Source organism: Schistocerca cancellata, chromosome 2 (assembly GCF_023864275.1).
Source record: "Schistocerca cancellata isolate TAMUIC-IGC-003103 chromosome 2, iqSchCanc2.1, whole genome shotgun sequence".
NCBI lineage: Eukaryota > Metazoa > Arthropoda > Insecta > Orthoptera > Acrididae > Schistocerca > Schistocerca cancellata.
The window spans coordinates 474815709-474959887 of NC_064627.1; positions in this window are offsets into that span (position 1 = coordinate 474815709).

Below are 144179 nucleotides of genomic sequence, written 5' to 3' on the forward strand. Positions count from 1 at the left end.
AGTTCGTTCACAACACAGTTCACCGGTAACACTTTCGAAATTATGGGTGGCTATAGGGGCAGCGTGGCTTAATATTTCTACAAGGGTCTTGCAGCGACTTGATGAATCCATACCAAGTCCAGTTGCTGCACTACGCCGAGCAGGACGAGGTCCGACACGATATTAGGAGATATCCCATGACTTACGTCACCTCAGTTTCCAATGTTTATACAATATTCATTGCGTTCAATCGATACTTCCACACGGCTTGTTACAAAATGTACACGTTTTGTAATATACAGCTACTCCAACAGCAGGATGCATAGATGCGCGCTTCTGTCTATGTCCCTCCGTACGCACTGCTCGGCTGCGACGATGCACACATTTTTACATTTCATCACGCGTTGCGTTGGGACAGCTAGGTGATTGGAGGGAGGGGGGGGGGGGAGTGGGACGCACATGACGAGCTACGCTTACCCCAACAAGCAGACGCGTGAAGGCAGTTGATGTTGTTTCACATACAGCAGCACAATTACTGACCATCACTCATCATGACAAAATTACTGATAAGCAAGCGCAGTTGTAACAGTTAGTCTTCTAATAACCTTCTCCAAGACCATCACTTTGTTATGAAACACCTATTCCATCTAGCTAGTTGCTCCACGCTCTGCTAGATGACCTCATGCTAAAAGTTGGGTATAAGTTCGCTAAACAAAAAACAGCCATTTGACTAAACCGATCCCCACACCAGAATGCGAGAACGCATTTCCGAACAATTTCCGAAACTTTCAGCACAAAGAGATAACAGTTCTATTGATCACAGACAACTGACTTCAGAAATGGAGACCCAGAGGAGCCAAAACTAGCCTCTCGCATCCCCGTGAACGCCGCCGGCTGACTCGATTTGTCGGCCTCAAACCAATCCTCAACAGTATTTTAACAGCAATCAACTTCCAGAGCATAATGACTGTAGGGTATTCGACTGACTATTTCCTGTTAACGCTTACAGTATTGTTGTAAAGTGATTGTCCTTGCGGACACGGTTCAGAAGATTGTTCCAGAAAGTTATTAGTAACAACCAGCCATCCAGTGGGAGTTCGCTCGTGTTTGGAAACAAAGGTAACCTTAGACCACCGCGTATAGATATCTGTCATTTCCCCTATCTAAACAAATTCGTAAGTAGAAAACATTTTGAGTAAAATGAAAATGTTGTGGAAGCAGTTGGCTATTCTGCCGGAGCACCAATAAGTGCTCTTAAAGGCTATTAAGGTGGGTATGCGATAATAATGTATTCTCTGCGCCATTGGGATGTGTTCATAAAGCGATAAATAAAATTAAATTGAGTAAAGTATGTTCTAATTTTCACCATGTAATGCGTTGATCCCAACCAAAAATAACCAGAAATTTATTTGTGACATGCAATTACGTACAAGAGCCACGTTCTTTTTGCAAAAGTATATGACGAACTGTTTCAGGGGAATTTTGCAAAAACGAAGAAATAACATGGTGAAATATTCCTTTTATTCCAAACGGACCACATAACTTTATTTCTTTCAAAGTAAATAGGGCCTTTAAAATGCAGAAATAAGCACATTAAATATCCTCATATTCTCGCTGGCATAGATGGTCGCTGGCAACTCGCACATATAAATACAGCTGACGGTACACTCCACGTATATAAGTGCGCACACGTGATACGCCAAGCCACGGCTACCCTATTTCCATCATCCGGAAAAGCTGAATACGTCATTATCACCTCTTAGGTCCCTAATAACATGACCCTACTTGCTTTTAAAACTTTATGAAATTTTTTCGGGTATAACAGACCATCAGAATATAAGAGAAAACCTTAATACATACTCTTGTGTAGTGGTTCTCCTAATAACTACACGAACGGAAATTGGGTCGTAACGTACACTGATGTGACTAAAGTCGTGGGAAACCTCCGAATATCGTGTTGGATGTTCTTTTTCCGGCATAGAGCAGCAGTTCGACTCAACAAGACGTTAGAAACCCCCAGCAGAAACATTGAGCCACGCTGCCTTTACAGCTGTCCATCATTACGAAAGCGTTGCCGGTGCAGGATTTTGTGCACGAACTACACTCTCGATTATGTCCCATAAATGGTCAGAGGGATTAATGTCGGGCACTCGAACTGTTCAGAATGATCTTCAAACCCGTTGCGAACAGTTGTGGCCCAGTGACGTGGCGCATTGTCATCCAGAAAAATTCCTCGTTGTTTGGGAGCATGAAGTCCATGAATGGCAGCTAATGGTCTCCAAGTAGTCTAACATAACCATTTCCAGTCAATAATGGGTTGCGTTGGACCAGAGCAGCCAGTCCATTCCATAGAAACAAAGTCTACACCATTATGTAGCTACCACCAGCTCACACAGTGCCTTGTTGACTACCTGGGTCTATGACTTCGTAGGATCTCTACTACACTCGAATCTTATCAAAGACTCTTATCAACTGAAATTGGGGTTCATTTGACCAGGCCACAGTTTTCCAGTTATCTAGTGTCCAACCGATGTCGTTGCCAGCACAGGAGAGGTGCTGCATGCAATGCCGTGAAGTTAGTAAAGGCCCTCCCGTCGACAGCCTGTCGCCATAGCCCATTAACGCCACATTCGCCGCAGTGTCCTAGCGGATATGTTCTTCATACGTTCCACATTGATTTCTGTGTTTATTTCAAGCAGTGTTGCTTGAAAAAAAAAATAAAAAAAAAGGCAGTGTTGCTTGTTTGTGAGCACTGACAACTCTACGGAGACGCTGCTGCTCTTGGTAGTTAAGTGAAGGCAGTCGGCCACTGCGTTGTCCTTTCTAAGAGGTAATGCCTGGCACTATGAATCTCGGAATATTGAATTCCCTGACTCCGAAATGGAATAACCCACGCGTCTAGCTCCAGCTAGCACTCCGCGTTCGAAGTACATTAATTCCCAACGTGCCATTATCACATCGGAAACGTTTTCACATGAATCACCTGAGTACAGCTCCATCTATGCACTGCCCTTTTACACCTTGTGTACGCGACACTACCGCCATCTGTACATGGTGTTTCAAGAGGGAATTAACAACTTTAAAAATTCATCTAAAATTATTGAAAGAAGATGTAGAGATAGGTTTAGTGTTATTTTGTAGGGAAATAAAAAATGGCTATGAGCACTATGGGACTTAACATCTGAGGTCATCAGACTCCTAGAACTTAAAACTACTTAAACCTAACTAACCTAGCAGGTCCAGTGAAGGCAGACTTCTTTAACGCAACAACCGCTAGCGCTCCTTACCGTGCCATTCGACACTGGCGAAATACGCGAGACAAAACTTGTATTTCCCTAAAAAATTGAACCTATAATCACCTCTGTAGGAACTATGAATTAATTTATACAAATTTTCAAAGTTGCAAAGTCCTTTTTGAAACACTCTGTATATATGCATATCGCTATCCCATGACTTCTGTCACTTCAGTACATATGTGCTAGGTTTGTGACGGTTGTGGTTGCTAAAACTTCTGGCAGCTGGCAATCGGATTTATCAGTTATTTACAAGCAGAAAGGCTTTGTTCCGAAATACGACTGTGCTGGGTTATATGGATAGCTGAAAATAACGAAACACTAGCCTAGCGAATTCTGTTATTCAGTAAACAATGAGACATACGGAGAAGGAAAAACTGACAAAATATGGTGCCATTGAAGTACACAACACTGTTGCGTCTTTAAAAAAATGGCTCTGATCACTATGGGACTTAACTTCTGAGGTCATCAGTCCCCTAGAACTTAGAACTACTTAAACCTAACTAACCTAAGGAAATCACACACTTCCATGCCCGAGGCAGGATTCGAACGTGCGACAGTAGCCGTCGCGCGGTTCCAGACTGTAGCGCCTAGAACCGCTCGGCCACTCCGGCCGGCTGTTGCGTCTTAATAAGTTATGGGATCGTTGACAGAAATTTTAACTATAAAATGAAAATACTATCTGTCCCTTTCATATGGAAGGAGTTTGCACAAAAATCATTGCTTCTGACCGTAGCCTATCACTGACACGAAGAACACTATTGAGCACGCTGTAAGTGTAAAACGACCGAGCGGGGTGGCGCAGTGGTTAGACACTGGACTCGCATTCGGGAGAACGACGGTTCAATCCCGCGTCCGGCCATCCTAATTTAGGTTTTCCGTGATTTCCCTAAATCACTCCAGGCAAATGCCAGGATGGTTCCTCAGAAAGGGCACGGCCGACTTCCTTCCCAATCCTTCCCCAAACCAACCAACCAACCAACTAAGTGTAAAACGCAATTCCGAATTCTTGATAAGTGGTTGGATAGAGCAAGGGTAGAGTAACAAGGATAAGAACTTACTTGGAGAAGTGAACTAGGTTCTGTACCTCGTTTGGCTGCGAAGTCTGGAGTGTTGGCGGCAGCATCCGGCGTTGCGGCAGCTACAGCGGCAGTTAATTATTAGTAACATAGTGTGCAATTAGTAGAAATTAACGTTGCCACCTCTCTAGTATCGATGACATCAGCTTCTACAGCCATCCATCCGATCCAGGAGGGACTGTTCGCACTGCATTTGGTTAGCACCTACTACACATGGGCGAGTGGAGATTGAACTAAATAGTGATATTCATACGAGCAATGGCTACTATTCATCTGCCGCTATTTGTGGATTTCGATTTAAAAAATTAACCACTATTAAACAATTAAACACGAAATCCTTCAAACTGAAACTTCAGGTGCAGTCATGCCTGTACCTGTGGATGTCATTGACGACTCTCCTTGTGCAGTACTACGAAATCAAACATGTGAAGCTATGAAGGTTCTTGGAGTCTAAAATAGTTATCATATCAAAATTTAAACTATATGATCTACATTTCAAATGTTCAAATGTGTGTGAAATCTTATGGGACTTAAATGCTAAGGTCATCAGTCCCTAACCTTTCACACTACTTAACCTAAATTATCCTAAGGACAAACACACACCTATGCCCGAGGGAGGACTCGAACCTCCGGCGGGATCAGCCGCACAGTCCACGACTGCAGCGCCTTAGACGTGCATTTCTTTGATTTTTCCTAATTAAATGATACTCTTATTTGAGGGAAACCTCTCGATATTTGACCTGCTAAAACCGAAGTGGTGATATGGAATTGCTCAGTTATTTATACAGGATAGTCAGAAAGAGTCTGAAAAGCTTGAAGGATGCTGCAGGGTAGGCCGTGCTGAGAAATAATTATTGAGAAAAAAAATTAAATACGTTGCGCCGTTTCCGATTTCATTAACATTCAAACTAGTCAATCAGGTCGTTGCGCACGCAAATTTAAGCACCCTAGCAGCTACAATTAGTGGCAGTTGTTCCCACAATGTAGATCATGGCTGGCCACCATGTGTCAAACATCACGTGTGTATCGTGTGTGGGCCGCTTGTGGCTTTGCTCGGTCCGTTTCGGATGTATCCGGAACAGCGCGGCATTTAGTTGACATTGAGTATTGCGGTACTGTATTTTTATGTCGCACAATTCTCTGAATTCGGTAAAATCGTGGTGTCACCGCTGTTTACCGTTCGCTATTTGTTGTTGGCTTGAAGGACTTTCACACGTCCGGATGATTGCACGATAAGAGGCAACTAGCGACCTATCGTCACAATCCTTTAAAATGAATGGGAATAACACAAGAAAGGGCCGACCAGTGTGGCCGAGCGGCTCTAGGCGCTACAGTCTGGAACCGCACGACCGCTACGGTCGCTGGTTCGAATCCTGCCTAGGGCATGGGTGTGTGTGATGACCTTAACTTAGTTAGGTTTAAATAGTTCTAAGTTCTAGGGGACTGATGACCTCAGAAGTTAAGTCCCATAGTGCTCAGAGCCATTTGAACCATTTTTTTTTATCACAAGAGAGGGATAAGAATTCTCAATTGGCGCAAGCGACGGGTACTGCATATTTACTCTGAAACGACATTACAGTATCATGCAAACAGAATTTAGAGATTTATATGGGAATGAAAGAGTAGAAAATTACAATGATCGACAGACAGGATTCAATGTATCGCATATGAACAAGCACTTTGTCCTAAATTCACAGGCTTGGAGTACGTCAAGTGGTACGTATAGCAAAATTTCTAAAGTCGGATGGATTACTCCATTACTCAGTTTCATCAGTTTTTATTGTAACTGAACGAGAAGTGTGGAGACTTCGTACAGTACCGCAAAGAACGTTGGTTAATTCAAGAATTATACCTGAAACATTTTTGGATTTAAAAACTGCTATTATTAATTTTGTGAAGGAAAAACGAGTGCAGAAGTGAGAATTAGAACATCCATAATGGATTGCAGATCTCACATTTCAAGTGAACTTGACTACACACTGCCCACGGTAAGATATTCCAAGGTAACGTCTTTCTGTTTTGATGAAGATGCAATTTAAAAATAAACCGCATTGCAGAAGGGACTCATTATGACAAAGGCACATACAAAAGTGCTATAGTCTTTCGATCGACATATTTTTGTGAAAGACCTCTTTTTATATTATGAATTTCGCACAATTTCGTGGCAACTTCAGTGCAAAAGTCCGTGAAATTACCTGTTCCTATCTGTATGCAGACAGTTTGTACTGGAGAAAAATTTTGTTATCCAAAAATAATTAAATAACACCAAAACCTTATTTTGTTTGTGATCTATGTTGCTGAGAAATGTGAAATATAACACCAAGTCATATCCAGCGTGACTGAATTGCCCTGTTCGTCTCCTCACAGTCAGGCAGTGGGACAAATTTGCAGCAAGACTGAGAACTTTGCCACTCGTGGCTGAGAACTGTCTGCGAGCCGGAATCTTGACCGCCCCTGCGACAAACAGCAGCACAAGCGCCCACTCACACTTTGGCCTCTGTTCGATCCTTTCTTCCGTCCCAAGTCCCACTTTTGTATTGCTCTCTTGTTCGGTTTTAGTAAACGAAACGAAGAATATGTATGGCAACATCATCTCTTGTAGGCTACGTGAATTTGGGCGCGCAGAAGCCTGATCGGCTAACTTCAATGTTGATTAACTTGGAAACTGTGCAACGTATCGAATTTTTTAACAACTATTTCTCAGCAGAGCGTACCGTGCATCAATTTTTACACAACATGGTTGTGGAGATGAAGCAGCGATTATTATGATTAATCAATATTCAAAAACAGTCTTAATCGCATTTATTATTATTATTATACCGCCAACCTGTTTCAATCCGACTTAGGGGGCATTTTCTGGGCGTTTACACTGTGAAATTATAGATATCCGTCAGAAAGACTCCATTATACAACAGCTAAAATTACGTAAATTTAAAATATGTTACCCATTGGTCGACTGCTGGTGGTGCCACTCCTGTTTACATAACGGCAGGAAACTATGCGAGACTAACCCTGGGTATAGGCTTAAATAGCGTGCTGAGATCACGTGAATAGACGGCAACACCCCCAGCGGCGATCAACGGCCAAATACAGTTCATTATATGGAATTACTAGTTACCTTGGTTTAACATAAATTTAAGTGACAGTAAATAACAGAAAACGGAACCATTCCATTTAAAAAGAGTTACAATTATAGTGTTAGTTATAAAATAATAACAAATATTCCGCAGTCAACTCGTAAAATTCGTAAAAGTATGTTACATTATGTGCCATGATATAAAGTAAAACAATTTGTGACACATATAAACTGGTGTCGTCTTGTATTATAATATATCTATTCGTACATTTACGTAGAAAACATTTGAGTCAGTTTACTAAAAAGACTAATATGGAAGGAGTACAAAGCCCTCTGCTCCTTGTGGTGAGGACGCCGTTGCCATGGATTATAAAGCGTATATCAGGCGCCCTATAGGCTGTGCAGCGAGGATGCCGTCGTCATGGTAACAGTTGGTGTTTTCCCTGACATCGGTGTCCGTTGTCGTGGCTCTTCATCCACAGAGATGTCACTTATTTGAGGTTATGGAAATATCGACAATCAAGGATAACCTAAAAAATCTAAAGATAGGATAAAAGTTTGTGATACGATCGTAGTACCCATTAAAGGAATTAAAGTATTAAAATAATAAAAGGAAAAGTAGCATCATTATATACAAATAATATTTTCGAATAGCTCGAATTTTTATTTATTTATTTATTTTAATCATGACTCTCTATTTGTTCATTCAGCATCGCTGCCGGATTCTGATAATTATGTATAAAAATTTCCGTTTTCTGTTATTTACAGTCACCTAAATTTATGTTAAACCAAGGTGACCAGTAATTACATATAATAAACTGCATTTAATGCCGTTGATCGCCGCTGGGAGTGTTGCCGTCTATTCACGTGATCGGAGCACGCTATTTAAGCCCATATGCAGGGTTAGTCTCGCATAGTTTCCTGCCGTTATGTAGACAGGAGTGACATCACCAGCAGTCGACCATATTTTAAACTTACGTAATTTTGGCTGTTGTATAATGGAGTCATTCTGACGGATATCTATAATTCCACAGTGTAAACTCCCAGATGACCACTACGTCGGCTTGAAACCGGTTGGCAGTATAATAATAATAAAAGCGATTAAGACTGTTTTTGAGTAATTGATACCCTGCATCACCCTTAACAAGCTTTTCTGACTGTTACAGACCACCCTGCATTATAGTCGCAGGCGTAGTGCAAGACTTTACCGCCCAAGTTAAATTAAAAAAAAAAAAATTAAGAAAGTAAGGGACGCAACGAGTGGCTTCTTTGGGTGGTCGTTGCCCGGACATGGATCCAGATGGCTCATAAGTGATCTCAGCGCCTCGTGCAGTTCTTTCCTCCACGCGTAGCTGTTGTCAGTGGGAGGGAAGGTCACGCTACACCTTGTTGTTACGTAGGTGACTAACTGAACTGCACGAAGCTGTCGATCTCGCCCCATTCAATACGTCAAGGCGCTTGATGTGCGCGCCAAGAAATTCAAACGAAGCATCAAGAGAACAGTGCTGTCCTGCTGGAGCATGTTTCTTTAATAACTCATTCTAGAAACTTAAAATTGAGTTTTTTGAGTAATAGCTGTAATCTGAATTTTTACGTCTAAAACCGCCCTATTTCGTAACTGTAAAACTTCTGTTCACGTGAAAAATTACAGCGTGCTCGTGAGTGATGGTGCAGAAACCACGAAAATTAATCTTTTATGACGTAAGCGATGAAGGGACGAGTCGCCGCGTGCAAATAATTTATGATGTAGCGTGTCACCTAGCGGCGGCAATGTAAAATACGCCCCTCCCCCCCCCCCCCCCCCCTCCTGCCGGGACTAGGGACGCCGTTGGTCGCGGCGGCGCAGTTTTCCGCTAGACTGGCGGTGCGCGGCCAGGCGGCCTATCTCCCGCGGTGCCGCGGCAAGATTAATTACTTGGCACGTGCCAACCGGTCCGCGGGAAACTTCTGTGTGACCCAGAAATTGCTTCCGCTCAGCGGCGCACAACTGCCTTGTTTTCTCTATTCTGCGCGAGCTTTTAATATACTCCGCGCCAGAACAGTGGATATTGTCACACTTCATCAAGCGTATGGGTAATAACCGCAGCTGACAGCGGAATATTTACCCACGTTATGATGCACGGAGTGGCCGTTAAGTAATGAAACTGACGGCCAACGCGAAGGCTCATTTACTTAGCGTGTCCGCCGTGGCTTTCGAAACTGCTCCAACAGCCAGGGCAGTCGCACAACCGGCTGAGATGGCTATTTTCTGTGTCGGCGTAGAGTGAGAGAGCCGTGTGAACATTTGTGTCACAGAAAGTAAGAAATAAAGTTCGGTGGATGGAACGAAATGCAAATGACAACATGCATGTACATTAACATAGAGAGACAGCAAGCTGAATCAGATGTGACGAACTTTACCCTCTGATTGCAGGTTCTTTGACACTGCAAAACACTGCAATGCATGGCTGTGAAATCGTACCGGAAAAATGGAACGGCCCATACTCCGTCAGACTACCCTTAAGAAGCGACGTTAAATTTTTATTGCCAATGAAATAGCTAGCTCATAAATGACCCTAACATGGAATCCTAAGGTGGGGAATTGCTATAACTTCCTACTGAATGACTATTTTTATTCAGTCGATGAATAATAATAACTAGATGAAGAAAACTACAAGATAGAAAAATGAAAATAAAATTAAATTAATGCCTTACTGTACTAGAAGCAATCACACAGTATGAGGCTCAGTCACATGACCAGTTAGTTGGATGATTGATTTGGGGAAGGGACCAAACAGCTAGCTCATCGGTGCCATCGGAATAGGGAAGGATGGGGAAAGACGTCGGCCGTGCTTTTTCAAAGGAACCATCCCATAATTGCCCGAGGCGATTTAGGGAAATCACGGAAAACTTAAATCACGATGGCCGGACGCGGGTTTGAACCGCGTCCTCCGCAATGCGAGTCCAGTGGGCTAACCATTGCGCTACTTCGCGCGGTGAGATGATGAGTAGAAAAACTGATTGCAACTGGGGGAAGGGGAATTCACAAACGTATCTTAGCTGACATCCAATCACTAACATGAATGCAACCCACCAAATGTTTTAGTTTCTCCAGTGGTTGACTGAATAATAAATGAAAACGATAATATCACGGGAACTGGCGTTAACGATACTTTGGCAACGCTACGTCCCCTTTGCAAACATCAACGCTCACCTATCGCCGGTGCTGATGCGTACTCTCAGCAATCCGCTGCCGCAGTAAGGCGGCCGAACATAGTCGCAGGTAAAGAACCAGAATCTTCCACGTCAGGACTTGGACACCGTCAAGTTCCACCCACGTCTGAATTCAGAATCCTCGACATCTAAAACCAGCGACCTTTCATCTTCCACATCCAAACCAAGAGTGTCCGTTGAGCCGTAGTAAAAAATCGCTGTTTGAAGAGCGCGCCGCAGCGCGTAGTGTAAAGCAGTCGCCTTCCGTTTCTGGCGGTGGCGCCGCTGTGTCAATCGCAGCTTTGGTGTCTCCTCTGGTGGGAAAGGGGGGAGAGTTGCCTGTTCACGTGCAAAAAAATGGCTCTGAGCACTATGGAACTTAACATCTGAGGTCATCAGTCCCCTAGAACTTAGAACTACTTAAACCTAACTAACCTACGGACATCACACACATCCATACCCGAGGCAGGATTCGAACCTGAGACCGTAGCGGTCCCGCAGTTCAAGACTGAAGCGCGTAGAGCCGCTCGGCCACTACGGCCGTCGTTCACGTGCATTTAAGGGGCCCTGTGAGTTCCGCAGGTGGGCAGTCTGTCAGTCTGAGTCTAGTCAGTTGGTCAGCCGGCTCAGTGTCTCGCAGTCAGAGTCAGTCTGTCTGTCGGTCTGCCATACGTAATAGCTCCCTCTGTCATGTTTGTCGGATTCGGAGTGAACGAATTTATTGCTTAAAGGCCAAATTCATGAAATATGTTTTTTTATCTTGCCGATCATCTTGCGAGGCGGTATATTTGTAATGTAGAGCATGTTGTACTTTTTATGTAAGTCTGCATTTCATGGGTTTTATTTAAATAGTTATTTTAGTTTGTAAAGTGGCCACCCTTCCACCGTAAGAGTTCTTTAAAAACAAGTTGCACTTTCGGTGGCAAATAATTTTAATGTGAGTGTTTTGTACCATTTCCGTCCCTCTTACGGGGTGCATAGTTTATGTGTTTGTGTGAGTTGTTAAAATTTTTAGTTTAAAGTAATGTGGTGTGTTGCAGATTTACACCAGTGTACTCTTTCAGAAGTTGTTGTGAGCGGTCATGACTACGGCCGTATTGAAAGGGAGCAGGCAAGCTTCTCAGCCCGAAGGCTCCTACTGTTAATATTGTTCTTGCCTCTAAATAAAATTGTAACCTGATATTTCGAGGGTGCTTTTCTGCTTATAATTTTAAATCTGTTTTGAAAAGGCTTTTAGTAATAAAATTCACATTTGTTAAAAGTAAAGCCGGCCGAAGTGGCCGTGCGGTTCTAGGCGCTGCAGTCTGGAACCGCGAGACCGCTACGGTCGCAGGTTCGAATTCTGCCTCGGGCATGGATGTGTGTGATGTCCTTAGGTTAGTTAGGTTTAACTAGTTCTAAGTTCTAGGGGACTAATGACCTCAGAAGTTGAGTCCCATAGTGTTCAGAGCCATTTGAACCATTTTTTGTTAAAAGTAATTTTCCATCAGTTACTTCCAGGCAAGTACTTCGACGCTCACCTAGTGTGATTAAATGTGTTAATGTTCTTTATGAATCGCTAGTAAAGAAAGCAAGTTACTTAAGAAAAAAATTTTAAGGTAAATTCACGGTTCATCCGTTTTTCTCTATCCCTACTTCCGACTCTGCCGGTTGGGCCATCTGGCTGCAACGGCCTTTCAGGAAATGCGTTACTGTTTCCGACGATAGCGTGAAAATTGCCACGTTTAACAAATTCCTTCCACGGATGGTCTCCATATGCAGGTCAATCAGAGCACATCTTCCTCGTCAATTTGGTGCAGAAATTCCCGTCTGACGTCAACAGGTGAGGGGCGAATCAGAGGATTGTTTATACACTACCGAATTTACAGAAGCCTGACCAGAGCGACAGGGATTCCGCGAGGCTCCCCTTCCCGCCTTTTAGTCCCAAATATTCCAAGACCTGTGATTTCTCAACATAAATTGTTAGATGGCAGCCAGCGCTTGAGGCTACCACCTTCAGCCTTCAAGATAGCCGAACCGTCGCGAATACCGCGAAGTCTATTGGAGAGTTCGGTGAGCCCTGTGAGGTGGCTTCGTGAAACGCGTAAGCCGGAACAAAGCCTCTGAATGCCGTGTGATCTACTCTGTCGTTCTCAGAGTTCTGTGCGAGCTGAGCCATTCTCACACTTTCTTGTAAAGGAACTTCAAACATCGACTACTACCACTCCAATTTTAGAAAACACATTCCGCGGCATTAAATAACATCATCAGACTTTCGGCATCATGAAATAAAAGGGTCCTGCCTATCAGCTGTCGTGACAAAGGGCAGATGAAATGAACGGAAGCCAGACGAAATGTAACCTTTCATCATTAGCTGTATTAAGTATAAATATACTACATACCTATACTTTTACATGAAAATTTGTGCCGGACGACTGGGACTCGACCCCGCATTTCACGCTTATCGCAAGCAGTCGCCTTTACCACTTCGGCTGTCGATGTACGCTGCGCTGACTGACCCAAATCTCCATATGCCACATTGTGTAATTCCTCTGACACTCCCAACATTACTTGGATTCCCACGGTTGAGAGAATGAGACAACAACGCATTCAAGTTATTTTTACCGTCATCGTGCCCGTCTAGGCACCAATTACCTAGTGTATTGTACAACGTATCTTCCTTCAGACATGCATATCCATACGGACGACGATAATAATACTCTTGCACATGTTTTCTCATTCTTGCTATTACAGGAAACCAAGTATCGTTTCGAGCATTAGGTGAAGCAGACGGTGTATCGTATGGAGGTTTAGATTGGTCTGTGGAATGCGCACGGATAGCTGAAGTTGTAACGGCGAGAGCTCGCAGTAAGCGGGATATTGGAGTTCCAGTCCAGCACATATTTTCATATATAACTAATGGATGGTATATCTACACCAAATACATGTCATGTCAAAGAATTGGCAATCAGCGAATAAATTACGTCAGATTTAAGATATCTGTGGATCGTCAGCATTGTCTGTTCCCCCAGACATGTCTGAAAGCAGAGACATTGTAAAATATACTACGAGTCACATTTGCCTCCAGCAGCCAGGCGAACGTAATCAGTGAGGATATTACCGCTGTAGGCAACTCAGACGTTGTATTCATCTAAGAGTTCTAAAATAGCGAAGGGTATTCACTGATCGAACGATAGGGTTCAGAAGAATTAGTGGGTCTACCGAATGAAATGAAGGAGTCCACTCATCACAGAATATGCATTGTGAGTAAACCAAAGAAAGAGGAAAGAAACATGGAGTAATAGAAACGAGATTAGTGACAAGCTTAACGTCAAATATGATGACTATGTAACAGAGCAAGAATTCTGCTATCTTGGGAAGCATAATAACATATGATGGATTAAATAACGACGAATGGTTCAAATGGCTCTGAGCACTATAGGACTTAACATCTGAGGTCATCAGTCCCCTAGACTTAGAACTACTTAAACCTAACTAACCTAAGGACATCACACACAACCATTCCCGAGGCAGGATTCGAACCTGCGACCGCAGCAGCAGCACGGTTCCGGATTGAAGCGCCTACATCCACTCGGCTACAACGGCCGGAAATAACGACGACATATGACACAGACTAGAGACAGTAAAGAGGGCATTCTCCGCTAAAACAAATTCATTAGTATCAACGGCTTTAATTACATAAAAAAGTCTATGAATGTATGTCTTCAGCACAGTATATAATGAAATTAAATACAATGTGTACAGCGAAGGAGATACTGATTTCAAAATTAAATATCTCGAAAACTAAGATTGACAGATGGGTGCAACAAAGGGTATGTTTACTGAGAAAGCAGTAAGAATTTTGTGGAGAAGTTATACAGAAGATTCGAAATAGTTCTAAAAGTTGCTAGCAGATGGCGCTGTAGTTGTAACACATAGTACCTATTAATACTGTGCTGCAGCTCTGAGCGATCTTTTCCAATGTTGAAACTTGACAGGAGGTCAGCGTACTGAATGAAGAAACTGTAATCATATATTCCATTGAGCAAAGTGTTTTGCCGGTACTGGAATATCAGTGGTTAGAACACAACCGCACTGCAACAAGGCACAGCTCTTAAACACGATTTAATGTTCCGAAGGACCCAATGTAAAAATCATTCAGAAGCACTTTGCCAAATTCCAACGGACAGGTAGAGAGGCACACGGTCTAGTTGGGAATGTTGGCCACAGGCAAGCTGTAGCTGTTCCTGAAAATGTTGCCGCGGTCTCATAAATTACATAACAACAACTGGGGAAATTCGTCTCATGAATCACAACAGAATTCAGTTTGCATCGTTCCAGCACGCAGAAAATACTGAGACAGAACCTACACATGTTGAAACGTGGAATGGAATTCGGCTTGTCTCTTTTCGTTCAATATGATAATCCGCTTCAACTGGAGGATAATGAGGAGGTAGGTCTAACAATAACAGCTTTTAACAGAAAATACGACTGCAGTGACTTTACGTGCTGACCTCTTAGTAAGTCACAATTTTAAACATGGCTGACAGCAGAATATAAACAAATTTTACATATATAAAATATACAGCGTACTGGTTGCATATGTTTAAAGTAAAAACCTTGACCAGGACTCAATAATACTGACGGTATCTTCTTCAGAAGAATGTCACGTAAACTACGTAACATTAAAACTGTAGTGGTATCGAAACCTGATCAAGATGTTTATATTAAACTTATGCAACCAGTTGACTGTACACTTTATATAGTGAAAAGTTCTTAGTAAGTTCTTAGTAAGTTCTTATGTTAGGTAGCGTTTTCACATTTAACCTGGTGTGAGACTGTCCTTTGCTCTACCGAGAGAGTTTGGGAACCGCACATTCTATGATGTGGGGATAGGCTATGTGGGGTGCACCAGAACAATGTTGTTTGGTATGTTTGGTACGCAACAGGGACACAAGCGTTTGCGGGAACGGCACGGGATCAGGCCGCAACTAAGAGAAAGATGTTTTCTGGGTGAATGTCTTGTCGCCGGGTGGCCCCCTAGCGGATGGCAGCCTTCCTTTCGCTTGGTAGTACATTTCCTCTCTAATTGGGTGAGGAGAACTGTGGGAGAATAGAAAGAACTTGTATCAGCAGGAAGCCGGCGTTTAACCATGCTCGCAATAGTGTCTTCAGCAGTTAAAAAGCTCCTGCTTCCTTTGCGGCAAGCTGCTGGTCATGAAAACGCAGATTGGCAAAAATACATATGATGCCATGAGGCCAGATAAAAAAGAAAGAAATTTTTAGAGAAGAGGGGGGGATAGGAGAAGTCATTGGAGGTCTTACGTGATGCACTTTCTTGGTGGGATTTCTGCTAAAGATGCCTGCCGCGGAGGCCGAGCGGTTCTAGACGCTTCAGTCCTGAACCGCGCGACTGCTACTGTCGCATTTTCGAATCGTGCCTCGGGCATGGATGTGTGTGATGTCCTTAGGTTAGTAAGGTTTAAGTAGTTCTCAGTTCTAGGGGACTGATGACCTCAGATGTTAAGTCCCATAGTGCTCATAGCCATCTGCTAAAAAAATGGCTCTGAGCGCTATGGGACGTAACATCTATGGTCATCAGTCCCCTAGAACTTAGAACTACTTAAACCTAACTAACCTAAGGACAGCACACAACACCCAGCCATCACGAGGCAGATAAAATCCCTGACCCCACCGGGAATCGAACCCGGGAACCCGGGCGTGGGGAGCGAGAACGCTACCGCACGACCACGAGATGCGGGCCATCTGCTAAAGAAGACAGAGAGTGCTTGTAAAATGATTGGTGGTCATGTTATCTTGGCGGGAAGGAAAGAGAAGGCTACTCAGTACTGATAATCAACAGAAGGTTTCTACGTGGGTCTTGGAGCTGAATGCATCTCTGCAGGCTCTGGTCTCCAATGCAACAGACAAGTGAGGATCCAGTGATCGAGTTTGCAGATGTTTACTGCTAGCATCACAGTTAAGAGAGCCAGAGATGGGCCAACAAGCTGTTCATCTCCGGCTGATAATTTATCAGTAAAATAGCAGCACCGGCATGTTAGGAGAATCCCTGATTAAAAATCAGTCTGAACATTGCCATTATCTGTTCTACGTTAGTTAGCATGTTGGTAGATGAATGCGTCTTCTCAGTTTAACGCTCAGACAAGAAGTCATTGTAAGCGACCAGTAAGAAATCACGAGTTATTTTAGAGCATTACTTGTATGTATAGCTGTCATTTTCAATTGTTAAAGTAGCTTTACAACATGAAGATTCTTTGTTTTGGAGTTCTTGGTACTTTTTATATTTTAATTTTGATAATTTTCAGATAGTCAGATGCGTATCCATATTTGTGCTTTGTTTGAATACATTTATATGTTTCTTCGAATCATGTTTTTGTTAACACCTTAAATATTTTGATTTTGATATCAGGCATCTCCCCCCACCTTTAGGATCCATAGCTAGGACCTTAACATTTCGTCATGATTATTAATCCTTTTGCGTACAGTAATTCGGCTTGTGTCTTAAGGGAGTTTGTCTTTCCATAATCAGTTTTCTGATTCAGGTTTTTACATTAAAAATGCGCGGTGTTTCTCAATGTTTCATTAAAATCCAAAGCCGCCAGCCAATTTCTGTATTTTCTGTGTGACAGAGGGCTGACTACGAACCAGGTTCTCAAAATGATCGACAATTAAGGATCTGGTATCTCGTTCACAGATGAAGCACATTTCCATCTGACTGGAGTCGTAAATAAACAAAACTGGCAATTTTATGTTTTCCTAAATCTCATTTGTGTGAAGCGAAACCGTTGTATTCTCCCAAAGTTATTGTTTGGGCTGCGATATGTAGCAGAGGCATTATTCGCCCTTTCCCATGCTGCAAACGATCACTTATGAGTGTTACGTTCCAATTTTGGAACAGTTCGTCGCCACACAGCCAGTATTGGAGGATCGATCACGGACTGATTGGTTCATGCAAGATAGGGCCAGACCACGTCGCACTAAACGGGTGTTTCATTCTCTCGATGAATACTTCGCGGAAATAGTCATTGCTCTGGAATATTGCAAATTCACTAGCGCAACGATGAATTGGCCTCAATGTTCGCCCGGTCTGACTCCTTGTGACTACTTCTCGTGGAGCATATTGAAAGACGCAGCCTACCATAACCATCCCACAACGCTCAGTTGGTGATCTGTGTGGAAAATTTCATTGTTCGTTTGCGCCACCTCTGTATTGCGAGTGGTGGACATTTCGAAAAATATTCTGATATGAGTGCAAAGACTGCATGTAGATGACCAAATTAATTATGCACGCTGCAACTGCACGAGTTGCACAACATACAGTGCTATCCATTATCAGCTTTTAGAACTGTTCCTAAACTTCTATATAATTCCTGTACAAAATAGTCTTTTACAACAAGCATACCTTTCTTTACATTCTTCTGTCAGTGTTACTATTTGAGATATTTAATTTGAAAATCAGGGACTCCTTCGCTCGACACCATGTACGTACTCAGACATGGTGGACGGAAGGAGAATAGAAACATTTGAGACGTGGAATCACACAAGAATAGTAAAAATTGAGTGGACTGATAAGGCAAAAGAAACTGCTTCCCGGAATCGGTGAGAAAAGGATTATGTGGAGAACAGGAGGTAGACGAAGGAACTGGATAACAGTCCTTATCTTAAGACGGAAGGGAGTAGCTTTCGAGGTCTTTTCAACAAAATAACTGGTGCTGGTAGTAAGATAGAGGGAGTCCCAATTGGGAACATTTTGGAAGGGAATTTCCAGTGCCTGCATATGCCTTACATCCTATTTTTAGTTCAAATCTAGGACAAAATATCTCACTTAAAAATATGAAGGCCTAGTGTACGATTGTTTTTTTTTATTATTTAGGTAGAGATTAAAGTCCTTGACTTGGTCTATATGTGCGGCGTACGTATGTCGCTGTCGCTCGCAGGCGATGTTTTCGACGGTGGCCGTTACTGTTAAATGCAACATCAAATATTTCATCAATCCAACTGGCTACAAGTTAACGGTGGAACTATATTTCCACCTACATTTTCCATCTACATCCTTGACTTGGTCGATATGTGCGGCGTACGTATGTCGCTGTCGCTCGCAGGAGATGTTTTCGACGGTGGCCGTTACTGTTAAATGCAACATCAAATATTTCATCAGTCCAACTGGCTACAAGTTAACTGTGGAACTATATTTCCACCTACATCTTCTTCACTTGACCGACAGAATGTATCGCTGGCAATTTTCATGCCGCAATGTCCATTCCGTTACAGTCCATCACCGGTGAAACTACAGGACACATTACTTCACAGGCAGAAGTCATTGCTATTTCCTGGTGCACCCGCCGTTTTCTTTTTGCACGCTATATCGGATGTACCAAACATTTAGGATCAAAATTATGTGGACGCCACAGGATCTTAAAGTAACTGTTTTGAGATAAAGAGATCAAATGGTTCAAATGGCTCTGAGCACTATGGGACTTAACTTCTGAGGTCGTCAGTCGCCTAGAACTTAGAACTACTTAAACCTAGAACCACACGGCCACTCCTGCCGGCGAGGCGATGTTAGTAAACCAGTTATGTTTCATAACAATTGGCTACAGCATTGGCGTTGGTGGTCTTGCCTTACAAAATTTTTATGTCTTGTGTGGCGGTGGTGGAGATTATCACTGTTTACAGCTTCGAGAAGTATTTAACTTAGTATTACACCAACCCTTATTACTCAAAATGTAGGGTACCTAACGGAATTTCGAGACCGCAGCTTATTACCTTCGGTGGAAAGTCATTGACAGATGTAGAAATAGCGTCAAAGAAATGTACTGCAGCCTTTGCTATTCATGTTGTGCATTAGCTGTTTAGCCGTAGCCTACTTGGAAGTGTTCGTTTACGGCTTTCCGGACACTTACGGGAGACACCGCAATTATCGCGTCGGGCATAATTTCTGGGCTATTTTTACGTCTAAAGCCATTATTTTCCCGTCGATTTTTTTTTGTCTGGAACATAGTGACTCGTATTTTTAGCTGCAGGTGGAAATGGACCTATATGATCACATCGTAAGTAACACAGTTGTAAGCAACAAATTGTTGCTAACAATTTGCGTTAATACTATAACATTTACATCCAAGCGGCAAGAAAAACGCTTAGAGCAAATAGAAAGCTCTACCGATCATGCTTCCAGCCATAAAACTTAAAAATGGAACTATCAGAGCTTTCCAAAGAGGAAAAATCATGGTCATAAAATAGCATGACAAATAAACAATTTGCGCATTGAGCGCTGTACACACCCTATTGGCGCATGTAATAGAAACAAAAAGAGGTGACGAAATGAGTTAGCCTCAACTGATTTTCGGCTATAACGATACAATGTTCGGAGTTGACGGACGCCATCAGGAGCTTTCTTATTATGAGACCACACGGAAGCAGCAAAAGAAATATTACAAAAAATACTTCGGCACTTACTGATCAGTATCTACTCAACGCGTATATTCTGTTTTTCGAAAAAGCAAGCAACGCAAAGAAAACATTCTTCGAATTTATACTAGAAGTAATTGAAGCTATTTTCGAGAAATAAATACAAGCATTACCGTAACATATACAAGCAGATTCAAGTACAACAAGAATGTTAGAGAGGCACTTCATATCCCACATACCTGCGAATCTAATAAAAAAGAAACGTCGTAGAAGATGTACGTATGCTGTTCCAGAAGAAGCGCTGATGGGAAAAAAGTATTAAAGAAACGAGAACCTTGTGCAAAGATTGCAATGTGAGCTTGTTTATGGAACGTTGCTTCAAGCTTTGCCACAGTCAGAAATACGTTTAACAATTTTCTCCTGTGCTTATGAAGTTGAACGCGATTTTCCCATTTATCGTAATATGTAAGTTAAATGTCAATTGAAGCTGACTTCTAAATAGTTTTTGGTTTCCTCGCTAAATTTCTTTAATAACATCCTTAAAATATTCTAATAATCGAAAAAATGCACCCCGGTTCTGGACAGAAAGATAGGGGAACTTACCCGCAGTTGGAGGGATAATGATCTGGTAGACAGTTTTAATAGTAACACAGACGTTTTGCATATGATGCAGTTATCTATAATGAAGCGCTTATCGGCACAAATATTGTCAGATCTTGATAAGATTTAAAAGTGGTGTAGAGGATTGGTAACTTGCATCAAACTTTCAGAAATGCGCATCTAAAAAAAACGGTAAAGAAATGGTACCTTATGACTACACTTGGACTCATCAACACGTAAAACTACATGGATGTAATAATCTGTGGTGGTATGAAATGGAATGGTCACACAGCTTCAGTAGCAGTATAGTTCGTTGTAGACTCTGATTCATTTGAAGGGTTTTGGTAAAGCGCAATCACTTTACGACGGATATGGCGTACAAGACCGTGCAATTCATCCTAGAGCGTCACCGTAGAATTTTGCTCAGTTGTATGGCACCAATACCAAATAGTACGGACAAGGTGCAACGAACGTATACCAGCTGTCTTCGTAACTTTCCCGTAAGGACCGCGAACAGAAGATTACGCAAATTACATTGCCGCCAGAAGCATTTAAATAGTTATTTTATCTGCGATCCATACTTGAATATAATGAGATAAAGCCTTAAAACGTGGTACAATGGGAAATATCCACTGTTATACACATCACAACTGTTTGCAGAATAGAAATATAGATGCAGATCAATGAATTTCCGATTTCTTGTCGGTAACGTAGCCTTCCGATTCGTTCAGAATAAGGGGATACTCTTTGTAACTGCAAGAAATTGCAGAAGCAAATTGAATCGGTAGAGGATCAATGTCGCATTCTCATACCACCTGGAACGTTCGTTTACTGAGAAAAAAAAGAAAGACAGTCCAGTATAAATCCGGCTAAACCATCTGTGCCTTGTGTAATTTTTTCCGCCCTTTCAGAGCCGTATTCAATAACTGTGATACGTTCCAGGAGCACGTATTCTGATCGAGCGACACACATTCACTGCCACACACGTGACAGGGGTGCGCTTGCACACAGTGTCGGCGGGCGGCACACAAATACTGGAGATTTTTTTTTCCCTGCAGGCCACGCCGCTGTCACGTCGGTGAATAACAGTGCAATATGCTCCCAGTTATATGCGTAAAAGCACGTCTCCACTCTGCTGTGCGCAGTGTTTGTTTCGGAAAATAAAAGGCAATATCTCGAGGCGCGGCAGCAGGCGGCCCGTGCATCCGCCAGCGTGTATTCCGGGCACCGGCAGCGGCGCCTCCGCAGAATGCAAATTGTTTCCTGACTGACAGCCAGCCAGCCACCTTTCCCACTTGTTCCGTCGACACGACGCGAGCACCGTCCGTATCCTTCCATCGCTGTCCAGGAATATTCCTGCAAATATTAATTACTGTCTTGCCGAGCGGTCCAGAGTCTTCGTCTCGCAGCCAATTAAAACGGGATAACGTAATTAACACGAACTATTCTCTTCCAGTTAATTTACATTCATAGAAGTCGTCTCCCTAATATTCTACGGTTAGTTGCTTTTCCCTGAGGGTGGTCACTGGACGAGTTGCATCCTCTGTGTCACATGCGAATTTCAGGACTGAAATACCAGTTTACTAAAACAAGTCAATGCTACACTCAAATATGCTAGAGAAAATCGACACAGAATTTTTCTGAGAGACTTTTTTCAGTAATTCACCGTCGGTTTTGCCGAAGGGCCACATTGCTCTGTTGTAGAGTTCTCGCTTGCATTCCTCACTGATGCAAATTTTTAAACAATGGTACATATTCTTAGGGGTTTCTGTGAAGCATATAACACATAATGATGAAAGAAATGATTTTTCAAAGCTTTTTACCGAGACAGTTTTATTAACAATCTTTTATATTAGATCGTTAGTTAAGGATATACATTTTGTGTGCAATATCTAATCAGTAACGTGTATTTTTGATAAAAATTGCATTTACCTGTTAATTAGCGTTTATATGATGTATTTTGTGTGTACACTAGCAACCCGACAATGCTTCGCAATTGTTAAATAAGTATGGGAATTTGATACACACCTTAGTATCCTTTTCCCTCTCTCTCTTTCCACAGACTTTTTGTCTGTTCATATCCTCCTCTCCCCTCTTCATGTTCATATATTCCTTCCCCCGTCTCTGTCGATGTCTTCTCCCCTCTGCGCCACCCCCCCCCCCCCCCTCTCCGACCTTAACCCTCACCGATGTGTATTGACGCTGTGTACCGCTGTGATCTCTAGAAACCCCATCAGAATCTACTTTTCATTAAGGAAAATTTTTAATAAGTACTGAATATAAGCACATTCTTCGTATTATTTTCACGTCCTAAAACTTGATGGCAGTGGAATGAACATAAAGGTAAATTCAAAAGTGTTTCTAGCTGTTTATTTCAGTAAAGGTGCAAACGATTCAGATGAAAATACGAATATTTTTGATCAAATTCCAAAGTGATAATTATGGTACATTTCATTCACGGTAAAAAATTGCCAAGTCGTTTCTACATACAGAATATCCATATTTTGAACCAATATCAGTGTATTTTCTAGGCACAGGTCTTTCACATGGACGCCGTCCTCGTTTTTCCGTCCGTGGTGTTGGAAAAGTATCCGTATAGGAATGCCCGCCTCTTGCAGTTACTCCTTTCTGTCCCGCCTAGTATAAGATGCAGATATATTATATATACATTAAAACCACTAACATCAATAACATTATGAAATAATATCATTGGCAACCTTTTGCTCATCCTCTTTTGTAACGTATGAACTGACCAGCTTGTCCATTGTATCCACTCCTGACTTTGTTTTGTTATAATGCAGAAACGCTACTGGCTTGGATTCTTCACGATCTTCCACTTCCTTCCTTGCAGTTACAGCTTTGCCCTTTTTCGCACAACACGAAACAATTATTACGTGCTCTTCGAGCCTAGAAATGGATGAATATTTGACTCGACCTTTGTTCTGAGTGAAAGCTTCTGGTAGTTCTCCTTTACCTCTGCTAACTGTTCATAAAAGTGTGAGGTCGATTTTCAAAACTCTCGGTTGTGAAAAAATTATCAGCTCTTACATTTCTGCCACCGTTTTCAAAGTCTTGTATCACATATAAAACGACTCTCTTGTCTTGTCCAACTTCACGTCATCATTTTTTTGTCTAACAGTCAAAACCTGCGGACTGAGAACGTAAGATATTATATTCCTAGATACGAAGGAATATATTGCCGAAAAGGACATCCACCACAAAATGTAACAAGTTGTTCGTTAGTTGTTGCGTCTCTGTGAGGAACATAAGCGTCTGGAAATGTCTTTACCTACACTTCAAATATTTCTCTAATGGGAGTCAGCTTCCCAGGTGTACGATTGCGACGTCTCGCATCCAAAGTCGTCAAGTTGCATACATCTTGAAATTTAGGTAAAACGATTTCTAGCCATTGTTTGACTAAAAATGTGGCTATCGTCCTTTTTATTTTACAGATGTGTAGTTGCTTCATTGTGGTTCTTGTTAGCACCTGTTAGGATCAGGATACCGAAAAAGTAATTGAGGTCAGCGGCGTCTAGTGGTGCCCATCTGCTACTTTTTTTACGGAGAGTTTCGTTGGGTCTGTCTCTACCTGATTTTGTTGAATCTTTCCTCTCTTCCACAAATTGTTCACAGTTGTTTTTGTACCATACTTCCTTGTTTATTGACCTAGACAAAAGAGCTAAGAAGTATACATCGTGGTACTAGACCCAACTCAACGTATATTGTAACTTAAAATATATCTATAACAGAGAGAAATATGTGTCAGTCCCTTTACAGGCTGTCCGATATTCCGTCTGATTCATGAATATTCTCTTCTAATTGTAAGACGTCTATTTCACGATACTATATAAGACATCAGAATCTGTATCAGTAATATAACTACTTGATTTTGCAGAGAAGATTACCATGCAGTAATATTTCGAGCACTTGCTTTACGGAAAGCTGACGAGCACTTTCAACTACACTCATCTTCAGAAAGAAAATAGAACACTTTGAACAACTAGATATAGGCTATTCATATTGACAAGACATGTACACTAGTAAGTTCTGTAGAAATTATTACCATTTCAGTCACTTCAGTTCATCAAGTGTCCTGTTACCTAGTAGGTACAGAGCCCGCCATGGGCCCTGATAACTCGTTCCATACGTGAAGGCATCGACACGTATAACAAGAATGGCGTCCTGTGTAATGGTGGTAGGTTCCTATGGGACAAAACTGCTGAGGTCATCGGTACCTAGGCTTACACACTACTTAATCTAACTTAAACTAACTTACGCTAAGGACAACACACACCCGTGGTCGAACCTCCGCCGTGGGGAGCCGCGCGAACCGTGCAATGCGTGTTAGACCGCGCGGCTACCACACTCGGCCCTGTGGTTTGGTTATCCGTGCTGCATTCGCCTTGTTGCAAAGTTCATCTGTGGTGGTTGGCATTGGGTCACAATGCTACACCGGTTGTTTCACCATACTCTACACATTTTCGATTTGCGTCAAGCCTGATGATCTCGTGGGACAGTTCAAGCTCGTGTTCGTGCAGCAACATGTGGTCACGCATTGTCTTGCTAAAAATGGCGTCTGGCGTACGATTCCCGCGTACGTCAGCGAAGCATCTTGGATGTCTGCTCAAGGCACACTCAGCCATTACTTTCGGTTTATAGCGACAACAAAGGCCGCAGGCACATTTTACCAGTAGGTGGTGTTGCACCGCGAAATCGATGTTGATGTTGAACGCGTGGGCCGGTACGTTTCAAATGCTAATTATTTCAGCAAAGCATACTAATGTACATGTCCTATGATTACGAAATGGTTGGCTGCGGGTCGCAGGTTGTCATACAAGTAGGACACACTGGTGGCAGTGCTCTTGACAGGCACTAATTGTAATTTGTTGTTGTATCCAATAGCATTCCCCACCATAAGGCGTTCGGTTGGTACTGTATGTCTTTCCGAATGCAGCCACTGTGATGCCGCTCCTCTATCTGTGGCGAACCAAAATGCGGTCATCATTTTCAAACAAAAGTAACCTTGATTCGTCTATAAATCCTCTCTGATGCCATTCCTGTTCCCAGTCACGTCGTTCCAAACACCATTGCCGTCCAGTACGTTTCCGCACATACGTCAAAGGTAGGCGGAGAAGTGGACAACGTAGGGGACGCAGATCTGTCCTGGAATGCCGTCCAGATGAGGCGTCGACCTTCTCAGGGTGTGGTCTGGTAGTGCGACCTGAGCCATCACGTTGCATTCTATCGCTTTACGTGAACCATTCGGCACACACTGATTGTAATGCCGAAACGCGAGCAATGATTTCCCGAATAGACGTATCATATTGTCTCTTGCCAATACAACTCACTGATTTTACGGTACGGTTCCCGCATACATTTGCAAAGCATCCTGGATGTCTGCTCAAGGCACACTCAGTCATTACCTTCGGTTTATAGCGACAACAAGAGCCGCAGCCATATTTTACGAGTAGTTGGTGTTCCACCGCGATATCGATGTTGACCTTGAACGCGTGGGCCAGCATGTTTCAAATGCTAATCATTTCTGTAAAGCATACTAATGTACATGTCCTGTGATTACGAACGTCCTGTCTCTAGTCATTCAGGGTGTTCAGATTTTTCTGAATATGCAACAAACACAGAATTAGTCTCCACAACCACGCAAAAAATAACTGACGGCATATGAAGCCCTGTCAACAATCTCACTTTCCGACCTTATTTCCAAGAATGTAACAAAGAAAATACAGAATCAATTACAGTTTGAAAAGCAACATTAATGTACCAAAAAACCCCAAGAGAGAAGTGGGGTCGAATCCTAGTGGTATTCAGTGGTTCTGTCACGATTTTCTGTAGAACTACATACATTCAAAAAGCTTTATGAATACATTATGAAACTATTTCTTATTTCAGGGAAAGTCCGACTTTTTTCTCATAATATTGAGGAACACAGAGCAAGGTTTATTTTGGAGAAAATTAGGCTCCGGAGTCACTACAGACCCCACGGCATAAGGAGGATTAATCCACGTTTATTGTCATTGAAAACGTAACCTTGGTTGGGAACGTTAAGTCGCTTCAAATGAATGTGTATATCGGTGGTATAATTGATATGCGGGTCATGAGAGAGACCATTCCATGTGCTCGAGCTATGGAGGATTGTAGCTTCAGTAACAGTATTTCGCACAGCTGTAGTCTGTGGATGGGTAGGGTTACAAAGCTGGCATTAAATAAAATTTTCCTGTTTACTGTTAAAATCGACCACGAGAAAGAAAACAAAACATCATATAGCTCTATATATATATATATATATATATATATATATATGGAAAGAGAAAGAATGAATCCGTCAGCAGTGATTTGTCCGAGGGTTTAACTGCCCTGATATCATAACTATAACTGACTGCCAGAAAGACAACGACACCACACATTTTCATAGCACAGAATAACATTTCCATCCCCATTAATATAATCTGTGGTCCTTCACCGACTTTCCCTACCTCTTGCAGGAGCTGGGACGATTTGTCCTCAACAGTTTGGATTCACTTCGCACCTCTCTGCCGAACTTCAGGTCCTACGGATCACTGAACACATCAGCAAAGGCTTCAACACTGCCAAGTCGACAGCTTCCGTTTTTCTGGACTTGCAGAACGCCTACGACAAGATCTGGCAAGGCAACCTCGTGCACAAGATGCTGACACAGACCTTATACCGGATATTTATGTCAAGATCGTGGATGACTTCCTCCGTGGTAGGACTTTCCTAGTGGCTCAAAGGGGAATGCGTTCTGGCATTCGCCAATTGTCGGCAGGCACTCCGCAAGGATCGGTGTTATCTCCCATCCTTTTTAATATCTATGTAAATGATATGCCGGTCATCCCCGTGTGCCACCTAGCACAATATGCTGACGACACAGCAGTATATACCAAGGGCCGACTAGTGACGCCGTCGTCGCCCACCTCCAGCGACAGGTGGACGCCACCATCACCTGGTGCCGGACAAACAAAATAGCTCTCAATGCCGCGAAAACTACGGCAGTCTATTTCACGAAACGGCGCCCAGTTCTCCGCCGCAATATTTCGATTGCAGGCGTGCAGGTGCCCTTGTCCCCGACAACCACCTTTCTCGGGGTCTAGATGGACCACAAGTTGCTCTTCCACTGTCATGCGAAGAATATCGCCAACAAAGGGAAAAGCTGACCAGGGCTTTGTGCCCACTCTTCCGCAGTAGGGAACTTAACCTGCATACCAAACTCCGCATTTACCGAACAATTATCCTGCCTGCCCTCACGTATGGATCTGCTGCATGGGCCACGATTAGTGTCACCAGGATGCGGACGTTACAGCGCCTGCAGATCAAGGTGCTCAGGTGGAGCCTGCACGCCCCGCCACTCACGAGAACTGTCACTCTCCACGAGGAAGCGGATATCGTCCCCCTAAAGACGACAATACGCAACAACGCGCGGCGGCTCTATGAGAAAGTGGACGCCCTGCGGGACATTGTCCATGGGTTACGCCACGTTGGGACCACACTTCCACGCCGCTGGCATCGGCATCCGGTTCCCTTAAGCATCCTAGAGGAATCGGATTCAGGTCATGGCCAACGATAGGCCTGGCACGCCCGCCACGGATGCATCCTTTGACGGGACTGGCACCCATTCTACGTCCAATACTTTACCACCCTAACTGCCCACGTTAGGCTAAATTTTTCTGCCTGACTGATGTAGTACTGTCACCGTCAGAGGGTGGTACGGGACTACAAGTCCCACCGCCATAACTTCAAAGTGTATTGCAGTGACGCAGTGTCACTGCCCTGTGGATAGAATTACTGCCCCACAAACACAGTTAGACAGCAAAAGACCGGTGATGCTGTGTTGTAACGTATCACCCAAAAAAAATTTCATGGGCAGATATAATTTGCACTGCCAGAGAATTGGAAGTAACTTCAACAACATTTTCACTAAGGTTATCAGCAGTTCTAGATCATTTATCTGTAATGTTATTGTGTACCAAGTGCTTGAGGTATTTCCAGATGTCAGACTTTGCATCTTATTTATCGGACTCATGAATGTTTGGTTCTTGATTGATAGTAATTTAAATTTCCGTGCATATTTATTTAAGTAACTAATTACCTCTGATCTAGCAATGGCATCTTTGAAGTGCATGAACTTGAATCTTGGCTAAGAATTGTTGAAACTGCCAAAATGGCGATATTATCTAAATTGTCGTGTCTTCTTGCAATTTGTTTATTTATTTCGTTTTTAAATTTCATTTACAGGATTCATATTCCTGACTGTGTGCCTACACAACTGACTAATAGGATCACTTTGCTTACTGTAATGGAAATATCCCAATGAATTTAGTTACGAATACGTTAATCGCATGGGTAAAACAAGGGATAACCATTGTTTGGCCAAACTTGTTCCTATTGACCTCCATAACAGTACTTTATTATCTGCTATGATAACTAGAACTTCTTCAACTGAAATATTCTACTTGGAGAAGATATCTGCCAGTTTTTCAGGTGTTGTTGTCGTTATGTTAGTCTGTCAGTTTTTGAATTGCTGTTGTTTTTGTTGAGGACGATGATGGATGATAATGTTGTTAAGTGTTGTTCTTTCAGCTCAAGAACATCTGATGTCCCGCTGAGGAGTTGAGTGTTGTCTAGAAAGTTTATACTAATGCCTGCAAGTGATTCGTTTTGCATTATCTCTGTACAAATATCGTAGGTAATGAAATACTTTTCTGCATTTGTATGAATGTTTTAGAAATATCACTCACTGTCTCATATTTCTCATCGATCGTGGTTTTTCTTGTTTCCTGATTTGGCACCATGTACAATGGATACTGCAACAGTGAGAATCGTTTACATTGTACTCAGTGATTCCAGCACATACTTCAATGGGCACGGTTTGCAGTAAATAATTTTGTAAATCTTATAGCACTACATGAATTACGAGACTCGATGCGTCGAGAGCAGTGCATCCATGAACGAAATGAATGATCCATTGTTGAACGATGTTCAAATGGCTCTAAGCACTATGGGACTTAACTTCGGAGGTCATCAGTCCCCTAGACGTATAACTACTTAAACCTAACTAACATAATGACATCACACACATCCATGCCCGAGGTAGGATTCGAACCTGCGACCGTAGCAGTAGCGCGATTCCGGACTGAAGCGCTAGATCCGCTCGGTCACAGCGGCCGGCTGTTGGACGATGTCGACGATTTTGTACTTTTGTCGGCGATGTATCACCATTCAAAACATCGATGCTACCTCGACGTTTTAGGACGAAACCTTGATGTTTTCAACACATCGATGTAATGTTTGCGTAACTATACACACACACGCACACACACAACACTTGACTTCGTTCAGTAACACATACGCACTCATACTACATTCCTCTATACACATTTTGCACGTACACATTATAATTTTGGGCTGGGCAATCATTCCATCGAAGAAAGTTGCCCCAGGAATAAGTGAAAATGGTTCCAGTCTCCTGGTTCTGACCAAGGCTTATCGGGACGTTTCCCTTGGTTGTGGGGCGTATGCCGGTACTGGTAAGCCCTTCCTATTTACTCGCAACTAGAATCCATTATTTGCTCCACTATCGTCTGATTCTTGGCTGAAAAGAACCACGACTCTTCAATGGACCAGATCCCGAACAGCCCACGTCGCTCCTTCGAATGAAAAAAAAAAAAAAAACATGTCCGTCTCAATGTTACTTTATATATATCTCGAAATATTCTTGGCCCATTTACTACAATTATCGAGATTTTTGCCCTTTTCCCCTTTACATATTATATACATTTATGTGTTGTATACATTAAAATATATAACGTGTGTCTTTCTGAATGTTTATTAGAGCATTATGTAAAAATTTGAAGTAAATCATTCAAGATCCTTTAGTTCGTGATTTTTTCAAATAAGATTTCCTCTTTTAGCATTACCAATTTTTTTATATACCACATATATTAAAAAATACGTAGCCGATGTCCGTCCGAACATATATTTGAGTATCACGTAAAAATTTAAAGTAAATCTGTCAAGAACTTTTCAAGATTTTTATTAATAACGATTCAGTTTTATAAAATATATGTTCATTTATGTAGCATTAATATGTAAGAATGTAGCATCTGTCTGTCCGAATGTTAACTGGAGTATCTCGTGAAACTGGTTTAAATCTGTCGAGAACTTTTCGAGATTTTTGAGAATAGCATCTCCCGTTTATACATTGTATATATATTTATATCTACACATATTATAAAAATGTATGTTTCTCTGTCTGTGTGTGTGTGTGTGTGTGTGTGTGTGTGTGTGTGTGTGTGTGTGTGTGTTGTCCACATCTCCTAAGCCACGGAACTGATTTTAACAAAACTTGGTACACATATCCCTTACTGCCAGGCAACAAATGCTGTAGGTGTAAAGACCACTTGACTATCAAAGTTAAGAAATTAAGACGTCATAAACAATGAGATGCACGCAAAACTGCCGCATCATGTAAAATGACTTATAAATTAGTACTTCTTTGTTACTAATTGTATTCACAATATGTTTTGCAGACAGTGTGAACTTATGTTGCTGAATGTACCTACACAAATACGTTATTGTACGTCACACACTTCATAAGAGGTATGATATCATAAACAATGAGACTGAAAAATTCCGTGTCATGCATAAAGTTTTAAGGGGACATTTATATCCTAAGCGCCAACGTTAAATTATCGAATTTTGTGACCCATTATCTAGGAAACCTTTTAAGACACCAATTTACAATTTTACGTAATTATTGAATGTACCTTTCTAGATACACTGAACTAGAATTATTACTAAAATTGTTTTTTTTTCCAACACTCATTTTTTGACAGAATTATGTAAATAAATGAATATAAAAACAAAACAACTCAGGATATTTTAATTATTCTAGTTCCATACGTGTTGAATCTCACACTTGGCATGCTGTGAAAATTTCATGTCTCTACCATCAGTACTTTTTTGGAAAGCGGGTCATTTATTGCAAAAAATGTTGTTCAGAGATACTGAGGTTCAAAACTTTTTATTACAAATTCTTATATAGACTTACATTTTTGCGTCTTTTATGCACTATAATTGCCCTGGCCTATAGTATGTGTGTTCTTCGGTGTCACAACAGCCCAGTGCTTGCCTCCTCCTTTTCTTTCTTGCTTCTTTTGTCATTTGCTGAGCAGCTAACTCTGCTTCACATACATGAAGCTCATCCAGTTCCCACAGTCCTTTAGGTGTGTTTTGTCCAAATCTTACGCCTAACTTCTCCAGAAACTGAAGTCATAGTTCCCACCATTAAAAGTTATTACAGCATCAGACACTCATAACTTTACAGTCATAAGACCAGCAAATACATTTTTAGGCACATGGCACCACACAACATTACTGAAGGACTCATTCACATTCTGGGTCTTCCCATGAAAACACTTATTTAGTAGCGCAGGTCTTGCCAAATCCCTGTAAATGGGTTTGATTGCCTCCATTACTGCCAAAGGAAGAGAATGTTTATGTGTAAATTCATGCAGGGTGCCAGAAAATTCAGCTTGCCTATATTTACACCAAGAGTTTGGTGGAGGTGGACACAAATCATGACACTGATTTTCATCGGTTTATATTTGATGAAAGAAAGTGCTCCACACAGCTCTTTTCATCTTCTGTAAATTGTCAAAGTTATCTTTAATGGCCTTCCCATAATATTCCTGAATTCATCAATTACTTTGTCCATTAGTCTTCCAGCAGATTTTATTACCTTGCCATCAGACAGTTTTGCGTTACCCAGGTTGGTGTTTAGGTTACACAGATGTGTTCCCATCCTTTTCTTGACATGTCCTACACACTCAAGTTTTTGTATAGGAACATAATATGGGTTACTGTTTCGTTTTGAAATAAAAGCCATGCTTTCTCCATCACCTAAGTAATGCATATACCTGACAGCTCTCTCCTTCTGTGAACACTGGAAAATGTTAACTGTTCCTTTTACCTCCATTCCTCCACTTGTGCCATCATAATTTTTATACACTGCTGCTTATGAAGTCATCTGTTCTTCTGGTTCATTGTACAACCTTGGCAGTACATACTGAGAACTTCAAAATCCAAATCTTCTCCAGTGACAATACTTACAACAGATGGAAAACCGTTTTTAGAACTAAGCCCACGCTTTTTCCGGGATACATACACAGCAATGCTGATGTCCTGTGTCACCCTCATTTTGTTCAACAGCTTTTGATGTAGCAACAACCACTGAATCTTCAGCCATAATTTTTACATAGTCCCCAATTCCTTTTACATATTTCGTATACCTAGAGGGTGGTTTTGGCAAATTCAACACAGTGCAGAGAACATTACCGGACCTTGCATCTTTACCAACGCATCTAAGGCCATAGAACAGTCTCACATTAGTTTCATACAATTCATTACCTGAACACGTTGATGAAGTATGAAATGCCTTTTTTGTTTTTGCACTTCTGACATTTATTATTTAATATAGACACAACACCTATTCTAGCTCCAATCTGCTCATGAAATTTAACTTCAGCACCACAAAGATAGCAAGAGACAGTTTCAGAACGAACTTGTGCAAGGATTTGCACATCAATAATGACTTTGTCCATAATATTATTATTACTTACACCACTGTCACCCATTTCTAAAGTTACTTTCCTTTACGATGCACTAGGGTACGTGGTCAGTTCAGAAACATTATCGTGATTTCCTTCATTGCTAGCACACGTGTTTTCAAGTACATCAGAAGTAAATGCAGGTCTCACATATCTGTTGCCCTCAAATTTGCGTTTCTTGAAGTTACTTTTACTCTTAGTCATTTTATTTACGTATAAAAAGCAATAGAAGTTAGCTTACTACAAAAATGTCCGATAGTCACACTACTTTCAACGAAAACTAGTATCTGAAACAAAGGACTGATTTGTTTATTCGTAATGCCAACTTCTGAGACGTAGCAGTAGGCACAAAAAAAGCAATTCACAGCCTTCTAGACTATGTAGTTCCCAAGATATGACTGCTAAACTGTGGAAGTATCTGCGTAGCCGCGAAATTTGACAGTCAAACGTGAACATTCAAAATATTATTTGAAGGTCTCACAATTGTCTGATTTTAATGTACACTCCTGGAAATGGAAAAAAGAACACATTGACACCGGCGTGTAAGACCCACCATACTTGCTCCGGACACTGCGAGAGGGCTGTACAAGCAATGATCACACGCACGGCACAGCGGACACACCAGGAACCGCGGTGTTGGCCGTCGAATGGCGCTAGCTGCGCAGCATTTGTGCACCGCCGCCGTCAGTGTCAGCCAGTTTGCCGTGGCATACGGAGCTCCATCGCAGTCTTTAACACTGGTAGCATGCCGCGACAGCGTGGACGTGAACCGTATGTGCAGTTGACGGACTTTGAGCGAGGGCGTATAGTGGGCATGCGGGAGGCCGGGTGGACGTACCGCCGAATTGCTCAACACGTGGGGCGTGAGGTCTCCACAGTACATCGATGTTGTCGCCAGTGGTCGGCGGAAGGTGCACGTGCCCGTCGACCTGGGACCGGACCGCAGCGACGCACGGATGCACGCCAAGACCGTAGGATACTACGCAGTGCCGTAGGGGACCGCACCGCCACTTCCCAGCAAATTAGGGACACTGTTGCTCCTGGGGTAACGGCGAGGACCATTCGCAACCGTCTCCATGAAGCTGGGCTACGGTCCCGCACACCGTTAGGCCGTCTTCCGCTCACGCCCCAACATCGTGCAGCCCGCCTCCAGTGGTGTCGCGACAGGCGTGAATGGAGGGACGAATGGAGACGTGTCGTCTTCAGCGATGAGAGTCGCTTCTGCCTTGGGGCCAATGATGGTCGTATGCGTGTTTGGCGCCGTGCAGGTGAGCGCCACAATCAGGACTGCATACGACCGAGGCACACAGGGCTAACACCCGGCATCATGGTGTGTGGAGCGATCTCCTACACTGGCCGTACACCACTGGTGATCGTCGAGGGGACACTGAATAGTGTACGGTACATCCAAACCGTCATCGAACCCATCGTTCTACCATTCCTAGACCGGCAAGGGAACTTGCTGTTCCAACAGGACAATGCACGTCCGCATGTATCCCGTGCCACCCAACGTGCTCTAGAAGGTGTAAGTCAACTACCCTGGCCAGCAAGATCTCCGGATCTGTCCCCCATTGAGCATGTTTGGGACTGGATGAAGCGTCGTCTCACGCGGTCTGCACGTCCAGCACGAACGCTGGTCCAACTGAGGCGCCAGGTGGAAATGGCATGGCAAGCCGTTCCACGTGACTACATCCAGCATCTCTACGATCGTCTCCATGGGAGAATAGCAGCCTGCATTGCTGCGAAAGGTGGATATACACTGTACTAGTGCCGACATTGTGCATGCTCTGTTGCCTGTGTCTATGTGCCTGTGGTTCTGTCAGTGTGATCATGTGATGTATCTGACCCCAGGAATGTGTCAATAAAGTTTCCCCTTCCTGGGACAATGAGTTCACGGTGTTCTTATTTCAATTTCCAGGAGTGTATTATATACCAAAATGTTCAGGAAAGTCCAAAGTACATTATGGAGTAGAAAACAGAAAATGTCAAATTTCAACGAATTTCACGTACAATGTCCCCTTAATAAGTTCTTGACTACCGAGGCATTTCTACAGCCGAGTCAAATTAAGGAAATCCCTGACACCTGCTTTCGATCCTCAACTCCAAACGCAAATTGCTGTAGACGAAAACCATAGCCTTCTATAGAACTATGAAGAGGCGTTGATACAGAGAAGTGTACAAAATCGTATTGTAGACACTAGAAGCAACTGTACTTATATATTTGTGTATTATGCATATTTCTTTGTACGACTGTTTCATAATTTTAATGGTGCTCTCACGAAAACATGGAAATGAAATTTTTTTAGATGTCATACTACAAACGCAGTTCACTTTTTGTTTTCCAAAGTGAATACCTGAGCAGCGCCAGGTTTGTCAGCTAGTATTACACATCTTACAGAAATATGTATAGCCTTCGTTCGTCCAAATGTCCGTTAGAACATCATGTAATTTGAAATAAACTAGCCACAACTATTCGAGATTTTTGTAAACAGAGTTAAACAACGAATTATCTTCATATAGTAGTACAGATGTAGATGATTTAGGTATTAGAGCTGAACGGAAGTCACGAAAAAAAATATAGTGACCGAAACAAGACTCGAACCAGCGATTAACCAGTCCCGAGCGCTCCAATTTCTTTCATCTTTACATATTTTACGCTTGAAGAAATTTAAATGTTCGTAAAACATGTACTATTTAAAAAAAACTGCATTTGCTAGGAATTGAATCCAGACCGCCCACATTGCAACGGTTCACTCTATAACAGAGCCTTGTGGCCCGTCGATAAAATCGTATTACAACAGCAAACCCTCTTCGCTACTACCAAGATTTTCGTTCCCAGGTGACGGGTCGTAACAGTCTGCCCTTTGTGAAAGTCGTTTATGTCACATGTTTCTCCATTGCACTTCGGTCAGTGCTGTCGCTATGACGATTCCCCATTCGTCTCTGTTTCTCTTATATGCCTTCCTTAAACGCGTCACGTACCTGGAACGCCACAAGACGGCATTCGATAATTTGTGTGCCACCGCCAACCTATTGGTTCCACCATATCTTCAGACGATTATCCTTTAAGATGATTTTCGCACTTCGCAAATCTCAGAGTATATTCTCTTAAGGCCTCTTTTGATTCCGCTGCTTACGATTCGTAGCCGTAGACTGGGTTACGGGAGGAAACTGGCACCGACCAATTAATGTGACTTACTGAAACACGTATTTTAGTTTCAACCTTGGTAGGTCTAGTCTTTATTTTATTATATTTCTCACGTTTAGTGTTTCAATAATTGTCGGCTGTGTGCCAACACGACAAATCAACTCGATGCCCATGAATCTGCTGCGGAAGTAATTCCACAAGCTTCCTCTCGGTTAGCAGTCTACTAACTGCTTTGCTACGTATGAAGCCAAGACAAGGTAAACTTGGCGTAACGAAGTCCAAAAACACTCCCATCTCACTTCCATATACGCCATGTGACCAAAAGTATCCAGTCACCTATTAGTGGACATTTAACCCTTGAGCACTTAAGGGGGGAAAATGTTACATTACTACTAAACCATCACAAACATTACTACTTCAAATTTTATTCTATGCAAGTCGTAATTTAAAGGTTTTACACTTATTAGATCTCCAGCGGTGTGTTACATACAACATTTGTACAAAATGTCTTGTTTTATATTCCATAATGACAATTTTATTGCTCACAATGTTATTTGAAAGGAGGTCATAGATTATCTTATTCACTAGGCACAAGTCATTTTAATTATTGTAACTCAAAGAGTACAATATTCTATGACAGAAAGAGTAGCTTCTTCTGCTTTAGACACCATGATTAAAATCTAAAAAAGATCTACCTCAATGTCCTGCACAAATTGCAGTTCAGCGGTGGTTACAAAATGAAGTGAAGAACAAAAGGAGCGTGCTTTCATTCCTTAAGGTGGTTCTGCTGCTACTGCTCAGGTGAAATTCTCCAAGAAAATCACCCATATGTTAGTTTCAAAATCAGGCTCAACACCATCGATAATATGCTAATTTTAGTAGCAAAAGACGAATTAGCACTGAAGAGGGCCAGTGTGTTATTAAAACTAACACTCTTTTAACTCTGACTGCTTAATGTTTCATCTAAGATGCCACACTAAGACAAATTCTAAGCAATAAAACAAATATGCCTACAATTAGGAAACAGGCACACCCTTAGTAAACATTAGGAATATTTACGAAAAGAGCGGCAGTGTTAACAAACCGAACCACAGGGAGATGCCAACTGCAATCGTACATTTTACATGGTTTCAGTAATCTAGGATTACATAAAACAATTGTTGACACTAAATATTAGTTGGCCTGATAATCGATAGACATTTAAAAACAGTAGATTACATGAGCCAGTGGTGGATTACTGGATAAGTTTTCAGTTTAATTGAAAGTAACTCCGGCACCAAGTAATTTAATAAGCGGAGGATAAACCTCTCATCAATGAATAGTGCTAATTCAAAATATCAGTTTTCATTCGTGGAGGAGACTGAAAATATACGATTCACTGCTTAAATCTGTTATTAGTCAAACAGTCAGTCTGTTCCTAAGGTGAATACTTAATCAATTAAATCTAATAACAAACAAATAAATAAATGGACCAGCACATTTTTGCACAATGGAAAATGGTAAAGGATCCCTATGGAACAGGGATTTGAGATGTGTGAGATAAATTACCAGCAGTAATAGTGAAATTCGATTTAACTCGTACTGAACATTTATTTTACCATAAACAACTAACAAAGCACTACAAATTTGTACGAAAACATAATGGTTACTCGTGTCTGTCTGAAATAATTACACGAGTGCAAAAAATAATCAGATATCTTGCCTGATGAGCTTTCAGATCGTCGGACCTCCATACAGCAGGAATAACTTAAATGTAAGAAATCACACGCGCACTTCGCATTCACAATAACACCACTCAGAAGATACAAAAGAATCCACAAGAACTACAACATGCACAAAAATCACACGTATGCGGCAGAAGGCTTGCTCCACCGGCCTAACGCATAACACAGGAAACTGAAGCCGTGGGATTGACAGAGACTTACGACCAAAATGCAAATCAGATCGGGAGTGCTTGTAAGACACGACACACACGTGCTGACAATGTAATTTCAGCCCTACCAGTGTGAAACGAGAACTGGAAACAGACGAGCTGAAGACTCGTCCTTTTTTCAGACACATGGGCAAAGCTGCACGAAGTCAGCGGAAGAAAAAATACAAAAATCCCGAAAATCCGGCTGCTTCGTGGAAGGAATTACTCACACAACCAAATTTCGGCAGAATAATTGCGAACTGAAACGTATTCCGAGAACTGAAAGCTCTCCAAATCAACGACGAACACTGGGGTTGAATAAATAAAGGAACATGTACCACTGGATATAAATTGCTGCTTACAGATTGAACTAACGAAACAGAAGAATAACTAATATAAGAAATGCAAGCACAGGCACATTCACACTGGGAAACACGAATATTAACTGAAATCAAGCATAATTGGCACACTATGCTCGCAAATTTCTAGATTCTGGTGAATTTTGTGGTAAGGTTCTATGGGACCAAACCGTTGAGGTCATCGGTCCTAGATTCTGGCAGCACAAACGAACTACCAGTAAAATTGAACGGTATTACGGAAAATCCATGACTTCATATTCTGCATGATTACTGAAGTCTGAAACTGCAAAAGGAACGGGTTAAAACGTCTGCTTGCCCTGTACCATACGCACCACTGCGAACGATGTCCCACGAGCAATGTCTCTATACCACATTCTTGGAATCAGTGTTTAGAAAATCCTAACCTAATCGGCGTCCGTACAGGTGGCAGAAGCCGTGAGAGAAAAACCTTTCCGCATCCTGCCACACACTGTAGTGCTTCGACCAGAAGGATCGAAACACCTTTGTCTCTCTCTCTCTCTCTCTCTCTCTCTCTCTCTAAGCGTACAAAAAATAAATTAAACAAAAATAAAAAACCAAAGGTTCAAATGGCTCTAAGCACTATGGGAAATAACATCTGAGGTTATCAGTCCTTTAGACTTAGAACTATTTAAGCCTAACTAACCTAAGGACATCACACACATCCATGCCCGAGGCAGGATTCGAACCCGCGACGGTACACAAAAGTTGTCTAAATTTCCGCGGTGGCAGATAAGAAGATTACCCGTCACCAGACAATATGAAATCCAGCGTCCAGGCGCATTCACTCACAATGCCGTTCTAAGAGGGAAACAATGGGAAAGAATGAGAGCAGGACAACATTAAAAACCTCGTAATCAAGTGTGAGGAAGGTGGAGGGAACATCGATACTTAGTAAATCGATATAGATGTATGTAAAACTCTTTCTCCTATCCTTATTAATTAAGTGTACCGAAAGTATGAGGCGCTAAAGACATGGAAAATGAAGTTAAACTTTAGCAACACATTATGAAATGGCTCATTTAGAGACCATTCAACGTACCTACAACTTCCGCATTTAGCGTTTTTTTTTAATTGCAGTGAGGAGATCGCACCCTAACCACGAAAAACACCCTCATACCGTAACACCACCTCACCCGTGTTCCATTGTCGGCATGCTCTCCAGACATTCGCTAAGCCTAACCCTTCCCATCGGCTTGTCACAGAGTGTAGCATGTTTTATCACTCCAAATCATTCGTTTCCAGTCATTCACTCCCCAGTGGCGTCGTTCTTCGCACAACCTCAGCCTCTGGTGGCACTACAGAAACACGTGACTCATGAGAAGCTATACTACCACTGAACCGCTTTATTTTTAACTCATTGCGCAGAGTCATCGTGTTAGCTGGACTGCTGGTAGCATTTTTCAGCTCACGAGCGATCCCTTCTACTGATTCCCTGCGATTTCTTACAGCTACATGCTCGACAGTCTGTCCGTCAGTACCTGAGGTCTGTTTGACCTTGTTTCTCGCGTTTCCTCTTCACAATAACATTGTAACGTTGTTTTAAAGTATTGAAATTTTTATTGCAATACTTAAATGATTGCCTGAACTGAGAATGGGTACAAAAGTGAAGTTATCTTATAGTGTGTTGTAACTGCTGGTGGTGTGTTTACTCCCTGTTATTCTTAGCAAAACATTGTACGAACTGATTGGGCAATGCCACTCCCAATACCAATACAGAAATACAGTCACTGCAAAATACATTCAGCCCCTTAGGCACTGAATCATCTGGCCCTGTTCAAAGCTGATAACTTTGGTCCCTGTGCATCTAACAAATAAATAAAATTGTCTTACCTCTAAAGCAGCAACGGTGGAACTTACATTCTGCTCCCTCATGAAGAGGAATTATTTTACTAGCTATACGGTTCGCGGTGTGCAATTCCAGCCTTAATAGTTTGAAATATACATGAAATCCTTTTCGCTGATGAATGAAAACATTCAAGAAAAATTCAATGTCTTTAAAAAACATGTGACCTGACAGGGAGGCGGTAGTGATTTAGGTGAATTAACTTAGTAACACTTACTTTTTCAATGATGATGTTATATTCGAAGTTAAGTTTGGGTTTTCAAAACATCTGACGATTGGAATTGCATTTCTCAGAAAAATTACATTCTTTTTTCTAAATGAAAAAACTAAATGAAAACCTTTCCTTGCTGACGTAGTCACAAACAATGAGATTTGTACAGCAAGTATTATCTAACATCACTAAAAGGCATAAAGACAAACCATCAAATCACATATACCTGTGTTAACAAATCTTAGAAATATTACAAAACGGAAATATCTAACTAGCCTACACTTCAAATCTGTTTACCTACATTATGGGGTTACTCAACATAGAACCCACTATTACCATTTATGAGCCAACTCATTTACACTAAAGAGCTGTCAAAAGGAAAGTAATAAAAAATTAACTTCTTTATCTTAAATGCGAGAATACTTCTTCTTCGACATTTATATTTCCAATAATACATGTACTTTTAAAGCTTGTTTGTAATATCAATCCAGAAATCCTTTCTTGCCACATTTAAATTTACGTTTTTAAATATCTATCTTACATGCGTTACAACACAGAATATTGGTATGAGAAACTTCCTACAGCATACTTGGTAGCTTTACAGAGCACATAAAAAAAAACTGCTTACTGCATCCTCTTTCGCTCACTAACTGATACACACTCACCGCTGTGCGCCAAGCGCTCTCTTACTCCAACACTATAATCTCAGACAAGAATCAGTATTTTTGTCTCTCTGATCGTGCAAAGTCAGAGATAAGCTTTATAGAGCCCGTCAGAGATATACATCGCTTACAATATAATAGTTCCACTTCAGTTTACATTAGTATCATTACAATATTCGGGTGTCACATGTGAGTGTGCCCCTTTAGACTCCTTTTAGACTCCTTTCAACGTCACCAACAGTCGATCTGGGCATCTTTAGCAGCGTTAAAACGTTCCTGATGGAGTTGTTAGTCAGTTGACATCCAGTGACTAGACGACCTTCGAAGTCACTGACCTCTCTTGACCGAGCCATTCTGCTGCTACTGCTTTTTTACTGACAACACTTAATACTTTGAGTCTGCAGATGATTTATATCTAGTATTTCTATTAGTACCGGGGTTACATCTAAAAGATGTCCGCCTCCGTAGCACGGGGTAGCGTTACCGCCTACCACGCAAGGGGCCTGGGTTAGATTCCCGGCAAGGGCCTGGGTGTTGTGTGTCCTTCATCATCATTGACTCGCAAGTCGCCGAAGTGACGTCAACTGAAAAGGACTTGCAGTACGGCGGCCGAACTCCCCCGAAAGGGGCCTCCCGGCCAACAATGCCATCGGATCATTTCATTTCATCTTAAAGATTTCTAGTGTATGTGTGTGTGTGTGTTTGTGTGTGTGTACACAAGCGCGGAAGCTGAAAGCTTAACGCTATTTCTTATGCATTTTCTACTCATCTACTGAAGTTTTGTGGAATTTCCTTTCTCTGTTTTGCGACATTATCAGTGTACACCTACATTCTGCATATGTAAAAGATAACAACCGAGGCTGCAGTAAATTCGCCGTAATCGTGTCTATTAAAATATTTGATAACATTTTTAATTCAGTTGAACTGAAATCAGTTTCTGAGTAGATACAGTATCTATAAATACATGGTCCTTGCACTCTCGTCGCCTCAAAATGCCGCTTTGCTCCACGTACTGAAAACAATATACGTATGCGAAAAGTATTCGGTGGTACTTGCAAATCTGTAAACAGTTTTTTTGTCGTCGGGACGTCAAGAGCTTGTCGATTATGAAAGATAAGTGGTCCGTAAACGGTCAAGTGCTTGCCAAACTAAATAAATGAGGCAAGTTACTAAACTGTGCATTTCAATAGAAAAGTTCGTTCATTAAGGTAATGTGAGTCATTACCGCAACTTCGTCACATCGTGAAAAGCGCCCTGGAGGCCAAAAAATAAGAAACGAATTCTGTCCTTTCGAATGTTTAGAATCAGTAAGCACATTCAGGCACCTTCTAGGCAATTGTTTGGCTTTAGCACAAGCATTTTATCTACAGCAAAAAAGTCACGTTTCGATTGCCATTTCTGTCATGAAGTCTGGTACGGACGTATATATACTGTAGTCGTTACCAAAAGCTGCGTGATAGGAGGTATCTGGTAGCAGTATTTTGTACGGAGAGAAACCGTACCGGCTGCACGAGCTGTATTGTACGCAAACGTTATGTCAAGTTCAAAAAATTGGAAATGTCTATGATAGCAGAACACAACCCGGTTATAAGCTCTCGTTTGTAGAAACGATTTTATCTCATGCTAGGTCTTACTGACACCGTGTAGTAAAGGAACCAATGAAATTCGTATGTGGCTAGTAAATTTAATTCATATTACTTAACTTGTGCTTTTAATTTATAATTTTATTTCGAAAGTGGCAGCAGTAACAATGGAACCTGAAGTCTGACTCAATGAACGGCGCGTTTACGAAGAACAAATGTTGAAAACTTGCTTTCAGAGGAAGTGATGGTATTGGAAACTGTCTCTGTTGTCCTTCCAGCTTGTGGGTCATGTGGAACAGGAATTAGTGATGGGGGTTTGGGGTGGGGGGGGGGGGGGAGACGCGGGGGCTGCACTGTCTTCATTGCCCCTTACCATCTTTTACGCAAGCAAAGCTCACCTCGAGGCAACGAGAAAGACAGGCCGTGGCGTGTACGTCACAGCACGTGACAGTACAGATCGTACGACTCCGGGATTAGCCGAGCGGTCTAGGGCGCTGCAGTCATGGACTGTGCGGCTGGTTGCGGCGGAGGTTCGAGTCCTCCCTCGGGCATGGGTGTGTGTGTTTATCCTTAGGATAATTTAGGTTAAGTAGTGTGTAAGCTTAGGGACTGATGACCTTAACAGTTAAGTCCCATAAGGTTTCACACACATTTGAACATTTCGTACGACTCCCAGCGGCCGTCTGCTGCGGGGAGCGAGTAACTATTTCAGACAGGTTCAATAATTCTAGACATCGCATTTAAACGGGTGCAAGCTTTCGATACCACACGACAAAGCTAAGACCTTTAGTGAGTAACTTTTCAATTACATGTCGATTTGCAGTGGGTCCTGGACGAAGCCGAACGTTCGCGAAGTTTGGGGGACAAGCCAGCTAGTCAAAAGTTCGTTCGAGTGCGGTGTTTCTCGACGTACCCGAATTCGCAAGTGAAATCATGCCAGCAAGAGTAAGCTTGTGTACATAGTAAGCTTGTGTACATAGTTCCGCGTAGTCAGCGCGTACCCAACTTTCCCACTAGAGCGCGCCCCGCTAAGCACAACAGCGCAGGCGCATCGCTCGTCCATCTCCGCTCTACGAGATGGCGCTGCCATAAAGACGGACCAAATTCTGTTTCCGCCGATCCGCGTATTAATATGTCACGCAGCCAACGAGATTGCTGCTAACATAGAACCTCTTCTCCTCGAGGATCACACTCGCGCAGTGATACCTGGACGCGCGAGGTATTATAACGAGTCTACAGACCTCCGATGAGTCAGTTTGCATTAGTCTGTATTAGTCTGTACCAGTCTATAGTCAAGTTTCAGTCTGCGCCTAATAAGATTATCATAGTCCTGTAAATAGCCACGAAGTGAAATGTATAGACACTTTGTCAAGTATCAGAGATATGTGAGAATAAGATTAACGTACCAAGACCAAAGAAACTTCAGATTGTCAATTGTAAATAGCATCCAGAACCAAGTTAAGTTATTTTTCTGTTTGTTATTATTTTAATAAATGTGTGTGAAAATTAATCAAGTTCTGTTTAAAGTTCGTCACCGTCAATCTGCTACTCTAAGCGTGCAAGTGGCATTTCTATCGCCTGACTTAACGGCAGAAGATAAACACGCCACGATATGACCACGAGACATATTGCTGACACTCGCCTACTTCGCTAGAGCGACAAGTCAAATAATCTGATGGTGTGTGTACCGAAGGTCTTACAGTACGCACACCACACATTGTTACATAAAAACTCGCAATATTCGAGTATTTACTTAGGCATAAGGCGGCAAGCAACACCGAGAAATGCTTATATGTGGATGCCACCATGAAAAACCGCCGATGCCCTATTGATGTTACTACGAGTCCATTAGTGCAGTAGTCTATATCATTTATTTGGGCTGTCGTACAACCTTTATTGCTCTAAAGGCGAAATACGCAGTGGTAAAAACTGGAACTTCTACTAAGTACAGAATCAACAGTGTTCGGTTTTTTAATATGTTACATGACCTGCGTATAGGCTCATAGCTTTTGTTGAGAATTTTGTCAATGCTATGTCGAAAATGTTTATTCTATACACGTAAGGATTCTAATATAATATAATATGTAATTGTGGTTATCAGCGAACAGAGTAGCCACACGCTGCAGAATGAAAGGATCAAATTCCTAGCTTTTGTTAAGAACTTCGTCAATGATATGTTGAAAACATTTATAGTATACATGCAAGATCTCTAACACAGTATGTAGTCGTTGTTACCACGGGAAAATTCCTATTTGCATATCTGTGCTCAATGCTGGAATGCCGATTGTGGTCATTGGTACCAACAGTACACAAGACGGATTATTGGTAATTATGAGAGAGATGTCGAGCGTGAATGTTTACATTTGATCCTCATAAACGTAATTACGTCGTAAAACTGAACGATGAGTAATGTGATATTTGTTAATATATGTAGAAATGCAGCCAAAGATCAAAAGTGAATGAAAAATGGAAACTGGACAATGGTGTACACGTATAAATATAACACGTGGACGTTACAGCACGAACTGCGACCAAGTAATGTAATAACGGCTATATGATAAAGGGCGGATGATGCTATAGTGAACAAATTATAAAGGTGGTGGGCAGTGGATACAAAATCTCGGCACATGGATCAGCGATAATTTAAACATAAATTTGAGAACTTCAATGACGCGTAAGTGGTTTTGTGTCTAGAATCTACTATACCTCACAGTAATTCCTTCTGAGATTAAGTATTTGATATGAAAAGTGTTGAACTAATTGAAAATGCTTTCGATAGTTAAAGTGGTGTCTCGTAAAAATTGATTTACAACTTTCATACATTCACAAACGACTTGACCACATTAGGTGGATTTCGATTCCAGTGAGACTTCATAAGAACTAAGAATCCAGAAAATACGAAAATGCAAAATTAGTAACAAAAAATGAAATGAACGTATTGCATTGTCGGCCAGGAATCCTCACCCCCCTCCCCCTCCCCCCTTTCTTTTCAGTTGACGCCTCACTGGGCTCACTGCACGGCAGTTAGAAGCGCTACCACTCATCTAAGGGGGCGGATAGTTAGTAATAGATGCAGACATAAAGAGACATACTAAAAATTGAAAGAAAAATTTCTCATCATCATGCACTTTTTGTATTTTTAAAACTGTTTCAAACGGCTCTGAGCACTATGGGACTCAACATCTTAGGTCATAAGTCCCCTAGAACTTAGAACTACTTAAACCTAACTAACCTAAGGACATCACACACACCCATGCCCGAGGCAGGATTCGAACCTGCGACCGTAGCAGTCCCGCGGTTCCGGACTGCAGCGCCAGAACCGCTAGACCACCGCGGCCGGCAAACTGTTTACATGTAATAGTAGTTGCACATTTTTGTGTTTTGTGTATTTTTAGTTCTCATGGTGGCGTATAAGGGTTGAAATCGGTTGTCACAAGTCAACGAAATACGATCAAGAAATTTGTGAATTGAACAGTTTATTTCAAATGCATCACGGGCTCTAGATTGGCAGCGTCAAAAAAAAAAAAAATGGCTCTGAGCACTATGGGACTCAACTGCTGAGGTTATTAGTCCCCTAGAACTTAGAACTAGTTAAACCTAACTAACCTAAGGACATCACAAACATCCATGCCCGAGGCAGGATTCGAACCTGCGACCGTAGCGGTCTTGCGGTTCCAGACTGCAGCGCCTTTAACCGCACGGCCACTTCGGCCGACTGGCAGCGTCAAATTTCACTCATCTGATACTTGTTAAAATCCTGTGTGGACAGTACGTTTGTGTCGAGAAAACCTGGAAGTGGGTGTTCGATCACTACTTCCGAAAGAATTAGAATTAGGCAGGTGAAATGGAACTGGACGTAAGAAAAATATTTTTAACTTTTTAAGCTCACTCCACATCTAAATGTAATGTAATTGTAACCGTAATCATTCTCTGGAATTGCCAGACTACGGATCTGGTAAATTACGGACAATGTTTGATGCAAGCTGCCATCTTCGAAATGGAACAGCATACCTGTTACACCATTACAACTGCAAACAGATTTTTTAGTTTCTCTTATTCTTGAGAATTTTCTTGTTCCGTTGATGCGAAGATATTAATGTTTCGCCAGTCTGTAATTTCTTCACCATCATACTTTCTAATTTATTATCATTGGGTTTTTAAGCGGACAGGTTTCATTTAGCTTACAATATTTTTGTCGAGTTAGTGTACGTTATACAATATTTTTGTCCAGTTAGTGTACGTTAATGAGGTGAGAGGTATATTTTTGCTTTTTCGTCCTTTGCTTGATATTCTTCTCTAAATCCATCTATCTAGCGAGATACAGACAAGGTACGAAGTTGGTGTAAGAACACGCAGTTATTGTAGAGCGAATAAAAAGTTGTTCGTTTAATGAAAAGTAAAAATTTTAGACTACACAAATAAAGTAAAACTTTTGGATTAAACAAATAATAAATTACAACGGGAGACAGATATACAAATATTTCGAAGTAATAAGTCGAATGATCACGTAGACAGAACTATAGGTAAATCAGGTCTGTAGTTTCGATTTATTAATAGAGTACCGAGGCACCGCTATTTTACTACGAAAGCAATTGTTTACAAAACAGTCGTGCGGTCTGCACTCGAATGCTGATCAATTTTGTGAGACCTGTGTGTATAAGACAACAACGAACGCGTGAATGGGAAGATAATATGGTCTCAGACTTCTTTCACGGCGGGAGAGTGTAAGGGAAACGTGAAAATTTTCATCTTGGAGACACTAAAAGTATAATATTTTGCGAAAATCCCCTTTGGTTTCCTGAGAAGATAAAATTGGACAAATGACACCAAATACAGAGGTATATATTCCGAGGCAATACCATTCTCCCGGGTTCCCGGGTTCGATTCCCGGCGGGGTCAGGGATTTTCTCTGCCTCGTGATGACTGGGTGTTGTGTGATGTCCTTAGGTTAGTTAGGTTTAAGTAGTCCTAAGTTCTAGGGGACTGATGACCATAGATGTTCAGTCCCATAGTGCTCAGAGCCAATACCATTCTCCGTCGGCCAATGTAATGGAAAGAAGTTCTGTATACTGCAATAGAAATACCCTCTGCCACGCACTTTATAGTGATTCGCTGACTTCGGATGTAATGTGGCAACTTCTGGAAACTGGGAGTGGCTCCGCACACAGCCTCCTTCTCTCCCACCCCTGGCCACGACTTGTCCTCTCCCCCGCTGTCGCTGGTACTGCTGAGATGTTAACTGCTCCAATTAGCCCGGAGGCCATCTCGTATCCAATTTCCCCACCGACTGACGCAAGAAGTCCTCCCAGCAACTTTCGGATTCTTTCATCAACTCTTTAGTTCTTTTGTTCATGGAGGCTATAACTCATCACCCTTGCCGTATCATCGGCTCGCAGTGCTGCTTCGCTATCAGGTTTCCCTCTACGCTACGTCATAGCCTGTGCACATGTCGCTAATCTGCTGTGATTAACAGTACTCGACGCTCTGCTTCACTTTCCGTCAATATTTAAAAGCATTTATACCTCCCCTCTGGGTCACACAGTCAGATTGTTCGAAATAGAGTTGTAGTCGACTTTTATTTAACCATAAAACTGGGCTCATCCAAAATGTTTAAGTACAGGGAGTTCCAAAAGTCACTCCGCAGAGCCGTATGATTGTTAGCCACGCGTGCTGTATGATTGTTCGCCTGCATGGGTTTTTCAACGGAACAATAAACGCTGAACGATACTACACTGATATTCTGTACCCATTCATAGGAGAACTTCTGTTAAGTGAAATACTGAACGGTTATTTTCAACAAGATGGTGCAACCGCGCATACAGCTCGCGTTCCAATGTCACTGCTTGCTGATGTTTTTGCTGATCGGTTACCTTCATAGGGACTTTGGCCTCCACGATCTCCTGACTTAACACCACCTGACTCTTTCTTCTGCAGTGCAGCGAAAGCAACTGTGTATAAAAACCGTCCAAAATCCATCGATGAATTGAAAACGGCAATATCCACTTTCACTGCTTCTGTTACAGAAGAAATGTTACATCTTGTGTTGGAAAACATGATTAGACGAGTTGAATTGTGTATTCAACAACAGGGGGGTCACTTTCAACATTTAATGTGAAAATTTGTGAGTAAAAACGAATATTCAATAAATTAATAACTTGTATTTCGCTGAGCTTCATTACGGTAATTCACTACGGCATAAGGCACGAGCAGCTAACAAATCATGCGGCACTCTGGAGAGACTTTTTGAACATCCCTTCTTTCTGTTCTTAGTGAACAAATGTATACTCGTTTCCTGCAGATGTAGCACTCAACATTGTAACAATAGTTTTAGTGTACCGAAGTGATACAATTTATGGGATACATCACAAAGCCACGTCGGATCGCGTTTCGCCCGCTGCAGTACAGTAACTTGACGTGGCTTGAAGTCAACAAGTCGTTGGAAGTTCCCTGCAAAATCACTGAGTCATACTGCTTCTATAGCCTCGATAATTGCAAGGGTTGTGTCGGTGCACGGTTTTGTCCACGGACTGACCACTCGATTATATCTCATAAATGTACGACGGGGTTCATGTCGGGTGATCTAGGTGACCAAACCATCCGCCTAAACTGTCCAGAATGTTCTTTAAACCAATAGCGAACAATTGTGGCCCGGTGACATGTCTCATCGTCTTCCATAAAATACCATTGCTGGTTGTGAACATGAAATCCACGAATGCCTGCAGAGGGTCTCCAAGTAGGAGATTAGCCTCGGGAAGGACAAGGAAGGATTTCCTGAGACTCTCACAGTCATCTCCCAATCACGACACCTTGGCTAACACTGCAGGGCAGTCGCTGAGCTGCGGGTCAGCGCGCCGGAGGCTGACCATCCAGACAAATGAGAAATTCAGCTTTGTTCTCATACCAAGTACTGTAGCGCACTGTAGTGTTGCGAAGTGTTGCGTAGTGTATTGTTGTATAATACACTCCTGGAAATGGAAAAAAGAACACATTGACACCGCTGTGTCAGACCCACCATACTTGCTCCGGACACTGCGAGAGGGCTGTACAAGCAATGATCACACGCACGGCACAGCGGACACACCAGGAACCACGGTGTTGGCCGTCGAATGGCGCTAGCTGCGCAGCATTTGTGCACCGCCGCCGTCAGTGTCAGCCAGTTTGCCGTGGCATACGGAGCTCCATCGCAGTCTTTATCACTGGTAGCATGCCGCGACAGCGTGGACGTGAACCGTATGTGCAGTTGACGGACTTTGAGCGAGGGCGTATAGTGGGCATGCGGGAGGCCGGGTGGACGTACCGCCGAATTGCTCAACACGTGGGGCGTGAGGTCTCCACAGTACGTCGATGTTGTCGCCAGTGGTCGGCGGAAGGTGCACGTGCCCGTCGACCTGGGACCGGACCGCAGCGACGCACGGATGCACGCCAAGACCGTAGGATCCTACGCAGTGCCGTAGGGGACCGCACCGCCACTTCCCAGCAAATTAGGGACACTGTTGCTCCTGGGGTATCGGCGAGGACCATTCGCAACCGTCTCCATGAAGCTGGGCTACGGTCCCGCACGCCGTTAGGCCGTCTTCCGCTCACGCCCCAACATCGTGCAGCCCGCCTCCAGTGGTGTCGCGACAGGCGTGAATGGAGGGACGAATGGAGACGTGTCGTCTTCAGCGATGAGAGTCGCTTCTGCCTTGGTGCCAATGATGGTCGTATGCGTGTTTGGCGCCGTGCAGGTGAGCGCCACAATCAGGACTGCATACGACCGAGGCACACAGGGCCAACACCCGGCATCATGGTGTGGGGAGCGATCTCCTACACTGGCCGTACACCACTGGTGATCGTCGAGGGGACACTGAATAGTGCACGGTACATCCAAACCGTCATCGAACCCATCGTTCTACCATTCCTAGACCGGCAAGGGAACTTGCTGTTCCAACAGGACAATGCACGTCCGCATGTATCCCGTGCCACCCAACGTGCTCTAGAAGGTGTAAGTCAACTACCCTGGCCAGCAAGATCTCCGGATCTGTCCCCCATTGAGCATGTTTGGGACTGGATGAAGCGTCGTCTCAAGCGGTCTGCACGTCCAGCACGAACGCTGGTCCAACTGAGGCGCCAGGTGGAAATGGCATGGCAAGCCGTTCCACAGGACTACATCCAGCATCTCTACGATCGTCTCCATGGGAGAATAGCAGCCTGCATTGCTGCGAAAGGTGGATATACACTGTACTAGTGCCGACATTGTGCATGCTCTGTTGCCTGTGTCTATGTGCCTGTGGTTCTGTCAGTGTGATCATGTGATGTATCTGACCCCAGGAATGTTCAATAAAGTTTCCCCTTCCTGGGACAATGAATTCACGGTGTTCTTATTTCAATTTCCAGGAGTGTATTATACAAAAAATTTCGCTACGCGGGATTAGCCGAGCGGTCTATGGCGGTGCAGTCATGGACTGTGCGACTGGTCCCGGCGGAGGTTCGAGTCCTCCTTCGGGCATGGGTGTGTGTGTTTGTCCTTAGGATTATTTAGTGTGTAAGCTAAGGGACTGATGACCTTAGCAGTTAAGTTCCATAAGTTCTCACGCACATAAATTTTCCCCCTTGAACGCATAATGCTTAGTTATCAGTAACACATTTGAAATTATATTAAAATATTAAGTCCTATATTTATGTCAATTCATGTGCAACATTCGGTCTGTACTTTTATGCAGACAACAGAGCAAAAGGAAATAGCAAATAAATCAATTTTGTGTATATAGACTGAATTGGCCTTGGTACAAATTTTCACTCGTCAGTTCAGTCTATACAGCGTGGTCCATTGATTGTGACAGGGCCAAACATCTAACGAAATAAGCGTCAAACGAAAAAACTACAAAGTACGAAACTTGTCTAGGTTGAAGGGGTAAACCAGATGGCGCTATGGTTGGCCCCCTAGATGGCGCTGCTATAGGTCAAACGGATAACTGTGTTTTTTAAATAGGAACCCCATTTTTATTACATATTCGTGTAGTACGTAAAGAAATATGAATGTTTTAGTCGAACTACTTTTTTCGCTTTGTTATAGATGGCGCTGTAATAGTCACAAACATATGGCTCACAATTTTAGACGTACAGTTGGTAACAGATAGGTTTTTAAATTAAAATACAGAACGTAGGTACGTTTGAACAATTTATTTCGGTTGTTCCAATGAGATACATGTACCTTAGTGTACTTATTATTTCTGAGAACGCATACTGTTACTGCGTGATTACCTGTAAATACCACATTACTGCAATAAATGCTCAAAATGATGTCCGTCAACGTCAATGCATTTGTCAGTACGTGTAACGACATCCTCTCAACAGCGAGTAGTTCGCCTACCGTAATGTTCGCACATGCACTGGCAATGCGCTGAGGCATGTTGTCAGGCGTTGTCGGTGGATCACGATAGCAAATATCCTTCAACTTTCCCCACAGAAAGAAATCCGGGGGTGTCAGATCTGTTGAACGTGCGGGCCATGGTATGGTGCTTCGACGACCAATCCACCTGTCATGAAATATGCTATTCAATACCACTTCAAAGGCACGCGAGCTATATGCCGGATATCCACCATGTTGGAAGTACATCGCCATTCTGTCATGCAGTGAAACATCTTGTAGTAACATCGGTAGAACCTTACGTAGGAAATCAGCATACATTGCACCATTTAGACTGCCATCGATAAAATGGGGGCCAATTATCCTTCCTCCCATAATGCTGCACCATACACTAACCCGCCAAGGTCGCTGATGTTCCACTTGTAGCAGCCATCGTGGATTTTCCGTTGCCCAATAGTGCATATTATGTCGGTTTACGTTACCGCTGTTGGGGAATGACGCTTCGTCGCTAAATAGAACGAGTGCAAAAAATTCTGTTATCGTCCCGTAATTTCTCTTGTGCGCTGTGGCAGAACTGTACACGACGTTCAAAGTCGTCGTCGCCCAATTCATCGTGCATAGAAATATGGTACGGGTGCAATCGATGTTGATGTAGCATTCTCAACAGCGACGTTTTCGAGATTCCCGATTCCCGCGCAATTTGTCTGCTACTGATGTGCGGATTAGCCGCGACAGCAGCTAAAACACCTACTTGGGTATCATCATTTGTTGCAGGTCGTGGTTGACATTTCACATGTGGCTGAACACTTCCTGTTTCCTTAAATAACGTAACTATCCGGGAAACGATCCGGACACTTGGATGATGTCGTCCAGGATACCGAGCGGCACACATAGCACACGCCCGTTGGGTATTTTGAACACAATTGCAGTACATAAACACGATATCGACCTTCTCCGCAATTGGTAAACGGTCCATTTTAACACGGGTAATGTATCACGAAGCAAATACCGTCCGCACAGGAGGAATGATACCACGTACTTATACGTTTATGACTCTTACAGCACCATCTATCACAAAGCGAAAACAGTGGTCCAAATAATATTTCTTTACGTACTACACGAATATGTAATAAAAAATGAGGGTTCCTATTAAAAAAAAAGGCAGTTGATATCCTTTTGACCTATGGAAGCGCCATCTAGCGGGCCAACCATAGCGCCATCGGGTTTCCCCCTTCAAGCTAGACGAGTTTCGTTCTTTGTAGGTTTTTCGTTTGATGCTTATTCCGTTAGATATTTGGCCCGGTCACTATCAATGGACCACCCTATATACATAAAATCATACGTATATGAGACCAGCAAAGTGCCTGAAGTTACTTTATTTCAATTAAATAAATAAATGACAATTTTCCAGTCAATAATCTGTTCGGTTGGAGGAGAGTACCCAGTCCGTACTATGTAAACACAGAAAACACTATTATGGAGTTACTGCCGGCTTGCAAGTGACGACCTGCGTACGTGGCTTCGTGGGGTCGGTGCCACACTCGAAACCTACCATCAGCTCTTACCAACTGAAATCCGGACTAATCTGCCGACGCCACGGTCCTCCATTCATCTAGGGTCCAACCGACCAGACCACGAGCACAGGATAAGCGCTGCAGGCAATGTCGTGCCGTTAGCAAAGGCAGTCGCGTCGGTCTTCTGCTGCCACAGCCCATTAACACCAAATCTCGCCGTACTGTCCTAATGGATACGTTTGTCGTGCGCCCCACGCCGATCTCTGCGTTTATTTCACACCGTGTCGCTTGTGTGTTAGCACTGACAACTCTACGTTGCTCCCGATCGTTAAGTGAACGCCGTCGTCCTCTGCGTTGCCTGTGGTGAGAAGTAATGCCTGGAACTTGGTATTCTCGGCACACTATTGATACTATTGATCTACGGATGTTAAAATTCCTAACGATTTCCGAAATGGAATACCCCATGCGTCTAGCTCCAACTACCATTCCACATTCAAAGTCTGTTAATTGCCTTCGTGTGGTCATAATCACATAGGAAACATTTTCACATGATTCGCCTGAGTACAAATGCCCAGTCCTTTCATACCTTGTGTACACGACACTACCACCATCTGTATATGCGCATTTGTTATCGCATGACTTCTTTCACATCAGTATATGTCGTACGTATGTTCAAACTTCGACTAACTGTCTACGTTGTCTATAGGTACCTACAATTGTGTCCTGGGAACACATGGTTTAGTATCCTAACACAATAAAAGACGGCTATAATTAAACTTTCGCTACTTGAAGAGACTCCCACGAGAAACGAGTGATAGTAGGTTAAAGAAACTTTGTGGAAACATTTATATGGACATGCAGAAGAGAAATAACGAATAAAACATTGAAAGGAACACATTTTAATTTCCAGATGGGAGGGTAACATCTATTAATCGGTAACCATCTTTAAGTTCCAGTGCAAAAGTTGTTCAAAGTGATGATCATCTGCATCCACGACAGCCTGGAACCGCACTAGAGACATCATTTCACAATTGTTCCTAGCACTTTTCGAATAGTGGACCATGGAATGATCCGCTGTGGTGACACAGCTCGTGCACTGCCTGAAAATCGTACAATGCATTTCAGCCGTAACATCAATAACTTCTTCAACAATGTGTGGCGCAATTGGGTGTCGGCATGTCCCAGGAGGAATTCCCAGTCGCCAGTTAATTTGAACTTCCGAATCACGTTTTTCAATCCCGGTGCCGAAAGAGAATCTCTCCGTATTCCCTTAACGCGTCGATACTCGCAAAAAGCGGAAGCACCATTGCTGTTCTTTTCATAAAACAGCTTTACCAATGAAGTCCTGCTCATCTTGTCCAGACCCATATTGATTATCTGCATCTCTACTATACACTGAGCCTTGTGTTTCAGCCCAATGCCACTTTGTTTTGTGATTTCGATTGTTTCTAGTTCCTCAATAGTTAACAAGAATTATTGTTGAGAACTTGGATTGTAGAAGTGTACTGGATTGTAGTATTATCGGATTACTTGAACATTAACTTGTCTTTTCTGTCTGGATTTGGATGATTCAGAGCTACTTTGGTGATTTCGATTGTTTTTAGGATCACGATACTTCGCTAATCGAACATTCACAAGGATTTTCTGCTTGGATTTGAACGGTTTATACGAAGGTTCTTCGGAAAGTAAGGAACGATCGGTCGCGAAATGGAAAATACAGTGAAAATCTGATGAAGCTTTGCACAGATGCCTTGGACACTGTGTATAGTATGCCCGTCGATCGCATCATGTCGCTCTTTCCTGTTCTGAGCTCACACTGAGAACGTAAAGATGGCTAGAGATTAGCGTCTCCCGCCAAGTTTGAGCACCTGGTGAAAGATTTCGCCTGAAGCTATGCAATCCACATAACATAGCTGTCATGAGGTTCGTTCTACACGACAATTTCGAGCGCACTCTGCAAGGTCAATGAAGATGCTCCTGCAGCATTTTCGATGGGAAGTGTATGATCACCCACAACACAGCCCGTAATTGGCTACCCTTGAGGTCCTACTCTGCTCAAATGAACCGCTGCCTATGAAGACAATATTCTGACACAGACAACGAGCTGCAGTCCAGAGTAGAAAATTGTCGAAAAGCACTGGCGGCTGTCTTCTATAACGAGAGAATTGAAAAGTTGCTACAACGCTACGACAGATGTCTAAGTCTGAGCGGTGACTGTGTAGAGAAGTAGCTGGAAGGTGTAGCTAACCGTTGCAAATAAAACAGTTTTGATTTTCATTGTGGTTTCCATTTCGTGACCTATCGTTCCTTTCTTTCCGAATAGCCCTCGTAGTTTCTTTTGTGACTTTGTTTCTAGGATCTCGATAGTTTGCTTTTAGGATAGGCTTTTTGTTTCTGTCAGGCAATGAGTTGGCATTTGTTTTGGATTACTGTTTGTGTTGTCGATTTGATTGGAGATTATAGGAACTTTATCTCTTCCTGTTGACGTGGCTTATTTCTATGATTTTCATTTTTGCATTTGGAATAGGTTTCGATTGTATATTTATAGATATTCCATGGCTTAATTATATTGCTTTAGGGTTAGTTTAGTTAGATATTAGGTTACTTTGCTTAGGTAGGATGTTATTAGACTGCAGTTCTTTTTAAATTTATAAGGACACGTAAACGCAAGTCGAACCTCTCACAGAGCACACAAAGAGCTCGAACTATGACGATAGCTAGACAGCAGGAATCACCAGTTCATCCTGAACAGCGGAGCACTAAGCAGGCGGACAGTCAGGGAAATGCTAAGCAGATGGAACCTCAGCCCAAGCTGATGCTGGACGTAAGCAGAACTCCGACTGTCTTCCATCTCAGCGTGCTACCGAGACACCAGAGCAGTCGGATGCTCGACGACGGTATACTGCAGAACACATGACCTCTGAGCGTGCCTCTGAGACAGCCAAACGGTCAGTTCGACGGTGTCAAGCGATCGCAGAACGCATGTTCGTTCTGCGTACTTCTGAGACAGCCGAAAATATGGATCGTTGGCGTCAGGAGAACGCAATACAGATGACTTCTCAGTTTGCCTTTGAAACAGTCGAAGACAGATGTTCGCCGATTCGCTGTTACTCAACGACAAACTGAAAGGCGGCAAATATTTGCAAGGAATGGCAGAGGAAGTTTTAAAAAATGTACGTTCGACTATGATCCAAATTTATAGTAAGCACAGGCTCATCAAAACAGATCCTGTGAACAAGGCATGCAGATTTTGTGAGGCTCTGAAATGGAAGGGAAAAACGGCGGGAATGTGTTGCTCTGGGGGCGACGTAGTCATTACCACATTAGAGTTAGAGGAGCCATCCGATCCTTTGAAGAAGTTATTTCCCTGCGAGACTGACGAGTGACAGAGCTTTCTAAACCGTATTAAGAAGTATAATTTCTGGTTTCAGGTGGCTTCCTTTGAGGCAGACAGATGCAGGGACAGGTGCACTATAAAATAGAGTAACTTTTACTTCTAGTAACGATCAAACACAATTTCTGCAAGTTTTCTTTATGAAAGACGACGAACTGGCGACTGATAGACGGCGTTAAATTACTCTTGAAGTTGATTGGGCGACTGTATTGGAAATTCAAAATTCAAGTTTAAAACAGCTATCGAGGAAATGCCTCCCAGGAGCAGCAAGGTGGTGATCCGGTAATCCATACGGACGGCGTGCCAAGCAGGCAGCACACATGCCACTACAGCACGCTAACTGCCCCCGAGGTTGCGGCTGTGGTTGCACGCCAACCCCATTGTCCCGAGGGACATCGTCCTGCTCAAACACAACGACTCCCTCGCCGGGATCGCTGATACACAACACTTGCACGATGCTTTAGAGTATCCGCTTGAGTTCTGGGAAGGGCAAAAGGGGTATAACTTCAAACAAATCGGTCAATTGGGAGACGGAAACACAACAGAAAGATGTACTGCATGACTTTCGACGCATTTCCCCTGAAGGTCCACGAATACAACTTAAACTTGCTGCTTCAGTGTAGGGTTCGTCTATCACTATTTTTGGTAGACATATATTTGAAGATTGAGAGTGACTGAGATTCATAGCGTCTAAGCGAGAGCAAGATGCGTGCAGAGAATTATGTCCACCTGAAAGATGTCAACAGAAACGATTGAAGTGTGGATCCAAAGGAGTTAAGGCAAATGGTGATTCTCAAGTTGTCATTCGAAAACAGTCCACGACATCTCCACGAATACATACAGTTCGCGTTCTCCTAATACCGAAACAACTGGTGGTTGAAGTTGCTCATCACCTTTACGCGCAACGCAGTCTTGGATTATTCAAAGAACTGTGACTGACTTACATGCGTTGTGAATAGAAAATAGTGCATCGAGAATGGCAAGCTACTAGCCAAAATCTGGATTTGCGCAATAAAATCTAAGAAGGACGACTGATTGATGCACTCTATAATTTTAAGTCACATAACAGTCGCTGAGTGCATCCACTTTCCGAGTGGAAGATAACCTCACTACCAAGAGAGACATTCAGTTGAGCAGTGAGGTGTTTGATTGTGATCCGTCGATCACCTCGAATGAGAGTGTCCACACGTTCGAACATTGCAGGAGTCACATCACTGTGCGACCGGCCGGCACGTGGTAGATCGGTCCAAGTTGCGCGACGTCCTAGCAATGATGACAGACACCTTGCCCAACAACTCAGTGTGCTTTTGTTCACTACCAGGTCTCCGTAGACATTATGCAAGTGCTTATGAATTTCTGCGAAGCTCTGGTTTTCCGTCAAAAGATACTCAATGACGGCCTAGTGCGTGGTTCAAATGGCTCTGAGCACTATGGGACTTAACATCTTAGGTCATCAGTCCCCTAGAACTTAGAACTACCTAAACCTAACTAACCAAAGGACATCACACACATCCATGCCCGAGGCAGGATTCGAACCTGCGACCGTAGCAGTCCCGCGGTTCCGGAGTGCAGCGCCTAGAACCGCAAGGCCACCGCGGCCGGCCTAGTGCGTGGAACGCAGCTCTGCTATAGACGCCAGTTTGAGAGTTACGTATAGTGCAGCCACCTGTCGGAACTTCATGAAACCGTAAGAACCGTAGCGGAAACATTCAACAGTGTCTTACGACAAATTCCGCATTTTTTAAACCGAAACCGCTGTCTGATATCGGCATTTTCACCCCACAATGAAGGGAATAGCTGCCCACTGATTTTCTTAGGATGCTCAGTTATGAGACCGCAGAGTTGGGGGTTAAGTAGCCCCAACGGAGACTCAGCTGTTACCAGAAAAAAATTCAGATTTTCAATAAATTTTTGAGTGGAATGGATAGGAGAGGGGGGTCTTCATTTCTTCGTTGCACCCGGGGTACTGGAAGGACATTCCTGTTAAATCTGCTGCTGGCGCAGTGTGCAAGGACAGGAATGTGCCGCTAGCTGTTGTGTCCTCTGGGATAGCTGCAACCTTGTTCAGTGCCCACTTGGTGTTCAAACCTCCACTGAACCTTGCGAGTAAGGAAGAGCAGTAGTCGAAGCGCTCTGTTTCAGCATTGCAAACTGTTCGTTTGAGACGAATGCTCGATATCACAAAAGCGTGCGATCGAGACGCTGGGTGTTCGAGTGAGGCACTGCGGCCGATGAGATCAGAGCGTGCCTCAAGGTTACGCCGATGTGGGCGAAGGTAGAGAGATTACACCTCACAACTAATTTGAGAGTTCAGCTCTGTAACGGCTCTTCGCTCAAAACTTTCTCGAGATCGGAAAAAGGCGCATGGCAGGATAAAAAAAGACTTCATAAATTCTGAAAGCCGCTTCTGCAATGTTTTAAACTCGAAAGATAGCCTAATTGATGAGGCTTTTCTGAACTTACAACAAACTTTTGCGGAGGAGAAATCTTAGCGTCTAAGAACAATAAAAAAAATTATTGACCATCTAGCTGGCGAGGTGACTACCCTACATCTGTCCGTACAGTGAAGAAAAGTGACGGCACAGTTATATACCATATAGGGTTTCTAAAGACGGGAGTCCCGTCCACAAATTGGAGCTGAAGACCGAAGTGTCCTTCTCATTCACTACAAATAAGAGTAACGGACAAACTTTGAAAGTGGCAGGTTTTCATCTGGGTATCCCTTGCTTTTCGCACGGACAGCTCTACGTTGACTGCTCACGTGCATCGAGAGCCAAAAATCCCTTCATATACCCGGAGAACAAGTCTCGGAACATTGTTTATGGAGACATATTGCAGTAGTTATTTGGCTCTCCATGCCCACTGAGACAATTATGATGTTTTCCGTGATAAGCATGTCACAAACAGCAGTCAAATTATTTAGCCCATTTTCTGGCACATTTTGTAATTCGCTACTCGGTCGCGAGAAAAGGTTCCCCGTGAAGAAAAACGATATAGTTGCAGCGACGTGAGTTCAGTCAGCTTTTCCCAACGTTCCAGAATTTGGTGTAGTTTTTTTCCCCCTATGTCGCGCTGTTTTCTGGGCCGCAAGTGACTCGCGCCTCAATACCACTAAGAGATAACTTACGCGCTGGCGTATACGCGTGAATTGTGAGTTTCAACTTTAACATTCTTTGTAAGTGACTTTTTAACGGCGGGTAACACCGCGGAGCGCTGCTAGTTTCAAATTTGAGAGACGGCCAATTAGTCTCGCACTTCCTCAAATCTGAGAAAAATGTGAGTAACTAGAACACACTGGTTAAAAGACACAGGTACTTCAACTACAATCTATTCTGAGGTCATGAAACATATGTCAGAGAGCATTGGTCCGGAATGCAAACAAAATTATTTCCAAGAGGATGCAACTGCGTTATCAAAATTGTAGCAACAACAAGAGGAGCAAATATATACGTAAAGACATTTAACATATAACAAACAAAATAAGTCTATTTACTGAGCTGAATATGAGTTAGAGCGAACTGTTAAATGTAGGAATTAAAGTAAAAAAATATTACCTTTCTGCCAGAGAATAACGAGAACACTGCATATCTAAAACTGAGAAACAACCATATAGTTTGACTTTCTATTACGAAACAGGTACATATGTGGGAGGTGAAGAAATCAAACGAAAGAAAATTTTCAGAGAATAAGCGTATTTACTAATAGGGATAGCAATAAAATTTCACATATTTGCTAAAAGATTTGGAAATGTGTTCAAGAAAATATAATAAAGTATAAAAAGATCACCTGGCAACACGTGTATCCTCATATCAGATGGCACCACTATGTCCCAACACTTACTAATGTATTGCTAGAGCGAGTTACGAACTACAATCCTGCAATAGCAAATAGGATATTTTAGTCAATAGAAGGAAATAATAAAAAATGGCATAACAATAGCTGGAGTAGTTAAGGTATCTAAAACAAGTGGTATTAGTCGTAGACTACGTAAGGAAATAAAAACTAGTTTCAATAAACACCGCGCATTAGTTTTAATTTGTATATACTAGTACAATTGTACTAGCAGAAAGATGTTACCCTGAGGGTTATCCATAAATTTAGATTGATTACTATCTATTTTGGAACTTATTAATAATTTAAATAAATGAATTGTAAGTTGCATAAAAACAATCACGTATGCCAATATGACGACATAGTGAAGTTACACTAACGAGGAAATGGTTAGACGTTTCATGTCGAAACCTGTCTTAATTTTTTCTGTTAGTCACTTTGAAAAAAAGCCCCTATGCTACATTTTTTCGGCTGACATAAAAAAAAGAAATGAGGCCTGTTTCGAAACTGATTATTGTACAACACAGAATACTCTCGCTATGCAATGCGAACCCCACCTAGGGACAAACTGCGGTTGGTTATGCGGTTGTCGCAGCTATGAGAGCGCTGATTCACCTATTTAAAGCGAACCAAAGGTAACAAATATTTATACAGAAATACTTCCTTTCCAAATTCTTAGTGATTATGCATTAGTTTTATTGCTTCTAACTATTCAAAAAATGCAAGATTTTGATACAGTGTTCCAAACACAAGTTTTCAGTGTTCTGCCTACATAAATTACGAACGAAAATTGACAGTACTGAGAGTAGACATACTTCGACGTTCTTACAGAAAACTGAGCCATAGTTAGGAATGAAATTTGTGTAGTACTGTATCGGCATAGTCTGAAGAGTCTTCTTCATTATTTAATCGGGTTTTGAAAGTAACAAGAAGAGAAAAACAGTACCCTAGTGATTACAGTTCAAGAATATTGTTGTATTCGTAGACAATAAACTCTCCACAGTAATTGTCTGTGTTAATGTTCCCTGAAATGCATTCCATTTACAAAAATTCTCGCTATTGTCGTACCAATGGAGTCTGAAGTATGTGTACTTATTTATCAGTGTGAGTTCGAAAAGCAGCTGATAATATTTCAGAATTTTTATGACTTAACTAAGAATCGAGAAGGAGAAGAGATTTATTTTCACGAAATGGAAGAAAAGCGTGACGCGTGATGCGTGAAAAATCTAAAACTTACCTTTCCCTTCTGTCTGCCACATAACTTCTTGCGCAGAAGATTACTGTTTTCACACGGAGTGCAGTGTTTCCAGTCGTTTCTTGAAGCAAACAAATTAATATGTAACAATAAGCCATCCAGATTGATCACGGACATTGCTGTGTATGAGTCTCTGGATGTAGACAGATACTCCGCCGTCGTCTTTGTGGATTGTAGTCTGCAATGTATATGTAAGATTCTCTTTGAACATGTGACTGGTAGTTTACAATACGTACTTCAGAAAACATTTTGACAACCAGCTATCAATTTCAAAATTGTACTTAGAAAATAAACACTTTGATTGAGGATAGAAATATCATCTGCGAGTAATATTGACATCCTTTCACCCTGAATTTCAATCCCGCTCTTGATACTTTCTTTTATTTGTGTTGTTGCTTCGTCGGTGTATACATTGAACTATAGAGGCAGACATACTTCGACGTTTTTACAGAAAATTCAGCCATAGTTAGGAATGAAAGCTGTGTAGTACTGTATCGGCATAGTGTGAAGAGTCTTCTTCATTATTTAATCGGGTTTTGAAAGTGACAAGAGGAGAAAAACAGTGCTCTTTAGTCTTGGACGCTTTTTAATCCGAGCATGTCCTTCTTGGTCTTCCAGTCTTTTTGTTCCCTCTGGGTTTTTCTACAAATTGTATATCACCTGTGTTTTCCTATAGCGTACTCATATTTTTCTCATAACTTCGAACGTCTTCCACCATTTTGTATTGTAGAACGCTTTTTCCAAATCCTATGAACGTGCCTTGATTTTTCATCACACTTGCTTCCATTCTCATGCGCTATGACAGGATTGCCTGTCGCGTAACTTTCCTACAGGCAAACTGATCATAATAGAACAGATCCATTCTTCTGTATACTATTATTCTGTGATGTGTGATATCGTATGACAGCAGGAGCACTCTCGTAAGCATCCCAGGGGCCTTGACTGCAAATTTGTACGTCAGTTCGATGATTCGACCCGATGTGCCGCCATTCATGAACAGCATTCCAAAGGGAGTTTTCCAACAGGATGACGCTCGCTCACATACGTCTGTTGTAAGCCAACGAGCCCTACAGAGTGTCGACATGTTGTCTTGGCCTGCTCGATGAACAGCTCTGGCTCCAGTCGAACACATACGGGATATCAGCGGAAGATAACTCTAGCGTCATCAGCAAACAGCATTAAGCGTCCCTAAACTGACCGACTAAGCGCATCAGGCATGGAACTCCATCCCAGAAACTGACATCCAGTACCTGTACAACACAGTGCATCCATGTTTGCATGCTGGCATTCAACATTCTGGCAGTTACATCGGTTATTAATGTACCAGCATTTCACATTTGCATTGGCATATCTCGTGCTTACATTTACCCGCTATGTTAATGACTGAAACGTGTTACGTACACTCTTTGACATAAAACTCGACCGGCGGCCGGCCGCTTCAGAGGCTAAGTCCGCGCCGATCGCGACATGGGACAAAAAAACTGGCCAACTCGCTAATTCTCTAAGTCCGGTTATCTGCACAATCTGGCAACACTGTAGACTGCGGCACTTCCTGAAGGAAAACTTGTCCCAATATAGAGAGACTCTAGGCTGATTACGCCTGTGGTCTAGCGGTAGCGTGCGTTGTTTCTGTTCATAATGTCAGTGGATCGAGAGCAGCTGGCATAAAATATTTTTATAGCCTCTTCTGTCTGAATGCTGAAGACGTGAATGTAATGGTAGCGCAGATTCAATCTAAATCGCTTTGTGACACACCGATATCAAAATTTTATCTAGTAACGATTTTGCGGCAGATTTCCTGCAGACTGTCCTCCTCTGGACGCCGTATGCGGCAAAGCTCCGGGATCCATTTGCTGGCTACTGGCAGCGGCCGTGGCGACAGCAGCGGCGCTGCACTCCCCCGTTCTTTATCGAAAGCGCCTGCTACCGCTCATCGCTTTTGATGATTTAAAACGCTTTATTATGAAATGTTGCTCCACAGAAAATTTCTACAATTTCCATTCACGCTCAAAAGCAACGGAGACAGACGCCCTGATTAGTAGGCGGGTAATCGGCAAGAGCTGAGTATGGCCCGAAATTAATTTTATAGACTGGGACGAAATTAAACAACCTCACTACATTCGATGAATTTATAAATGCTTCATACCTCGTTTCTTTTCCTTTCAAACTTAATTATTTGTGCAACTTTTCGTCAATGTTTGGATGTTTTCGTCAAGCCAGAGTGAGCGTCTGTGGTGTAAAGTGTATTACAGTTCTTGTTTCATTCCTTATGGTAAGTCTATGCGATAAACTGTGTGAATACCTTGCAATGCATGCTCTGTAGCAGTGCAGGCACACTGCACATTTGGAGTTCCATGTATGGGTTCATGAAGTATTTATTGTTGATCGGAAGTGATAGTTAAGGTCATCAGATTTAAACCAGAAAAATTTGTCGTTTTGAAGGTTTCAGAGAACGGAAAGGAATTGCTAACACCGGTGTTAGAAAACGTCTACAGTTAAATGCTATTGCAAAAATTTAGAAGATGGGAACTATATTAATGAACATGTGCACTTCATAAATAACCTTCTGACATCTTAGACCTATATGACGAACAAAGCTCAAATTTATATCGTTGACAGTCGGTTTGAATCTTTTCAGGACCTATTTTACAGTGAAGCACCGTGGAATTTGCAAAGCAGAAATCCATGATATTAACTTAATTTACTAAGTCGAAATCGGACGAAGATTGATGTTTAAAGGCATTCTTCAGATTTCGCATAAGAAATTTTTACTAGCAGTTTGCAACTCCATTAATTAAAATGGAAAATAAAAGGTTGTAGTCAGCGACTTCTACGGTGATTCGAACTTATAGTACAAGCACTGCAACGCAAAAGGGAACCTCTGAGCTAACGACACACTGGCGGCCAGAGGTGGACTATAGTCACTGCGATGTTGCCTGAGCCTCAAAACGCAACCTTATACACACAAACAGAGGAGGTGGAGATTACTGTTTTAACGTCCCGTCGACAACGATGTCATTAGAGACGGAGCACAAGCTCGGATTAGGGAAGGATGGGGAAGGAAATAGGCCGTGCCCTTCCTAAGGAACCATCCCGGCATTTGCCTGAAGCGATTTAGGGAAATCATTGAAAACCTAAATCAGGATGGCCGGGCGCGGGATTGCACCGTCGTCCTCCCGAATGCACACACAAACAGGTGTTACTTATGTGAAGAACGCCGTTCTTGGAGTCCAGAAATTAAATATACTTTCTAATTGTGTCATCTTGCAGTGGATTATATCGTATGAGTCTTCGATGTGGAAAACGAATGTCAAGTGAATTTAGCGAGGTAACGCCGACCTACACCCGGAAGTAAATGCACTATCAGAGTGTTGACAAATACTTGCTACGACGCTGCCATTTCTCGGCTCTCTGACGAGGCAGCTCTTCAGCGAAATGCTTGCCGTGATTCTCCGATACGGTTCTTCAGAGTGGAGACGCGCGCGCACGTTTGGTTTTTATGCGGCGTTCTCCCCTGATGGTTTCTGACGTCGCCTTGTGGGCTATGTATACATATAAGACATTCAATTATCATTAATCCAGAATGATACAAGTTTCAGCTTCCGGCGTGGAAGAAGGCTGTTGACGCCGACATTATATCATTTCAACGTAGGGAAAGCAAAACGGATCATTCAATGTTTCTCATTCAACATAAAGCATGTGAGATAAATTTCCGTAACGTTCATAATCATCTAAAAATACAAACGAAGTAAAAATACACCGGAAGCTTATTCGAATTGAATATAATGTAAGATACCAAACGCTTTGCACCTCCATGTCGAATTTGTCCACTTGCAATCGTTTGCAGCATGCACATAGAATGTCATGATTACCACGAGAATGAAGAAATATGTTGGTAAGGATGGAAGCAAGAAGAGACGCAGTCAACAAATATTCTATTCCTCATGGCATTCATTTCATTTGACACGTAAGAAGAGGTAAAGCGGGAATTTACTTTCGTTAACACGAAAGATATGCCGCACATATTGATAACGAGGAAGTCTGCGTCTTCATACGTTTCCTCCTTGAAATCTGTATGCTCTATTATATACTAAGTAGCCCGATCATTGTTTCAGTAATGTTACCCTCTTGTTTGACCCCGTAACGATGAACAGATTCCAAATGCATGTCTCTGCGTGAAAGTAGCTGTTCGAACCCTTCCTGGGTTGTTTTTTGTGTTTTTTTGCTTGGAATTCCTGAAGCAGACCACTGTGCCTTCCCCCCTCGTGGGTTAGGTCTCAAAACTAAACCGCTTTGTATCCAATGGCATAATTTATTCATACTGCATCAGCATAAGACTCTTGCGAGTGAGAGAATGACAGTAACAATCGTAACAAGAACAAGCAAATAATGAATGATGTTTATTCCAACGCAGAACGAGAATGGCTTTAAATATAAAAATCTATATCTATGTCCATATCTATTGATCTTTGAGTTGGCACAATCCAAATATATTCTTAGCATTTAGTTACTGAATTTAGTTCTGGATGTTTGCAGAGAAAAGGAAAAGTCGGTACTTCTCGCTAGTGTAATATAATGTGAACCAGCAACTACCCTTTCCTTAGAACACGACTCAAGCAGGTCCTCAAGTAGGCACTGCTGCATTCTGTTCCCTGACATTGCTCTGATGACGGTTAATGCAGATAGTTCCGATTATGAAATACAAAACGTATTGCAGGTTAGTTCCTAGGATAGTAACATTAAATTTGCGTTGTAGACGGCACATGAACGTGACGACTATCCATATTACTCATCAATATAAAAAGACAATATTTTGGGAATTTAGCAGGATTACTCAAAATGAATTCTGAAATTGGGTGACTGACCGCACAGGTGCTAAACGTCGTCAAGAGTATACGATGTCCTAATCGCATTAGGAATATGAAGATCGTCTTCGACAGCTCGCAACTTTCACATTGCTATCTCCACCCTACTCCAGACAGCTCTCGGTGGAGTTGCACTACGATGCCGATGTTATGGAAGGCCTTCAAACCGACAACAGACCACATATTGAAAAATACAAGCAAATTCTCTTGCAGCGTAAGCTTATTGTAACTAATCTAAAAATTATTGGAGAGGAACATTGTCCTATTCAAAAAAAGTAAAATGTTACACACTGTTGACGTCAAACGGACATTATCTATGTCCTGTCTTGTGTCCTACTCATCTATAATATCAAGTGTACTATGAAAATGATTATATATAATGGATTATAAGGTAATGCATTGATACCAGATGGTGGGGGCCGGCCGATGTAGCCGTGCGGTTCTAGGCGCTTCAGTCTAGAACCGCGTGACCGCTGCGGTCGCAGGTTCGAATCCTGCCTCGGGCATGGATGTGTGTGATGTCCTTAGGTTAGTTAGGTTTAAGTAGTTCTAAGTTCTAGGGGACTGATGACCTTAGAAGTTAAGTCCCATAGTGCTCAGAGCCATTTGAACCATTTGAACTATTTAACACAAAATGACATTAAAAGTTTAAGTTAGTCACGAGCAGCTAGTTGAGAATATGTATGAACATTAAATGACACGACGAACCGTCTTGTTCTGCATATGGATTCAAACCCAGCTCATGCAGACTAAGCAAAGATTTCGTGACTGACGGAAACTAACAGTCATTCCCGATAAGGCATACAGAGAGTGATATACCTCGATTTTAGACAGTATCAGTTAGCAAATATCAACTTTAAATTGCATAACGCAAACATTTTTAACAGACGCGAATTCCTACCCAGCATCTATTGTCCCTGTTAACGAACTACGAGAGATGTCAAATATTGTTTCTTCACAAGTAACTTACTTGAAATGCCGTGAGGTAAAGCTGTGTGTTGGACACGGATTCGAACCCGGAACCTAATCGGATTGCTATCGAAGCACAGTCAAATGTGACATATCGGAATTTCGCGGCAGTAACTAGATGTTTTAACTGAAATGACGAGACGAAACATTAATTTTTTCCTTCCCAGGACTGTTATATTCTAGAGAAAACTAACGTTAAATATGGGTTTGTTCCACCAGCAGTGACATGTGAGCATGTTTGAACTGAAATAATATGACGAAGAGTTCAGCGCTCATTGGGAATAGAGCCCCACACATATCGTTGTTGACTACTCACAAAGAGACGTCAGCTACCGAATTTTTCTCCACCAGCTGCTCAGAATAGCATCTTGAACTTACAGTCATCTCGCAAATAGTTCTGTGTCTCACTGGGAGTTAAAAACGTCAGATATCGTTAGTGTTGACAGCGAATGAAAATACATTAAAAATCAAAATTATTATCCACCAGCAGATAGGTGTTCTCATGCTAGAGCTTGATAATACATAATTAAATCTTTAGTGCCGGGCCAGAATTCGATCTCATTCACGCATAATATGTGAAGGTGTTGAGGAATCTGCAGTTTTGAACAAACAACAAATTGTAGCCGAGCTGTATTGCCACGAAGGGATTAAATTCCGCGTTAAGGGCGGTCTGAGTTGCATTCCCAGTTCAGAACCAATTTTATCGACATACAGAAGCTCAAATAAAAGATGGAATAAGTGTCCTGTGACCATACATAGCGTTTGTGTCGTCACTTGAAATAAATAACTAGTATAAGAAAGATTACTGGTGATAGAGTTTCTACATGTCGCCACTCCAGACTTTATTGTGGTTCAACCTACCGTCTACTTGGTAAAGAAGGAATATCATCTTTAATGTGAATTTTCAGACCACGCAGCCATTATATCTCCTTCACTTGGTGTAGCCAGGAGAGAATGGAATCTGTCTCTCCCTATCTAAAATCATTGACAGAAGTGGGAATCGAACCCAGACCATAGGTATAACAACCTACCATCCGTCCAACAGACCACGAAATCTTCTTCTATGCGAGTCATTTTTCTATCGTAACGCAGTAGCGCCACACTGGATGAGAATTCTGACACACAGGCTCCCTGTAGTAATTTGCAGCATGTTCAGTAAATTCATTTACTTGGTTGACCGAATCACCATGAACTAGCTGCCTCGACTACCCAGTGCATACATTCGACTATTTTGTAATCACAGAAATAAAATCACGTTACTGCCACCTACACACAACTGCCAACATTGTAGGATGCAGAAGTTTAAATAGGAAGTAGTGTTCCTTTCCACTTGAGCTATTCTATTGCGCTATCTGTTACTAGAAAACGTCGTTCAGTCCAAAAGAAAAGCTGTAACTGTTTGTCTCTAAGAAGTCAAGACTTGGCCATATGCATAATCTCAGAGTGCTGTGGAATCCAAAAGTTCTGGAGGAATAGTTGCCGAGCTCTGGAGCTGTTGTAGCTACGTGTCAGCTTGTAGCATAGATAAGATGTCGCGAGTTCGAATATATTCAGTGCTACATTTTTTAAAACGCAATTCTGCTCTCTGCTGAAGTTATCAGTCTAATGGAACTTTCAACATAATTCTCTTCACTTCTCAACCCAAAGTAGTCGCATGTGGAAAAAGGACTAACTACCGTGACATTTTGTTCTATTCAGGTTTAATAGACAGCAGGCAGCAGATGCATCTCGAAGATGTGCAGGTAGAGCGCATCGTGCCATAATATGTCAGAAAAGTATTTTCTACATTAGCCGTCGTGTGGTAGTGATATTTCATTCTTCTTCAAACTTTGATTGACAGCTTTAACTCAGAACAAATTTTCTACATGCATGTAATCAATAAACTGCATGTGCATTGTCAGACTGTCATAGGTAACATCAGAGAATTCGCATATATCGTTGATGATTAATTTCTCTCTCATGTTTACTATTGTTTTAACAACACTAAAGGAAATCTTACGAAAATTGTGCAATGTGTTATAAGAAATGAAATAAAACTAACCATGATAACCTTACGACGAAAGTTTCTGTACACAAGCATGCCTCTATCGACACGAATTAGTAAAATACTACTCACTTAGATTTTGATTGGGTCTGTGTTTAATTGGTATGCTGTGTCATACTCAAGTGGTATGCAAATGTGGCATTTCATAAATATAGTTACGTATTCCTAGAAACCCAAAATTCGCTTGTCAGCAGCGGAAAGAGGCGTTACCTGTTGTGCAGCATTGTAAGTTTTTCAACATTGCACTATGAGCTGAAAGCATTTTCTTGCGATTTACTTATTGATGTTTGATCTGACTGCTTGTAGCTCTTTCACAGAAAGGATAAAAACGTTTCAGTCAGTGAGACTGGAACTGCGAACCGTAACAGACGCTGTTTCACAGGTCAGCACGTTACCACAGAGCTGGCGAGGAGGTATGGGTCTGAGCTTCCTATTACGACGGCAATAGTACTAGAACTCGTAAACCGCTATTTAAAGGTCGAGATTAGTTGCGATTTCCACCTGCAACGACTTTCCTGGGCTGAAAACCGTAAATTTTCAATCTTTTGTTACCCTTCAAGCTATAATAACTCAGATTATTCAATGGAAATGACAGGTAAAATCAAGTGAACTTTGAGGCTTAATTCCGTGCACACCAGGAAGTAACTCGTCGATCACAGAGTTGCCAAACATACGTTGCCTTGTTGCCAAATCTCAGTTACAGTACCAGCAGGAAGAAGACGAACCGATGTGATCCTACAGCGGTCTGGGAAGTGACCACAGCTGGTGTCTCCAAGTCGCGGCTGCTACGGCCTGGAATACGTAATGCGTCTGATTCGCTTTCTGTAACTAGGTTTAGGGACTGGAGCGTAGTTACTAATAATATTCAGAACTGACTGCAAACTGAGCATCATAAAGCAGTAACTCTCATTGTTGTTTTTATATTTCTTTCGTACGTGCACTCAAAACTAAGAAAGACATTCACAGGCGTTTTCGTGCCTCGCCGGTAGTCGAGCACAACATACAAATAAAATTAAAAAAGAATGTGTGTGTGTGTGTGTGTGTGTGTGTGTGTGTGAGAGAGAGAGAGAGAGAGAGAGAGAGAAATAAAAGCAATGAGAGAGAGTGTAAAAAATTGTTGTAAAGAAATTGAATCATGGTATTTAAAGAAATCTTTCATTAAAATGACACGTTCCACATCATTACGAAATGTCGTATTCATGATCTATGGAACAAGAGTTAATCTAATGTAATGTAATCTAATCTAATCTAATCACATCATATTGATGATTAGCCATGAAGAGTCATGAATTACCGAAATTTTTGCCAATACCAGTAACCAAATCTAAACCTGAAAATAAATGACGACAATTTTTGTAATAAACCGTCACTCCTATCAAGACCCTTTCATCCCTGTTATCTAGCCACGAAAGATGTCTGATATACCTCCATTCTGAAGTAAGAAAGTGTGCATGCATTTAAAGATGAAGTGCATGATGTGAAGTTCTGTGACAGAGATACGAACCCAACACGTAATCCGATTGTTAACTAAGAAAAATCAAATGTTACGTATCGGTTTTTCTTACGAGCCGCTATGTGTCTGAATCTAAAATAAGGATACAAACTTTTGTGCCTAAGCGACAATCGATCTGCACACCTACCGTGCATCCACGAATATAGCTTAAGTATTAGTTGCTTACTCATGAACAGTAAGATGTGTGCGTGTTTGACCAGAAATAACGACACCTGTTGCGATTGTTGGCAACACATGAACAGACATTGAAATTGCGCGTTAATTTTCACTAGCAGGTGGGTGTGCACTTGATAAAGCTAGAAATGAAATTATGAATATTTTTGTACTCGATCAGGTTTCAGTCCCACATACTTACCTTTGGAGGAGACCTAGAGAAGATTGCAGTCTTGGGAAAAGGAACGAAATGACTGAACTATACTGTTCCGAGAGATTCAGATCCTCGAAAGACGAGATGCGAATTCGAATCACAGTCCAGCACCAAATTTTTAAACGTCTCTAGTTCAATCAAGTACAAGTAAAATAAGAGCCCTGTCCCTTTAAATGGCTATCGGTTCATCAAATAAAATAAAATTTTCTAATGTAAGTAAGCTTACTGGCGACTGTATTTCTTTTTACCATGACTTCCGCTGTGTCATTTCTCAACGTAAACCGGCTCTGCCCAGTTGGTAATAAAGGAACGTGATGTTTAACGCGGATTCTGGTTTATAACGTCTTTCTCTTGAGGTTACCAGAGGTAAAATAAATCTGTTTGTGCCTCTTAAAAGTAAATGCCTGAACCCACGCATTGCACCTGTGATAGCTCGTTCCACCACACCATTGTGGCCACATTACCCAGCCCCAGGAGTGTGCTGTAACGGATGATGTGCTTAGCTTACAAAATTAGTCACGGTGGAAAAAATGCGAGTCTATTAAATGGTCAAGTAGAAGCAAGCTTCTGACGCAGAGATTATGCTATTCTCATGTCAGCAGGATGTAAAGACTCTTCTAGGCATCATAGGCTGGATGTGACGCAATTTTGATTTTTCACAAATTCAGCAAATTTCTTAGTTCGAGAAAATCCACTGTGAAGTGTGAAGTTGCCGGATAATTCGATTATTACTATTATTATTACTATCATTTTATTCATACCGCTGATGGAACACGACCGTAGTCTTGAGGTAAAACGCGAGACCAGCTAATATGACGTCTGGCGACCGAAAGCACATATCGACAAAATTTTTATCGCCCCTTTCCTCTCGGTGCTGAAGCTATGAGTGTAATTCAAGCGAATCTACAATATCATATTAGCTGGTCTCGCGTTTAACCTCAAGACTACGGTCGTAGTCAAGAGTAATGTACTAAGACTGGAGTCAAGACTTCCTCTGGGAAGTGTCGCAGTCTACATGTTGCTAGATCGAGCATATTGCCGGACATAGAATTCTGAGAGGAGCATGACTGTATTGTCCACCTTACGTGAACGACTCGGCGGTCAATTTTTTGGTCTGAGACTGTATCTACAACACATATTGCATGCTTAAGACCCAGAAGAATTTAAAAAAAAGTAGTTTATGAGAGCAACGTTAACCATAGCGTTCGAAGTATTCATAGTATTGTATACGTGTGTGTAAACGCCTTCTAATGACCACTCAAGAAAGACAAGGATACACAGTCTAGCTTCAATATTATAAATACCCCTCAGTTTGTGGATGAACTCAGACTTACGTTGATAATAATTTTGAAAATATAGCAGCACTGTACCCATTGGTGTTAAACTCGTTTTCAACCAATGATTCCCACAGCTACAGGGATACTACTTGTGATACCTCTTAGACAAAATACTTAAGCAGTGTTATCAGACGAAAAGATCAACCTGACACAGACAGTGGGAAGTTTGTTTTACAACCTTCGTACCTGGATATTCAGCTTTTTCCTATTTGAGATATCTGTGAACGTTGCTGCTTAAGACGATTTAAGCAGAAACTAAATTCCCTCAGCTTCGACAATGTTTAAAGAAATCGTCTTATCGGCACTAAATCGTGGTTTGTGAATTGTTTACCGGCCGTACTCTTCCGTATTTTGCCGGTTGGAAGGCGAAAGCTTACTGACAAATTTCACACAGAAATTACTGTTACAGTGTACTTATGGAGCCAAATGAGTCAATTGCGTATTTTCCGGTGAGAAAGAGCACTGGCAAACAGTCTTCGCTACATTAGGTTATTTAAACTGGTGTCACTCTGAGCTAGAATTTTTGGTCAGCGACTAAGTGTAAGGTCAACGTTTCGGATGCGAGTTTTGCGACTGTGAAATACTTTTATACATTATAGAAGCGAATATTAAATTTGCACTAATATTGCGAAAATTTTGTACTTGGACAGCTTAGAATGAAAATACTTCTGTTTATTGCAAAGGGAAACAATAGATTTTCTAAAACACTGTCTGTCATACACTACTTGAAACAGGTCATGTCGACCAAATCATGTGGAAGAACTAACAGCAACGTATATCGGAAGGCAGTAAGATCTCTTGCCTTTTGGTTTGTCAGTAGTCGATAGCCATTTCTAGGCGAAAGTAAATGAAGAAAGGCAGTGCGTTTTTGTTACCAAGTAACGTCTTCGTCAATTACTTTAGTTTTAATGTAATCTACGAGTAATTGCTGGTGTTTGATATTAACATGAAAAGGATTCCGTAGACAGGGAAAGAACCTGTTCTTGGGAAACTACTTCTATAGTGACCAAAAGGCACTAAATGATGTTCAAGCACTTGTGTTACAGCAGCAGTATGAATAAAATGATATTAATAATAACAGTAATAATCGAATTATCCGGCAACTTCACACTTCACAGTGGATTTTCTCGAACTAAGAAATTTGCTGAATTTGTGAAAAATCAAAATGGCTTCACATCCAGCCTATGACGCCTAGAAGAGTCTTTACATCCTGCTGACATGAGAATAGCATAATCTCTACGTCAGAAGCTTGCTTCTACTTGACCATTTAATAGACTCGCATTTTTTTCACCGTGACTAATTTTGTAAGCTAAGCACATCATCCGTTACAGCACACTCCTGGGGCTGGGTAATGTGGCCACAATGGTCTGGTGGAACGAGCTATCACAGGTGAAATGCGTGGGTTCAGGCATTTACTTTTAAGAGGCACAAACAGATTTATTTTACCTCTGGTAACCTCAAGAGAAAGACGTTATAATCCAGAATCCGCATTAAACATCACGTTCCTTCATTACCAACTGGGCAGAGCCGGTATACGTTGGGAAATGACACAGCGGAAGTCATGGTAAAAAGAAATACAGTCGCCAGTAAGCTTACTTACATTAGAAAATTTTATTTTATTTGATGAACCAATAGCCATTTAAAGGGACAGGGCTCTTATTTTACTTGTACTTGATTGAACTAGAGACGTTTAAAAATTTGGTGCTGGACTGTGATTCGAATTCGCATCTCGTCTTTCGAGGATCTGGATCTCTCGGAACAGTATAGTTCAGTCATTTCGTTCCTTTTCCCAAGACTGCAATCTTCTCTAGGTCTCCTCCAAAGGTAAGTATGTGGGTCTGAAACCTGATCCAGTACAAAAATATTCATAATTTCTATTCTAGATTTATCAAGTGCACACCCACCTGCTAGTGAAAATTAACGCGCAATTTCAATGTCTGTTCATGTGTTGCCAACAATCGCAACAGGTGACGTTATTTCTGGTCAAACACGCACACATCTTACTGTTCATGAGTAAGCAACTGATACTTAAGCTATATTCGTGGATGCACGGTAGGTGTGCAGTTCGATTGTCGCTTAGGCACAAAAGTTTGTATCCTTATTTTAGATTCAGACACATAGCGGCTCGTAAGAAAAACCGATACGTAACATTTGATTTTTCTTAGTTAACAATCGGATTACGTGTTGGGTTCGTATCTCTGTCACAGAACTTCACATCATGCACTTCATCTTTAAATGCATGCACACTTTCTTACTTCAGAATGGAGGTATATCAGACATCTTTCGTGGTTAGATAACAGGGATGAAAGGGTCTTGATAGGAGTCACGGTTTATTACAAAAATTGTCGTCATTTATTTTCAAGTTTAGATTTGGTTACTGGTATTGGCAAAAACTTCGGTAATTCATGACTCTTCATGGCTAATCATCAATATGATGTGATTAGATTAGATTAGATTACATTACATTAGATTAACTCTTGTTCCATAGATCATGAATACGACATTTCGTAATGATGTGGAACGTGTCATTTTAATGAAAGATTTCTTTAAATACCATGATTCAATTTCTTTACAACAATTTTTTACACTCTCTCTCATTGCTTTTATTTCTCTCTCTCTCTCTCTCTCTCTCTCTCTCTCTCACACACACACACACACACACACACACACACATTCTTTTTTAATTTTATTTGTGTGTTGTGCTCGACTATCGGCGAGGCACGAAAACGCCTGTGAATGTCTTTCTTAGTTTTGAGTGCACTTACGAAAGAAATATAAAAACAACAATGAGAGTTACTGATTTATGATGCTCAGTTTGCAGTCAGTTCTGAATATTATTAGTAACTACGCTCCAGTCCCTAAACCTAGTTACAGAAAGCGAATCAGACGCATTACGTATTCCAGGCCGTAGCAGCCGCGACTTGGAGACACCAGCTGTGGTCACTTCCCAGACCGCTGTAGGATCACATCGGTTCGTCTTCTTCCTGCTGGTACTGTAACTGAGATTTGGCAACAAGGTAACGTATGTTTGGCAACTCTGTGATCGACGAGATACTTCCTGGTGTGCACGGAATTAAGCCTCAAAGTTCACTTGATTTTACCTGTCATTTCCATTGAATAATCTGAGTTATTATAGCTTGAAGGGTAACAAAAGATTGAAAATTTACGGTTTTCAGCCCAGGAAAGACGTTGCAGGTGGAAATCGCAACTAATCTCGACCTTTAAATAGAGTTTACGAGTTCTAGTCTTATTGCCGTCGTAATAGGAAGCTCAGACCCATACCTCCTCGCCAGCTCTGTGGTGACGTGCTGACCTGTGAAACAGCGTCTGTTACGGTTCGCAGTTCCAGTCTCACTGACTGAAACGTTTTTATCCCTTCTGTGAAAGAGCTACAAGCAGTCAGATCAAACATCAATAAGGAAATCGCAAGAAAATGCTTTCAGCTCATAGTGCAATGTTGAAAAACTTACAATGCTGCACAACAGGTAACGCCTCTTTCCGCTGCTGACAACCGAATTTTGGGTTTCTAGGAATACGTAACTATATTTATGAAATGCCACATTTGCATACCACTTGAGTATGACACAGCATACCAATTAAACACAGACCCAATCAAAATCAAAGTGAGTAGTATTTTACTAATTCGTGTCGATAGAGGCATGCTTGTGTACAGAAACTTTCGTCGTAAGGTTATCGTGGTTAGTTTTATTTCATTTCTTATAACACATTGCACAATTTTCGTAAGGTTTCCTTTAGTTTTGTTAAAACAATAGTAAACATGAGAGAGAAATTAATCATCAACGATATATGCGAATTCTCTGATGTTACCTATGACAGTCTGACAATGCACATGCAGTTTATTGATTACATGCATGTAGAAAATTTGTTCTGAGTTAAAGCTGTCAATCAAAGTTTGAAGAAGAATAAAATATCACTACCACATGACGGCTAATGTAGAAAATACTTTTCTGACATATTATGGCACGATGCGCTCTACCTGCACATCTTCGAGATGCATCTGCTGCCTGCTGTCTATTAAACCTGAATAGAACAAAATGTCACAGTAGTTAGTCCTTTTTCCACATGCGACTACTTTGGGTTGAGAAGTGAAGGGAATTATGTTGAAAGTTCCATTAGACTGATAACTTCAGCAGAGAGCAGAATTGCGTTTTAAAAAATGTAGCACTGAATATATTCGAACTCGCAACATCTTATCTATGCTACAAGCTGACACGTAGCTACAACAGCTCCAGAGCTCGGCAACTATTCCTCCAGAACTTTTGGATTCCACAGCTCTCTGAGATTATGCATATGGCCAGGTCTTGACTTCTTAGAGACAAACAGTTACAGCTTTTCTTTTGGACTGAACTACGTTTTCTAGTAACAGATAGCGCAATAGAATAGCTCAAGTGGAAAGGAACACTACTTCCTATTTAAACTTCTGCATCCTACAATGTTGGCAGTTGTGTGTAGGTGGCAGTAACGTGATTTTATTTCTGTGATTACAAAATAGTCGAATGTATGCACTGGGTAGCCGAGGCAGCTAGTTCATGGTGATTCGGTCAACCAAGTAAATGAATTTATTGAACATGCTGCAAATTACTACAGGGAGCCTGTGTGTCAGAATTCTCATCCAGTGTGGCGCTACTGCGTTACGATAGAAAAATGACTCGCATAGAAGAAGATTTCGTGGTCTGTTGGACGGATGGTAGGTTGTTATACCTATGGTCTGGGTTCGATTCCCACTTCTGTCAATGATTTTAGATAGGGAGAGACAGATTCCATTCTCTCCTGGCTACACTAAGTGAAGGAGATATAATGGCTGCGTGGTCTGAAAATTCACATTAAAGATGATATTCCTTCTTTACCAAGTAGACGGTAGGTTGAACCACAATAAAGTCTGGAGTGGCGACATGTAGAAACTCTATCACCAGTAATCTTTCTTATACTAGTTATTTATTTCAAGTGACGACACAAACGCTATGTATGGTCACAGGACACTTATTCCATCTTTTATTTGAGCTTCTGTATGTCGATAAAATTGGTTCTGAACTGGGAATGCAACTCAGACCGCCCTTAACGCGGAATTTGATTCCTTCGTGGCAATACAGCTCGGCTACAATTTGTTGTTTGTTCAAAACTGCAGATTCCTCAACACCTTCACATATTATACGTGAGTGGGATCGAATCCTGGCCCGGCACTAAAGATTTATTTATGTGTTATCAAGCTCTAGCATGAGAACACCTATCTGCTGGTGGATAATAATTTTGATTTTTAATGTATTTTCATTCGCTGTCAACACTAACGATATCTGTCGTTTTTAACTCCCAGTGAGACACAGAACTATTTGCGAGATGACTGTAAGTTCAAGATGCTATTCTGAGCAGCTGGTGGAGAAAAATTCGGTAGCTGACGTCTCTTTGTGTGTAGTCAACAACGATATGTGTGGGGCTCTATTCCCAGTGAGCGCTGAACTCTTCGTCATATTATTTCAGTTCAAACATGCTCACATGTCACTGCTGGTGGAACAAACCCATATTTAACGTTAGTTTTCTCTAGAATATAACAGTCCTGGGAAGGAAAAAATTAATGTTTCGTCTCGTCATTTCAGTTATAACATCTAGTTACTGCCGCGAAATTCCGATATGTCACATTTGACTGTGCTTCGATAGCAATCCGATTAGGTTCCGGGTTCGAATCCGTGTCCAACACACAGCTTTACCTCACGGCATTTCAAGTAGGTTACTTGTGAAGAAGCAATATTTAACATCTCTCGTAGTTCGTTAACAGGGACAATAGATGCTGGGTAGGAATTCGCGTCTGTTAAAAATGTTTGCGTTATGTAATTTAAAGTTGATATTTTCTAACTGATACTGTCTAAAATCGAGGTATATCACTCTCTGTATGCCTAATCGGGAATGACTGTTAGTTTCCGTCAGTCACGAAATCTTTGCTTAGTCTGCATGAGCTGGGTTTGAATCCATATGCAGAACAAGACGGTTCGTCGTGTCATTTAATGTTCATACATATTCTCAACTAGCTGCTCGTGAATAACTTAAATTTTTAATGTCATTTTGTGTTAAATAGTTCAAATGGTTCAAATGGCTCTGAGCACTATGGGACTTAACTTCTAAGGTCATCAGTCCCCTAGAACTTAGAACTACTTAAACCTAACTAACCTAAGGACATCACACACATCCATGCCCGAGGCAGGATTCGAACCTGCGACCGTAGCGGTCACGCGGTTCCAGACTGAAGCGCCTGGAACCGCACGGCTACATCGGCCGGCCCCCACCATCTGGTATCAATGCATTACCTTATAATCCATTATATATAATCATTTTCATAGTACACTTGATATTATAGATGAGTAGGACACAAGACAGGACATAGATAATGTCCGTTTGACGTCAACAGTGTGTAACATTTTACTTTTTTTGAATAGGACAATGTTCCTCTCCAATAATTTTTAGATTAGTTACAATAAGCTTACGCTGCAAGAGAATTTGCTTGTATTTTTCAATATGTGGTCTGTTGTCGGTTTGAAGGCCTTCCATAACATCGGCATCGTAGTGCAACTCCACCGAGAGCTGTCTGGAGTAGGGTGGAGATAGCAATGTGAAAGTTGCGAGCTGTCGAAGACGATCTTCATATTCCTAATGCGATTAGGACATCGTATACTCTTGACGACGTTTAGCACCTGTGCGGTCAGTCACCCAATTTCAGAATTCATTTTGAGTAATCCTGCTAAATTCCCAAAATATTGTCTTTTTATATTGATGAGTAATATGGATAGTCGTCACGTTCATGTGCCGTCTACAACGCAAATTTAATGTTACTATCCTAGGAACTAACCTGCAATACGTTTTGTATTTCATAATCGGAACTATCTGCATTAACCGTCATCAGAGCAATGTCAGGGAACAGAATGCAGCAGTGCCTACTTGAGGACCTGCTTGAGTCGTGTTCTAAGGAAAGGGTAGTTGCTGGTTCACATTATATTACACTAGCGAGAAGTACCGACTTTTCCTTTTCTCTGCAAACATCCAGAACTAAATTCAGTAACTAAATGCTAAGAATATATTTGGATTGTGCCAACTCAAAGATCAATAGATATGGATATAGATATAGATTTTTGTATTTAAAGCCATTCTCGTTCTGCGTTGGAATAAACATCATTCATTATTTGCTTGTTCTTGTTACGATTGTTACTGTCATTCTCTCACTCGCAAGAGTCTTATGCTGATGCAGTATGAATAAATTATGCCATTGGGTACAAAGCGGTTTAGTTTTGAGACCTAACCCACGAGGGGGGAAGGCACAGTGGTCTGCTTCAGGAATTCCAAGCAAAAAAAACACAAAAAACAACCCAGGAAGGGTTCGAACAGCTACTTTCACGCAGAGACATGCATTTGGAATCTGTTCATCGTTACGGGGTCAAACAAGAGGGTAACATTACTGAAACAATGATCGGGCTACTTAGTATATAATAGAGCATACAGATTTCAAGGAGGAAACGTATGAAGACGCAGACTTCCTCGTTATCAATATGTGCGGCATATCTTTCGTGTTAACGAAAGTAAATTCCCGCTTTACCTCTTCTTACGTGTCAAATGAAATGAATGCCATGAGGAATAGAATATTTGTTGACTGCGTCTCTTCTTGCTTCCATCCTTACCAACATATTTCTTCATTCTCTTGGTAATCATGACATTCTATGTGCATGCTGCAAACGATTGCAAGTGGACAAATTCGACATGGAGGTGCAAAGCGTTTGGTATCTTACATTATATTCAATTCGAATAAGCTTCCGGTGTATTTTTACTTCGTTTGTATTTTTAGATGATTATGAACGTTACGGAAATTTATCTCACATGCTTTATGTTGAATGAGAAACATTGAATGATCCGTTTTGCTTTCCCTACGTTGAAATGATATAATGTCGGCGTCAACAGCCTTCTTCCACGCCGGAAGCTGAAACTTGTATCATTCTGGATTAATGATAATTGAATGTCTCATATGTATACATAGCCCACAAGGCGACGTCAGAAACCATCAGGGGAGAACGCCGCATAAAAACCAAACGTGCGCGCGCGTCTCCACTCTGAAGAACCGTATCGGAGAATCACGGCAAGCATTTCGCTGAAGGGCTGCCTCGTCAGAGAGCCGAGAAATGGCAGCGTCGTAGCAAGTATTTGTCAACACTCTGATAGTGCATTTACTTCCGGGTGTAGGTCGGCGTTACCTCGCTAAATTTACTTGACATTCGTTTTCCACATCGAAGACTCATACGATATAATCCACTGCAAGATGACACAATTAGAAAGTATATTTAATTTCTGGACTCCAAGAACGGCGTTCTTCACATAAGTAACACCTGTTTGTGTGTGCATTCGGGAGGACGACGGTGCAATCCCGCGCCCGGCCATCCTGATTTAGGTTTTCAATGATTTCCCTAAATCGCTTCAGGCAAATGCCGGGATGGTTCCTTAGGAAGGGCACGGCCTATTTCCTTCCCCATCCTTCCCTAATCCGAGCTTGTGCTCCGTCTCTAATGACATCGTTGTCGACGGGACGTTAAAACAGTAATCTCCACCTCCTCTGTTTGTGTGTATAAGGTTGCGTTTTGAGGCTCAGGCAACATCGCAGTGACTATAGTCCACCTCTGGCCGCCAGTGTGTCGTTAGCTCAGAGGTTCCCTTGTGCGTTGCAGTGCTTGTACTATAAGTTCGAATCACCGTAGAAGCCGCTGACTACAACCTTTTATTTTCCATTTTAATTAATGGAGTTGCAAACTGCTAGTAAAAATTTCTTATGCGAAATCTGAAGAATGCCTTTAAACATCAATCTTCGTCCGATTTCGACTTAGTAAATTAAGTTAATATCATGGATTTCTGCTTTGCAAATTCCACGGTGCTTCACTGTAAAATAGGTCCTGAAAAGATTCAAACCGACTGTCAACGATATAAATTTGAGCTTTGTTCGTCATATAGGTCTAACATGTCAGAAGGTTGTTTATGAAGTGCACATGTTCATTAATATAGTTCCCATCTTCTAAATTTTTGCAATAGCATTTAACTGTAGACGTTTTCTAACACCGGCGTTAGCAATTCCTTTCCGTTCTCTGAAACCTTCAAAACGACAAATTTTTCTGGTTTAAATCTGATGACCTTAACTATCACTTCCGATCAACAATAAATACTTCATGAACCCATACATGGAACTCCAAATGTGCAGTGTGCCTGCACTGCTACAGAGCATGCATTGCAAGGTATTCACACAGTTTATCGCATAGACTTACCATAAGGAATGAAACAAGAACTGTAATACACTTTACACCACAGACGCTCACTCTGGCTTGACGAAAACATCCAAACATTGACGAAAAGTTGCACAAATAATTAAGTTTGAAAGGAAAAGAAACGAGGTATGAAGCATTTATAAATTCATCGAATGTAGTGAGGTTGTTTAATTTCGTCCCAGTCTATAAAATTAATTTCGGGCCATACTCAGCTCTTGCCGATTACCCGCCTACTAATCAGGGCGTCTGTCTCCGTTGCTTTTGAGCGTGAATGGAAATTGTAGAAATTTTCTGTGGAGCAACATTTCATAATAAAGCGTTTTAAATCATCAAAAGCGATGAGCGGTAGCAGGCGCTTTCGATAAAGAACGGGGGAGTGCAGCGCCGCTGCTGTCGCCACGGCCGCTGCCAGTAGCCAGCAAATGGATCCCGGAGCTTTGCCGCATACGGCGTCCAGAGGAGGACAGTCTGCAGGAAATCTGCCGCAAAATCGTTACTAGATAAAATTTTGATATCGGTGTGTCACAAAGCGATTTAGATTGAATCTGCGCTACCATTACATTCACGTCTTCAGCATTCAGACAGAAGAGGCTATAAAAATATATTATGCCAGCTGCTCTCGATCCACTGACATTATGAACAGAAACAACGCACGCTACCGCTAGACCACAGGCGTAATCAGCCTAGAGTCTCTCTATATTGGGACAAGTTTTCCTCCAGGAAGTGCCGCAGTCTACAGTGTTGCCAGATTGTGCAGATAACCGGACTTAGAGAATTAGCGAGTTGGCCAGTTTTTTTGTCCCATGTCGCGATCGGCGCGGACTTAGCCTCTGAAGCGGCCGGCCGCCGGTCGAGTTTTATGTCAAAGAGTGTACATTCCCAAAATTTCATTACTCTACATTAATTATATTTTGGTGTTGCGATCATTTTCCTCTCAATAAGTAGCCACATATGTAACATTTCCGTGTTACGGAAATATTCATGAATGGCAGAAAAAGCACTGGAACAACTGAAGCCTTATAGGTTAAGTACACGTTAAATAGTGATCTACACCTATCGTTAGCGGTTAGTCGAGAACAGATTACTGTAATAAACGGAATGGCTCCAGTATTTGTTGGGCGAAAGCGGTCAGAAATGACCAAAATAATAATTTCGAGAGAATCTCTTGCGCCCGCGAGCCGTAGGCGTGGCATAAAACTTGCAGCAGTTCCAATGTGCTTTTAAACAGTCGTCGGCTCCTGTCACTGAAAATTGTGAAACAATTTTTCATCGCAACTTGTCATAAATAAACGAAGCGACGAGCGCCGTCCCATTGCAGCCGTAAAAAATGGAGGCGTGAAACAAAATGTTCCAAAAAGAAATGGGGAGGGGGAGACAGACCGGTTGGATGGGTTAGGAGGAATGGAATTGTTCCGCTGCGCACCGGACTGTATGCTAAAGTCGGCAGCGGCGAAATGACCTGGAAACGACTGTTTAAACAGTTGGCGCGGCGCGGTGCACAGTTAACGCACCATCAATATTAATCCCGCGCCGCTCGGGCGACTTGTTTTGCATGCGACGTGGGAACTCGCGGGGAGGCCGCGGCGGTCGCGAAGCCCGCCGAGGAGGGACGCTGGGGCAGAGGTGCCTGGGGGGTGGGGGGTGGGGCGCAGCCGGCGCGACCGACTAATTAAAATGGCCAGGACGCGGCGCTGCACTGTCCGCTGTGATCTCTGCTCGATTATCCCGGCGGCATCGATCGCCGGTTTACAGAGATGCGGATGAGGCAGCCGGCGCCGTATTAGCGCGCCCGCAAAACAAACACAGGCGGCGGGGGAGGAGGGAGGGCGCCATTGTCCGACACAGCGCGGCGCCCCCTGCTGCTGCTCGTTATCTGCCCGCGAGGCCGTCCGGCTCCTGCCAGCGATACCACCACTGGCTCGCCACGCCTCGCTGCAGTCGAGTCTTGCGTGCTTCGACAGTCAGTCCCATTCCCAAGACTTCCCGTCGGCGAGAAAAGGACCGTGATCCGTGATGCACATACGCTGGGAGGAAAACAAAACGGTGCACCTGGAAAGAGACATCGATTTTAACTTATCATAACTGGCATTCACAGTCACGTGAAATGTCTTTCGAGACATCGATTTTAATCCGATGACGGTATACCCCACCTGGGGGATAGTACATCTACAGCTGCATCTACATTTATACTCCGCAAGCCACATAACGGTGTGTGGCGGAGGGAACTTTACACGCCTTTGTCATTAGCTCCATTTCCTGTTCCAGTCAAATATGGCTCGCGGGAAGAACGACTGCCGGAAAGCCTCCGTGCACGCTCGAATCTCTCTGATTTTACATTCGTGATCTCCTCGGCAGGTATAGGTAGGGGGGAAGCAATATATTCGATACCTCATCCAGAAACGCACCCTGAGTTTGCTGAACATCTCCGTAACGCTATCACGCTTACCAAATTACCCTGTGACGAAGCGTGCGGCTCTTCTTTCGACCTCCTCTATCTCCTCCGTGAACCCTGTAAGTAGGCTGTTTAGGTTTTTACTTTGGTAACGCCACGTAGTGCTCTGTATGAAAATCACTGGCTGTGCTGTGTGCAGTCTGAGGCTGGTCGGCATTGTTGCAATAGTCGCTATTGCAGCGTTGGGCAGTTGGCTGTTAACAGCGCGTAGCGTTGCGCAGTTAGTGAGCCGCCAGCAGTGGTGGATGTGGGGACAGAGATGGCGGAGTTTTGAGAGCGGATGATATGGACGTGTGTCCATCAGAGACAGTAAATTTGTAAGACTGGATGTCACGAACTGCCATATATATTATGACTTTTGAACACTATTAAGGTAAATACATTGTTGGTTCTTTATCAAAATTTTTCATTTGCTAACTATGCCTATCAGTAGTTTGTCCCTTCAGTAGTTAGAATCTTTTATTTAGCTGGCAGTAGTGGCTCTCGCTGTATTGCAGTAGTTCGAGTAACGAAGATTTTTGTGAGGTAAAAAAAAATGGTTCAAATGGCACTGAGCACTATGGGACTCAACATCTTAGGTCATAAGTCCCCTAGAACTTAGAACTACTTAAACCTAACTAACCTAAGACATCACACACACCCATGCCCGAGGCAGGATTCGAACCTGCGACCGTAGCAGTCGCGCGGTTCCGGACTGCAGCGCCAGAACCGCTAGACCACCGCGGCCGGCTTTTGTGAGGTAAATCATTCATGAAAGGTATAGGTTAGGTAAGTGATTCATGAAAGGTATAGGTTATTGTTAGTCAGGGCCATTCTTTTGTAGGGATTATTGAAAGTCAGATGGTGTTGCGCTAAAAATATTGTGTGTCAGTTTAGTGTTGATCAGAATAAGTAAAGAGAGTAATGACTGAGTGCGTTCAGTTTTGCTCAGCTGTTTGAAAAGCAAATAATATAAGAGGTTTATCGGCACAGTCATTCATTAATTTTTTTAAGGGAACGTTTCAACCCGACCTGGTACTGATCCCACACTGATGAGCAATACTCAAGTATAGGTCGAACGAGTGTTTTGTAAGCCACCTCCTTTGTTGATGGACTACATTTTCTAAGGACTCTCCCATTGAATCTCAACCTGGTACCCGCCTTACCAACAATTAATTTTATATGATCGTTCCACTTCAAATCGTTCCGCACGCATACTCCCAGATATTTTACAGAAGTAACTGCTACCAGTGTTTGTTCCGCTATCATATAATCATACAATAAAGGATCCTTCTTTCTATGTATTCGCAATACATTACATTTGTCTATGTTAAGGGTCAGTTGCCACTCCCTGCACCAAGTGCCTATCCGCTGCAGATCTTCCTGCATTTCACTGCAATTTTCTAATGCTGCAACTTCTCTGTATACTACAGCATCATCCGCGAAAAGCCTCACGGAACTTCCCACACTATCTACTAGGTCATTTATATATATTGTGAAAAGCAATGGTCCCATAACACTCCCCCGTGGCACGCCAGAGGCTACTTTAACGTCTGTAGACGTCTCTCCATTGAGAACAACATGCTGTGTTCCGTTTGCTAAAAACACTTCAATCCAGCCACACAGCTGGTCTGATATTCCGTAGGCTATTACTTTGTTTATATGGCGACAGTGCGGAACTGTATCGAACGCCTTCCGGAAGTCAAGGAAAATGGCATATACCTGGGAGCCTGTATCTAATATTTTCTGGGTCTCATGAACAAATAAAGAGAGTTGGGTCTCACACGATCACTGTTTCCGGAATCCATGTTGATTGCTACAGAGTAGATTCTGGGTTTCCAGAAACGACGTGATACGCGAGCAAAAACATGTTCTAAAATTCTACAACAGTTCGACGTCACAGATATAGGTCTATAGTTTTGTGCATCTGCTCGACGACCCTTCGTGAAGACTGGGACTACCTGTGCTCTTTACCAATCATTTGGAACTTACCGTTCCTCTAGAGACTTGCGATGCACGGCTGTTAGAAGGGGCCAAGTTCTTTCGCGTACTCTGTGTACAATCGAATTGGTATCCCGTCAGGTCCAGTGGACTTTCCTCTGTTGAGTGATTCCAGTTGCTTTTCTATTCCTTGGACACAGGTGTACTGATAATGGTTTCAACGCGTTCGCCAAGAGACAGCGTAGAGTCATAGCTACCAGATCGCTATCTGTGTTTACCCTTTAACTGCGAATGCTCACAGCCAGAATGGTCATACGACATTGGAATGACATAATTGTAGGATAGAACAATTTTACCCTTACACCACGACCGTAAGACCGTGATCCACCGGTGATGCTGTACTTCAGCCTACCACAAGCCAAAAAAAAGCTAGAAGGTTCAGTATGGTGGAAGCGTTTGAAGCAAGGAGGCAACCATGCCATGGAGACGCAATCGTCTTGCCCACAGCCAACTGAGTGAGTCTGAAATGGGGAAAATTGTTTCCTTCCGAGTGCTGGGTAGGTGCTTCCGGATAATTGCCACACAAGATGGAACATACTGCGTCAGTTGTACAACGACTGTCACTGCCGCCGTTAGTGACCACGCGATCATTAACACGGCCGTAGAGGAAGTTCTGGACGTCCATGAACCGACGTCCATGAACCACAGAAGCGCGCCAGGATCGTCGTATTGTAAGGACAGCAGTGGCAGATTCTACAGCTACCACAGTACAGATAAGAGGGCTTATGAGGGCAGACGTGTCACCACGCATTGTTGCAAACCGGTTATTAGCCGTGGGACAACTGGCACGCACGCCTCTGGCCCGCCTTCCACTCACACCACAGCACTGATGTGCACGGTTTGACTAATCCCGTCAGAGAATCACTTGAAATGGCACGACATGGTCTTCAGTGATGAAAGCATATCCTGCCTGCAAGCTAGTGGTACTTGGTTGCGCTTGAATGCTGTCTCATAGACACACTACCCCAAGCCTTACGGTCTGGCATTCGATAAGCCATAACTGTCGTTCATCTTTGGTGCTTCTGGAGGGGACTCTAACCAGCGCTCGGTACTTGCAGAGAGCTGTCAGACTCGTTCATTCGCCGTTCTTGCAGCAGGAAGGTGATGCGCTGTTTCAACAGGATAATGCTCGCCCACACATTGTCCGTGAAACTCAACGTACTCTGCAAGAAGTACGGCGACTTTCCTCGTCTGCAAGATCTCGGCACTTATCTCCAATCGAGTCTCCAATCGAGGATGTGTGGGATTTGGTGGGACGAGAAGTGTCTCGTGTAACTCGTAAACCAACAACTCCTTTCGAACTACGTGGACAGATCGAGCAGGCGTGGGATGATATGTTCCAGTACATTATTCACTATCTATACGATCGACTACATGTCAAGAGTCAGCACCTGTACTGCTGCCCGTGTAGGCTACACCACGTACCAACATCGGTGTTTCAGCATGGGTCGATACCCGGTACATCAGAACAGCTCGACCTGTTGGCTGTACACGTAATCACTTCATATGCTCCAGAGGCACTGTTGCAACAATAAATCTTGAGTTAATTGGAGAACTCTAAAAAACGTGTACTAATTATCTTTTTCCGGCAGTGGCCTCGCGGGTAGCCGCGCGGTCTCAGGCGCCTTGCCACAGTTCACGGTGCTCTCCCCCCCCCCTCCCCCTCCCTCGGAGGTTCGAGTCCTCCTTCGCGCATAGGTGCGTGTGTTGTCCTTAGCGTCAGTTAGTTTAAGTTAGATTAAGTAGTGTGTAAACCTTGGGACTGATCACGTCAGCTGTTTGGTCCCGTAGGATCTTGCCACAAATTTCCAAATTTTCCGGCAGTGGACGATGTTATTTTAGATTTATGACAGTACAGGCTTTCAACTTCCAAGACGAAGTTGTCGTTCCATTAAACTGGATGAAGTATTTTAAAATAAATACTCGGACTAGAGAAAATTAAGACATTTGGATAAAGAAGGGAGATATGTTAAGATGAAAAATAAATATGACTTTCAAGAAGTTTTTCCTTTAAGTACTTATTTTATGAAAATGCAGGAAGATCGGCAGAAGATCCCTGCGGACTCATTCCAATAATTTCAGTCTGGCGTTTGTCTTACCCGCAGTTAATTTTATGAGGTCGGTCTATACGTCTACCTTCAGATGTTCCAATGAAATAAATGCGATTACGACTGGCAATCTTGGAAGAAATATTTTCCTTTCTTTCAAGTTTGGCAACAGAGCTGCGAAGTCTAGAATGTAAGAAACGAGATACTGGCGGAAGTTAATGCTGTAAGGACGGATCGCAAGTCGTGCTTTGGTAGCTCAGTCGGTAGAGCACTTGCCCGCGAAAGGCATGCCTTCCGAGTTCGCTGGTAGGTCAGACACACACCTTTGATCTACCAGGAAGTTTCAGATGCACGCTTGCCTACAAGCAATATGTTAAGCTGTTCCCGTTTTGCTTCGCTAGTCCAAGAAAGTATCGCCGGTAATAATTGACCATATCTAGAAACCTGTGCAGCCCTTTGCAGATTGCCGGCAAAGGCACGTCATGCACGAACTGCTGAGACCCGACCTAGTAGAGAGGCCTGCTGCCGAGATTAAATGTCCTAAAAAGTGGACCCCTGTCTTGCCGAAAACACACTTCGCTTCATTAATTACACCGAAATCTGGTAGGTGCTGAAAAAGTTGCCTTAGGTTTGAGGCATGTTCTTCCGCGATTGCAGAGAATATGAAACTGTCGTCCGTGTTCCAAAATACACTCCTGGAAATGGAAAAAAGAACACATTGACACCGGTGTGTCAGACCCACCATACTTGCTCCGGACACTGCGAGAGGGCTGTACAAGCAATGATCACACGCACGGCACAGCGGACACACCAGGAACCGCGGTGTTGGCCGTCGAATGGCGCTAGCTGCGCAGCATTTGTGCACCGCCGCCGTCAGTGTCAGCCAGTTTGCCGTGGCATACGGAGCTCCATCGCAGTCTTTAACACTGGTAGCATGCCGCGACAGCGTGGACGTGAACCGTATGTGCAGTTGACGGACTTTGAGCGAGGGCGTATAGTGGGCATGCGGGAGGCCGGGTGGACGTACCGCCGAATTGCTCAACACGTGGGGCGTGAGGTCTCCACAGTACATCGATGTTGTCGCCAGTGGTCGGCGGAAGGTGCACGTGCCCGTCGACCTGGGACCGGACCGCAGCGACGCACGGATGCACGCCAAGACCGTAGGATCCTACGCAGTGCCGTAGGGGACCGCACCGCCACTTCCCAGCATATTAGGGACACTGTTGCTCCTGGGGTATCGGCGAGGACCATTCGCAACCGTCTCCATGAGGCTGGGCTACGGTCCCGCACACCGCTAGGCCGTCTTCCGCTCACGCCCCAACATCGTGCAGCCCGCCTCCAGTGGTGTCGCGACAGGCGTGAATGGAGGGACGAATGGAGACGTGTCGTCTTCAGCGATGAGAGTAGCTTCTGCCTTGGTGCCAATGATGGTCGTATGCGTGTTTGGCGCCGTGCAGGTGAGCGCCACAATCAGGACTGCATACGACCGAGGTACACAGGGCCAACACTCGGCATCATGGTGTGGGGTGCGATCTCCTACACTGGCCGTACACCACTGGTGATCGTCGAGGGGACTCTGAATAGTGCACGGTACATCCAAACCGTCATCGAACCCATCGTTCTACCATTCCTAGACCGGCAAGGGAACTTGCTGTTCCAACAGGACAATGCACGTCCGCATGTATCCCGTGCCACCCAACGTGCTCTAGAAGGTGTAAGTCAACTACCCTGGCCAGCAAGATCTCCGGATCTGTCCCCCATTGAGCATGTTTGGGACTGGATGAAGCGTCGTCTCACGCGGTCTGCACGTCCAGCACGAACGCTGGTCCAACTGAGGCGCCAGGTGGAAATGGCATGGCAAGCCGTTCCACAGGACTACATCCAGCATCTCGACGATCGTCTCCATGGGAGAATAGCAGCCTGCATTGCTGCGAAAGGTGGATATACACTGTACTAGTGCCGACATTGTGCATGCTCTGTTGCCTGTGTCTATGTGCCTGTGGTTCTGTCAGTGTGATCATGTGATGTATCTGACCCCAGGAATGTGTCAATAAAGTTTCCCCTTCCTGGGACAATGAATTCACGGTGTTCTTATTTCAATTTCCAGGAGTGTAGAAATGTCAAACAGCGTAGCACGTCATGCATAAAGCGTTGCCGCGTTTGTGCAGCATTTCGCAAACCAAAGGGCATGAAGTCGCTCTGAAAAAGCCCGAAAAGTGATACTGCCGTTTTCTGCACACATTCTGGTACTACCGGAATTTGTAAACATGTCCTTCAACGGACAGTTACACTTGATGTTCCAGCTTATGTGATGGTGAGGTTAAAGGTCCGTCACTAGAGGTACGGAGTACCGATGAGGAACAGTAATGGCGTTAAATGCTCTGTAATTCCGCCACAATTGCCAGGTTCCCTCTTTTTTGCTCAGAACGTGGTGTTGGCATGCCCAAGAACTATTAGAACTGTTCATGATACCTGCTTTCAGCATATATTTGAAACCGGCATTTTCTGCTGGGAGCTTGTGAGACGGGAGCCTCCATGGCCTAACAGCCACGGGTTGTCCCCGTCTAGTGTTGATATCGTGAATGGTAGTGTGGTACCTCCTTCCATCAACGATGACCTGACGGGAAAGCGATGGAAATTCCTTTAGCAAACGACCGAAGAGATCGCTGTCGTAAACAGCCGTGATAATTTCCGACGAGTGAAAGAAGTTCCGGTCTCACCATTTAGTTTCATTTGACTCTTCATCTACCATAACATCGATTAGACGGTGGTTCACAAACATCGGCGACAGACGAAAATGCAATAGAAAATCTGCGCCGAGTATAGGGTCGGCAACATTTACGACAATAAACGTCCACGTAATTTCATGAGGAAGTTCTAGATCCAATGTCGTCGTTCGTTTGCCACGTGTCAATGTGAGAGTCGTTAGCTGCAGTGAGCATATGCTGCGTCGGCGCCTGCCTCTTTGCCTTGCTTCGTGGATGCACACGTTGTTATTGACGAACGTTGGAGTTCTCTAACGTTCGTCTACGGTGTTTTGGTTGTTGTTGTTGTTGTTGTGGTCTTCAGTCCTGAGACTGGTTTGATGCAGCTCTCCATGCTACTCTATCCTGTGCAAGCTTCTTCATCTCCCAGTATCTACTGCAACCTACATCCTTCTGAATCTGCTTAGTGTATTCATCTCTTGGTCTCCCTCTACGATTTTTACCCTCCACACTGTCCTCCAATGCTAAATTTGTGATCCCTTGATGCCTCAAAACATGTCCTACCCAACGATTCCTTCTTCTAGTCAAGTTGTGCCACAAACTTCTCTTCTCCCCAATCCTATTCAATACCTCCTCATTAGTTACGTGATCTACCCACCTTATCTTCAGCATTCATCTGTAGCACCACATTTCGAAAGCTTCTATTCTCTTCTTGTCCAAACTAGTTATCGTCCATGTTTCACTTCCATACATGGCTACACTCCATACAAATACTTTCAGAAACGACTTCCTGACACTTAAATCTATACTCGATGTTAACAAATTCCTCTTCTTGAGAAACGCTTTCCTTGCCATTGCCAGTCTACATTTTATATCCTCTCTACTTCGACCATCATCGGTTATTTTACTCCCTAAATAGCAAAACTCCTTTACTACTTTAAGTGTCTCATTTCCTAATCTAATTCCCTCAGCATCACCCGACTTAATTTGACTACATTCTATTATCCTCGTTTTGCTTTTGTTGATGTTCATCTTATATCCTCCTTTCAAGACACTGTCCATTCCGTTCAACTGCTCTTCCAAGTCCTTTGCAGTCTCTGACAGAATTACAATGTCATCGGCGAACCTCAAAGTTTTTACTTCTTCTCCATGAATTTTAATACCTACTCCGAATTTTTCTTTTGTTTCCTTTACTGCTTGCTCAATATACAGATTGAATAACATCGGGGAGAGGCTACAACCCTGTCTTACTCCTTTCCCAACCACTGCTTCCCTTTCATGCCCCTCGACTCTTATAACTGCCATCTGGTTTCTGTACAAACTGTAAATAGCCTTTCGCTCCCTGTATTTTACCCCTGCCACCTTCAGAGGAGTATTCCAGTTAACATTGTCAAAAGCTTTCTCTAAGTCTACAAATGCTAGAAACGTAGGTTTGCCTTTTCTTAATCTTTCTTCTAAGATAAGTCGTAAGGTCAGTATTGCCTCACGTGTTCCAACATTTCTACGGAATCCAAACTGATCTTCCCCGAGGTCGGCTTCTACCAGTTTTTCCATTCGTCTGTAAAGAATTCGCGTTAGTATTTTGCAACTGTGACTTATTAAACTGATAGTTCGGTAATTTTCACATCTGTCAACACCTGCTTTCTTTGGGATTGGAATTATTATATTCTTCTTGAAGTCTGAGCCACACGCGGTCGTAGCCACAAGTATTGGTATATTGACGAGCTACTTCCCCTAAACGGCTGTGGTACCAGAGCTATTGCGATGAAATTGCGTCACATCTGCGTAGATTTTAGTTCCGTTGCCTTATTCGATGTACAGGAGCACGCTCGCAGTGACGTCGAATTGCGTTGTTCCGATAGCTTCAAATTTAACTGCGCAACCTGATCTTCCAACATTTCCACTCTTTTTTTTCCTGCGTTGGTGCATTTGCGCCAGTTGCATGTGATTCTGTCTCCGCATTAACATTTACTGCTTCAAAACTTGTTTCGTGATTTCGGTCGGCTACATTCTCTGTTTTAACATCTGCTGGGATTTCGGACCGAATAGTCGCTGTTGCATCGGCTTTCTTCGCTAGTTCCCGCAGTGGCCAAACTTAATGAGCTACCAGAACAGAGCGGATGCCGACCGTTAGTATACGGAACGACAACAACCGTAGTGGCTGTTGTGGTAGTAACTCAAGACCACGGAGAGCACTTAAAGGTCACAACATCTGTGATGGCGTTCAGGTGCTACCTGTTGCTCGTGAGAAGTTTTTTTCAACCGAATCTCTGGCAACAAAGTACACTACTGGCCATTAAAATTGCTACACCAAGAAGCAATGCAGATGATAAATCGGTATTCACTGGACAAATATATTATACGAGTACTCACATGTGATTACATTTTCACGCAATTTGAGAAATCAGTACCCAGAACAACCACCTCCGGCCGTAATAACGGCCTTGATACGCCTGGGCATTTAGTCAAACAGAGCGTGGACGGCGTGTACAGGTACAGCTGCCCATGCAGCTGCAGTTCATCAAGAGTAGTAACTAGAGTATTGTGACGAGCCAGTTGCTCGGTCACCATTGATCAGACGTTTTCCATTGCTGAGAGATGTGGAGAATGTGCTGGCCAGGGCAGCAGTCGAACATTTTCTGTATCCAGAAAGGCCCGTACAGGACCTGCAACATGCGGTCGTGCGTTATCCTGCCGAAATGTAGGGTTTCGCTGGGATCGAATGAAGGGTAGAGCCGCGGGTCGTAACACATCTGAAATGTAATGTCCACTGTTCAAAGTGCCGTCAATGCGAACAAGAGGTGACCGAGACGTGTAACCAATGGCAACCCACGTCATCACGCCGGGTGATACGCCAGTATGGCAATGACGAATACACGCTTCCAATGTGCGTTCACCGCGATGTCGCCAAAACACGGATGCGACCATCATGATGCTGTAAACACAACCTGGATTCATGCGAAAAAATGACGTTTTGCCATTCGTGCACCCAAGTTCGTCGTTGAGTACACCATCGCAGGCACTCCTGTCTGTGATGCAGCGTCAAGGGTAACCGCAGCCATGGTCTCCGAGCTGATAGTCCATGCTGCTGCAAACGTCGTCGAACTGTTCGTGCAGACGGTTGCTGTCTTGCAAACGTTCCCATCTGTTGACTCAGGGATCGAGACGTGGCTGCACGTTCCGTTACAGCCATGCGGATAAGATGTCTGTCATCTCGACTGCTAGTGATACGACGCCGTTAGGATCCAGCACGGCGTTGCGTATTACCCTCCTGAACCCACCGATTCCATATTCTGCTAACAGTCATTGGATCTCGACCAACTCGAGCAGCAATGTCGCGATACGGTAAACCGCAATCGCGATAGACTACAATCCGACATTTATCAAAGTCGGAAACGTGATGGTACGCATTTCTACTCATTACACGAGGAATCACAACAACTTTTCGCCAGGCAACCCCGGTCAACTGCTGTTTGTGTATGAGAAATCAGTTGGAAACTTCCCTCGTGTCAGCGTTGTCACGTTGTAGATGTCACCACCGGCAGCAACGTTGTGTGAATGCTCTGAACAGCTAATCATTTGCATATCACATCATCTTCTTCTTGTCGGTTAAATTTCGCGTCTGTAGCACGTTATCTTCGTATTGTAGCAATTTTAATGGCCAGTAGTGTACAACGTCGCATCGGCGAATAGGAGCATTGCTCCAGAATATCTTCGATTTCCTCTATAACTGTTCCTTCTAAGACGCTGCAGTTATTATATATTTGTCTTCTTTTGCGTGCATCCCATGTTACTGGAAGATGTATTCCATTCGCGCGGACCACGGCAATGGACGATTACGCCAGAAGTGGGTGCTTGAAATGAGCCAGTCGGTTCGCTCTATACCAATCTTGCTGGTTGCTTTTGGCTATTGCTCATTGAAGCGCTAGGTGAAGACGTGATTGGCTCTACTTTACCTACTCTCTCCGTCGAAAGAGGTGGCGCGTTGGCCATTATCGTTTGTGAAGAAAAAAATTTTCTGTTGCGACTCTCTTCTTTATCAAATCAAATTGGGCTCAGCACTATGGGTAATTATGTTGTGAATAATATAATTACCACGTAACTCTCCCGCGCATGTAATCCGTAAGTCTTTTTATTTAAACTCAGTTGGTCACTACTAAATATTCAAAGAAAGATAAATAAATTCTACATTGTTGATAAACGTTCTTTGCTGTACCAAAGATCCATTCTCTGTCTCTTGTCTGCCTGCGCGCACAGCGCTGAAGTTCGCCAGAGACTCTTTAATTCTGCTGCCACAGAAACTTGTCGTTTGCGCCACGATACTGGTCTCGTCGTGTTTCATTTCATGAATATATTCGAGGCAGTGCTCGGTCACAGCTGACTTTCATCGTTGCTTTAGTCGAGTGTATCAATAATGTTCTTAGCATCTCTCCTGGACTGTTAACATAGTCTGTTCAACGTAAGTCATACACTATGTGAGTCAAAAGTTTCCGGACACCGGCAGAAAATGACTTACAAGTTCGTGGAGCCCTCCATCGGTAATGCTGGAATTCAATATAGTGTTGGCCCACCATTAGCCTTCATGGCAGCTTCCCTTCTCGCAGGCATCCATTCAATCAGGGGCTAGAAGGTTCCTTGGGGAATGGCAGCCCATTCTTCACGGAGTGTGAGGAATCCATGTGAGGAGAGGAATCCATGTCGGTCGGTGAGGCCTGGCACGAATCCGGCGTTCCAAGACATCTCAAAAGTGTTGTGTAGGATTCAGGCCAGGCCAGTCCATTACAGGGATGTTACTGTGTAACCACTCCGCCACAGGTCGTGCATTATGAACAGGTGCTCGAACGTGCTGAAAGATTCAATCGCCATCCCCGAATCGCTCTTGAACAGTGGGAAGCAAGAAGGTGCTTAAGACATGAATGTAGGCCTGTACTGTGATACTTCCACGCAAAACAACAAGAGGTGCAAGCCCCCTCCATGAAAAACAAGACCAGACCATAACACCACCGCCTCAGAATTTTTTTCTATTGGCACTACAAAAGCTGGCAGATGGCGTTCAACGGGAATTCACCATATCCACACACTGCCACCGGATCGCCACATTGTGTACCGTGATTCGTCACTCCTCACAACATTTTTCCATTGTTCAGTCGTCCAATGTTTACGCTCCTTATACAAAACAAAGCGTCGTTTGTAATTTACCGGTGTGATGTGTTGCTTATGAGCAGCCGCTCGACCATGAAATCCAAATTTTCTCAACTCCCGCCTAACTGTCATAGTACTTCCAGTGGATCCTGACGCAGTTTGGGATTCCTGAGTGACGGTCTGGACAGATGTCTGCCTATTACACATTATGGCTCTCTTCAACTGTCGGCGGTCTCTGTCGGTCAGCAGACGAGATCAGCACGTACGCTTTTGTGCTGTACGTGTCCCTTTACGTTTCCACTTCACTATCACATCGGAAGCAGTGGACCCGGGGATGTTTAGGGGTGTGAAAATCTCGCGTACAGACGTGTGACGCAAGTGACATCCAATCACCTGACCACGTTAGAAGTCCGTGAGGTCTGCTGAGCGCCCCATTCTGCTCTCTCACGATGTCTAATGACTACTGAGGTCGCTGATATGGAGTACCTGGCAGTAGGTGGCAGCGCAATGCAACTTATATAAAAAACGTATGTTTTGGGGGGAGTCCGGATGCTTTTGATCACATAGTGTACCACATTTGCATGGAATACGATACACACGAGACCTAGATCATCTTTAACATTACAAAGTACACTTTTCGTCAGTTGAAGGGAGCGAACTATACTGGAAGCCATGTATCCGTAGAAATCTACCGATATTTTCGGACTTTTTGTCAGCATAAAGCAGATAAGCGATTTTTGACTTTTCTTCCTTGGCCTCAGTCTCAACCTCTCTGTCAGGCGTTTTTGATTTTGACTTCATCGCCAATTCAGCCTAATGCTTTGAGTACTCACACCTTCGGAACACCAATCGCAGGTGGTGTAATTCTCCGGCGAGGTTCTCATTGCCTTCTTTGGCCCAGTCTTTAACACAGAATTTCTTTGTGATAGATTGTCATTGCTTGACGTGTGGACACAGAGTGTATAGGTTTCTTATATGTATTGTAACCCAGGGGTCCTTCCTGCCTTCTCTTAACTAACACGTCAAGGAGAGGTAGTTCGTCCTCTTTTCCAATTTCCATAGTGAATTTTATGTCACAATGGGTAGAATTTAAATGATCCAGGAACTTTTGAAGCTTTTACACTCCATGGGGCCACACCACAAATGTGTCACCCATGTACCGGTAGGAACATATGGATTTCAACTTGGAACATTCTGAAGCAGAGGCATCAGAATACACCATGTATAGGTTCTCAAAAGCAGACGATAACGGACTTCCTATTGCCACGACTTTGGTTTGTTCATGTATTTTCCGTCGAACAGGAAATAAGCTGATGTAAGAAAGTCCCTATAAAGTTGTTTGAAACAGTTGTCGAACTTTTCCGTGATGAGTTCCAAAGAATTACAAACTGGAACTCTCGTTAAGAAGGAGACTACTTCTAAAACGACCGTAATATCCGTATCCTGGAGCCTCATTTGACTGAGATGATGTACAAAGTCGATGTAGATACGAATGTGTTGTTCCCATTTCCTCGCATATTCACTGAGAATTCGTTTCAGGTATTTTGCCAGCTGGTGTATAGGTGCGCCAATATTAGTATGAGTCTTTGGAGAACTCTTTCCTTATGTGCCTTAAGAAGACCATATACATGGTCGTGGTGGCTCTACTGCTCATGTTTTAAGTACCTTAATGATTTTCCGTGGCAGGCCTGAATCATTGAGAAGAATCATCATTGTCCTCTCGATATTATTCGTAGAATCGTCATTTACCTGTTACAACGTAGATGATCGTAGAGTTGCCGCTGTCAGCTGGCAGAACTACAGTTTCCTTGTCCTCCCGCAGATTTTTCAGTGTTACTCGTTCTCCCTTGGAGATACCTGACCATAGCATTGGCACCTTGGTGAGTACTCTACGCTATGAAGCAAAGGCACCAGAATCCGCCAAGTTGGGATCGTGTTTCTCTCGGTAGGTGGACGAAACACTTGTGATGTTGGCACAAGGAGCGAAAAAGCTTCAGGAGTTCCTGGAACATTTAAACTTTATCCCTCGTAATATAAAACTCACGTTGGAGCTTGAAAAAGAGGGTCAACTACCTTTCCTCATCCTTTTAGTGTTAGATAAGAGAAGACCGGACGCACCTCTGGGTTACACTGTATGTATGAAACCAACACACTCTATCTCCACGCCCCAAGCCATCACCATCCGTGACGTAGCAAGACCCTGGTGCAAAGAGCTCGAACAGTTTCTGCAAGGATAGCCTCGCCGGAGAATTACAACAGCTACGGCTGATGTTCCGAAGGAACGATACTCAGAGCATCAATTTGAACGGTTGATGCAGTCAGAATCAGGAACGCCTGAGACAGAGGTTGAGACTGAGGCCAAGGAAGAGTATCAAAAATCGCTTACCTGTCTTAAGCTGGCCACATATCCGGAGAGATAGGGAGACTCTTACGGAAACATGGAAATCATTTTATTTACCCTCTTCAACTAGGATAAAAAGTATTCTTTGTAATGTTAAAGGCGATATAGATCTCCGAAAGCCGGATGTGTATCGCAGTGCACGTGAATGTCGCACATGTTCATAGGGCAGGCAATCAGAACAGTGAGGAGCTATTCAAGGAACATTAGCGACACACCCGACAAAAACAGCCAAGGAATCAGCTGTCATCGAGCACTGCCTCGAATACAATAATCAAATGAAACACGATGAGATCAGTACCGTGGTGCAAACGCCAAGTTTTTGGAACGGTTTAAATTAAGGGGCCTACCGATATAAAGATGTCAGTAAACCTAGTGAAGAGGTAGAGGGTTCCGTTTAAACAACGCTAGGAGTTCGGTAGTCAATTTATTAAAATACCGCTGACGATTGCATCTATCAGAGTTGGGAAACGCTGAGAGAATTTGCGTTTCACGAGCTATCATTGCTTGCTCTCTAAAACAAAAGAGCACCAAAGGGCGCAATGGACGTCGGGAATCGAACTCGGCCATTAACAGCGGCGTGAGACCAACAACAGTTCACAGTCTGGAGTCCAGGCAGAGGCAGCGAGTACACGTAATTAAATAGCAAAACTTGCAGAACCTGGAGAGGACTGTTGAGTTGGTCGTAGAAATACTGCGCAGAAAATGTAAACAATAACTCGGTTTAACACCCGGAAGCCCACCATTAAAGTTTATCTATATAGTTTATTACCGCTACGCCAGACAAGTCATCCGGCCATATCTACTTCGTGCTACCCATAATAAGCTGCGGCCGGTCGCAAGTTGAAAGACAGTTCGTAGCTAGTTGTTTATCTGGTTATTCGTTCGTCGCTCAGCGATATGAATTACCTAAAATGGTTCAAATTGCTCTGAGCACTATGGGACTCAACTTCTTGGGTCATCAGTCCCCTAGAACTTAGAACTGGTTCAAATGGCTCTGAGCACTATGGGACTTAACATCTGAGGTCATCAGTCCCCTAGAACTTAGAACTACTTAAACCTAACTAACCTAAGGACATCACACACATCCATGCCCGAGGCAGGATTCGAACCTGCGACCGTAGCAGTCGCGCGGTTCCGGACTGCAGCGCCTAGAACCGCATGGCCACCGCGGCCCGCGAACTTAGAACTACTTAAACCTAACCAACCTAAGGACAGCACACACATCCGTGCCCGAGGCAAGATTCGAACCTGCGACCGTAGCGGTCGCGCGGTTTCAGATTGCTGAATTATCTAATTTTAGTCTCATTAGTAACATGTAACATTATTCATTTCTGTGATACATATGTTATAGATGCGTGTATTGAGTCACTTCATAGTTTATTAAATCAATTACAAATAAAATCTATCGGAATGTTAAGCGTTTCCAGAATACCTTGCTGTAGTAACTGTGGAGAGAATGAAGTAGCAGGAATTGATTGGGTCTTGGACAGTGATGTCACCGACTGCCGTTTTTCTAGCGGGAAGAAGGTTAACTTATTCATTGCCGGAAATATTGCATCCGAATCAACAAGTTTGCTGAGATCAACACAACAAATATATTAAGAAACGCTCGTGGCTAGGAACGATAATGATGCTGAATTCTGCCCGCTGTTATGAACACCTTTGTAAAACTGAAATCACGCGAGACCGAGTGTTGGTAACAGCAGACTATGTGATCGAAGAGCATATGGTAACGGCAATACAAGAACTTCGCTTGTGTAGAAAGTTGGCACTATTAAACTTCCCGAAAGGAAGGAAGGAAAATTAGGTTTTAACGTCTCGTTGATCTCGTTTAAAGAGAGAGCACAAGCTAGGACTGGCTCAAGGATGGGCGAGGAAATCGGCCGTGCCCTTTCAAAGCAACCGTCCTTGCATGTGCCTGGAGCGGTTTAGGGAAATCACGGAAATATATATATCAGGATGGCCGACACGGATTTGAACAGTCGTCCTCCAGAATGCGAGTCCCTGAAAGGAAGAGGATAAAAAATCCAAACTATCAGAAGGAGAACTGTGTAAAATTGTGATATATGGTGCCCAAGCATGCGAAGTGGGTGAAATGAGCAATATTTTGAGCATCACTTGATAAACTAGAGAATACTTCATTTGGAGAAGCGTCAAAAGCCGAGTAAACGGTCATTCAGTACGTCTCCTTACTGGGTAAGCCGTGTGTAAGCGCGTGCAATGCACTATCCGGGGCCAAAGATCTCTGTAAGTCCAGTTCAGCGGACTTTTGTCCATTCGCCCGTAAGGTGATCTTTGACAAGAAATTACAAATCAGGTTTTATAATAGTTTGAATTTTATTTCTATCGCAGCATGGTCACAACAAAGTATACAAAATTTTACTGGTTGTTCTGAAATAAATATATCCACACAATCCAAATGTTTTGTACGTTCGTGTCTGTTTCAGGAAGCTGTCTACTTTTACAATTCATGTAAATCATTTCAATTAAACTACAGCTACAAAATGAATCGAAAGACAGTGCGGAAATCAAACTACAGATATAAAAGATGGTGTCCAGCATCCAATCAGTTAACCAATTTATAACATAAAAGGAAAATATTACATTCGAGAATGAGGCTTTTCATGCTAAAAGTTAAAAAATAGTTCACGAAATGAAGAAGTTACCAAAAAGTTATTTCTTTTATCAGCTTACTTTCAAATTTACGTCTGGATGTTTTTAAGCATAGTTATACCATCAGGAAAGAAAGAAGTTTTTAATGGAAACACTTTTCACTCTGCAATAGGTTAAAGTCATTTTTAACAAAGAACTAATTCCTCTTTTAGCACTTTATAGTGTAAGGTACTATACCGCCTAAATTATAATGGATTACTTACAACAAATTTCATGAGATAGTATGTGTTCTCAGGTGTGTCCACAGAAACTTTCCCGGGGGATTTGGGGGGCAGGAGGTACAGACAAGGCTCAAGAATTTTCATTAAAAAAAAAAAAAGGTAATTGGTCAGTTTCGAGATGCGTCATACCACAAGAATTAAATTTTCTCGATGACACAAAAACTTACTATATGCTAAAGAATCCGTGTTTATTCACTAAATATTTGTTAGATAGTTTGATACTTAATGGTAAACATCATTTCATGCTCACCCTCACAGTAAAACTCTTGATACTCTTCAAATAATTATGGATGTGACACATTTTTGAAGTCTGTTATTTAAAAGTGTATCCTTATACAATTATTGTCATTTTACTTATTAAATTATTTGATTAATAATATATTTTTCAACTTGCTAGTCCTTCTCCGTCTATAAACTTTTAACGATTTAAGTCCTAAAATAGCATTTATTGCGCAAGTGAACCTAGCGTTTCTAAACATAAGCAATTATATGCTTCGGCTTTTTCTTTTAGCGATTTCAATTGGTTTTAGTTTGATGTAATAACTTTGTTTCTCTGAAGATCTATTTAGTCATTTTCACCGATTTTCAATTTTTTTTTTATTTCGTCAAAATGGACCACATTTTACCTGCCTGCTGATTTGTACTTTCGTTCCATTTCTTTCATCTATTACGATACCTCTAGGATGATATCACTTGCAGTTAAGTGCTTATAACTTACATGCATTGTTTTCTTCATCACATGGATTGACGCGAATGTGTTTGTGTCATGTGTAAAATGTTTATAATCATCAATATATTTGAATGCGGTATTGTTACGCTACGCTGATGCATAATTGTTTGCAAAGAGCATATATATATTTGTGAATGCGAATGTGTCAGAGTGCGTCGATTTCTTACACCGAAACACAAAGTGGCGTCACTTAGTAGGGTAAATTCGCTAAACGAAATTGCTTAACAGGCAGTTCTGTGCGCCTGTTGTGTAGCTGATATAATTTAATGGGGCATCTTGATAGGTGCTTCTGTCGTTTTGCAGGAGCAAGAAGACGCTTTAGTGCTCCTCTCTGCGCAGGGAAATGCCGGTTTTTAAGGGCCGGGTATGACCGGTAGTAAAATGAAAACTGAAGATGGGCCAGCAGATATAAAATAAAAGGCCGTTACGAGTCCGGCGATCCCTCGATACTTGTTCCGTTTTTATGAGCGCCCTGCCGGGACTGGAGAAATGAAGTGGAGGAGCTTTAGGACAGACGTAACTGGAAGAGGCGGTGCGGCCTGCTCCGAGCGATGGCGACGGCTTATGCTGAACCTAGCGTTAATGTAACGCGGCTTTAAAGGACAGGGGTGTGGTATGTTGGTGTGAGAGAGGCTCAAATGGCATCAGAGAACGGAATCAGAGAACTATCGATGTGCAAACACTTGCGGATGCACAACGCGTAACGCTCGTTTCTACAGGTGCGGCTTGCGGCCTATGGTTGCTGCTGGAGCCGCCTGTCTGTCGAGGTGTACAGCGACGTGAGTCCCACGGGACCGCAGCCGCTGGTGTCTCCCAAGAGACGAGCACAGACGCAACTGTGTAGTTAGTAGCTAGTAACGTGATGGAGGGCAACATCACCGAATTGGAATGTACTTGAAATTACTTGGACAACGAGGAGGAACTTTAGGTGTGCCCCGGAAAAGTGTGTTACGATCCCTGTGTTAGGACCCCTACTGTGGACACTGTATATTGATGACCTTGCAGACTATCTTAGCACTAACCTCAAATACTTCGCAGATGATGTGGTTATCTACAGGTTGCTTCAAAAGTCTAAATCCAACCTTCAAGAATGGTTTCCTTATATAATAGGAAGAAAACCAGACCATTAATATGCCTTAAAAGGCATGTGTGCCTGTTGATCTCCGCTACCGTGAAATACATTTTTTCGTTTGAAAAAGTGCTAATAGCTCTTAAGGTATGCATTGCCGTGCCCGTGTTTACTGGGCTTTTTTTCGTTGTTTTCGTCCATACCACCTCATTCAAAAATACGGAAAGCAGTTTCTTCCAGCAGAAGACTTACGTTTTATAGTACCGAAGATGAAGAAGTGCCCATAATTCTTAAGGTATGTGTTTTAGATTCCATGTTTACTAGACTTCTTTCTGCTCGTTATATGAGAAATCCTGCCCTTACGCCGGCTGGAGGGGCCGAGCGGTTCTAGGCGCTTCAGTCTGGAACCGCGCGACCGCTACGGTCGCAGGTTCGAATCCTGCCTCGGGCATGGATGTGTGTGATGTCCTTAAGTTAGTTAGGTTTAAGTAGTTTAAGTCGATGGGACTGATGACCTCAGCTGTTAAGTCCTATAGTGCTCAGAGCCATTTGAACCAGCCCTTAAGTTTCGCCATCGAATACTGAAACACACAGTACAGTGCACCTCTGTTTGAGAATAGTTGAACAAATATTCAATTAGATTTTGATAAGATTAAAGAAAATCTGGGCAGTTGTGAGTAAGACCCCCACACTCAGGGTTCTGTACGAACATATTTGCGTACACAGACGGTTCATCCATTCCGGGATTCGGGAATTTCGACCATTTCCGCCTGTTATCGACGTTGATACTGACAAGATATTGCTCCCAGGGAGTCATAGCTCTTCGAAAACATTTTAATTTCAAATCTGACGTCGAATAACAAATGAAAAAATTTATTTCGTATGATATAATTAGAAATTAACAATTTTCAGATTTTTATTCCTTTACTTGCGCTAAGACACCTAGCTCCTTGCCAAATTTCAAAATTCTAGACTAACGGGAGGCATCTTATAGGTTTTGAAGAGTGAGTTTACATCAAAATATGTGACATAAATCTCAGTATCTACTGACTGCATTGACTTAGTAGGTGAAGTTCATTATACCGCTGAGGGAAAATAGCTATAATTACAAATTCACAACCGACCGAGGTGGCGCAGTGGTTAGCACACTGGACTCGCTTTCGGGAGGACGATGATTCAATGCCCCCATTCGGCCATGCAGATTTAGGTTTTCCGTGGTTTCCCTAGACCGCTTCAGGCATATGCCGGGATGGTTCCTTTGAAAGGGCACGGACCATTTCCTTCCCCATCCTTCCGTAATCCGATGGGCGCCTTGCCGCGGTTCTCGCGGCTCTCTCAGCCGGAGGTTCGATTCCTCCCTCGGGCATGGGTGTGTGTGTTGTCCTTGGCCTAAGTTAGTTTAAGCTAGATTAAGTAGTGTGTAAGCCTAGGGACCGACGAACTCAACAGTTCGGTGTCATAGGACCTAACTAAAAATAAATAAATAAATAAAAAATCCGATGAGACCGATGATCTCGCTATTTGGCCCCTCTCCCTAAAATTACCAATCAACCAATAATTAAAAATTTTCGGATTTTTTTCTTTTACTTATACTAAGAAATCTTGCATCTTGCCAAATTTCATGAATCTTAGTCCAACGGTATGTACTCCATAGATTTTGATGAGTGACTCTGGTAGTATTAGAGTATATAACGTAAATGGCCGTATGTTTTGACTTAGTTGACCAGAGGCTTACATTTATTGCAATGACAAGGTACCAAGGTAGTGACAAACTTCAACTTGATATGTCTACCCATTCCTGAGAAAAACTGCTCTATATAGACTGACGGACAGACAAACAGTGGGATAACAAATGACAGAAAGATGTTTTTTCGTGTGATATAATTACGAATTTACATTTTCGGAATTTTTCCTATGATTGTACTGTGAAACATTGCTTTCTGTCAAATTTCATGATTCTACACCTGTAGGAAGTACCCTATAGGTTCTGACAAGACGTAAAGGTATCATTCTTTCCGCGTTCCGTACTAGAATAGAACGGAAAGAAAGCTAGTAACAAGTAAGGTGCGAAACTTGCGCACGTTTCAGGAAGCCTACCAGCCCAAATGAAATCTCACAATGACGTTAAGATTCGTGCAATTTTATTCTTGGTTCAGCAAACGTTTGTGCAAAATATGTAATATGTGTAATTACTTAAGAATGCTTTCAAATGATAATTGTATCCTGTGTGGTTACATGCCACTATATTCTATCTTTGGAGAGAAAAAAGCAAAGCATTTCTGCCACGGATATTTCTTTACACTAAAGCACGTGCTTTACCTGCAACATCGCTGCAACAGAAAACACATGAGATAAAAGTGCACATTTGCCCTCCCAATGTCTTCTAAATGCATACAGTGCCGCGCTCAGCGACCGCGCGGTTTGAGGCGCCACGTCACAGATGGCGCGGCCCCTCCCGCCGGAGGTTCGAGTCCTGTCTCGGGCATGGGTGTGTGTGTATTGTTCTTCGCATAAGTTAGTTTGTTAGTTTAAATAGTGTGTAAGTCTAAGGACCGATGATCTGAGTAGTGTGGTCCCTTAAGAATTTACACATACACACACACACACACACACACACACACACACACACACACACACACACACGCAAACGCACACACACACACATGTATACAGTAATGCAGACAGCAAGGATTAAATAGTTTAAACATGGAAAATCTGGTGATATTTGTGGTGGAACCTCTCTCTGTTTTGCTCAGGATTTGCGAGAAATCCTAAAAAAGAGTGACATTAAAAATTGTGGGCGCGAAGAACGTGACGCACGGTGATAGTGAAATATACTTACGTGGATGTATTAACTGAAGAAAATAGGCTGGTGCGTAAGTTCGCAGCTTTTTGTTTTGCATATCGGTATTATCGGTTTAAGGAGGATCGTTTTGACTTAGCGACTATACACGTTCAGGAAGAACTTGGGGGTTTGATGAATATCGTTGAAACGCAACAATCCTCAATGATCCACGTCAGTGTACTCGAGAACTGGCAGATGTGACGAGCTGTGATCATTCTATCATCCTGGGACATTTCCATGCAATGGGGAGGTTCTAAATTCGAGTGTATGGCTACTGCATGCTATAAGCCAAAATGACAAAAATCTATGGGTGGCCAAATGTGCATATCTGCTTGTTCGTCATCAATTGGCTTGTGGAAAAAAACCGACTATTTCTATCCAGTATAGTTACTGGTGATAAGAATTGATGTCTTTATGCCAAGCAAAAGAAAGGAATGGTTGAGCCGAAACGAAGCAGTAACTCTCCGTATGAAGACCTGCGCGCATCCACAATAGATAATGTTATGCATCTGATGGAACAGCTGACATTTATTGTCAACAGCTGAGAAGTTCTGCAGATGTAGTCCAAGAACAATGACGAGGAAGACTGCGTGAAGTGATGCTACTCCACGATAACGAACGCCCGCATTTTGCTAGACTAACAAAAACATTACACAGGAGGTGGGTAGGGAAATCGTTCCACACCCACCATTTCACCTCAGATTTGCACCTTTTCCGCTTACTGTCAAACAACCTTCAGGGAACTTCCTTTCCGGATGAAAATGCGCGCCGAACTTGGATCGACGAGTTCGTCGCCTTAAAACCACATGGTTCTTGCAATTGTGAAAACTAAAAGTTACCCCAGAGTTTGCAGATTGTTGCAAATAGCGAAGGAGACTGTATTATTGATGACTAAAGTCTCCGCTTTGTGTATCTGTTGAGTTAGATAAAATTGTGGAAAAATGCTACTTACTTACGCACCTATATCATAGTAACATAGGCAATAAAGAGTCAGTCATATAGAGAGAAATCAACGCGAAGTAGACGTCAGTTCCAGTAACAAAACAATTTGGCCGCGATCAAAATATGGGGCCATAAACCCGAAAAAAAATGAAAAGCGTCACGGTCAAATACACAAAGAACAACAAACGTTTCCATTTCATAAGTTCGGTTACATATTCACGACTGGGTTGTGCGGCTGTCAATCAAAAGCGACATGATTATAAATCGTAAATGAGCCGTGCGAACTACGTTATTTTAATAAAAGTTGTAATCTGTGAACTGACGCCATTTTCACTAACTATCCCGCGCTTTTACTATGAGGCTTTTCAGAATTTTTAATTCAACCAGAAAAATATACTTAGATCATTATCCACATCATTAATGAGAAAGGACAGCAAAAATGATATTAAACTTATTCTGTTACCACCTACTGCACCCATTGTTGTTGTACGTTTACAAGTATTTTCCAGCATTATGCTCTCCACGTTTTAGTTTCCAAAAACTCTAAAATCCCGACCTATAGCTCTTGTATGCATTCTTCACCCATATAGTACGATCTATTCTCCGCAAATGAGAGCAAAGTACGTAACAGACATTACTTTTTAATGCATTTCGTATTCAGTTTTTTTTGTATTGTAATAATTCTTCCAGTTCTAACTATAGATGCTTCCGTACTATCTGTTATAAGCCAAAGCCACAAACAACTTCTTTTGTCCTATAGTTTTCTTTTTTCCCTCCCACAATAGTCTTCCCATTATCTTATTATATTCAGCAATCTTGTGTTTTTTGCTTCCTTGACTTTTTTATAATTTCTTCAATCCGAAGTTTTTGGTATATAGGCGACACACAGCAACTGTGAGATCATAGAAAAATATACCAAAACAGGAAACCAGCCGTCAGGCGCCTCACAACATGTTCACTAGCATTAATAGTGTCAAGGTTTCGTACATTTCATCTAATTCTCTTGTTAGAGGTGACAGTCGGGCTCGACCGACCGCCGTGTCATCCTCTGCCAATGGTGGGATACAGTATGGAGAGGCATGTGTTCAACACATCACTCTCCCGGCTGCTGTGGGACTACTTGACCTTGGAACTGCTACAGATCGTTCGAGTAGCTCCTTAGTTGCCATCGAGAGCCGGAATGGGCCCCGTAGCAGTCCTCCCACCAAGGAAAACTCCTTGGCAGTACCGGGAATCGAACACGAGTCTTCCGCGTGGCTGCCAGCAGCGCGAACCACCTCAACTACGGAGGAGGACTCTCTTATCAATAACACTGACCATGTACAAATGCTTGCGGGCTCCACCTATAAAATTTCGGAGGTCTGATCACGCAAATTGTACGGGTATATTGGCACATGGGACCCATGGCCTCTGGTGGCTCGTTAGACTACTTGCAATTCATTTGATTTCTTGCTACCATTCACGTTTGTATCTGTATCACACTGACACTATCTGAACGAACGTGCTAATATCGACGGTATTCACTGTGTGTCTCGTTTAGAAACAAATAATGTCGACGGTATTCACTGTGTGTCTCGTTTAGAAACAAACTGGTTACTTTTACTCGAGCTATTTGCTACTTCCAACAGTAATGCACAATTTACTCTTCCCCATCAAGTTTATCGATTCTGTGTCCGGTATGTTTATCAGCAGTGTTAGTTGTACGTTAACACTGATACACAACACTATCGGTAGGTTTACTGGTGAATCGATGGCCGATAAGCACGTTGTTTATGCATTCACTGAATGCTCTGTAAGAGGCACACAACGTCGCCACAGTTACGACAACCACACTACTCTTCACATGTTTCGTCAGAGGACTGATGCAGTGCTCTGTGTTTTGTATGCACGTTTTGGCCATTGCATGTTACCAGCCTTCTCTGTGTTGTGAAGGTGTTTGGAAGTGGAGATAATTGGAGTAGCAAACCGAATAAATCATAATTAAAGATTTTCTTTGTAACGAGCTACTGATGACCACGAAGTGTCCTTATAACAAAATATTCAGAATACATCCCCGAGTAACTTCCGAAATCTTAAAAACTTTCGCAGAAGAGCTTCTGTAAAGTTTGGAAGGTAGGAGACGAGATACTGGCAGAAGTGAAGCTTTGAGGAGCGGCCGTGAGTCGTGTTTCGGTAGCTCAGATGGTAGAGCACTTGCCCGCGAAAGGCAAAGGTCCCCAGTTCCAGTCTCGGTCGGGCACACAGTTTTAATCTGCCAGGAAGTTTCATATCAGCGCACACTCCGCTGCAGGGTGAAAATCTCATTCTGGCCCCAGTCGGCTTTCAGCCGTGATACCGTGCGGACGGGCTCGGCGCGCCGGGCAGTGCTACGCAGGTGTTGTTGTTTACCCGCTAGCGCGCGTCGTTGTATTGCCGTATAGTACCTGTACCGACCCGACATCGCGTTCTCATATCGAAAAGCTACAATCAAACTAACGTTCAACGCATCGTACACGAGACCGAAGGCCCATGAAATTGAACGGTTTCTACGAGACATCATGCACATAGAACCACAAGAACTGATAGGAATTCATCTGTCTGTTGTAACCAGCACAGTGTAACTCAAACTGATTGACGAAGCGGCCTGCGACAGATTACTCCAACGATCTGCCAACGGCTTTCGCTTCTGTCACGCAGACGGTAACGTGAGCGTGGTAGGAGTTGACCATGCTGGTTTGGGGTTGCGTACCGTGCGCATCTTCGAACTACCGTTCGAAGTTCCTGCCAACCTAGTCGTTGATGCGCTGCGGCCATACGGCACAGTTCTGAGCCACACAGAGGATAAATGGAACACATTCGAAACGTACCGTGTCCTTAACGGGGTACGACAAGTGCGCATAGAACTTAAGAATCACGTTCCATCATATGTTTTCGTTGGTGGCTGCCGCGCAATTGTTATATATGATGGACAACCGAGGACCTGCTCGGGCTGCGGCCAGGAGGGCCACGTTAGAACTGAGTGTCTGCAGCGCCGCCTCGTTCAGGTGCCCCGCAATGAACTTCCCCAACGATCCACTATGACCTCTCTCTCGCTAACATATGTGGAGGCGGCACGACATGATGTGATGGATGATCAAAACCTGCTACGTCCTCAAGCCGCTGCCAGCTCTGTTGGATAGTCAGCGCCGTCGACGACGCCGCAGTCCAACGGTGCAGAGGTTCCTACAGCCTCTGCCCACCGCAGCGTCGTGGCCACCCAGCCACTGTCACTGTCGGGATCGGACACAGGGGTTTCTAGCGACCGAGACTGTGGATGTCGAATCTCGGACCCGAAAGCAAAAATCACCCAACGACACAAGAAGAGGCGATTGTCAGCTGAAGAACAGGACAGGGATTTGAAGCCGGCGGAAGACATCGACTTCGTTGACTCGTCCACAATTGCAACTGACTCCAGTGGCATCATTCACCAGAAGGTGCCTGAAGACAAGGAACACTCTCCTAAATCTGGTGGCCCAGAAAACGAGGCACATTGCGTCGACTCCCTAAATATGGCCTCCTGTGAAAGCGACCAGCCCCCAATGACATCACAATCGTCTCTTGGTGATTGGGCAGATGATATGGAGGCAGATGATGCACAGCAAACATCGATATCTCCACCAGATCCCATGGCTGACATTGAGCCCGGAGGGCTCTGCCAGTCAGGGACTCATACGGCACAGTAATTCACAGCATGCAGATGGATGGCTGTGTGGTGTGTGAGACCACTGTGGGCCTGCACCGGCACACTGCCTCCACCACTTGATATGTCTCAGTCATACCGTGTGGGAACAGTCAATGTATATGGTGTCCACTCCACTGTCAAGACCCGCATGTTACACATGATCAGAGCGGCAGACTTGGACATTGCCCTTCTCCAGGAGGTCCGTCCCGAGCTGCGTTTAGACCTATATGGCTACACCACGTACAGCCTACCCGTAGGTGATGGCGCAGGAGGAACGGCCATTCTTCTCCCAGATGTCATAGACGCGACGGACGCGACGTACTTGCCGAACGGGCGAGGCATCGCACTCACACTTGGCGCAGTCCGCCTCATTAACGTCTACGCTCCCTCCGGTAATTCGCACCGTGGTGACAGGCATGTCTTCTATTCGGAGGAGGTAGCCCCACTTTTGCAAGTAAATATGGACCATTACATAGTGGGCGGCGATTTTAACAGTGTTCTGCGGCCCGAGGACCAGATACCGCATTACGTCCCATGCCCGGCTCTACAAGCATTGATACGTGACCTCGCGCTCCACGACACATGGCTCTTACATCATGGGACCCAGAGTGGATATACGCACTTTACCAGCCATTCTGCCAGTCGTCTGGACCGGATACGTCTCGCGTATCCCTCCGCACAGCAACCCGTGATGCAGAACTCTGGCCGACGGCCTTCACGGACCATCTCGCGTACATCTGCACTGTCACCTTACCCCGACAACTCACAAGACGCAGCAGGGGCCCGTGGACGCTGAACGTCTCCCTCCTTCGCGAGGAAGCGTGTCGGCGAACAATCACTGATACGTGGCGTCGATGTATCAGGCGCCTGCCCATGTATGCTTCCACGTTGCTGTGGTGGCTGGGATGTGTCAAACCTGCACTCCGAAAGGCCTTGATGGCCTACGGGCGTGACAGATCGAACTGGCAAAGGGCAACATCGGAATTTTACTATACAGCGTTACGTGAGCTGGCGACGCAACCGCCGTCTCCCAAACGTCAGATGTCCGTACAACGCATCAAAGCTCGCCTACTTCGCATCAGGACAGAGCAGCTAGAAGGTGTCCGCATCCGTGCGCGAGTGCAAGACTGTATCCCCAACGAAACAGCGTCAGTGTATCACATTGTGCGCGAGAGGCGCCACCGCAAACGTCAGCTCATTATGGCGGTAACACGGAGGAGGGCGGCCGCGCAGTGACACAAACGGACATCGCGCACACGTTCGCCAGACACTATGGGACCTTGTACATGGAAGATCCGCGAAATGTACGTTATTATGACGAGCTGTTGCACGATTTTCTCGCCCCTCGGGACGTGGCACCCGATGGTAGTCTGCTGTTGCCCATTACACCCGACGAGCTGATATCGGCCTTGGCTCGTAGAGCACCGAACAAGTCGCCTGGACCGGACGGATTACCCCTGGAATTCTACCGCACTTTTTACCACCTTATGGGTGACAAGTGGCTCAAAATGTTTCAAGACCTGATCCGCCCTGATTTCACTGTCCCCACAGAATTCACAGAAGGCATCTTGATCCCAGTACTGAAACCGAATGGTGGTTGTAGGTGGCCCACTCACACTCCTCAACAACGACTACAAGATCTTCGCCCGTATCCTCCGCGCGCGTCTCCACACCGCTATCGGGAAAGCCATCCACACCGATCAGACATGTTTAGGTGGTGTCAGCAACATTCATACGGCGTTAGGAGCATACCCCGACGTAATTGCTTTGACGGCGGCCTGCAAAATACGAGGCGCCTTCGTCGCCGTAGATTTTGACCACGCATTCGACCGCGTCGACCACGGTTTCTTACGCGCAATTTTGCAACACATGGGCCTCTCTCCGGAGTCTGCACGGGTGGTCCTTTGACTGGTCCACGGAGCGCGCTCCCGCATGATGGTCAACGGTTATCAGTCTGGTCACGTTGTTGTTGGACGGTCAGTGCGACAAGGGTGCCCCCTGTCGGGTATATTATTTACTGCAGCGCTTGAACCAGCTTTACATGGTCTACGGCAGCGATTAACTGGTATCTCGTTGCGGGATGTGACCTTTCGTTGTGGTGCATTCGCCGATGACGTGGTGTTCCTGGCCAGATCATAGGATGAAATGCATATGGCACTACAGTGGCTACACCAGTACGGGGCGGTCGCTGGGAGCGTCATCAACGTGAAGAAGACAAAATACATGGATGTCGGAGGGGGGCTTACCCACACAGCGGCGGTGCCCTTTGACAAGGTGCCCGTACTCAAGTGTTCAGGAGTGCAATTCTGCAGCAATGTCCGCCGCACGGCGGCCGTTACGTGCCGCCGGCTCCTACACCAGACACGTGCTCCGCTGCAGGACAACAAACTGCGTCGCTTGGATATGCTCCTCAGAACACGTTATGTCAACACCTAGCTTGTCTCAAAACTGAACTATTTTGCGCATATCCTTCCCTTGACGGCTACGATGGCCGACAGATTTCAAGCAGCATATGGACATTTCGTAAGCACCGGTCTTGTTTTTAAAGTCCGATACGCCACCCTGACACTGCCGCAGCGGGCGGGCGGTATCGGTTTAATTCATGTATATAACCGTGCGCGATCGCTATATCTCAACACTATGCGTCGCACGTGGACCTCTGCCCACACCACTCTGAAGGGCATCCTGATAGCGGAAATGGCACCACACTCTCTGCATCTCCCGGTTTCTGTGGGACACATTTCATCGGCACTCATCCACATCAGAGAGTTCTTGATTGACTTCAGCTACTTACGGTCAGAACTTCCGACGACACGGAAGCCCAGCACAAAAGACTATTATCGCCTCTATCAACAGCAGCAACCTGTAAATACGGTCACCCACAGACGTCCTGAAGTTGCCTGGAACACGGTGTGGCGAGCGGTACACACGCCTTTTCTACCTACGACGGTGCGTTCATTGTGGTACGTGGTTGTGAATGGGAAGTTCGCTACTCGTCAGAGGCTACATTCCATACATCTGACGGACGACCCCTTGTGTCCTACATGCTCAGTCGCTGTCTCGGACGCACACCGTCTGACGTGTGCCGCGACCAGCGAGTGCTGGCTACTGACGCATCGCATGCTGGCGTTACTCTTGCGGCGATTGCCGGAGTCTATCTCCCCTGATGATGTATTGCGGCCCGCCGGCGTATACTTTCCATCAACCAGAACGAACGCCGTTAACTGGCTAAAAGGCATGGCCGTTTACTACATATTTTGCGATGCTCCCAAAGGCACACTCGACTTTTGGTCCCTATTGATGACGACACATGCAGCTTTCAGCCGCCACCAGAAGTACAGAACTTGTTTCGCAAATTATTTAGGTTCATTATTTGCGGATCCTCCTGCTCACTGGGGCGTTCCGGGTATGAGACGCTGAAAATGAAGAAGAATCCTGGAGTATATTGATCCTCTACGGACGGAATAGGAGGGAACCCCTCCCAACAGACGAGAAGACGACTCGGACGCTCGGCTATGGCAGTTGTAGGATCTTTCTTTGTAATGAAACAAAAATAAATCTATAAATACAAAAAATGTTATAAAAATTAAAGAAATAAATAAATAAAACAACATCGACAAACCCACTACATCCTCTTCCTGATCCTTCGATCCTCAAACTCGAACACGTTGCTTGGGCGTGGCGGCGGCATAGCCAGGCTTCGGGTGTCGACCCCTGCCCTACCCGTCTTCCTGCTCCTGCAGCGGTTCATTAGATTTTTTTTAAAAAAGAAAAGAGGGTGGATAGGAAAAAAAAATGGTAGAGCACTTGCCCGCGAAAGGCAAAGGTCCCGAGTTCGTGTTTCGGTCGGGCACACAGTTTTAATCTGCCAGGAAGCTTCATATCAGCGCACACTCCGCCGCAGGGTGAAAATCTCATTCTGGCCTCCGAAATTTTGTCGTCGGAGTTAGGGTTCACCCTGTACAGGAATAATGCCCAGTAAATGTCGTCTGATTTAGCGGCAGCCCTTTTGTAGAAGCTCCATGATTCCAGTTGGTAATCATCCACTCTCTACCGTCTAATCATCAAGCGCTGACGCATAACGAAGGGTTCAGACGCTGCCGCCTGTGTGCGTGACGGTCCACGTGCTGCCATACGGGAAGCCATCTGCTCCTACACCGGGGAGCTCCTCATTCTCCACTATAGTGATCCGCCTCCATTCCGTCTCTATTTAGGGGAGAGCACTTCCCAGTGCAGCGCCTTGATTCATCGCATGATTACTCACTCCGAGAGGGACGAGTGTTATACAGAGTCCCCAGCCAGCAGTTCTACGCACGGTAGCTCTCGCATTGTCTTCCACGGCTGAAGAGCATGCTGCATCGCTTCTGGGAGCATCCGCCCACACAAAACAGCTCATTGCAACAGCTGGGATCATCACAGAATATCTAAGACTAGTTCGAGATTACGATTAGCATGATAACACCTTACAGCATTACTTTCTAGGTAGCTGCACAGTGTGAAGCAGTGAGTGATGGAAGCGCGATTGCTTGTCGCGTAGTGCCACGCCATTACAGCATGTCGTCTGGATCACGTCTTCATATCTATATCATCAAACGACTATCCCGAAATCCAGCTGCACGTTGCTGACTAACGGCTTTAAGAGGTAACCAACAAAAATTTGATTTTCAACGTTTCACGTAATCATTGACCTAATTGAAAAAATTAAAATGCTATCATAATCTACTCTTTAAGCGGTATATTCCTATGCTAAATATTAACACAACAAAAACAGTAACAGACAGAAACTTGATGTTTGTTTTGAGGCAGTGTAACTGCAGGCGGGCTGGTATCCAGACTTTATTCACCAATCATTTAAGAATAAGAGCATTTAGCGACTTCCAGCAAACCTTACATGCACTACCAAGCCTTACGAAACTTTTTCTCACTGACACCTCAAACAAAATGATGCAAGAAAAAAGTTTATCGTTTACTACATTTTCACTGTTCATGCAATAGAACTTCAGCATCATATACGAGGTTTCTATTTATTACTTCCTTACTACAAACTGTATTGGCAACACAGTTTGCTGACAGTATCCATACATACCACTGAATGTACCTACAGGATTGTAAGCGATTTTACGACGAGTAATTGAGGAGATATGACGTCATAGACATTTAGATGCGTGGAAAACTTTGCTTAAAAGGGCACGCAACAATATTTCAACAGCAGATTTGATCGTTCACTGTGTTACTTCTATACCACTAACTCTATCCGCAACACACGTTGCAAACAGTATTTACATATATCACAGAATGTAGCTACAAAATTACATCATTATAGAACGCATAGCTCAGGAGACATAATATCATAAACATCGAGCTACGTGAAAAACTAGTTTTAGCTTTAAATGGAGCGCAAATTGCCCAGACTACGATCACTCAGTGTTTCATGATGAGAGCACTTAGCGAATTCCAACGAACTTTAAGCATTATTTCAAACCTTTTTTTAAACTTTTCCTCACTTACATGCTTAACGCCAAATAGGCCACTTAACACATTAACTCAATTGTAAAGTAATCTAAGTTTAAATTTGTTATAGACATGACAGTTCAGTTCCTTAACGAATCGGAGGTTTACTGGTAACGATATAACCCGTGAAGAGTATCTGCGGGAAACCAAGAACTCACCTACATCTGTCGACGATCAATAGCTAGCATATTGTACGAGGCAAAGTGTATCAATAATAGCATAATTAATGTTGGTCATGTGATGGTAACTATACCCGGAGCCGGCCACCACCAACAGAAAGAAAGGAAATTATGATTTAGCCTCTTAGTGTTTGTTCTGGTAGCGATAAGTATGTACAGCCGGACGACATCTCTGTGCTAACGGTAATAAATTATGTACGAAACTTTCCGCATGAATCAGTCTACCCATTAGTGAAAATCATATCAAAATCCCAAGAATAGTTCCAGAGGTTGGCCTTCACATACGATAGGAAAACGAGGAGTGAATTTTAATCTCTACTGATAACAAAACTGTAAAACCGTCGTCTCTGCCTGCTTGTGTATTTAAATACGCTAAACGTCCAAAACTACTAAATGAATTTTCATGCCGTTTTCACTGTAACTTGTGCGTATCCTGGGGTTACATGTAGGTTTTATTTCATCCAAATCAGATCCCGAAGAAAAAAAATCATAATTTAATGTTTTATCTGAAATCATCTCCACAGCTCAGTAGTTTGGATGTTTAATCATCACGTCAGAGTACAAAAAAGAACGGGTATATGGCGCTGTTAGTTTCTAGTACAGCGAAGAACCAATAGATGGCACTGCTAATTTTTTACCTCTGTGACAGATGTAGTTTCGGAAGTTACCATCAGTGGCACAATTAAGCATCACATTCTTACCTTTACGAATACAAACTAACCCCGAATTTCCTTGGCTAGGATATACAGATTTACTAATTTTGCTTTGCGGATTAAAAATTTAATGACATTGATTTGCTTCTTTCAATAGGTTTTATACATATTCTTCGCTAGGAAAAACGCTTTTATTTGTAATCTGGGAGCCTGGTCATTCAATTTTTTTTCGTTTTGTTTACACCTAAGCACGTCGATAAAACAGTCGTCTTTCTGAATACACCAGAACGAACTGATGACTATGTAATCTCAAGAATCCAGCGATAATTGTGAAGCGAGACTTTGTTGTGCCTCGAGAACGTGAGGCTTTGATTTGCTCTTATGAAACTCCTGAAAGCGAGGCATGACGTAGCTCTGATAGAGAGCCTCATGTATGATCTCGCTCTTCAGAACCATTTATTTATAGTTAATTCTCTCCAAAGTAACATATTTCAAGTGGAAGTTTGATAGGAGGTGGTGCTGGCAAGGAAGTTTTTACATCCTGAATTCCACTTACTCCTAACAATTTACCTTTCGCACTAAAGATGTACAATTCATGATCAGTTTATGTTATGTCATAACTATTAACAAAGCACAAGGCTAGACGCTGCATGCTGCCGGCGTGGTTCTTAGTATTAGTTGTCCTTCACACCGCCAGTTCTGCCTGGTTCTTTCTCGTTTTAGTGAAGGAAATAAGCTCTCCGTTCATGTTCCCAGTCATAATATCTCAAACGGTGTAAACGAAGAAGATTTATAAGTCCAAAATAAATTCCACACATCTAAAGTCTTGTGCACAACTATAAATCTTACCGGGTGGTGCCGGATTTCTCAGCTAGTTTATATGTCAGATAATGTCTCCAGAGCGGTTATAATTACAGTACTAAAGTTTTTTCATAGTGACAGTGTGGAAGGTTTTAAGTATAACAATCTGAGTTATATACTAAAACTGTACATTCAACGAACGTGTATCTTGTTTGAGACAACCCAAAGAATGTAGTAGGAACTCGTCACGAGAAGTGTGTTTGTGACGATGTGCAATGTGTTCCACAAATTAATTAATTTTAGAAATATAGGTTACTGTTGTATGATTTTGTAAAAAACATAAATAATGTGTAGGATCCTCTCAGTAAATAATTCGTTTCTCGTAGGCAGAACAAATCTTATGACACAATCACACCCAAGACAGAAGTTAGACTGGAGAGCAATCAAGTTTTGTGGAAGCAAAGACATGTTTTTGATTTCGGCTTCCTTCCTTGGTGTGACTTACGTGCGAATATCACGTTGACTATACAATTCCGTGTACAGTAGAAATCACAAGTATCTACCTTTAAACCAGACAGGATTTCGCTTGTTTGATTTACGCAGGATGGACGCAGTGATCGTGAAGCCACGCAGGCTAACACTAGATGGTAATCAATGACCTGGATTCTCTTTCAGGGAGTACTGCAGTAATCTACTGCTGTGTTAAGGGCACGATCCTTACCTCAGATTAGGAAGTTTCGTGCAGGATTGATTAGGAGGGTCAAAATACAAGTGATTCTAAGCTGACGGTCAGAGACACTTAGAACAAGGGTCAGGTAGCCAACAATGCATTTTTATGGTTGATCTGTACACACGAGAGATGCTTTAGTGACGCATGCTTTGATTCCAATAATAACTCTACAGTGTTCGTCAGTTCTGAAGTTCTGCTATGATAGGCTTTCTTGAGACCATTTCCACGCCGTCATTTTTTTTCTTTTTTAGTCATCAGACATCTAAATTATTTGAAGCTGATCGCCAAGAATTGCTCTCTTTTACCAACCTCTTCAGAGTAGCACATACACCTTATATCGTCAATTATTTGTTGGAAGTGTTCCAATTTCTGTTTCTTCCTACAGTTTTTAGCCTCTACAGCTTCCTCTAGCACCGCAGAAAAAAGTTGTTCTCTAATGTCTTAATATAAATTGTGTTTCAAAATGAATGTACTGGTTTTAAGGCTTTGTGGCACATATTACATTCACTTTATAATTATAAATAATATACCAAATGCCGGCCGGGGTGGCCGAGCGGTTCTAGGCGCTACAGTCTGGAACCGCGCGACCGCTACGGTCGCAGGTTCGAATCCTGCCTCGGGCATGGATATGTGTGATGTCCTTAGGTTAGTTAGGTTTAAGTACAGGGCTATTACAAATGATTGAAGCGATTTCATAAATTCACTGTAGCTCCATTCATTGACATATGGTCACGACACACTACAGATACGTAGAAAAACTCATAAAAGTTTGGTTCGGCTGAAGCTGCACTTCAGGTTTCTGCCGTCAGAGCGCTCGAGAGCGCAGTGAGACAAAATGGCGACAGGAGCCGAGAAAGCGTATGTCGTGCTTGAAATGCACTCACATCAGTCAGTCATAACAGTGCAACGACACTTCAGGACGAAGTTCAACATAGATCCACCAACTGCTAACTCCATTCGGCGATGGTATGCGCAGTTTAAAGCTTCTGGATGCCTCTGTAAGAGGAAATCAACGGGTCGGCCTGCAGTGAGCGAAGAAACGGTTGAACGCGTGCGGGCAAGTTTCACGCGTAGCCCGCGGAAAATTGGCTCATGCCACAACTGGAGACCGACAGCGCCGACTTCATCTTTCAACAGGATGGTGCTCCACCGTACTTCCATCATGATGTTCGGCATTTCTTAAACAGGAGATTGGAAAACCGATGGATCGATCGTGGTGGAGATCATGATCAGCAATTCATGTCATGGCCTCCGCGCTCTCCCGACTTAACCCCATGCGATTTCTTTCTGTGGGGTTATGTGAAAGATTCAGTGTTTAAACCTCCTCTACCAAGAAACGTGCCAGAACTGCGAGCTCGCATCAACGATGCTTCGAACTCATTGATGGGGACATGCTGCGCCTAGTGTGGGAGGAACTTGATTATCGGCTTGATGTCTGCCGAATCACTAAAGGGGCACATATCGAACATTTGTGAATGCCTAAAAAAACTTTTTGAGTTTTTGTAAATGTGTGCAAAGCATTTTGAAAATATCTCAAATAATAAAGTTATTGTAGAGCTGTGAAATCGCTTCAATCATTTGTAATAACCCTGTAGTTCTAAGTTCTAGGGGACTGACCTCAGATGTTAAGTCCCTTAGAGCTCAGAGCCAATACACCAAATTAAAGAGAAACACAAACAGTTGTTCTTACAATTATTCAGTGTGAACACCGATCACACATCGAGTCGATAGGCGAGTTGTTCCGAAACCTTGATCAATGTGTCAGGAGTAACTGTTGCAATAACACTGTTTCTAAAGTCAGATAGATCAGCTGGTACCGGAGGCACATACACATGATCGCATCAGATCGTGTGTGAACGTGGAGGTGATTCACAAAATGCTGTGTCAACCGGCCCCTTGCGGCCAATCAACCGGTCGGATACAACGTCGTTTAACCAGTCGCGTACTGAGTTATGCCAGTGAGGCGGTGCACCATCTTGCTCCCAAACAAAACTGTATTGTTCAGCTTCTCCCCATTGAAGCACAGGCCATAGCTGTAGCACATCAGAATAAGAAACTTCAGTTGCAATTGATTCACCGAAAAAGAAAGGCCCATAATCTTCCCGCGGGGATAATTCTTGGAGGTAAACGTGAAAGACTCGCACTCGCTCAACACCTTTTTCAGTCACTCTTTGTCAATCCGTTCTCTTCCCATTGCACACAGGTATGCAAACAAAAATGTTTGAGTTGCTCTTTCATTTGGTGTATTATTTACAAATGTAAGTAGAACGTAATAAATGTTACAACGCCTTAAAATCGGTATGTTCATTTTGAAACACCCTGTATATCCTCTCATATTATCTTTTCTTGTTGAATATGTTCTTGTTTTACATATGCTCCTCTCTTTACTGATTATGTGGAGAACTTTCGCATTCCTTATCTTATCGGTCGATCTAATTTTAATTATGACTCACTACGATGTATAATCCTGTATTTCAAAAATACATTCTCAGAAATTTCTTCCTCAGACACGATCAATGATTCGCTACGAGATACAATCCTGTGTTTCAAAAATATGTTCTCAAACATATCTTCCTCATACACGCTCAAAACAATATGATACCATACCACTTCACTTCATTACATTACTATTATTTATTTACTTAAGTTTTCGATGTGGTTATTTACGTAGAGATAATGGTTCAGTCACGCAGTTATTGTACGAGGGCTAATCGGAAAGCAAGATCTAAACGGTTGCGATATGAAAACCACAGTGAAAATCGAAAATGTTTCATTTGCAACATGTATCTACACCTTCCAGCTACTTCGCTACATAGTCGTCGATCCTACTTAGAGATTTGTCGTAGCATTGTACTAACTTTTCACTACCCTCGTCATAGAAAGTGCCTGTGCTTTCCAGCAATTCTCTATGCTGGTCTGCAGCTCGCTGTCTACACCAAAATGTTGTCTTCATAGCCAGTGGTGAGCAGAGATGAAATTCAGAGAGATCAAGCACTTCCATCGAAAACGCTGGAGGAGCGTCTTTATTTCCCCTGCAGCGTGCGCCCAAGTATTGTCATGAAGGAGTCATGAAGGATGAAGTGCCTGGCAGTTGCGTTAAAGGTGCTGCATGAAATGAGGCGAAGTCTCTCACCAAGCACTCATGCTTGGCTGAAGAAACAATTTTCTATGCACCTTTATGTGCTCACCATGCACTCGGAACAAGAAAGAGCGATGTGACGCTATCTATGGTCATAGACTCTGCCCAACATATCTGTGCAGAACTTCACCGAATCTTCGCTGTGCTTTCCATTTCGCGACCGAACGGAGCTTAGTTTCCGAACAGATTACGTATTAATGTTTTTTCCTTAAAACAGTACAAACTACCTTGTAGGTGTTTGTCGAAACGACGCTCATCAGGTGTGTACACCATATGCGATGTTTGTAATTAAGTGAAACATACCTTGCATGTCATAAAAGTGTGGCGAAGTATAGTAAATGAGATCCTTCTCTAGTTATTAGCAGTAGGAGAAAATCTTCTTGTTCTTACCGCAGGCAAATGCTTCGCAGATGCAATTCTAGAAGAAGAATTGTAATTAAGTACATACCAAGAATCTAAACTTATGTCTGGTATTTATTTACCCAGTTAAAATCTTTGACCATGGGGGTAAGGAGTGTGACTGTGCTAACAGAGGTCCTTCCATAGTGCTCGGCGTATAAAAGTAGGGGGGACAGAGAGAGGGAGAAAGTCGGACATATTTTGGAACCCTATACTAACAAGTTTTAAGCTCGTTAACCACCTGAAACACGACTTAGGGAGAGAGACCATGATCTGTAAGATAACTTCTTATTGGTTTGCACCCACAAAAATTACATCAAAGCCAATTACAAATCGCGTGACACTGAAAAGCGTAGAATACTCTGTTTTCCTTGTAGGGAGTGCTCTGCAGAAAGTTACTTTTTCCCAGTCCTGATAGTCATACCTTAACTCTAGAGATCTAGAGATTTCTCCGGGCTCATCTCGGACTAGACGCTTTTATTTAGCTGTGTTGAACTTAGGTTCAGACAGAAATGAGTTGTTGGTCCACAGAGAATGACTGATATTGCAGCCGCCTTTAGCCACCACCTGCAAATTATGAGTATGGAGAGACACAGTCACAGCAGCGAAGCGAATTACATGAAATGACGAATCCTTTATAATGACATACAGTAATTTCAAGCTTTATTATAAAGACTTGTTTGCAGTTCAATATGCTTCCAACTTCTGCAGAAGATGCACACGCATACCCTTCTGTAGTATTTTCTACCTTTATGCACTAACCTTCACCAGTGACAGTATGACTCCCACGAATGTAAATGTTTCGTCTAGATATGCATTCGCTTGAATCACATTCCAGATACCCCGTCCACACTGCCAAGGCATTAGCCCACTCATTTAATGTTCATGGTATTTTTTCTTAATCATGTGCATGTGTAATAAACTGACTTCATTGAGATCTTTGTCTAATTTCGTAGTCAGACGAATCATTTTTTGGATGAGTAATAAGTAATTTACGTCACATATACAGAGCAAATTAAGATATTTAGTTAAAGAATGCAATCAAAGTACTCCATCCACAAATCCCTCGATAGAGTGTAAGCTTATAGCAAACTGGAAATTCGCACTGAACAAGTTGGGAAATATCAAAGTAGCTCTCCCAACAGTTTCCTTAAAATTGTTCTGCAGTATGTGACTGGTAAAATACTAACATCAAGGCTCCGGAATCTTTAGCGTGCTGATGTGATATATCAGATCATTAAGGCCTGCCTTCCGATGATGTTTAGCACATTGATCGAAGAAAATGATCATGCTTAACCGATTCAGATATCTAGAATCATTAAATTCAGAACACAGAAACATCCTAGAACCACACCAAGATCGCACTTTCACTGGAGACTTCTGTAACGGAAGAATTTATACGGGGTGGTCCATTGACCGTGAGCGGGCCAAATATCTCACGAAATAAGCGTCAAACGAAAAAACTACAAAGAACGAAATTTGTCTAGCTTGAAGGGGGAAGCCAGATGGCACTATGGTTGGCTCGCTAGATGGCACTACCATACGTCAAACAGATATCAACAGCGTTCTTTTAAATAGGAACCACATTTTTATTACATATTCGTGTGGTACGTAAAGAAATATTAATGTTTTAGTTGGATCACTTTTTTCGCTTTGTGATAGCTGGCGCTGTAATAGTCACAAACGTATAAGTACGTGGTATCACGTAACATTCCGCCAATGCGGATGGTATTTGCTTCTTGATACATTACCCGTGTTAAAATGGACCGTTTACTAGTTGCGGAAAAGGTTGATATCGTGTTGATGTATGGCTATTGTGATCAAAATGCCCAACGGGCGTGCGCTTTGTATGGTGCTCAGTCTCCTGGACGACATCATCGAAGTGTCCGGACCGTTCGCCGGATAGTTACATTATTTAAGGAAACAGGAAGTGTTCAGACACATGTGAAACGTCAACCACGACCTGCAACAAATGATGATGCCCAGGTAGGTGTTTCAGCTGCTGTCGCGGCTAATCCGCACATCAGTAGCAGACAAATTGCGCGAGAATCGGGTATCTCAAAAATGTCGGTTTTGAGAATGCTACATCAACATCGATTGCACTCGTACCATATTTATATGCACCAGCAATTGCATGGCGACGACTTTGAACGTCGTGTACAGTTCTGCCACTGGGCGCAAGAGAAATTACGAGACGATGACAGATTTTTGCACGCGTTCTATTTAGCGACGAAGTGTCATTCACCAACAGCAGTAACGTAAACCGGCATCATATGCACTCCTGGGTAACGAAAGTCCACGATGGCTGCGACAAGTGGAACATCAGTGACGTTGGCGGGTTAGTGTATCGTGCGGCATTATGGGAGGAAGGATATGGTTCAAATGGCTCTGAGCACTATGGGACTTAACATCTCAGGTCATCAGTCCCCTTGAACTTAGAACTACTTAAACCTAACTAACCTAAGGACATCACACACATCCATGCCCGAGGCAGGATTTGAACCTGCGACCGTAGCGGTCGCGCGGTTCCAGACAGAAGCGCCTAGAACCGCTCGGCCACCAACCACCGACGAAGAAAGATAATTGGCCCCCATTTTATCGATGGCAATCTAAAAGGCGCAATGTATGCTAATTTCCTACGTAATGTTCTACTGATGTTACTACAAGATGTTTCACTGCATGACAGAATGGCGATGTACTTCCAACATGATGGATGTCCGGCACATAGCTCGCGTGCGGTTGAAGCGGTATTGAATAGCATATTTCATGAAAGGTGGATTGTTCATAGAAGCACCATAAAATGGACCGCACGTTCACCGGATCTGACGTCCCCGGATTTCTTGGATTGGATTGGATTGTTCGGGGGAAGAGACCAAACAGCGAGGTCATCGGTCTCATCGGATTAGGGAAGGATGGGGAAGGAAATCGGCCGTGCCCTTTCAAAGGAACCATCTTGGCATTTGCCTGGAGCGATTTAGGGAAATCACGGAAAACCCAAATCAGGATGGCCGGACGCGGGATTGAACCGTCGTCCTCCCGGATTTCTTTCTGTGGGGAAAGTTGAAGGATATTTGCTAGCGTGATCCACCGACAACGCCTGACAACATGCGTCAGCGCATTGTCAATTCATGTGACAACATTACGGAAGGCAAACTACTCGCTGTTGAGAGGAATGTCGTTACACGTATTGCCAAATGCATTGAGGTTGACGGACATCATTTTGAGAATTTATTGCATTAATGTGGTATTTACCGGTAGTCACGCTGTAACAGCATGCGTTCTCAGAAATGATACGTTCCCAAAGGTACATGTATCACAATGGAACAACCGAAATAAAATGTTCAAACGTAATACGTTCTGTATTTTAATTTAAAAAACCTACCTGTTACCAACTGTTCGTCTACAATTGTGAGCCATATGTTTGTGACTATTACAGCACCATATATCACAAAGCGAAAAAAGTGGTCCAACGAAAACATTCATATTTTTTTACGTACTACACGAATATGTAATAAAAAATAGGGGTTACTATTTAAAAAAACGCAGTTGATATCCTTGTGATCTATGGCAGCATCATTTAGCGGGCCCACCATAGTGCCATCTGGTTTCCCTCTTCAAGCTAGACGATTTTCGTTCTTTGTAGTTTTTTCGTTTGACGCTTATTTCGTGAGATATTTGGCCCAGTCACGATCAATGGACGACCCCGTATTAGAAGCAACAGAAGAATGTACAGAACAGCTATTACACGTGCAAAATGGATAGCAGTAAGGTATGGGCCGCGAAAAAGGTACACGAGAAAAAATACATTCAGTAATTGCGATGTCACATGAGTACATTCCTACTTCATTCATCTGTTTCGTCGCTTTTCATTCAGATGTCCCAGTAAATTAGCAATTTACTGTTTAGCACAGCACCAACAAGATCATATTAAACTCTGGTATGGAGGAGATCTTACGTCCACTAAAAATGGTATTTCTAGCTTCTAATGAATTATATCAGAAACAACATAGTGCTATTTTCAATATTCAGTGGTGGTCAGAGTTTTTACATTCATTTATAATGTGTGAAACAGGCAACTTCTGATTGCTCATGCTTTCCCATGCGTTTATAATTTCCTAATTTCCTTGAGATGTATTAATGCTATTGTTTTCGGAAATAATAGTAGTAGTAGCAGCAATAACTTCTTCTGGCGCTATCCTACTTGAGGCAAAATCCGCATCTCATGAATGTGTTCTTCGTGAATTCGGCATCCGTTCTGTAGCAATTTGATTATATAACTTTCCTGAAACAACGATACTAGCTTAATCAAATGTGAAAACTTCGTGTAAGCTCTGTGTTAGGTATTTTTAATGGTTTGTACGTTGTGTATCTGAGAATTGTCGGGGAAACCTCCTAAATACAGGGTGAAAATTCGACAAACTTTAGGAGGCAGCACAGGGCAAAAGAACAAAATTATTTTTTTTAATTTCATTTTTTTGTGTAAGAATTTTTTTAAACCGGTGAAGGGAATTTTCTCTGGACGAAATTAATTAAGCCTGAAAACTCTGGGAGGCTGCATGGGACACTCAAAGAAACCTTTTTCTAATGTGTGTTCCTGTAAGACACCATTCTGCGAGAACATCAAGTCATACTCAAAAAATGCCCGCATCTCGTGGTCGTGCGGTAGCGTTCTCGCTTCCCACGCCCGGGTTCCCGGGTTCGATTCCCGGCGGGGTCAGGGATTTTCTCTGCCTCGTGATGGCTGGGTGTTGTGTGCTGTCCTTAGGTTAGTTAGATTTAAGTAGTTCTAAGTTCTAGGGGACTTATCACCACAGCAGTTGAGTCCCATAGTGCTCAGAGCCATTTGAACCTTCATACTCAAATAATAATAATTCCTTATTTCCAAGAGACAATAGCATTAACAGAATTGCTTCAGTGACACTAGACGTTCAAAAATGGCTCCACTGACTTGCAAACAAAGGTAAACCTGCGATTTTCTGTCTAACACAGTTAAATACTGCACGACGTCCTTAATTTCTTCTGTTCCTGCTATTATCTGAGCAACCATGTCCTCTTTTGATTCAATAGCCGCTTCGTAAACAAGAGTGCGCATCTCTCCCCACATAAAAATGTCGAGAGATATCAAATATAAGGGGAACGAGTAGGCTACGTTACAGGATTACCTCCGCCAATACACTTGTCTGGAAACTATCGATTCAAGAATCGACGCACAGCACGACTGAATTTGTCGGCGCCCGTCTTGCTGGAACCACAAGCGCTGTCTTGTAAGGAGTGACATTTCATCCAGCAATTGTGCCGATTGTAGTAATGACTGCCATTTAATGGCCAAGATAGAAAATATAGCCCAATTAAAGAGTCACCAACAACACCTGCCCACACATTCATGTACAATCGCACTTGATGAGCGCGAGTAAATGTGGCGTGTGTATTAAACTCCTTCGAAACATGCGAATTGTGGGTGATAAATGTCCTTCACGCACGGGCGTTTCTTCGTCAGTAAACAGTAGACAGTATGGGCACATTTGACACTGTTCCTGGTACCACTGCGAAAACTGTGCTTTGAGTGGATAATAGTCTGGTTCCAGGTTCTGCACACGTTGTAAATGAAACAGATGTAACAATTTCTTATGAAGACGTCCCAATGTTACGCGAATTGCACGAGTGTTGATCGAAGGATCTTGCTCCATATCCTGCAATACAGCTTCCTCAAATTGCAGAGTTTGTATTGTGCGACCGTTTCCCTGTCCAGGTAATCAGCTGAAAGACCCAGTTTCATGCAGATGTTGATAGACATCAGCGTACGTAGAATGATGCGCGTGATGCTGAATACGGTGATTGGGATGCTGTTGTTGATAAACCAGCTGTGGTGCTCGTAGTTCGCTATGTAGTAGGCACCAGCTGCATCCGTATACTCTATGTGTATTGCTCCATTAGTAAACAAATACAGTGACGAGTAAAAACATAAAACTAAATGGGATATGAGACAGCTATTAAAACTGAAGAGCGAATGATGCCCTCTAGAGGTACAACAGGAACAGTTAAAACAACAAACTGACGTGAATAGGGAGTAACAGGTATAAGTGCAGATACTTCTATTGATGACTCAGGAAAACATTAAATCAGTATTTACGATATTTTCAGACTAATAATTATAGTTATTATTAGTCGTAAACTATGTTTTTAGGTTCGGTAAAATCACCGACTACATGTGGCAGCAGCAAGCTATTAATGCTTCTTTTCTCTCTCGGCATCAGGTTAGCCTTTAAGTGTGGACACGTGGATGCAAAATGGTTAGTCTATACTGACAGGTAGTCCACCTAGTGGTGCAGTTGCGACCGTGCCGAAAACATCAGTTAGTAAGTCATGTGACATGTTTTTGGGTAGATTGCCCGACACAGCGAAAAAGCAACTAACATACTGATGTGTGTACATAGTAAGGTAGCACATATAAAATATCTGCAATTTTACCCATTACACCCTGTATATTAACTCGGCACAGAAGTAGTATATTTTTTTTATGTACGTTTCATAGAACAAGCACCTCTCCTCCCACATGACTACAAATTCGAGTCACTACTCCAATGAAAGGAAATATAACGCAATAATAGTGCAACAACCCGCGAATAATATACATTGTGCAGTGTGAATGATGACATTCTCATGCAGGAAAGTGCAGGTTTTGCGTATGTCGCGAATAATGCGGTCCTAATAAATGAAATTAATGAATGGATGGGGCTCCGATTCGTTTTGTCTGTGACGCATTAACTGCCAGAGTTATTTAGCCATGTTAACAAATTAAAGCCTGATTTACTTTGTTTAATGCACTTTTTTACTTGCACTGAAACATCATACGTTTAACAGGCATTAGAATTTCGGGCTGAAGTAATAATAACGAAGCTAGGTGTCGCTGGGTGATTTACATAATAACTTTGCACTTTCGAGTGGAGTTGCAGGGAGGAAGAAATGTAGTTATTTAATGCCCGCCATCGTCGAGATCGTTAACGAGACGAACTACTTATTGTCTCAGCTTGACAAGTATAAGGGAGAAATCGCTTTTTTCACTGAAGGAACCATCCACCATGACGTGAAGTAATTCAGATAAACGAAGTAAAACATACGGATGCCGGAATGGAGCTTTTAACCGCCATTCTCTCACAATATGTAAATATCTCCACCGCCTTGCTCAACTGTTTTCGTCCGTTTTGTTATTGCTGTGACTTCTGTAGCGATTTCTTATAGCTTGCGTTCATTTAGGAGAGCAAATAGGAGACGAAAAGAAAACATAATGTTTTAATTTATATATAACAAATGGTAATTGTTACTGCAGTTGTAGAAAACACTTCACACATCTTTTGGATCGATCATCTTGGATTTTGTTTGTGATGAGAATATTTTCGTGTAACTGTAGAGAATAGACTATGAGTCGGCACCACAATGCATCCTCTTCTTTGTTACAAAGCAACATATACAGCACACACAACTTACTGAACTACTCATTCGTATATTCCTCACTTATTAGGCTGTAGATAAGTTTGCGAACAGTTGGTAGTGACAACAAGTTATTTATTATTTTCCCTATTTTCATATTATAGGTCCAGACTCTGTGACGTTGAGCTTGGTAATTCAATGCCATCTACGCTCTGTAAGGTATAGTTTTCTCTTATGACTCTGTTTGGAACATGATTCAATTCAGTCGGTACTCAGGAACTTGAAAATAACCTAATATTCACCTTTATTTCTAAATTCACAACTGTTGTTTTCCTTTAAACAGTCGAAGATATTTCTTGTCAATAGGTTAGAAAGCCTTGAAGAAGAGAAGTTTACGTTATTTCTGTGATAGTTAAAAATCACAGATACCTGTATTAGTTTTCCTGTTATACAATTCATCATAGAGGTAATCTTAGAGTTCCTATTAGCATGAGGTATTAACAGCAATGCAAGTTTTTTTATTTTCTTTAGTAATCTCAATCAGATGAGAAATCGTCATAGATTTTTCCACTTTTGTTAAATTCCCATAAATAATCTCCTCCTGCAGTAACTAAGGCTGATGTGAACAACAATAATTATTCGGGTATATCTGTTTACATGTTCACCATGGTAGTTCGAATTTATTAAAATCATTGACATACTTTTACGTCAAAGCTATAAAACAGTATCTGCTGTCTCATTGACAACGGGGAAGGAATTCACTAAACTCCTACTGAGATACAGTACATTAAAATCCTTCACAATATATTATATTACCTAATCACTGTAGTTTTCTTTTGTTTAGTATGATGAACGTGGAGTTCTGCAACGCTGAAAAGCGATGCCTTTTTATCATGTAAATCGTAACAATGTCCGGCTCGCGTATACTGCTGCCAGTGTGAAGATTCTGTAGGAGCAGATTGCGTCTCTCGCAGGCTCCACATAAAATAAAACGAGATACACGTCATTAGACGTGGGTTACAAACAAAAAATATAACACACAAAATCAAACTGATTCTGTGCATTACGTAAAACTGTACTGTAAGCTATGTGTTATGTCTTTTCACCTGGGATCGCTCAAGTAATAACTGAAACAGCGTGCAAGTCCCCAATTTGTCGTAATACGACTCTTCATATTCTCCGCGTTATCATAGCTGGCAAAGTAGAAAATAAACGAAGGTTCTGGTCAAACGCAGCGTCAACGTCGGGATCCGTAAAGTTGCGTCAGCTCGTTTAGAACCAAATTAAAGAAAAAAGGGTTACGAAATCGGCCACAGTCTTATTGAAGAACTATTCCACGAGTGCCTGAATTGACAGCTACACGATAAACCGCAGTACGAAAGGGAAGCGAGTGCTAAACTTTTATTCTGCATGTTGTAACCACTGGTTCGGCGTATGGTCCTGTCATCTCAATAAATTCACCTGGTATTTTGACAGAGTCTGTTTATATATATTTCTTACGTCTCTTATGATACTGCAGGAAGAACAATAGCCGAAATCCACAGACGTAAGGTAAACACGATATAGTAGCCTTGATAAAAGGTTAATTTCGTCACCTGATATCCTTCAGCGAAGACTCCGAAACTACAGGCAGTATAGCATTTTAATCAAGGAGCTCCAAAATACTAATCAAACGTTTTAACACTTTCCCTGCTCTTTCTATACGATCATCATTCATTTGTTGATCTGGAATTAAATGAAGTATAGTACACTCTCAAGTCAAAAATGCTGAATCTGAATTAAACCATGTCTGAGGCTGTCGATACCGAGTCTTCGACGATGTTATCTATCGATGAGATGTCCGTCTCTTACAGGGTCAAATTTTGATAAACATTTAACCAAATATGACACATAAGGAAGACTGAGAACTGTTCATCAAATCTCTGATACAGTTTTGAGATTCTCTGGTGATTTTTCACGTTTTGTGCAAGCGGTACAACTGACAAAGTGCAGGCATTATAGACCACGAAATAATTATGTCAAGGAACGATATTATAGTGTTTTTAAAGTCATCTTAATGAATAATGGGTTTTTGACTCTACACTAATATTTATATTGAATTGGGCTAAATGGTTCAAATGGTTCTGAGCACTATGCGACTAAACTTCTAAGGTCATCAGTTGCCTAGAACTTAGAACTAATTAAACCTAACTAACCTAAGGACATCACACACATCCATGCCCGAGGCAGGATTCGAACCTGCGACCGTAGCGGTCGCGCGGTTCCAGACTGTAGCGCCTTTAACCGCTTGGCCAAACTGGGCAAATCAGTCCGCGACTGGTATAAGTGTGTCTCTTCTGGAGAGTTGTTTCACGGCGTCCCTTACGGCGATATTTGTGTGGGAGATGGCCGACCCAGGAGAGGAAGTGTACTCACACTTTCTCTTTTGCGGGCAGGAAGAGAGATGTTTCCTGGAACTATCTAATATCATTTCGTAGTTAATGGCGTGAGGTGGGCGGAAGTTACAATCTTCGTAAATGAAGGTCTCCTCCAGGGGTTGAAGAATATACATAAAAAAAAAACTTTATCGAGGTTATTATCAGGAGTGATAAATTCATGGAGAGACAGGTAATACACCATTACCCCACAAATGTTAGATATACATGAAACACATTATGAAACTAAATTTTCTCTGTCTGGCAATGAGTAAAAAGAGCGAGAACTGAGTCTGCATGGCGCTTGTAGAATCGTGAGCCAGCGGGGTCCATTTAAATGAAAGATAGTCCCTGGCAAGAGTGAGGCTGTTCTCATCATTTCACCGCACGCGGAAGCATAGTTCTTGGAACTTGCGTGGTCTAGGAAGGTCGTATTTGCTTCATGAAAAGGATGCCTCAGGTTACGTTCCCTTTGACGGTAGGGATATGGAATTTACATATGTTATTACTGTTTGTCTGCCGTCGCTAATTGCTGAGATAATGACAGAAATGATAATGAATGAGTCTTCAACACGTACATTTTAAGAAGCTAGCCATAGTGCCTCCAAGACCGGAACCAGGAATCAGTCCAGGAAATAGGTATTGGGAAGTAAGAGATTCTTCTTGTTTTCGACGTGCCATTCGTGGAACGTCAAGGTCACAAAGAAATGTTCGATAGCTTTCATACAAATATGAGACAACTGCATACAAATGTAGTTCCGTTCTGCGACTCACTATGTTTACTTTTGAAATGTGGAGGGGGTACTTTCTGGGCAGAGTCGGACAACTTATCACTTCCTCCCACATACATCTCGAGAAATGACCACGACGACAAAATTCGAGAAATTAGAGCTAATACAGAGGCGACAGTCATTCTTCCCACGCGCCGGCATTTGCGAATGGAACGAGGGATCAGTTAATGTTACGAGAAGTACTCTCCGCACACACCGATAGGTGGATTGAGGAGTACGATGTAGATGTAGAGGAGTACGATGTAGATGTAGACGTAGATGAATATACATGTAACTAGCGTATAATCTGTAGTTGTGGTTATACTTTGTGGCCTCCTAGGATTTCGTAGATAAGAAGTAAGTTCACTAGAGGAGGGATGTTTTTAGCAAGTACTATAAACAAGAACATTCAAATCTACTTTAAGACTCCGAGATCGTGGCCCATTCAAATGGTACCCGACATGAGCACCACATACCATTCTACCTATCTCTCTTCCAACCCGTAGAATTGGGACTAACAGAGTCAAAAGAGCCCATCAATATATGCGCTCCCCTCGAGACTGCATGGAATGTGGCAGAGGGCACGCGGAATACCAGCTTCATTCCCTCCCGTTTCCATTTGCAAATAGTTCGCAGGGAGAAAGACTGCGGGTCTAGTTTCATTGCCGTGATCATTACAGAAGATGTGTGTTTAAGAGGTTTCCTGTTTCCTTATTAGTTTCCAAACATGAGTTTTCGTAATTTTGTAAGGCTCTCGTCAATGTACAACGTCCCTTTCGTATCGTCTCTCGTGTTAATCATATCAGTGACAGTCTCACGCTGACCAAATAAACCCTTGACGACGCTTGCATCTTTCCTACAAACCTTTCGCATGTCCGTCTTAACTCTAAATTCCCCATACACCTTTCTGTGTTCCAAATTTTGGCAAACATAGCATACCAACAAGGGCAATATACAGGGTACAATCCACAAATAACCTGAAACGTTGTACAAAAAATATAGAACTTTGACCAAGTTTGTCATTCTTTGTTACTTTTCGGGGGTGCTCTAGAACTATTATCAAATGGGGTCCTCACGCCTGCCTTACAAACGGAATGTTGGGAATCAGTGAAACAACCTGGCGGCACCCGTGCATCCTGGCAGTACAATATGGCGAAAGTTGTGAGTCGAACGCGTGTGTACGAGTGACAAGTCCACACGGGAAGTAACAAGTGCTGAAAATTAACCCCGCCAGGATTCTCTGCCTGTGCAGTCACCGAGAACAACACTGCGAGTGTTAAATAAATAAACTGTATACTATTCTCGCAACAGATTCTTTAAAAAATCGGTGTTCTAGTGCATGACCCTTGAAACGGTTAAAACGGACACCCCTTCATGCTTGCAGGCCAACAAAACTTGATTTTTAATATTTCATATAATTAATGACCGAATTTAAAAACTTAAAACGTTGTCATAACCTAGTGATTAAGAGGCCTTATCTTATATTAAAGGATTAACACACTAGGTCCAGTATTACAGTTAGAAACTGTGTGTATGTCTAGTGGCAGCAAAGCCCACAGTCCGAAAATTACCCAGGCTGTTTTCGTGCAGAATTTGAGAATGAGAGCACATAGCGACTTTCAACAATAATATTTAACTTTTTTACATATTTTCTCGCTGACACGCACCACAAACCAACTGACTTTCTCGCTGACACTGTCCACAAAACAATGAAAGGAAAAAAATGTTCACTTGTTACTGCATTTTCGTTCTCCGTCCAATGAAACTTCAGCAACAGGCGTGACCTTTTAATTTACTGCCTCAATCTGCATTCACAAGACATTCTGCAGACAGTATTCTTCGTATAAATGCATTTATATGCAGAATTATACCAAAGAACGAAACATAGTTCAGGCTATATACATTGAGATGCGTCAGATATAGGAATTAGAGTCTTTACGGGGATCTGTGGTGAAGAGAATATACCAGTTAAGAATACAGTAGGTTACTACAGCAGTTTGGCTGTTTGTCCGTCTTACACTGAAGAGGCTAAGTAGCTGGTACACCTGCCTAATATCGTGTAGGGCCCCCGCGAGTTCGCAGAAGTGCCTCTACATGACGTGGCATGGACTCGACTAATGTCTGAAGTAGTGCTGGAGGGAACTGACACAATCAATTTTCAGTCGTCGTTGGTCTCGTTCTTACAGGACCTTTTTCCGTACGAGAGGAAGGGAGGGAGAGGGGGGAGATACATTCTGAACAGCACGTTGCATAGCATCCCAGATAAGCTCAATAATTTTCCTGACTGGGGAGTTTGATGGCCAGCGGAAGTGTTTAAAATCAGAAGGGTGTTCCTGGAGCCACTCTGTAGCAATTCTGGAAATGTGGAGCGTCGCATTGTCCTGCTGGAATCACCCAAGACCGTCAGAATGCTCAACAGAGATGAATAGATGCAAGTGATCAGAGAGGATGCTTATGTACGTGTCACCTGTCAGAGTCGTATCTAGACGTATCAGGGGTCCCACATCATTCCAACTGCACATGCCCCACACCATCACAGAGATTCCACCAACTTGAACAGTCCCCTGCTGACAAGCATGGTCCAAGGATTCGTGAGATTGTCTTCATACCCGTGCACGTCCATCCGCTCGATACATATTGATTGAAACTAGACTCATCCGACCAGGCAACATGTTTCCTGTTATTAACAGTCCAATATCAGTGTTGACGCGCCCAAGCGAGGGGGCCTTAGGTTCCGAAAGCCCATATCGGTGATGTTTCGTATAATGGTTCGCACGCTGACACTTGTTGATGGCCCAGCATTGACGTCTGCAGCATTTTGCGGAAGGGTTTCACTTCTGTCACGTTGAACGATTCCCTTCAGTCGTCGTTGGTCTCGTTCTTGCAGGATCTTTTTCCGGCCGCAGCGATGACGAAGATTTGATGTTTTACCGGATTCCTGATATTCACTGTACATTAGTCTGCTTCAAAAGGCTACACCAAAATGCAGTCAGATCTTGATAACATTTGTATGTGGTTCAAAGATTTGCAGTTTGGTTCAGATGTTGAGAAACGTAAAGCTGTGCACTTTACAAAAAGAAATTTCGTGGTCATTCCGCAAGATATATTTGCGAACAATCCAGACTCGGTTTGCCAATGGGGCAAGAGCACCGTAAGCATTGAGGCAACCGTCACACCGACGCACCGGGTTGAAGATACCCGATTAGTAAAACACCGTGTCCTGCTCCGTGAAGATGTCTGTAACTGCCTGCTGCACATTCTCGTCCGACAGGAATTGTCGACCCTTCAAGGCCTTTTTTAAGAGACCGGAGGTGTAATAATTACGTGGGGAGAGATCCAGACTATAGGGCGGGTGCCCGAGCGATTCTCACTTGAGTTGGTGTATCTTCTGAGTTACGACATTTGCGACAGGGGACGTACGTTTTCATGAAGCAGCAGCAGCCCTTGTCGCAGTTTTCCTTGGACAGTAGTTTTCGACACACATGCTTCTCCATACAAATTCTTCATTCTCCGACGGATATCTGCCGGTGTTTGCACTTCGGAAACCAATAAAATAATAACCGCAAGTTGGTTCATCACAATACATCACGTTTATGCATTTATCTCATGGATGTCGGAAAGACAGGAATGCCACACTAATATCTTTCCTACACGTCAGTGCTTACATATTAGCATCGGAGTCGCTTACAATATGTTGAGTACTCGTATGAAATTTCAATAGTAAACCTCCCCTGATGCACAATACCTTTCTTGTAGCGTCTGCACTGGAGTTTGTTGAGAATCCCAGTAACGGTCTGGCGCCAACCAAACGGTCACGTGACGAAACGCGCTGCTCTTCGTAGAATCTTCTCTATCTCTTTTATCAGTCCTACCAAGTAAAAATTCCAGACAGACGCAAGCTCTCCCGTAAAAGGCTGTTTATAAAGTTTCTAGAACCAGGTTTCAGTGACGAATCTGTATATTGATTCAGTAGGGATCACGAAGACAAAATTACAAAATGGTTCAAATGGCTCTGAGCACTATGGGACTTAACATCCGAGGTCATTAGTCCCCTAGAACGTAGAACTACTTAAACCTAACTAAGCTAAGGACATCACACACATCCATGACCGAGGCAGGATTCGAACCTGCGACTGTAGCGGTCGCGCGGTTCCAGACTGAAGCGCCTAGAACCACTCGGACATAGCGGCCGACTACAAGATTACACAAACTACAGTACGTGTAGCGGCGTATTAGCAATCATTCCTCCCGCACTGCATACCTGAATGGAACGGCAAAAAGCCATAATAACTGGTAAAGTGGGACGTACCCACTGCCATGCACTTCACATCGTTTTGCAGAGTATAAATGCAGATGTAAATCTAGATGTAGATGTCGGCGTAGATGTAATTTAAAAGCCCATGGAAACGGAACATGTTTGTCTCGCTACATTTCGTATTTCACAAAATAATTACGTGTCGCCGGTATGCTTCGGAGAACTGAGGCTCCGGCGGGCTTCCCGCGCTGAAATAACCAAACAAGTCTGTTTCTTTCGCGCTTAAAAGGTATCCTTCGGTGTCGCGTAAAAGAAGTCATGGAGGAGGTGACTTTACAAAGGAAGCGAAACCTAATTTGCATTCAATCTCCGGCTCTGGCAGCGGCGACACGGCGAGAAAGTAGCTCCCTGTGACAGCTGCACCCTGCCCGCCCTTGAACAAAGAACGGCCCACGCCTCGAGCGGCAAGCAGGCTTTGGGGCTGCGGTTTTTCACTGGTACCGGGCCGCCCGCCTCGCCAACTCCCCACCTTACGCACTGCTGCCTGCGCCGCGGACAGATGCGGAGGTCTCTAAGCCACTACTTGTGACAGAAGGGTAAAGAGTACTATCATGACCGTGCAAAAATTTGTGGTCTCTTCAGTAGTAGGTGGCATCAAGATAATGTATTCAGACCACACTCCAGTATCACATTTACTGGATATAATTCTTAAAACATGCTGGTAGGTAGCATGAGTCTCTGCTAGTCTACACGACTCAGTGTGAGTCGCTGAGTAGAGAGACGACACACTTAACTGACAAAAAATCATGTGATACCGATATGCACATATACAGAGGGCGACAGTATCGCGTATGCATGGTAAGGGTGGGGGGGGGGGGGGGCAGACAAAAGTATCCCGTGAAAGTATAAAGGAAATACAGTAAAATTACAGAAGCGAGGAGTTGAAAGGGACTTACCATTTACGTAAAATGAAAAATACCTTGAAAAACACATTTAAAGAAGATGTTTAATGTGATCCCCTGCAACATCAATACACAGCTGTGCACGTCTAAGTATATTCAGATAGACCCGGCGTAAAGTTCGGCTATCGATGGCGACAACTTCACGACTTCCTGTATTGTGTGTGGATTAGTTTCATAGACCTCGCTCTACAAGTGAACCCACAGGAAAAAGTCACGTGTTGTTAGATCTGGCGAATGTGCTGGCGTAAATGTTTACTGACTGTTCGTTCCTCACTGAAGACACCATGGGCTCGTTCCATGGATATCTTAGATGTGTGGCGTGTAGGTCCATCTTGCTGGAAGAACCGGTGTTGTCTTTCATATTCAGTGAATCGAGCACAAAATGTATCAAATAATTCCGTATGTGCAACCATGTCAAAAAATATCGCTCCAATAATGTGCTTTGCTGCTACACCGCACTTTACGCCGATTTTTTCATCGTGGAGTTGTCGCTGACACTCAATGTCAGGGTTATTCGTTGCCCAGTACTTCGTGTTCTGTGAAGTCACGTGACCGGAAAGATGAAACCGTGCTTCATTGCTCATGATTTAATGGAAAGGGTCCAGCAAAACATCGCCGATGTTATTCAGAAGCCACTTGCTGTAATTATCACGTTTCTTACTATCAACATTCCGTAACTGCTGTGTCACCCACTCACGATATGGCTTCATATTAAGAATTTTCAGTATCTGCTGTCAACTCCTCCTACGTACATGCACCTGTTGGGTCAATTTATGTGTGTAGACTTTTTTGGGCTCTGAATAATTCTTCGACGAATGTCTGCAGTAACGGCTGGCGTGGGGCTGGAGGAATTCTTTGTCGTTTTACTTGTTGCACAGGTCCGTAGGTGTGACAGTCGTTAAAAAGATTCCGTGTTGCTAAATGGTTCAAGTGGCTCTGAGCACTATGGGACTTGACATCTATGGTCATCAGTCCCCTAGAACAGAACTATTTAAACCTAACTAACCTAAGGACATCACACAATACCCAGTCATCACGAGGCAGAGAAAATTCCTGACCCCGCCGGGAATCGAACCCGGGAACCCGGGCGTGGGAAGCGAGAACGCTACCGCACGACTACGAGCTGCGGACATTCCGTGTTGCTCTCTTTGCTGGTAGTCCTGTGTCCGGTTACTTGACTCCAAAAATTTCGCGAGTTTCTTTAATGGAAACTGTTTGCACATATGCTTTCACAATTTCAATTACTTCTCATTTCGAGAAAGTCGGTTTGCGGACCGCATAGCGAATCATTAAACTTCACTGATCATGTAAACTGAAACGCTGACAGAAGAACACCAACAATCGGCTATTACATAAAACTATCTATTTTTGTAACTGTTTACTCTATTTCAGAAGTCGAAATATTGCATTCGCATTCAAAGGGGAGGCGGGATACTTTTAACTGCCCCAGCCTGGTACACATAAAAGATAGTGAATTGACGGAGCATCATTCGTACGCAGTTGATTCATGTGAAAGGGTTTCCGACGTGCTTATGACCACACGACGGCGACTAACAGACTTTGAACACGGAATGGTACTTGGAAATAAACACGTGGAACGTTCCATTCCGGAAATCGTTAGGGAATTCAATATTTCGAGATCTACAGTGTCGCGAGAGTGCGGAGAGCACCAAATTTCGAGCATTATCTCTCACCACTGACACGCAGAGTCCGATGGCCTTCACTTAACAACCGAGAGCAATGGCGTTTGCGAAGAGTGATCAGTGCAAACACACAAAAAACACTGCGTGAAATAATCGAAGAGAACAATGCGGAACGCACGACAAACGTATCCTTTAGGACAGTATGGCGCAACTTGGTGCTCATGGGCTATGGCAGCACACGACCGACGAGAGTGCCTTCGCTAAGGGCCCGACATAGCCTGCAGCGCCTGTCCTGGGCTCATGACCAAATAGGTTGAACGCTAGTCAACTTGAAACCGTAGCCTATCAAAAGAGTCTGTGTTCTCTGCTCCAACTGAAGCGATCATTGACTGGAGACGGTTATGCTCGGCTACTTGGAGACTGTTTGGAGCAATGCATGGACTTTATGTTTCCATACAACGATGTCATGTCTAAGGCTCACAATAGCTCGTGATTTGTTAGAAGACGGGCATGGATGTGTGTGCTGTCCTTAGGTTAGTTAGGTTTAAGTAGTTCTAAGTTCTAGGGGACTGATGACCGCAGCTGTTAAGTCCCATAGTGCTCAGAGCCATTTGTTAGAAGAACATTCTGGGCAACAGTAGCGAATAATTTGGCTACGCAGATCTTCCGAAATGAAGCCACTTTAACATTTACGGGACATAATCGAGAGGTCAGTTAGTACACAGAGTTCTGTACGGGCAACACTATCACAGTGATAGAGACAGCATGACTTAGTATTTCTGCTGGGGACCTCCAGCGAATTCTTGAGTCTATTCCACGTTGAGTTGCTGCAGTACGCCCGGCAGAAAGAGGCCCGACACGATATCATGAGGTATCCCGTGACTTCTGTCACCTCGGAGTACATCTCCACGCTGGCTGTCTTAAAGGTCAGGCTGTATTAGGAACGAGCCCGCCAAATACTCCTGACGAATTCTACAGGATGTCATGTAGACATGACCAGCTATAAGAGATAACAGTGGATAGCATTTCGTGTGTTTAAAAGAAATGAAAGAATTCGACAACACACAATATCGCTTATTCGATGTCGCACAGCTATCCAACAATTTCGCATACACAGCTGACAGTTGCTCGATTACGTGGTATTTTTAAGCGTTTCTGTACATGCATGCATGCCCATCCACTGCACCAGAGTGGAAATTCGTCAGGTGAGGTACAATGGAGTGCTATAGATTCTTGTGAGGAAGTTAACTTCCAATCTCAGTGCTCGTTGGTGTTTAAGAAGCAAACTGGACTCTCCTAGCATATGAAATAAAGTTCTTAACATCCATCTTGACATTTTGAATACTGTTACTTATCCATAAATTTCAAGCAGAGGTTGGCTGGATTTTACACTCAGTCAGGATGTCCTTGTTCCACTTAAAATGTACCTGCGAGGATATAGCCAGAGAGATCTAGCGCCTTGGTTACTTCATTAATATGTACCACGTTGATGTTGTATTTATCCATAGATCGATGTAAAAAAGTATAGTTCATTGGTGGTTCGCACTGTATATTACAATAATAACTCAGTTGGCCAATAGCTTTCAAAATGTTAGGCACATTGTACAGCGCAAATGATGTTTCCTCTCTCTTTCTTTGATTGCTGAACGTCAGACGGACAATGATTGAGATCTCATTTTGGATTACCTCTTTAATTTTGATTTGTGTCTTGTTTGTGTACTTCACGTCAAAAGTAATTGCTCCGCGAAAAATTTGACTCTGTTGGCACGTTACCACGATTTCGCCTTGATTTGCCTAAACTCCCGGAGTTTCTCGTTCGTGATGTTTCCATATTTAGAACGTTCATCACCATCCTATTCAAGAACGAACTGGCCTCAGATCACCAACAAGCTAACCTTAATTAATATTTCCACCAGTCCTCAAATGACATCTGCCTAATTCTACTGTGGTTCCTTTGATACAACCACAAATGATAGCGTTCATTACCCTTCTCCAACACAGCTACAATTCATGATCTCTCTGACGGTGTGCGAAGAGACTCCATATTATTATAATCACCTCCGACAACTCACGAGGCCTTAAGTCAGTGGAATGCAGTAGGTGGTATAGCAATTAGCAGCCCCATCAGTCAAACAAATCAGTAACAGCTTGCATCCACACACTGTCCTGTAAAATGAATGTCACATCCTGCAGAAAGTGTCACCACTCCATTCTCTATGTTGTTCATTTTTGGAACACAACCTACGACAAGCTTAGAGACAGAAGTGATGACACATTCTGCAGGACCTGACCACCATTTTGCAGGACAATGCTTAAGCTTGTACAATGCAAGCTGTTACTGATTTGTTTGACTGATGGAGCTGCTAGGTGATACACCACCTACTGCACTCCCCTGACCGAAGCCCTGGAGAGGTCAACTCGATTTCTAAACCGAAGGAAACACTTCACGGCATACGCTCCAAAACTACTACATATTCGTCGGTCAGTAGACCGCGCCGCTCGAACTGTCAACACAACTATCACTGCCAAGAGTATCCTCGATCTCCACAGTGCTGGCAACGGATTATACACAATGCTGGTGACTACTTTGAAGGTCAGTAAAACTTTGAAACACCTATCTTTTGTACGAGCTGTAAGTAAATAGTTGCCACTATTAAAGTTCCAACCATCATATGTAAATTACTTAGGAGACTATCGGAGCAGTCGTCTTAGATGGTGTGCAGATGGTGCTGCCATTTACCCTGTAGTAAAGTCATCATAAGATAAAAATCAGCTGCGACTTAGACAACATATCTGTATGGCGTGAAAAGTGGGAATTTCCGATAAATAATGGGAAGTTTGATGTAACCACGTGAGTACTAGTGAGAGGTGGCATGAGCCCCCTCTCATATTTCTATCTTACGATTTTCCTCTCTAATTGCATGCAGTGAAAAGTCGCTATTCCTTTACACGTGGACTTCCCATGCAGTGTCTCTCGTCACTCGGGTGGTCCGGTGACAGGCGGGCTCTGCTGATCTGGAAAGGGTTAAGCCGACGGGTGTGAGGAAGTCGAGTGGATGCTTTGCAGACGCCGACATTGTCAAAAGACACGCCCGGAGGGGTCTGAAGTAGCGGCTGGGCTAGAGGTTCCGTTACTTCGCAGAAACTTAGCGAAAACACTTTCTGGCGGGCTACCAGCGAGGCGTGGGAATGAATTGTGTACCCAGGCAGTTGTGGCGGGAAAATTCCCGCGCTTTCTGCAAAATAGTAACTGTGATTGGCTTGCTCAGGGCATAGCTCCGTGACGTAGCAAAATCAGCGCAGAAATTGGCGCCATTGGTGGAATGGCAGTGCTCCGGCAATAGAGTGGAATTTTCCGCCGGTTTTCGAGTTGCTGATTGGAACGTTTAACCACGGCCACTGTCGTGGGGGTGGGAATGTTGTGTGTTCGGCCTGTATGGGTGCTCTAGGTAGTCGGCTCTCGCCTTTCGGTCGAGGACGTCGAAGCAACCAGCCATCGCCTCCGGTACGCCAGATCGTGTTCTGGCAGTTAAGAAGACAGTTTGGTAATGTATGTCCGCAGCACTGGCAGATAGGGATTTTCCTAGGTGATAATCAGAGCTCAGCAGAGCGCGCCTGTTCGTCTTTTTCTAACTTTGTT